Source organism: Argentina silus (genome assembly GCF_951799395.1).
Source record: "Argentina silus genome assembly, chromosome: 5".
Taxonomy (NCBI): domain Eukaryota; kingdom Metazoa; phylum Chordata; class Actinopteri; order Argentiniformes; family Argentinidae; genus Argentina; species Argentina silus.
In genome coordinates, this window is record NC_139659.1 from 15,714,313 (window position 1) to 15,834,281 (window position 119,969).

Here is a 119,969-nt window from a genome sequence, read left to right on the forward strand (position 1 = left end):
TATTCTATTTCTATTGTCACTTTATTTTATTGTTGTTGTTGTTGTTTGTGATGTGAACTGCTGTAACGCCTTAATTTCCCCTCTGGGATCAATAAAGTACCTATCCATCTACCTATCTATCTATCTATCTATCTATCTATCTATCTATCTATCTATCTATCTATCTATCTGTCATACACACTGTACTGAAGACCAACAGAGAAAAAATGTCTGGAGGAGGATATGGACAAAATGTCCATTATCCAATATACCCCAGGCATAAATATGCATCCGAAACAGAGCTGTAGGAGAGAGGGACATCTATTTCTACACCCAATCAGTGGTCAGTACCCTCATATGAGGTACATACAATTCATACAATGAGCCTGTATTCTGATTTCTCCCATCATCGGCCTTCATTGAAATGAACAGTTCAGCAACATCTTTTACAACAGCGTTAACAGAACAATGGGCTTGCCTTACAGAGGACCACAAGTGTGATGAACAACAATTATCTTTGGTTCTTAATTACTTCCAACAACAGCAGCTACAATATTTCTTAAACCCAGCATGAGAGACAGACTGATTGGCTGTCCAAAGGTGGCTCAAATTGTTTTGCAAGCCTCTTGATACAGTGGCAGTCTCAACCTGACTGGGACCCTATGTTTCCGGTGCTCGTCAAACAAACACTCAGCCCGCTAAGCTAAAACCTTAGCCCAAGGAGTAATGAAAGTGTTCAGTCAGGCTTACCATCCAGGATGTTGAGTATGAGTGCCAGGACGGGGCCGCTGGCAGGGGCGTTTGGCACATACATGGTGTACTCCCCCACGTTCACTCTGATGGGACTCTCATCCAGAACAGGCTTGTAGCCCCTCAGGTCTTCCAGTGTGATGATACCACCTGAAACACACACCAGTGAACATGAAGAGACGTGCAATGGATGAACCAAAACAAGAAGTGTTTTTCAGTATAAATGAGAATGTGAAATTTCCTCACATAAATAAAAAGTGAAAATATATATATTATATATATATATTAGTATTTTCACAAAAGCCTATTTTATTTAGATAAAAATAGTTCATTGATAAAAGGTATAAATGAGAGCCCAACCTGCTGTCTGAATATCACTCGCAAGGTCCTGGGCTATTTGTCCTTCGTAAAAAGCATTTGCCCCCTCTTCTGCTATTCTTTGATAGGTGTCAGCAAGTTTGATGTTTTTGATTATGTCTTTTTCCTTCAGGATGTCACCATTTGGGCCACAAAACACCTCACTGAGAGAGAGACAAAACACAGAGAAGTCGGACAAGACACTGAGCTCTCATGTTTCAGTATAAGGGAATAAAGCATTGTAACAGGAGAGGTATTTCCTTTGTGGAAACATGACGATGAGACGAGATGAAGCCACCCCATCTTCCGTATTCCTCACCAGCATTCTCACCATAAAGCCGGGTCTGTTGTGATGGTTTTCGCATTCCTGGAGATAGCAATGGCCAGTGCCTTGCCCAAAGGAAAGCCCATTCGTGCCAACTGGATGCTTGGCTGGAACAGCTCTTTCCATTCCAGTTTGCCATGGCGTTGGTGTGCCATCTCGTATCCCCGGATCTCCCCTGGTACGGCAATGGCCAACCCTCCTGCCAAACAAGAGAGAGAGAGAGAGAGAGAGAGAGAGAGAGAGAGAGAGAGAGAGAGAGAAAGAAAGAAATAATGTTTAATACATTATACATTGTGACATGGATGAGGAAGTTTATTGGTTTGAATTGATTAATTATTGACCTAAACCCTTTCATTCAATTACAGCTTTGGAGCCTCTCTAGTGCCCTGACCTTTGTTCTACGTAACCCTATCGCAAGGCCATCTCTCATAGTTTAGTAAAGTAACAGCTGTCATTCAATCATTTCCTGTGTTATGTAACAGGTTAGGCATTACCTTTCCGGGATAAATCGGTGCTATTCCCAAACATGTCTTGTGTTGCATTGGAGGGAGCTGTCTCCCTTGCATTAATGGTCTCCACTTTTCCTGTGGACCAAGTTACAATGTTACATACTGTATTTTGTTATCTTTTTATTTATTTTATTTTTTTTGGGGGGGGGGGGGTGGGGGGTGCTATAGTCGTGGCTTCAGGATGTTATGATATTATTAGGATGCTTGTTTGATGGGAGAGATGGGGAGGAGCAGGACTGTACCTGTTTTGGCATCATAGATAGTTAAGAAGAGCCCTCCTCCAATACCCATGCTGTGAGCATTCATCAGACCAACACACAGCAAGGCTGCAATAGAGGCATCCACTGCAGAGCCCCCTTTTTGCAGTGTGTCCCTAAGATTTACATTACACACACACACACACACACACACACGCACACACACACACACACACACACACACACACACACACACACACACACAAAATCATCCATAATCAGTATCCATGATTCGCATACAAAAGCATGTATTCATAAACAAACAGCAGACAGTTTAAACAGAGGATTTGAGATGATCGATGGACATAAATAGCCATATAAATTGACACATTATATAAACATTTAAGCATAATATCTGCTGTTTGGAGGCTTGTTTGGAACAGCATGCTTTGAAAATATTTGTAATATACATCCTCAACATCAACCACAACATTTGAATCTGTCTTTCTGTGTCTGTGTGTGGAGACACATGCATCTACACAATGCTCCTGTATGTGTGTTTGTGTGCATGAGTTTCACCTCCCAATCTCTGAGCATGGGCCAGCATCCGCTGCCACAGCAGCCTTGGAGTAGACATAGACAGTCTGCATTCTGCTTCCCACCCCAAAGAACACTCCAACAAAAGTGCTCACCGCTGCCACCAGCAGCACCACCACACCCACCACTACGGACTTATGGACCATCTCTCTGTCAGGAGAACAAAACAACATCTGTTAAAACTCTGGAAAGAGTAACACAAATATATGTGCCAAGAAGATGGCTGAAATTATAGAACTATGTTTTATTGTTATTATTGTTATTATTGTTATTATTATTGTTATTATTATTATTATTATTACTATTATAGTAACTAGACTAGTTAGTCTGGTCAGACCTTGCTGACGCCCAGGCTGATTTCAAAAGCCTTTTGTTCTGGCTGTTTATAATTTTGTTTATTACTTAATTACCCTAACTTTTAATTAGTCTATCCTGGTTTCTCCAGCTTTGATCCTTTGTTCTCTTCACCTATAGCAAACCCCTCAATCTGACCTCACCCCTCTGGATTCCCGACTGCATTCTCCAAATGTTCTAGGACCATCTGTTTTCGTGTGATCTCTTCCCTAGGTGTGGGATTACAAACCCTTATATTGTCTAAATTTACCATAACCTGTACTAACCCTATCCCAAACCCTTGAGACCTCTTCACCCCCACTTCCCCCCTTTACAAGTTGTCTCCTGTTAATAAAAAGAAAAAGAATTGGCTTCTGGCATTACGACGGCCAATGGCCCCTGGTGTGAGCATTGATTACTTTGTCTTATGATGACTGTTGGATAGATGATTCACTTACTTAAACAAATGTATTTGTTGTAAGTCGCTTTGGATAAAGGCGTGTGCTAAATGCCCTACATGGAAATGGAACATTGTATACAGCCATAGATAATGCAATGAAATGCTTGGAGCAAGCTAACTCCTCAACAACGTTGGCTTGGGACCTGGTTTGGTAAGCCTGTCTGCTATAAAAGCACTGATATGAGGTCAAATTTTAGTTTTAGAATAACTGCCTTATAAACAGATTCAAGCCCTTCTTGAAGTAAAAGACTCCCAACCCACAGACTGATATAAAAGACAATGGTGGGTGCGGAAACTATCCCTGGAGATGAACGGCAGAACAGAGTGATAAACCGAGTCTAACGTTTTGAGAACTGAGGCTGCCGTTCCGAGGTGAAGCAGGACTTATTTCCATACAAAAAAACAAGCTTTACTCTCAAACTCGTGATCAGTTTATCTACATGTGTTTTAAAATACAGTTTATCATCTATCCAAATGCCTAGGTAGGTCTACTTATAATGTGGGACTTCAATTTGCTCCTGGCTCCTTTCAGGGTTTGGCTCCTTTCAGGGTTCAAATACACAGATCATTGTAATCAATATTACGGGATCCTCATTCAACACCAGCTTAAGATCAATAAGCAATGTTTGAATAGAATCAAAACATTGGTGAAGGTCAATAATAGCCTGCTGTACTGAAGAGGCACAGGAGTAGACAGCAGTATCATCAGTACACAGATGCCATTTACAATTGTTCAAACCAACATTATTTATGTAAATGGTAAACAGCAGTGGACCTAAAATTGAACTTCTCTGAATGGTGTAAATATTCGTAACCTTCTACTTAAATGTACAGTATTCCTTTGTGTTTCTTACAAAACTGGAAACAAACCCTCTTATAAATATCCCTTGCTGACAGCTTAAATGTCCATCTACATGGAGCAAGGTACAACATAGCAGACTTTGACTTGCTGTAATGTGATGTAATGTGAGATTGACACACCAAACATCTATGCACTGTATTTTGTGTATTATTATTTTTGTATTATTACTAGCATTTATACAGCTTATACTTTAAACAGCTACAATACATTCATTTGTAAATCTATGAACTGTAAAAACAGCAGAGAAGACAAGTGAGACAGAGGACTTACCAAAAGAAAGATCTGCCAGTCTGAAAGGATGACCTGGTTGACAATGCCACCATTACCATAACCTTCAAGTTTCTAGTTTGTTCTGTGTTTGTTCTAGTTTGTTCTGTGCCTCAGGACAATGCCCCTAGCATTGTGACAAGGAAGTTGTCAAGATAATCATTGCCTTAACACTTGGATGAAAAGGTCATTTTTCATGACATTTACTGCAGGTTTTATCAGTCAGTGTGTGAATAAACCTGGACCGCAACACTTTTTAAATCAAAATAAAAACATAATAAAAGCAGAATATGTTAAGCAATATGAGATAACTTCAGTAACATGTAACAACATGTACAGTTTGGAGCATTATGTGTCTGTGTTGAATATCCATAGCAGGGTGTTCATGTACTGTTCAGCAATTTTACAACAGCAACTGTTAAAACCCTTATTGAACATAATAATAATAATAATAATAATAATAATAACTTTATTTGTATAGCACCTTTCATACATACTTTGCAGCTCAAAGTGCTTTGACAGTTCAGCACAACCATATCACAACCATATCACAATAATAAATAGAACAACTTTAATAAAAATAAAAAACAATAAAATAATCAAATACATAAAAAGAGTAGGATCAGGGTCGAGACAGCAGGTTGACGGTTTACTCTGTGTTATAATTCTGTCGAGTTCTGTATCAGAGATACTATTAAAATTCATCATAGTTGCCGGCCTGTTTCAGGGCAGATCATTTGGAATACTAGTATCACCACTGATCCAACATCCCAATGTATTGCATTCATCAGTAATTCCTGTACTAGGTCGAGGTGACTTAATATTGAATTTACAATTATTACCTGGCATATTGTATTTACAGACACAGCTTTCAGCACTTCTAATCACACTACAGCCAACTCAGGGGCAGGCAAGAACACAGTCACCCACGCACCAACTTGCCAATCTATAGTGTTGCCAAAGGATCTGGACCATTCTTACTGACCATGTTAACCATCACACCATTGCACAAGCACTCACTGCAGTGTTATATGTTACACAAGGATATGTTTTACATAGTTAAAAGATTGCCAACTACTGTACAATGTTGAATGTAATTTAGCAACATTTTTACAAACACTTGGCATTATGACAAGGTTCTTATTGCACAACAGTACAATGAATAATTGCACTTTAACATGCAATCAGTTTGATTGTAATATTTGTACAATCTTTATAAATCATGGATACTTGTGAAAAGCTAATGCTACTTTTCTAATCCCATTTGGTGAGTTTATTGACTAAATCATCTTTATTTACTTGAATGTCCCAAAAAACAGAGGGACCTGTGTATTGTAACAAAGCCTTGTTGCCTGCATCAATCCCTACCTCACTGCAGAACTGTGTCTATATAAGAGCACACTGTAATGCAGCACATCCCTCTGTGAAGCCTGTGCTGCCTGCGGCCAACAAAATTAAACCAGCAACACAAAAGACTGGAATATCTCAGCCAGATAATACCTCCCTTTACTCCAGTGTCTTTAACTGTAGATTCCTCCGCCTGTCAAAGCAACAACGCTCAATGCAGGTAACATCACTGGACACCTAATTTGGTCTAGTGCAGCACAGGTGCAGTTCAGTTGATGAAAACACACAAGCCAACCAAACAGACTGAATTCCCAATCCCCAGTTCTCATTTCTTAATAAGACATAACATTGTTTCATAATCCCTCAACAATTGAGCTGTCCATCAAATGAATCTAAAAAGATGTGATCCCTCTCTTACCTTGCTGTTCCTAAGGCCTATGTTGACTGTTGCAGGGTGAGTTGTCTTCTGATCAAGTTGAGTAGTACGCTCTCAATGTGTAACTATAACAATTAAACTTGAACCTTCACCTCCATAAAGCACCTCTCTGGTGAGGGACAGAAATTGGAACAATGGAGGACACACCTAAAATGCAGTAACAATAAAACCCAATAAAATTCACCTCTATGGTAGAAAAAACTGATCAAATATTTAACCAACATAAAAACACTAAGATGCAGTATAGTGGCCCTGGAGTAACTAACCATGGGATAAATGATCTCTTTAACAAATAGACATGCGCTTATGCCCTGTTGGTTCTTCTTAGCTAAGCACAGAGAAGATTAACCACATGGAATGTCATTGTTGGAGATCATTTCTAAAAGATAAACTGACATGACTCCAGGGGAAAGAACCTGATTTGCATATGTAATGCGGCGCTGCACCAGCCTGGTCTTAACATTACCATATACATACATACCATGTATGTAAATATACATTTCCAAAGTAACAAGACAACTAGGGCTTTACAATTATGTAGGTGAAAAATATGGGAAATGTTGGGGTTTCGTGGGTTGAAGGTGAAAGAAGGTGGATGAACTGATGTGGGGAAAGGCCAGGTAAAAAAACATTAATTTATTTCTATTAAAATGCATTGCTGTTGAGATTTTCAACATAAAAAAAACCATTAAGAAGGTGTAAATATTGTACATGTACAACAGTTGGATTTAGTATTTTATGCAAATGTACTCCAAAAATGTCCTTGTATCCTGGGGAACCCAAAATGTCCCCTTTTCATGGAATGACCCATATACAGTTTTCAAACACCTGAACATACATGGCAGAGTCACATTGTTTGAAGTGTTGTAAAATGTATGACACTTCCATGCTGTGAACACTACAGGTGAATTGGTTGACTTTGTTTAACTTCATTTGGTGGCACTAAGATAGAGATGATAGAAATGTTTAACACTGAAAGCTCCTAGCTGTACCTAATTTCATAGATTTTTTTCATACTAGAATGACATAACACCATCTCATCTGTTTCACAGACCTGTGAGAGCAGTTCCTTGAAAAGAAGAGAAGAAGGAGTATGGTATTGTAACTCCACAACCTGTAAATATTATTACCAATGGTCAATCTTACTATTTTATGCATACATGCTGGTAGGTATTATCCTCCTCCTGATGCAGCCTGAGTGTGTGTGTGTGTGTGTGTGTGTGTGTGTGTGTGTGTGTGTGTGTGTGTGTGTGTGTGTGTGTGTGTGTGTGTGTGTGTGTGTGTGTGTGTGTGTGTGTGTGTGTGTGTGTGTGTGTCTGATAGATAGATAGAGAGAGAGAGAGAGAGAGAGAGAGAGAGAGAGAGAGAGAGAGAGACACACACAGACAAACAGACAAACAGAGAGAGAGCATCAGCTAACAATATAAATCATTCAGCAGAATAAACTATTTTGCTACTACTTTTTTCACTATAGGCCTATACAAATTATATTTTTCAATTTGTTTAGATTGCAATAGGTTGAATTAAAAACATAAATCATTTGCATTCTTTTGACAGGTGTGAGTGCACATAATTTCACCCATGTATTGAAATAATAGATCATTTGAATTCCTGTGCGGAACATTTTGTAGCATTGGGATCAGTTTTTCCAACCCAAGTCTTGTGTTGAGCCTTTATCAGCTAAACACAAAACTGGCCTTGGAACAGTTATTCTCACGACTATGATTTGGGCAGCGCGCGATCTGATTGGACGCAGAGAGCAAGAGCCTCGTGTGGTGTTGTAGTAAGGCACGGTTTGCATGAGTTCGGTGGAGGCAGTGCGTGGATGAAGCGGAAAGAAAGAGGGTGGTAACTGTTTTGAGTGCATATTTCGAATGGAAAGCTATGTTTTTATTGGAAACGTCATGCTCCGAGTTTAGTAGAGTAGATTAAAAAATAATCACTTATCCACCGTTGAGAATATCTTGTCCATTTGTTTTCATACTTTAAAGATAAGATACATGCATATCAGTACGTTTACTCAATCCAAGTTTTCTAATTATGGCTACATTCTGTCCAACCTGATACATATTTTCAACGAGTCGTGGTGACACTGAAACATCATTCTGTGAAGTCATGGGCTCTAGGTTGACCAGACAGAGTAGTCTGGACATAGAAGCCACATTTTCAAAGAGGAGACGCCAGCGGCATGACAGCTCCGGAGAAGGCGAAAGGAGTGGAGACAGGGGTGGCGGGGACTTCTTATTTACATCCCTGATGCTAAAGTCCGACAAGCTCCCGGGGATGCTGCGGAAAACGAACCACAGCCCCTACGTTAGACGGGTGGCATGGATCAAAGAAATACAGAAGCTTCTCCGAGAACAGAAAATGGAACAAGCGGTGGATGTGCTGAAATTACTGAGAAAGGTGTGTTTCACATTGAATATTAATCTGTGGTTAAAACTTAGTTTTATGTCTCTTCACAACTCCAAACATGTCAGTCCATCAAGTCATTCTGAGGCTGTGAAACCTGATGCTGCTTTCAGTATAGCCACAGGTTGTTACACGACTAATTGTGGTGGTGAAAAATGTAAAGAAAACGTAAATAATCCATCGATTGTAGGCTACACGTCTGATCATTTTGGTTGAATTATAAAACATTAAAAACGCTTTTAGTTCGTCAAGTAAACGCATTTAGAGCTATAGTCATAGAACTGTCAGCCTACTCTGTCATTCTAACTTTAGTAAATATAGCGGACACATATGGCACCTTACTACTGTAGTGTTTTTAATTGCAAACATTCCATTTATTGTGGGCGATAGTACTCAATTCACTAATATCACCCACATCACAGCTACAGTAAGAAGTGTGGACATGTTGTTTTCAGGTCCAGCCCTGCCACTGACTCCTGGCCGTCAGTGGGTCAGCACAGTGGGTCATGGTCATAAGCCTCTGTCTATGTACAGCATATAAAGCCCTGTTGATTAACTGATTTAAAAGCTCTCTGCCATTAGTGCCAATTTAACAGTTGTGTCAGATGGTCTGCCCTAGACTCATGTACCCTACAAAGGATAGCTAACACCTTCACTACAGTAGAGAAGTAGGTCCTTGGACTCTTTCCTAGAATACCACCTTTGACACAGGTGAGCAGGAGAGACAAAGTATCTCTATACAGCACCAGAATAGAATACGTAGAACAGACATCCCCAATGAAGGCAAAGCACTGCAGATTATGTTAAGCCGAATAACCGTACTTCAATTTCTATGCAAAACCACATGCCTCTCATCAACATTCTTTGAAGCAAAGTGCATAAGCTTTCACCGCTTCCCTCTAGCCCCTCAAGTTACATTACTGTAATGAAAACATCACTGTGCCACACTTCCCCTTGTTGCAGATTCACCAAACTCACAGCTGGAGTGCAAAGAAGTCTGTGGCTGTAATTAATGAAGCTGGGCTTTGCCATGTATTTTGGGCCCTTGGGTCGCCACTTACTGATCTTTCAGGAAAGCCCCTTGAAGTTCAGAGAAAAGCGTGTCTGATTAAGAGGACTCACCGTGGTGAAGACTCCCTCCCATCATTTACATACCACAGATCAGATTATCCAGAGAGGTGTACTGTATGTCCCTATCTTAAGCTATACGCACTACGCAGTGCATAGTGTTATTCTGGGCATTCAACACTGAGACCAAGTAGAATGGACTGTAACTGGTGGGAAATAGTTATTACAACAGCAAGACAAGTTATAGACTAGAACACAGGCCCATTAGATAGACAGTCAAATCTGCTTTTTGATTTACTTCTTTGCAATTTAACAACACCTACTGTACTACTTAACAGAAACGAGTAAAATGTACTGTATTGGATTTACAGCAAATAGTGAAGCAAATGGTGACATTTAGAATACCGGTACTGAAATATATTCTGAGATGTTATTGTTTCATTGACTAGTACTGGATAAAATATACTGTAGGCAGTTTTTGTATTGAGGACATATACTGTAGGTCACATAGACTGAACTGGCCTCTGATGTCATTCGGGGTGAATGAAATGTACCCTCCTGAATGAGATGTGAACCATCAACAGGGGCGGTTGTGAGCAGAGATGGCATTCTGTTGCACACATATCCAGTCACTTGGAAAGCTTTCCTAACACAGATCAGTCAGTCCTCCCCATTGCTTGCGGTTCTGGCACCCAGACCATTGTTATTGGTCAGGTCATGTTGGGGGGCCATTGTCTTACGTCAGGTAACGTCATACTAGCGCAACGCCGCTTCGCCTGACCTACAGTCTGGACGGAGTTGTGCTATCTGTCGTAAGACAATGGTTGGGGGAGAGAACCCGATCTCTTTCTATACTGTTACCACTGAGCCTCACTTCCATAACGGGGGTACAGTTAGGAGATCTCCTGGTTTTACTCAGTGAAAGGCAAAGCATCCTTTTGGTTTATGGAAGGCTGGATTAGGAGTTAATCGTCATGAGATGGTGGATGGTGTGGAGCATGCCTGCTTCTCTCACAGGAAGTCATTACACACAGTAGATGCTTAAAGGAAGCAACAAGAACGGACTCTTATCTCCATCTCAAATCTGCCTTCTGTGCCATTAAGTTAATTAGTTTGGAGTCTACTGTATGTTGATCAGTAAACAAAGAATCAGCAAATGTGCATTAAGCCTAAAAGCTTACACATTGAATATGTGTGCTGATGCAAGAAGCAATACCCCCTGGGGCTGTATTATACGTAAGATTACCTTTGAAATGAGAAATAATGCAACACAATTTTTCCACCTCAGCTCTTGTAACAGTCTTGACATGGTTTTGTAAAGAGCAGAAATTACTCTCAGTTGTTAGAAACCCCATGTTATGTTTACATTGGAAATGTTCATGACAGCCTCATTTGGAGTAGTGTACTCACAACAAAGATTTATATTAAACATCTGTCAATTGCTACTGTATGTTTCACAACGATTTCTGTGTATCAAACTAGTTATTTGACCCCTTGCTCTAACTATTTATTAGAGGCTATTAATAAATAAATATGCACTTGCCCTCTGTAATACAATTCAACATTGGCTTATTTAGAACACCGAAGTACAGTACTGTACAATTATCACAAGGTTTATTTTTTATTGAGGTTTCATTTTATCATTATTTTTTTAAAGGCAAGTGTCAGATGTGAGAAATTTGATATGATTATTTGGTAATGTATAAATATCCACAAGGGAAGCACATATAGGATAGCAGTCATATGCTTAATCTATTCACTTTATTGTCAGACAGTGCTTCCCCTGTGAATATTTCAATATTGAGGGTTTTTTGGATCAGCAAACACTACTTGGAACAAGTCAGTGTCAAGGATGTTTGTTTAAAAATATGATTATTTGGATCATCCCACTTGTCAAAAGTACCTTTCAAAGCAAATTTTTTAATACTGTGACAGATTTCTGGACTGAATTTAGAGCATTCTGTAATACATCTAATTGGTTCTTAATAAACTGTAGATGTAGGATGTTTTCTTATTCAGATCTCTCTGTACTCAATTCTGTCAAGACTTCCATTAATTGACGAGACAGCCTCCAGATTAGATATGCAGCTCTAAAGCCTTCGAAGGACTAGCCTTTGTGGAAGGATCTGAAAACAACCTTTATGCAGACGTTTCAGACACACACTGTCAGAGACGAAACATGAAACAGCCATCACACAGGGCGTGCTGGGAGATGAGAGACACAGTGGCATGTCATTTATTAACCCGTGGAGTGTTAATCCAATCCAATGCAGATATTACAAAAATGTAAATGTTTATAGTTGAACTCAAAGGAAAGTCATACCAACTGGGAGTATGGGCGGTCTGAAGTTCCTCCAATATTATAGGCCAATTTAATTGTCTTGATAAACCACATGTTTTTGTTATTATTCAAATGAGAACATTATCTACAGTACGAACTCCTCTATGCTGCCTTCCTTTCATGATCTGGCTGCGTGTGAATTAAATTTGCGATGTTTCCTTATCATGAAGAGAAAGCTGGAGAATGTTTCAGAGTCAGGGAGGGAATCCCTGAGAGCTCCAGAGTAATAAATCAGCTTGAAAGCTGTAGGAGGAGAAAGTGCTGATGGGAGTTTTCCTCTGAGCTTTCTCTGTACCCACCCGTCAGTGTTAGGACTATCAGACTAAAGTGTCTGCTTTACATAGCTTGAGCTTTCAGCACGGTCCTATACACTGCATGCAGAGCCCCCAGCCCTCGCCTGTAAGTACCTTCACATCTCATCATGCCATGGCTTTATGGAAATATACACATACGGATGTAAGGCCATTCAAGATCATTTCCCAAGCCTCACTGTATACTGTAAGAGGGGGAGAAGTGTTTTAAAGAATTTAGTTTGGACTTCCCCATTACTCTGCCTATCAACTTTATCCTGTGAGTTTCAGCCTGTTTGTTCCCTGACTTGCTATGGTGTGTGTGTGTGTGTGTGTGTGTGTGTGTGTGTGGTACACGTCATCCTCTTGGTTGGGGAGGTGGATGCGGGCTGCATCATCAGAGGCCCTTTGATGTGTCTCAGAGTGTTATGTCTCAAACACTGGCTGACGATGACATCCCCACCACTGGCAACCCTCAGAGCTTTACCTAAAGTTCCTGCTTCCTTTGCCTCCATATATTTACACTGTCACTGCAAATAGCACCAGCCTGCAGATGATACAAGTAACAACAACCTCTGGGGATGTTTTCTCATTCCTCGTTTTATTAAACCGGTCTGCACATCAGACACTGTTCTGCCTTCGCTTTAGAATTTCCAAGGAAGAGGGTAAAGAGCATGAACACTGTGTGTGTGTGTGTGTGTGTGTGTGTGTGTGTGTGTGTGTGTGTGTGTGTGTGTGTGTGTGTGTGTGTGTGTGTGTGTGTGTGTGTGTGTGCGCGTGTGCGTGTGCGTGTGCGTGTGCGTGTGCGTGTGTAAAGACCCACTGTAGGGATTTGGGAGGGAACTGCCTTAAGGCACATTGCTACTTTGCTCTGCAGGGGGGATCCTCCGTTTCTCAGAAGAATATTACTGAAGAAAGTCATTCAATTTTAAGGGGTGTGAATAATCAAATCACTTTCTATTATTTGCTTATAGAGATGTGATTTGGTGAGAAACTGTTCTGCTTCAAAGGCCCACGTTAGTCATTTTTTAGTTTTAGCTGATATATGACGTCCTGATGCTGCACAATGTTATTGCACAATGATTCAGAAGTCAGAATATTGCGATTTAGGTCCAAGTGTGTGTATTTTGGGCGATATATTCTATTTTCATAGCTCCTCCTAAAACAATTTCCCACATCCCATATGACATTTCATACAGATACAGAGCTCTGAAGTATGACTTAGCTAGCCTGTTTGTAAAGTTAGTGCCCAGACTCAAATGTAACCCTCCAAACCCCGTTCAATGTTTTTTTTTTAGTTAAACAACCTTTCAATACATTTTATTGACATTTGCTCCAATCTATATCTGTAAATTACTTAATCAGTGGATCCATTCTATGAGTATTTTTTTCAAGAAAAACCAAGAAGCAAAACTGGCTGGCGTGGGCCTTTAACCCCAAGACTGTACTTCTTGAGCATTGGCTCAGTGTACGCCACTCCTACTGTTAAACTCCCTCAGCTTGAAAAGCGAACATGATGAAAGTGGACGATGAAAGGATTATGTAAACATTGTTAATTTTTTTTACCATGTAATGTCACGTGAATACTCAATTATGCATGACACTTTGTTTCAGAGGATTGAAAAGAAACACCCATTGATTTTCTTTGCCTCTCTGTATTCCCTCAGGACTTGGGACTGCAGGGAACATCTCTCAATGATATTCTCTATAAGAACGCAGCCTTTCTCAACCTGGTGGACCCAATCTCCCACGAACTCCTGCTTAGCTTGGCCAAGGACATGCAGTGCCCAAAGAGGGTAAGCCTTCACCAACTGTCTGTCTTTCTGTCAATCTGTCTGTCTTGCCTGTCTGTCTGTCTTTTGTGTGTGTTTGTTTGTGTGTTTGTTTCAACCAGCTCACCCATGCTGTTGTTAGGGAACATGAAACTAGTTCACATGCAGAAAATAGAATATTTGGGAATCCACAGCTGCAAGGGTCATTCAAGAGCAAACAGATGACGGTGTCATAGAAATCTGACTAGGCTATTTGGTTTGGTTCCAGCCTTCTGTTGCCAGTATCCATCCAGTCGTTGTGATTAGCCCCACTCCGTCCGATGCCTCCTGTGTTCGCACGTGTTCACTCCTGGGGTGCAGGAGACATGACGGGCCTGGCTGCCTATTTTTAACCGATGGTCAGAAGTGGGTCACTCACAGTGTTGGGCCGTTCCCACAACCGTCAGGAGTAAATACACTCCCTTGTCTACACTTGACACTTAAATCTGACTATTGTCATCCGAATAGAATGATTGTATACAAGTACAGGTCTAGAAGCACAAAAGTCACATTGTGTTCTCATTGTGGCCTGATTGTGTTCTGGTCCAACTGACCACCTTGTGATGTGGACGAGCTCACATTGTAATCCGATTTCTATCCAGTCTAGACGCAATACGGCAGAAACACAAATGAATGAAAATATGAATATATATATATATATATATGTGTGTGTATAATATAATATGAAAAAGCCCTGTGGAAAAGCAAGGTTCTGTAAGATCTTCAATGTGCAGAAAATAGCATGTTTTTCTGCTTAGGAATTCATGGACGACTCATGCACTTATTTTTGACTCATGCACACAGACAGTTGTTTATGCTGTTGTCTGTGCTTTGGACAATGCTTCGTGTATTAGATTATTGTCAGCTGAAACCATTCAAACTTAATTGCCTTAAAGCTATCACCAGCACACCCCTGTGTAGGCTAGTGTTCAGCAGCTGTCTTTGAAATGAGTGGGAGTTCAGCCACACATTTCTGTCTGCTTGTTTCAGAAACTTCCCCAGTCAGTATCATTAGTGTGAGACGAGGCTACCTTGCAGGAGGGGGGTCTGTGTTGGAGGTTGGGGGGGGGGGGGTTAGAGGCTAGGGAAGCGAAGAGTTGGCGGGGTGTTCTCTGAACTGGCTGACGACTCTTGGCAGGATTTTGTGTCAAACTTGACATGGATTTAGAGAGCTGTTCCGCTGGACCTGGGGGCTGTCAGCTGCTCTCTGGTTCTTCAACCCAGAAGAACCCCCTCAGTCAATTGTTGCTTTATTGTGCATTCAAGCACGTGCAGCACTGTATACTGACACTCAGGATTCCTGATCACTACAGTCAGATACATGTTTGAATTTGAGCATGAATATTGTTTGCTGGAAATTCAATTAATTACAAGCCTGTTTTATCTGTATGAGATGCTCTACTAAAAATACAAATGTCCCATTGTTGATGTTTAAACAATGTTGAGCATATTCCAATGTTTACAATGCCTTATGTCACATGAAAGAGAAAAAACATGTTGTTTACAGATTAAAGGGAAGCCATTTTTCTCAGAATACTTGCACATTCTAAGTCCTTTCCCACTAAGACTTAACATAACAAATGCTGTAATATTGCATTCACTGTCATCCCACTGCCTGAAACAAGAACAGCGGAAGGTTTGAAGGATAAAGCATGTTTGTGTGTCACACAGAGTGGGAGTGGGAACCTGGGAATAAACTACAACAGTTAGGCTAAACACCCTGAGGTAAATTGCCCCTGTCTTTTTTCTCTTTCACTGCATTGCCTCTTTCTTGTTGTTGTGTTGTGCCATTAATTAGATTTACCCTGCTCTGCTCAACCCAATCCGTTTAAAGTCTTTGACAGAGAAAGAGAGAAAAAATGGAGGGGGAGGAAGAAAAACAGAAAAAAGGCAAGGGAGTGATAGATGGAGCGAGAATGAGGCGAGAGGGAGACTGACAGAGATGCTGAAGCATATTTTATGCATAATATGCTTGAGGAAAACATTTATGATGGACAAGGGAGTACAGCCTTGAGCTAATGTGAAAGCAGCCTCTTCCATCATTGTTTGTATAGCGATATATAAGCGGGACCAGATCATTATAAATAGCCTTAACCTTTGAAGCCATCAAGTCACAAAGAAACCTCCCTGACTGCACAGCCCAATGTGAAAATAGCATTAGCTGCAAGGCCGTAAGTGATACAGTAGTCCACTGGAAGACGTGAGTCTTACCATGAACCTTATTTATAACAGTCTTAAACGGAGTGTTGTCAAACACTGTTGAAGTCTCACCGTTGAAACGTGTTTTCACAAGTTTCATAGCACTGCATATTATGGATGAAGTGTAAGTGAAATGTTACTGAGAAGTCTGTGTATTTCACTTTGGACAGTAGATATTGAATAAGTTCACCATAAATCAGTCAAATTAACAATATCAGAGTGCAAAATTGTCCTTGAATTCACAGACAGTTAAATAGAACAGTCACTATGATTGTTCCACTGCTCTAAGAGCCTTTCTTCAAAACCTTTTTTCAGCCATAGCCTCCAAGAAAATAGATTTACTGAGGTGTGTGTGTGTGTGTGTGTGTGTGTGCGTGCATGCGTGCGTGCGTGCGTGCGTGCGTGCGTGCGTACGTATGTGTGTGTCTTCTACAGGAAACGGACACCCTGAAGTCCTCTGACAAGATCTGCAGACAGCTGATCTACCACCTGACCCCTCACTCCAAGTGGATGAGACAAAGTGTGCCCAGGAGGAAGACACAGGCCTGGTGAGTGTGTCTGTCTGCCCATCTGTCAGTGGCATAGTCCCTTTCCAAAACAGGCACTGCCATCACACCACAACAAACAAATATACAGCAGACTGACATCAGAGTGGATACGCACAGCCCAAAAACCTACTTAATCCCATGTCTCTGAAATAGGCCAGTCTAGCCTTGTGTTGAATGGGTGTGTGGCAGATTAGTCACTCTTGACGTTGGGCTAAGGCGCTTTACTCTACAATACTTGCAAGGATTTAACTTGTGGGCTAATTATCCAAGCTGCCACCAAGTCTACTCTGTTATTGTCTTCCCTATGCCATTGTGATCCTATACTGTGTGCCTAAATAGTGATATATTATATCTGTGGAATGATGTTCCACATGTCCCACAGTACATGCACTGATTGACAGTTGTCATGGTACTGTAGACCGAGCTCAGGGATGTATTAACAGACCAGTCATAATGAATAACAGAGATTGGTTACAATGAAAACCACCAGACCCAGCTTGGGAGACATTTTCTAAACAATAAACAGAACTGTAGAAATGTTCTCCAACTCTAATTGCCAAGCAGGTGCATTTGAGAGGGAAGTCATTATGAAAAAAACACTAACGATCTCCATGTGTTTCCCTCTCCCTGAGCAATTAACCTAGTTTGTGAAATTTTCCTCTGTCAAACATCCTATAGCGCTGTCTTCTTGTTGCAATGTTTCAAAATAAGACTCAACAATAACAAGCCAGGCACTCCCTGTGTGTTCATTAGGCAGTGGTGCTCTGGCAGGCTTCTCAGTGCAAACCCTCTGTCTTCACACAGCTTCTCCCCTAACTACCCAGACACAGGCAGGCAGCCTCGCCTCAATCCTACTGCACTGGAACCCCCGACAGCCCGGTTTTCCTCCAGTAAATGCAAAGCTCACTGGAGAGGTTCTAAAGACTGAGAGAGAGAGAATGTGTGCTGTAAGACCTACTACTGTTGCATCAGGGCACAATTTAGAATGATTTTCACTGTCACTGAGGCACATGTAAGTAGTTACGTAAAGAGATGCTGTCTCTAGAATAATCCCTTAATGATGTATGCAGCAACCGATTATTCCCTTCCCTTCTATCCTCTCTCATCCTCTCTCTCTCTCTCTCTCTCTCTCTCTTACTCGCTCCCTCTCCATTTCTCCTATTTTAAAACCCTTTTTCTCACAGATATTTTCCCCTTGCCTCCCCCAGACGATTTTCCTTTCTTTCCTTTAAGAGTCCATTTTGTTCAACAGTTGCCTCACAGAGAGCACAGAGCAGTTCTGCGGGTTGAGCTGAGGCTCTGGGGAAAACTTGAGTGAGAGTGAGAGAGGAGAGAGGAAGGGAGGGAGGTGGGGGGTGGGGGGGGGGGGGGGGTTGCACTTCCTTTCCTCTTGCCTCTTCTTAAATAGATTAGACCTCGAGGTTTGGTCTCTCTCATGCATGCTGTAGGAATTAAACAGAATGGTACTTTAACATTCCTAGCATTCTTAAAGCTGATCTTGAAAGTCTAATCTGTAGCACGCTTTCCAGCAATAGCTAAAATTGTATTATTTTCACATGGAAATGTAACGTCTCGCCCTGCTCCTTAGTTTACGTTTGTCTTTGTTTCACGTCAGTCATTCATTGTTTCCTGTTTTATGTTGTTATATTCACCTCGTCTCTCATTTCAGATACTTCACTTCCTGCCCTTGTGTGTTTCCCGTCTGTGTGATGTCTACCCCACCCTGATTGGTTTCACCAGTCCCTCATCATCCTTCCCTGTGTATTTCGTCTATGTGTTCCCCTGTCTCTGTGCCAGTTCCTCTTTGTACCTTCATGTTATACGTCCCAGCATTTCCTGGTTTTTGATCTCTGAGTGTGTTTCTGATTTTGCTTTTTTGCCTACCCCTTTTCGGATTATCTGCCTGCCTTTTTGAACTGCCTACCTGTGTACCAAACCCTGCTTTGCCTACCCTGGATTATCTGCCTACCTGTATACCGAACCTTTTTGAAAGTAAAGACTATTCTATTGGATTTTTGTCTCTGAGTCGTGCATTTGAGTCCTCTGCCAGCGTACTACAGCCATTACAGGAAGATGTAAACCAATGGTTTCAGAGCTCATGAATGCATCAGAAGCTTTATTATTTTAGTCAGCTCGGTCATACAGTTCATGTAGAACATTGTGTAAGGTGAAGAGCCGTTTTGTCCTGTATTGCCTGCAATCATGTCCCAGGATGGCTCAAAGTAAATTTGGTTATTGTCAGTAATAGCATGTTATAGTGGTCCTGAGATTGCTGAGTCCCCCTGAAGAAGTTTGTAATGCTTTTTTAATCTCTATTGGATTTCAAATTAATCAACCCCATATTCTTTATTACCCTGAAATTGCTCTCCCAGCACATTTGGAGGAGATCGCGCTCATATAGCAGATGTTATTTCATTACTTGTTTTTACTGCAAGGCAATCATTGATGCCCGTCTCTCTATAACCTGCAGCGCTGCAGGTCTTAATAACAACATCCAATGATGCATCTGCCTCAATAAAACAGGAAGAAGGTCTGCTTGGAGCCAATCAACAGCCTTATTGAGCGGCCAGTATAAGAAACCATTCCCAGGGGAGTATTCAAACCAGTCATGTATTGCACAGCATTAGCTGGTTTAAAGAGTTTGAAGTTACAAATAAAGTTTGGGGTATAAGTTAAATGCTCTTTATGTATACAATACACGTTACAGGTGCTTACTCGATGATAAAGAACCTTATGGACCTGACTTGGGTGCCATATTTGAGTCAATAGATGATTTACTAAGCTCTACTACTAAATTAGCTTTGCTAATTTACGATTTACTAAGCTCATTGGTTAATGGTTAGTCAGAATCATTGGCTGGGTGAGAGATAAGTGCTCTATGGTGGACCAGCAGCAGCCATTGTGAGCTTGAAGTGAATGTTGATATACAGGCTGCTGATGTTTTATGTCTGTCAGTCTTTTGGCAGACCTGTCTTATCCGCTGTGGTAGTGGGTGTGAATATCCCCGCTCTCCCATCTGTCCATCCACACACGTGTCTGACCTCTGACACGTATGACACAGGCCAGACTCAGACTACAGTGTCAGATGATTAGGTTACCTACCTGTACAGTACTAAGCACATGAAATCTGTGACCAGGTTCATCCATGCTATCCACACACACACACACACACACACTGGCACATATTTATAGTTCACACACACTTGTCACACACTGGTTATGTGGGATTACAGATTTACTCCACGGCAGATGGAGCAGCTACTTAGGTTTCAGTCAACTCAGCGCGTGCCTCGCTTGATTAATTTTACACTGATCCAAAGGTGTGAGACGAGTTGATCCAGAATGAAAGAAGATACCAGGGTTACTTACTGCATCTCCCATGCAGCACACCCCCTCGTTGGTGTCACTTTCCATTTTTAGCCTTGTCCTGCATTCGAAGTCATCACGGTAGTATCATTTCTACTAGGTCAGATTTTCTGCAGAGTTTGCGGCTCACGTCATTTTGCACATGTAATTACAGTGTCACTTGACATGACTTGAATGTAGGTTACTACGTGCCCACGGCTGAAGGGCACAACAGCATTCTGTACCCCGACCAGCGGGCTGTGCTGTCACCACCACCACCACAACCTGTGTGCACTATCTCTCTGCTCAGTGAGAGAGTAGAATAGAAATTAAACCCTCACTGAAGCACTTTCCCCCCTCATGTATTTATTTACATGCATCATGCTGGCTGACCCTAGTATCAGCTGTTTACACGTGTTGACCTATTTCCAGACAGGCATGCCATCCCTTGAGGTGTTTCTCCAGAAAGGTCACAACAGTTCTGACTCATCTCCCCTGACCCTGTAGTAACCTTAGAGTAATGCTCATGGTGGGCAGAGGGAACAAGCAAGCATGAAATAAACATGCTTTGGGAAAAACAGAATGGTAAAAATAGTTCCTCCAGTGCTCCTTTAGAGATTGACATTTTACCCAACCAGAGTGCTTTACTGTACTTGGATAAAAAAAAAAGAAGAAAAAAAAGAGTAACCCAAAAATATATGAAAATAAGAATGAATAAGCATGCTGTTAAGTAGCTATGCTATGTATCTATTAACACTGTCTAGTGTTTTCCTATCTCTACCCTTTTGATTGAGTATAATTGTCCTATATCATAGATTAAGTAGTCCGTTCTTTTACTCCGTATTTTAGTTAATCCAATCAATCTTCTGTCCGACCTCTACCTTGAAGAGAGACTTAAGGACCCATCTATGGTCCTTATCCATAATTAATGGCATACTTCCCTATGAACAGACCATCTCGGAGGAAGAGGAGGAGGGCACGCAGTGTCCATTGCTGCAGAACTACAGTACAGTCACTTCATAATTCATAAAGGAGATCTAGTATTGTGATGTTGGTTAATACATTATCATAGTTTGTTATTGTCATTATGTCATGTAGCTGCTGTTGCACTACAGTAATGACATTCTAAATATCGCTTGCATTTGTCACACGATATCCTCGTGTCCTTCCCCCATCCGTGTCTATTTCTGGTTGGTTCACTAAAATTAAACCTTCAAAGAAAGCCTGTCTGGTATCACAACCCCATACCTCTGCATAGACTTTGATATTTCTCTGTGGGGGTGATCCATTGATCTGTCTCTAAAAGCTTTTATTGATCTGATATGAGCACTTAGAGCTTTTGATTTGAGGTCTGAGGTGAAATTAAACATGTTGAATGGGTTTAACAGGAGCGATGGAGGGAGAGAGAGAGAAAACCTGACGGTTAAATCAAGAGAGCAATTCTGTTCCTGACAATCTGTGTCTCTTAACTTTTAACTTTTGAATAGAGTAAATATTCATTGCTCCCAACGACAGTACCATCAAGCGCAACGCTGTCTCCCTCAGGAGCGCTGCGTTTTAATGTTGGTTTCATAGCTGTGCCTCAACATGCGGCGCAGTCTCATGATACACTTATGTAACGCAAACCGCTTCCCGTGTATTCTGCTGCAGTATTTTTGTCTCTCAAGAATCTAGTTTGTCAGATCGAATCAAATCATCGCTGAGATGATGTATTCAAATCACATGTACAGTAGGGACATGCATGCATACTGTACACCCACATACACACACACACACACACACACACACACACACACACACACACACACACACACACACTGATTTACACACTCTACACACACCTCAAACAGAGACTGTTTATTGGAATTACAGTGGTGAATTATTTTGCTTTGGTTGGAAGCTGAAAACATACTGTTCATACCACTGGAGAACTGCACACACACACGTTATTTAAAAGATCACCAATGTAAACAGATGGGTGCAGATATGGTCGTATTAGACATGAGAGAGGTAGAGAAACAACAGAGAGAGAGAACAAGAGAGACAGTTTGTTGCTCTGGGTTTGGTGCATTCCATGATGTACTGAAGCATTGTGTTTGTCTGATATCATGTGCTTTGGCTTTATATTGTTGAAATGTTAAGCCTTATGTTATGTGGTTTGGCAGCCCAAAATGTTGTTCTTCGGGTTATTGTTTTTGCCTTGCTGTGGGTGACGTGCTAATTTCTTGTTGTGTTGCATTGTGCTGTGTTGCATTGTTTTGCGGTGCGTTACATTGCGTGGGCTCTCACACGCAGTGTGGCATTGGGTGGTTTGGAGTCGGGTGTATTCCCTCACGTGGCATTGTCTTGTGTTACTTTGTGTTGTGTTCCGTGTGTTCCGTCAGGTTGAATGCATTGTGTCTGGCATTCCACTCTGGGCTGAGCTGAGCTTCCACTCCTGCCTGTGTCAGGAGAGCCCTGTGGGGCGGTGGTGTCAGGAGAGCCCAGGAGGGTTAGTTGATGAGGGGGGGGATTAGTGGAGAGGTGTTGGCACTGTTACAGTCTGCTGCTCTCCATGCACCCCTGAGCCCTGGCTGCCCTTCTCAAGGCTAATTAAAGCACCCTGGCACACACCTGTGGAGAAGCCTGGAGCTGGGTCATGGAGGGTTGGGGTTAGATGTAGATGGGTGAGTTAAGGGTGTGTTGTTGTTGTCGCCGTTGTTCTTGTTGGTGGTGGTGGTGGTGGTGGTGGTGGTGGTGGTGGTGGTGGTGGTGGTGTTGTGTGTGTGTGTGTGTGTGCGTGTGTCTAATGTTCATGGTTTCTTAGATCAACTTGTTGTCTGATGTTTGCCTCCTAGGCTCAGAATCATGGCAGACAAGACACCTTTGTGCTGCAGGCCTAGCAAACTACATTACAGTAGTAAAGGTGTGTTACACTGTATACTTCAGCTTGAGGGTCCTTTTTAGCTCTGATACCTCTGAACCTGCGCTCCATCTTACCAGGATTCCCCAGGCTAGTCTATAGACATAAGCAGACTGAGACAACGAAGGGATCGAACACAACAATGAGAGAATTCCTTTCCTCACTTGCTCTTCTGAGATAGATGAGTGGACCCCCCTGGTTCTCACAAGGCTCAGCCAGACCATCTATTATACAGATGCCCTGTAGCAAAACAGCTCAGATCAATATTGTGAATAAACAAGTCAGGACCAAAGCCTTGATGAAGCAGACATTGATCAGTCAGATCCCCCCCCCCCCCCCCCCCCACCCCCATCCAATGTTTCTCATGTGCCTTTATTTCATTTAGTTGAAATGAGTCAAGTGTATCTTTGCATGCTCAGCTGAAATGTGTAGCAAGGCAGGAGGAAATTTGAATGTATATTACCCAAGCTGGGCAGGCCCTTTCCTTCCAGGGAGACTTACAGATTGCATATTATTTCCGGTCGAGCACCTTTTCTGAGCGTATTGCTGAAGTGTCCTACTAAATGACTGAGCACACATTTCTGTTAGTCCACATTCCTCCTCACCACAACAACTGTATCTATCTACACCAGGGGAGATTGGTGGAGGTAGAAATCGGAGGACGGGTCATTGTAATGCATGGAATGGAATGAGGAATTCATTGCAATGAGCCTGTCCTCCGATTTCTGCCTCCATCAGCCTCCCTTGATCTACACTAACTGAATTATGATACAGGACCAACCCACCATTTTACAGTAGATTTTTGATATTCAAGTGCATGGTAAATGGACAGAAGGAATGAAGTGAATTTCCTCTGTAACACTCCCTCTGCTCCTCCCACTCCATCCTCTCCCCTGCTGTATTACTGATTCATGAGGGTAAATGAAGGGGAAGGTGTATTCTACGTGGGTGGACAAATTACAAGTTTCTCCCACCATTTGCTTTTATCACTCTCCCACCCCATGGAATATTTAGGTGTAAAAAAAAAAGTTGCCTTGTAAAATCAAACCACATTTCTATCCAAAATAGGATTTTGTGGTGGCAGAATCTGATTTTTTTCAACAGTTTTCAACATCGGCACTTTTTTTAGCTTGCATTGTCGTGAGAGAACAGTCGCACCTGGCTGAACTAAAGGAGACTAATGGGGAGAAGTAGGGAGGCAGAGACAGAGGAGGGCGATGTTGATAACCACTTACCTGCTGTACGCCAGGAGAGCAGTTAGACTGACCATAGACATTAGCTTCACTGGGCTCTAAAACGATACTGACAAACAGGAGAGAGGGAGAGATTAAAGGAGAGGAAGAAAAGGGGTGAAGGTGAAGAAATCAATGGGTCTGCTCCTGAGATCTTTACTGGAATAGCTATTAACTGTACCACAGCCAAGAAGGGTCGTTTTAGACAGAAAGGAGTGACCAGGGGCAACCTTACCAGAGTAGGTAAACACACACAGATATACCGTACAGTGCAAAAACATACAGTAACTATTCACATAATACACACGTTAACACATAATTAGGAGTAAGGGCTGCTCCATTTCAAACCCCTTTGCCTGGAAACAACTCCTGGCTGAGACACGAGTTGACATCATGTTGTCTGTGCTGCCTTGACCGTAATTACAGAATGTCTGGCCCACTGTAGATCTCTGGATTTGTTGCGGCAGGTCTTGAAATGGATGTTGCCATAAGTTAGCCAGTGTGACCTCAACCCAGAGCAATTTAAACCGACGCTCAGTCACACACGCTCTCGTCTTCACCCGTCTCTCAGAATGTTGTTAAAGGCTGTTAAAGGGCAATAAAGTAATCGTTATCTCCAACATCCTGTCTGCCTTTTTGACCTCCCATCTTAGCATCTTACACGTACGTTTTATTCTGTACCACAGGTTTTACATCCATAGTTACAGTAGGTAACCATTGATTTATTTTATGAGTGCGAGGGGCCATATTCAGCCATAGAAAAAAAACTGGTAATATAGGAGAGACAGGATATGAGAAGCAATTAGACAGACCAGCTAACCCCACATTAAGGCAGCCAATAGTATTACACTGGGGAATGGATTCTCATTTTGTTCCTGTGCTAGTGTATCAATTCCCTCCTGATGAAGTCAATAGATGGATTTCCCCCTGTCGTTAGCTGTTAAATGAGACCTGCTACAGGGGAAGCTCACTGTTTATTGAAATGCATCTTGATTATGCGAACATAATTTGCCTTCCTTTGAAGACCTTGTTTTGTTTATGTAGAAACCGCTGGTCCAGGTGGAATTAGACTGCTGCACCCTACAAGCAAGGCAGGCAAATTAGAAGGAGAGATAAGACATGTTGTATTATCATTTGATGGTAATGGACAGTGGCATACACTGTGGTGTTACAAAGGCTAGTTCTGCCTGAGTCTGTACCCGCCCCCGCAGACCCGTGGGTGGCATTATGCCCACCTTGCTGGGAGGCAGTGGATTTGGACGGTCGTCTGATCTCGTCTTTGCTCTGTCTCATTAAAATCATATTACAGACTATCCCCCCTACGCCTCCCTCCCGCCCCACCCCGTTAAAACTGAAAGAGGCTCTCGCTGCACCAGGAGCCCTCCTCCCACACACACACACACTTGCACACTCACACACACACACACACACACACACACACACACACACACACACACACACACACACACAGAGAGGTGAGAAACAGACTGCTCTAACAGCAAGGACCTGGGGAAATACCCACATCCAGTCCTGCCAAAGACAGACTAACACAAAACAAAAGTTGATGCTCAGGAGGTGTAATTCCTGCAGGTCTTTGCACAAACTGAAACCCCTGAAGCCATTCTGCTGAGGAGAGGCAGAAGACAGTGTTTCCCAGTCATTAGAGGGGAGAGTGAAGGGGATGACCGCTGGTCAATGAGGTTTGTTGCCATAGAGAAGAGGGGGCGGGGTATTGGAGGATTATGTTTCTCCGAGTTTTCTATGTTTAAAATCGGCTTGACATTCTAATCCTCAGGGATGAATAGAGAGTACAGTAGGCTAGCTAGATTTACAGGGGGTACAAGAACAAACCATATCATATCCACAGCCAAAGAACAAGAAGAAGAGCAGCTACTGTATTATAGGAAATGCAGAGGAAGGGAGAGAGGGAGGGATGGAGGGTGGGTGGGTGGGTGAGCGATGGAAGGAGAGATGGAGAGAGAAAGGGGGGAGTAGGAAAGAGAGAGAGAGGGAGCTGAATTATAGCCCACTCGAGGAATCAATAACTCACAAATCTCAGCTCTAGTTGGCTGCGGGCCTTTTGCTGGCCGCTCCAGAGCAGAGAGGGTGACAGATGTGAGGACCACAGGCAGCCTGTTTATGAGGCTCCCACACACACACACACACACACACTCCAGGAGTAGGAGGAGAGATAGGGCCAACCTCACTGTCACTGAGCAGAGAGGGACACACCGTAGGCTAAATGTGTACAGTACGCATCTGCACTCTGTCGTACAGTACAGTACAGTACATCCTTCCCAGTGATCTGCATGCTGTAGTCGTGTATGTGCTGGAAAATGAAATCTCCATGTCCTCCTCTTGTCAGTATCGTTTGTTCTCAGGCCACCCTGCCACCCCCGGAAAGCCTCCTGCCGCACGGTCACACCCTGCTGGAGGCTAGAGCAAGTGGGATCAACTGAGGACCCAAATCCACATGGAAGATTCTTCCATGACATACAGTCTCAATCTGGCGTCTTGCTCTCACTCTCTAATGCCACCTCCGCACGGCTGCCTCTTAGCTCTCAAATGAATATTTAATGACACTGGCAGGGAGAGGGGGGTTTGTTTTAGATCACTCTGTGACTCTGTGTTTTCTGCGTAGTCTCAGACGCAGCGAGGGGTGTAATGATGTGTGGTGACAGAGTGAAAGGTCCGCTAGATGAATAAAATCCATTAGTAGCTCAAGTTGTTGTTGTTTGGTTGTTTCTATTACCAGTCCAGTCGTTTGGACTTGATTCGATGCAGATCCCCTTGTCCTCCCTTGTCCTCCCTTGTCCTCCCTTGTCCTCCCTTGTCCTCCCTTGTCCTCCCTTGCCCGTTACCAAACAACCAGAAATCGTGCCAAACTGATTTGTAATGTTCTGTGTTGGGATTTAGTTGAGTGTGTAAATGGGTAACAATGTCAGCTGAATGCCTCTCTGCAAACTGACTGCTCTGTGGAAAAGGAGTGATACAGTCAATATCAGCTGTACCCTGTGGAGAGGGATATTTGACTTTTAGAGGCACATTTGCGCTGTAATACTGTAAAGGGGGAGACTGAAAGACATTTACATAAAAAGCACCCCATAAGATTTCTCCCACACAAAAATCTAATTTATCGATCTTCTGTTGTTATTGCCTGGTTACAACTGTGCTTGTGGAACATCTGATCCAGCTCTGTGTTAAACAACATCCACAGTCCCCCATAACAGGGCCCTGAGGATCGATAAACACAGGCTCATTAAGTTGAGATCATTTGTCTTTACACACTCGTGGATACCTAACTGCCAATACAGAATGGTCAGCCCATTTACACTTTAAATGGCTAATATGTGGTCCAGAGAACCAACACAAACCATGGAAACAAAGTTGGATGTTAAAACCTAATTTCCGTTTCTCTCTTTCTTTTTTTCCAACAGTCTTAAAACCACACTGAAGAAGAAGCTGTCCAACGACGTGGTCAACCTGTCAGGCATCCCCATGTCAGGCCGAGACGTCCACAGGGTGGCGTACTACCTCCAGAGTAATGGCGACTCTGTGTCGGCCGTGGACCTGAGCTTCACTGAGCTGCAGGACGAGAGTCTGCGTCTGCTGCTGCCCTTCCTGGGCTCCCTGCCCAAACTGACCACCTTGGCGGTCAACGGGAACCGCTTGACGGTGGGCATCCTGAAGGACCTGACGGAGGTAGTGAAGGACCCCAGGCAGTTTCCCAGCCTGGCCTGGGTGGACCTGGGCAACAACGTGGACATCTTCACCGTGCCACAGCCCCTCCTAGTGGCTCTGAGGCGCCGCTTCGGCCTACGGAGCAGCCTGCCCACCATCTACGAGTACAATGAGGTGCAGGTCTACAGCAGCTACAACCTGGAGACCTCCATCGAGGAGCCCAGCATGTACGAGGACGGAGAGGGGGAGGACAGGGATGGGGATGAAGAGGAGGAGGAGGAGGAGGAGGATAAGCTGGAGCTTGAGGCGTGGGGCATTGGGGAGAAGGGCATATCTAAGAATGTACCACTGCACTACTGCAAGAGGTGATTGCTTAGAGGCCTACTCTGATGAATCTGGCAACGCCCTTAGTGTTGTGATTTGGCAACCCTTTGTACCCTACTCTGTATCCTCACCTTGCCCTGAGTCCTGCCCCCCCCGTGTCAGCATGTGTCATCATAGCAGAAGATGCTCGGGGTAACCAAATGACATGACCCTCAAAGTAAAACTCATAAAAAATACCCACTAGGATAACGCCCTGTTTTGTTGTGTGTCACTTTGTGTGACTCGACTGCAGAGAGACTTCAACACGGCTTTGGGAGAAATTAACAGCTGAGAGAAAACCCGACAGCTCTTCTGTTGGTACAGAGACAATAATGGCACTGCGTGAATCACAGCGACAATGCCACTGCGTCATCCTTTAGATCTCATTCTGTAATGAGCAAAAAGAATGTGAGACAAGAGGAAGAAAAGAGATCAGATTTCACCCAACTGTTTTGACTTTTTCATCAATCTGTTTCTACTTGTTATGGTTAGGTAGGGTACTTCAGTTTGACTGTTTCTAATGTTCTAATATGAGAAGTACCACTATGTAGCATATGCAGACAGGATGACACAGCAGGAAGTGGTTGTTTGCATTAATATGCTGCTGTGTTTCATTGCACACACACACAACATTTTACTAAACACTTATTCCAGAGCAGATGGTTTTAATTACATTCACTAAATCTCATTTATCCTGAGTGAGTTTTCTCTCAGAGTAGAGCATCGGCCCTGGTGAGAATGAGAATGTGAGAAGGAGCCGAGGGTTGTGGGCTGCCAGGGGAGGCCTGGGTGACGCAGAGCCAAAGGCCCAGTCGGTCCATCAGTCGGCCTGGGAGAGAGTGTGTGCTGCTGATCCACTGATGGCTGGCCGCCTCTGTCAGGTCACGTTACAGGTGACCAGTCACAGATGGTGAGGCGAGGAACTGTTCTCTCATGGCTAACAGGATTACCTCCTGATTGCATCTTTCACCCTGGGTTATGGGGTTATGGCTATTTGTGAATCAAGAAATACAAATATGGAAGGTGAAAGATCCAAGGTCCAGTCTTTTCAAATGCAAATGTTTTTTTGTTTTTTTTCCTCTGTGCTGCTGTGCGCGCATATGATAAACATTTGTTGTGACTTGAGAGTGAGAATTTTACAGGTGTTGCCTGTTGTTTTGTTGTTTTGTTCAATGATCATCTTCAGAATTATTTTGTATTGTTTTTTTAAATTGTTTACTGTAGTTCTACTATGGTCAGATGACATGTTTGAAGAACTTATATATATGAAATATGGGTGAATGAATAAATGTGTGTGTGTGTGTGTGTGTGTGCATTTTACATTTCATTTACATTTTTGCATTTAGCAGACGCCTTTATCCAAAGCGACTTACAACAAATACATTTGTCTAAGTAAGTGAATCATCTATCCATCAGTCATCATAAGAAAAAGTAATCTATGCTTGGACCAGGGGCCATTAGCAGTCACAATGCTAGATGCTATTTTTTTATTTGGGGAGATTGAATACCAGACAGGCGGCAGCATTCTGGATGAGCTGCAGAGGTCTGATGGCGGAGGCGGGGAGCAAGGGTTGCAGTAGTCAAGGCGAGAGATCACAAGTGTCTGGACCAAGAGTTGTGCTGCTTTTCTGGTGAGGAATGGCCATATCCTTCTGATGTTGTAGAGGAAGAATCTACAGGAGTGTGCGGTCGCTTTGATGTTCGCCACACAGGATAAGTGGTTGTCAAGGATCACCCCAAGGTTCTTGGCTGTATGGGAGGAGGTCACAGTAGAGTTCTCTACTGTGATGGAGAAGTCTTGGAGAGGTCAGGCTTTCCCTGGGAGGAAAAGCAGCTCAGTCTTGTTAAGATTGAGCTTGAGGTGGTGGGCTGACATCCAAGCAGAAATGTCTGCAAGACACGCAGAGACCTGTGAGTCAGAGGGGGAGAAAGAGAGAAAGAGTTGAGTGTCATCTGCGTAGCAGTGGTAGGAGAAACCATGTGAGGAAATTACCTCAGCTGTATGCATGCTGTGTGTCAGTGTGCCTGCTTGTGTGTGTGCGTGAGTGCGTACATGTGTGGTTGTGTGTGTGTTTGAGTGAGCATTTTGGATACACTGTTTACTCATTTGCACTTTAAATGCAAGTACAAGCCAATCCGTGTTCAGGTTGGCTCAATCCAGTCACTCTAACTGAAGACTCTAGAGACTCTAACTGAATCTCCAGCTCTAGAATGAAACATGCTACCATAGCGCAATCAATCCACCTCTAAACTACAGTTCTCACAACATGACATGAATTTATCTTTACCTGTATCCCACCTCAATCTCCAATAACAACCATGGTTTTCTTTGAATATAAACATAAATTACATGACTGTTCTTGCTTAATGAAATAAATACAAATTACAATTGAGTCGGTTTATATGGTCTTTATTATTTGATTTTAGAAAAACTGATGCTGATGACCCAATCTGAGCCTGTAAACCAATGAGCTACAGTACACACTCATGCTGTGTACATTAAGAGGGGGTATCCCACTATATCTTTATAGCTTTCCAATACATCAACTGGATACCCTGCCACAGCAGGTGTGAATGAGGCCGGGGAATGTGGACCTGTGTGGACCTGCCAGGGGGAGAGTAATATCACCATCCTGCTGACTCGTGACTGCTCTGCTGGGTAGGCACTTTCCCTGAGAACAGGGGGAGTGTGTGGGACCATCCATCTTCTGCTCTTATTAGGCCCAGTGAGAGCAACGCTTCAGCTCAGTGTCAGATAGCAGTGGATCTTTTTTCCAATTTGTAGCTGACATTGACACACATTGGGACATGGTTAGCAATGCTGACACAACACACACTGACGTTTTTATTACAAATCTGACAGAATTCAGCACAGTGTCTCATGTAAAATGTCCTATGCAACCATCTATAAAGACTGAGAGAACCCAGGATCATACCACTGGTATTGTTGATGGTCAGTCCAACATATATCACTCTACGAGGTAATGATCCATCCCAACAGCTATTCTAAGCCCTAAAAAAATGTCTCACATTGTTTCTTTAAGTTTAGTTTTTCATAGCTATGATGTAATATATTGGTGTTATGGTTTGTTGTTTGTTGTTGTTTTTTATATTGTTTGGGGGGGGGTAAGGTTGATATTCTCTCCTTCACAGAGAACGTACTCCCTCTAGTGGTGGTACTGCATCAGTGGGTGGGTCCTCATAGCAGCTCATGCATGATGATAAACCCGCTCTGACTAGTGTAGCTCATTGATGACTTCCAGAGAGAAATGACTGGTTTATTACAGGAAATGAGTTGATTCATACAATTTGTTTTCACAATCTCAAAACAACACATGCTAGTTGTCCAGATGTCAAGATAAACATTAACAGCCACACAGTCAACAAAGTGAATGTATGTGTGTGGGATGTTTGTTAGTGTGTGTGTGGGGGATGTTTGTTAGTGTGTGTGTGTGTGTGTGGGGGGGGGGGGGGGTGCGTGATTAGTTCCACCTTTCTACCTCCTTGCTCAATCCCAGTTTCCCATGGCCCCAGTTTACCAACTCTGACATGTAAAAGAGAGATGGATGCTGAGGGCTTTTCCCCCTGGGAATCCTTCCAGAGCTCCAGAGAACTGCCAAACAGCTTACCGCCAAAGCAGCTTGCATCATGAAAGCAGACCCCTCATCTGGTCCCCATCCCGGGGTCATTTGTTGCCGAACCGACATGCCATAAAACAGAACACGCTGGAAACAAAAGGCTGAGACGGGGGAAATTCCCATGGCCTGACAAAATCCGATTGAATTAATTAATCCAGTTTTAATTTCGCTTTCCCTTCTAGTGTAGTCGATAAGAAACTTTGGAGTTGTTTTCATGTATTTTGTAAATCCCCCTTTTCCTGCTAAAGAGTGCTATTTCAGTCCTGGCCTTGATTAGTGTAGGAGAAGTATGAGGTAGAATGGTGCTCCTCTGACCCTCTTTCCGCTACAGTATATCTCTTTTAGTTACTCCTCGCTTCATTTCTTAGCTCCTCACATTACAATCAGAAATATCTCCCTGCCCTGGAAATGCCCCATGGAGACATACAATACTTAAAGTTCAAATAAGACCAAACCCTCCTCTGACTCTGTTTACTCAACAATGAAGGTGATGTTGTGTGGGCTCGGCTTTCACAAAAACTGTATCAACTGGGAGGTGTTTATCGTTTTACAGTAAAAGTGTTCAAAAAACTGTTTCAGATCTGACTGGGGAGAGTCAAAATAAACAATAAAAAATAAAAGTATTCAGGGTGATATGTACTTGCCAACAGACATCCTGACTTACTGTTGCACTCTCCTCTCCCTATGACCCTCATTGAGGTCAGAGGTAGTCTAATCCAAGTAACCATTGAGGGGAAGTAGGATATTTCTCTGCCAAGGGTCAGGCTGAAATGTGAAATTGTTGAGGGCTCCAGGGGGACCAACTCACTCAACACACTGCCAAATGTACTCTCGCAATATTTACCAAGCTTACATTTCCCCCTTGTGGCAGACAGAGCATACTGTAGCTACTTCTTCACAATTCCTTTCCAACACCTTCCCATGGATATCAAGTTGTACAGCAGATTATATTACCCTTTTTTATTAAAATTGACACCCTTTTCTCTTCATTCCAGGAATTTGAAAGAGCATGAACTGAATAATTGGTTTACTGTTCCGACATGAATGGTCACCAAGCCCCTCTAATGACATATCTTTCCGCTTGCTGTCTCTCTCTCTCTCTCTCTCTCTCTGTTTCTTCCTTCATACACACAGTGTAAGAATTGTTTACCTTGGCATGTCATTTGATACAGCCTCCCACAACTCCACAAAAAGTGTGACAGTCTCTTCCTTTTTGTCTCTCAAATGTACCATCAGACATGATATATCCCTCACATCATCCAATGCTAACTCATGAATGACTCATATCCCATAATAGTTCCTTGTAAAGATTAGGAATGCTCAGCCAACCAGTAACTCACACTGTGAAAAACAGTTTTGATTTACCCTATGATTTACCATTCTCTTTATTTGTGTATTCCAATCACCATGTGGTCACTCTGACTGTAGCTGTCCCTACATTCTTTACACAAAGAAGGGTAACGAAAAATGTGATTCCATCACAAAAAGGTCTGGAAAACAGTTTCACAAAGGACCTTTCTTCAAAACCAACAACATACCTATTTAACGTGGGAAATGCTTCAGGGGTTGAAGGGGTGGATTGGCTTGCCTGTTCTAGTTACCTCTCCAAGCTCCAAGCATTGGAAACACAGTTTTGATATTCGATCACTCTCACCCCATCAGCTACAAGCCTGTAATCAAATAGAAATGTTTGCTGCTCAGAAGCGGCTTCTGCACCATTTACAGACTGTGTTCAGTACCAAGTCTGTCATCACTTAATGTGATTAGGTGGGAATACATGGCTCTGGGAACACAGATAAGCCAGACGCTGTAGACTAGGGGGAGTGCGGGTGGCGGTTGTGTGATATGTTTGGTACGGCTGTTATGATGGTGTGGTCTAGTACAGTATGATAACTTGTATGGTAATCTGGAGACCATGGTACTGTTATGATGGTGTGGTCTAGTACAGTATGATAACTTGTATGGTAATCTGTAATCTACCATGGTACAGAGTGGTCCTGATGGGTCTCTGACCGTGCAGACAGGGCAAGGGACCAAAGTGTTTACCTTTGTTAGATTTAAGTGCTTTTTTACCAGCTTTGTGTCATACCACATGTCATACCACAGTATGTCTTTCCACCTGGTGTTTTTATTGTCATCTTCAGTAGTAAGTGCTGCATCCCTGGTTGTGCTCTCACATCTTTGTGAGTGCATGTCTCCATAGACTGTACCAGTGGAGGCTGGTGGAGGTAAGAAATGGGAGGATGGGCTCATTATAATGCATGGAATGGAATAAGGAATGGTATTCCATTCCATGAATTACTATGAGCCCTATCTGCCTATTGTAATGCCTCCTGGTGGTGGTCCAGCGGCTCTTGAGTGTGACAGTGCTGTAGTGCCCCCTGGGGGTTAGATTGGGCACTGATGATGTAATCATCTGTAAGCTCCTCACTGCAGCATCAGTCTTTGAGCATCTGCAGGTGAAACAGACGTCAAGTTGTTGCAAACAGTAGCCCCGCAATTCAAGTTGCTCCGACCGAGTCTCGAACTTGCAACTACTGACTTGCCAACACACGTGACCGTCTCCTCAAATACTCCATCGAAACCAGCTACGCTATCGCATTTCTGATCACCCTGAGACAGACAGACAGACAGACAGACAGACAGACAGACAGACAGACAGACAGACATACAGACAGACAGACAGACAGACAGACAGACAGACGTCCCTCCATTACATTAGCCCGCTTTGAAGTCTGTTATTTATAGGGCCAGGGTTTCTAAAAGTTACAGCTACAAAAAAGTTACAAAAAGATACAAGATACTGTCGCTGTATGTGTTTACAGACAGTATATGTTGATTCATCAAAAAAGTATTTTTGGTGGATTACTGCTTATCCAATAATTGTCTGCAATAGTTCAGTGGCTTATTATTTTTCTTTGTTTTAATAGTAGGCCGGTGGAATTAAAACAAAACATGATACTCACAGGAAGGCCACTGATGCCACTAGGTGGCCTTGTGTTTCAGTTCCACAGGTCCAGTGTCGATTGAACATACAGCTTTGACCAATGCAATAACCATCATCAAACAAACCGATTCTTATGCATATTTCTGACGTTGTCAGAAGGATGTCACGTGTGCAGGTAAGCCACAGGTGTGCTGCCACACAAACTGAAAGGAACAAGCATAACCATTCAATAGATAACTGGAACACCAAGCACAATCATTTACATTTCGCCAAGCCTACAATACTTACACATTGGTAATGATCTTCATTGAACGGGTGCAAAAACATTTCATCAGATTGTCAATATCAAAATATACAGAGTAGGCTACGACAAGTTGCCCGTATCAAGACATGCGCGTGCCTAAGCATAGCTCAGAACGCCCACTATGCGGAAACTGTAAAGACGATTGGCTGGTAAAGATAACGGTACCTCTGATTATTTCCTGATTGGTCGAGGCCGATTTGGCCATTACGTTATGCTCATTCTACAAATACACTGGTGCTCGAGAGAGGGAAGACGTAATGGTGTGATTCCTTGTGTCCTTGCAATGGTCATCATTATAATATTACTCTGCAAATTCCACAACCGGGAGTCGTAATGAAGGTATAGTATTGCACTACCAATTCATCTTTTGATTTTGCACAATCAGCTAAATACGTCTTCTCTTTATTATAACTTTCAATTGCGGTGAGTCGAGAAATAGAAAAAAGATGTCTATTCGCACAGCCAATGTAATATGTATTAGAAGAATCACAATACATTTTTGTTATGCTTTGATAGCCTACCTCTGCGTTGAACGCTTTTAATAGCTTAAAAGCCTACAGCTTGCTAAAGATGAGTGACAGTTATGAATTTGCCGGTTTGAGTATTAAGGGCTGAAATATTTATATTGCATTCTATTTATAATGAAGCAACTACATCCCCAGATCAATTAATTGATACATTATTATGATTATGTTCAAGAACTCTTTCTGACCCTCAGTCTGACCCTTTCGTCCTGACCGACAGTACAATGTCCATCCAACGCCAAGCGTTAATCTTCTCTAGATCAGTATACTGCAGTCAATGAGAGAATATTTTGAGACGTCTCGTCTTGATAATCTTCACCCGTCTAGTCAAGATGTGGTTTCACTAATAAAAATCACTGAGAATGCAATACGAATGCCAACAAACAGGCAATGAGGATGAGGATGATGATGACGATGATGATGATGATGATGATGATGATGATGATGATGATGATGGCAATCTATTTCTTTCAGTGGGAGTGTTATTTAAAATCAAAGTGGAAGTTGTTTACCTCATTTTAATCATCACACTTAACCAATTTACCCCCCCCCCCACCCTCAGAAGTCTAACTTCTTAAAGCATTGTAATGAGTATGAGTGTAGATAAGTATAGTATATAGAGACCATCTAAAATAAGCAATTATATCCACAGCCAATGTTTTGCTCCCATTTAGCATAATAGTGAAGTGTTGTGCAGCAGACAGTTTTACAAATTGCTGTAGTATCTCAAGATGCAATGCAAAGTAAACTTGAAACTGTGATTACTGTAGGTGATGTGTTTTTTCCTAAAGAGGCAAGGGTGCTACTTTGCAATGAAAATCTACACCTAGGTAGAAATCAGAGGACAGACTCATTGTAATGCATGGAATGGTATGAGGAATGATATCAGACATGTGTGTTTGATACCATTCCTCATTCCATTCCATGCCAAGCATTACAATGAGCCTGTCCGTCTCAATCTGATTCTATTGATTATTGTGGCTTGAATCAGTTAGCCTTAGTTAAGGTGAAAGGTCATATGTTCCTATGACAAAACCATCATCTGTCTAAGAAAGACAGCTATGACATTTTATTGACTAATCTGATTTATATTGAAAAGCAGCTTTTCTACTCATGAGGAATGGTGGATGATGGCTGAAATAGCCTATATGTATACACACAATCATCACCAAAAAAATGTGAGCTGAAATTCTATTTGTGCAATCACTGGCGTTCTTATCATTGGTAGAAATTAATCTTGTTTACACACCTCAGGGTCCTCCTTCTTCTCTCTGTGTTGAAAATGCATGTAGGCCTAATAGACAGGATCCTATAGTTTGTCAATTGGACACCTTGGTTTTGATTAAAGATGGCCCCACAAATCTACAGTTAAAATGGAATTTTCAATGTCAATTTTAATATTTTTTTTTAAACTCATTGATACTATTGTCAAAAGTGTCCTGTGTGTAGACATGACTCTTTTGAGTATTTTGGAGTCAGTCGTAATGACTTGTCACAGCAGGTTAATGTTGCTCATTGGAGCATATTGTTTCGTTCAAGTGAATTCACTCAGAATAGGTTGACGGGCATGACCCAGTTCTGAGTTCCGTAGATTTTGAAATCTGAGATTAGGATCTGTTGAAATGAAATGGTCTGTTGAAATGAAATGTGATACAGACTCAGAAAGGTAGCAGTCCTGTGGCTGTTGTTATTAAATATGCCAGTCATATTTTAATATCACAGGATTATCTCCTTGGTAGACATGCTTTCGGTTTTATTGCAGTGACTAAAGCTATTCCCTGATCCAAATCGCTCTTTCTTATAAGTAGTCTAGTAGCTGTTCTGGTACACCCCAAGATGTTCTTGGCTTCACATCCTTCCTGCACTGTAACTGCGTACTTACAGATACTGTATGTCCCAAGCAGAAGTCTTATAAAGGGACACATTTGTGATCCACAATTACCAGCTCCCTCATTATTGAAGTGTTTGAATTTAATTGGTGCAGAAGATGTTAATATAACATGCAGGTTTCCTTTTTATAATCCCACTGTGCCTATCCTGAGAAAAAAACAGAAAGAGACTGATTGAACAAGCCTGGGTTCTCTGTCAATCTGACTTCCTGATCTCTATTGAGGGAGGAAGTGGAGTGCCGGCTGCCAGCTGACTGACTGCACGCTTCACTACATGAATGGCATCTCCCTCCAATGCCAGTGAAGCAGTACTCTCCAGAGAGGGAGGGAGGGAGGGAGGGAGGGAGGGAGGGAGGGAGCGAGCGAGGGAGGGAGGGAGGGAGGAGACAAGGATGGAGAGAAACAGAGAGGGAAAAGGTGGGTGAGGTGGGTGCAGGAGTGTGGGGGCTGTAGATGTGGTCTGTTATGAATGGAGTATGATGGGACAACACGTTAATGATGATCGGCACAGTTGAACTGTTCTCTAAATATTTTAGTCTGATTATTGATCGAACTTCTGGAGACAGGTAATGACTAATACTCTAGTAATTTCTTCCTGAAAAGGGAAGAACAACACAACATACCCTTATCTAATCTCGATTCTTCAGTTATTTTCTACAGACTGTCATTTAGTCTGCCCAAAAGGGTGATACAAGTCAAAGGTCAGAAGCATCCAAAAAGGCTTCCTGTTCAGAAGGTCCAGGGCATCAGCAGATTCACTGTACCCTGTCAAACTGTCTGACATGACAAGTGCAAGTTATGGCTGCCATAAGGCGTCGGCGAACAATGTGGGGAGATTTTGTTTTTTAAAACAGTCCACAACCAGCATGACAAGGCTCAGGATCCGCTTTCGTGTGGATGAGGTGTTAGTATGTGGACAGAAATGTGGAGATATTGGAAAAACAGAGTTGTACACTGTAACTCTTATTTGCAGTTTATCTCGTGTATGCGTTGGCACTCCCTCCCTGCAGAGCTCACTGGGTGCTAATTGAGGTGACAGGGGAAAGCTCTCTCTCTGGTGCACAGCCAAATATGAGTGATTTAATCGCCAGACTGCCATGCCTCATCCTGGTAAATCTAGCCAAAGAGTTGAGGATGTAGTAATATCCCTCTGAGTGACTGCCCAATATGATGGCGATGATGTCTGAGCGTGTTTATGTGTTTATTTGACTGGCTAAATGGGTTATACTGTATGCATCATGGTTGGTGGTAACAGAAAGGAGAATATCTATAGAAGAGATATAACAGTGTTGCAATGTTTCATTAGGGGACATTTGAGATGTAACACACACGAGTTGTGTTATTCATTTTGTTGATCTTGGTTTGCTTTTGTAAACCAACCAAATGGTACATATTTGCATATTATACAGGATTGTCAAGTACAATAGCATTCAAACGATGCAATCCATCAAAAGCCAAGAAAACTGTAACTGCAACAACAAGCCCCAGTCATTTCTGTTCAGTTTGCCAACCGGCTTACTGCAGGGGAAGACCATCTCATTCTCAGTACGGCTCTACATATAGCACTTAGCTCCTAGATTATGTAACTGTTGGATAAGCAAACGAGTGAGGTGAGATCATAGGGCTGGCTGTGCGGCCATCAGGTCATGGCTGAGCAGAGCTTTATTTAGTGGAGAGATGTGGACAGGGCTTGTGAAATACACACTGTCTTCTCTTCTGAGCTGGGAGCCACAGGGGGCATACTGTATGCTCATGTCAGCTATTGATTCCCCCAGACCCTGGAACAGAAGACATATTCTCTTCCCTGCCCTCTTCCCCCTCCCCTCCCCTCCCCTCCCCTCCCCCCAAACTCTCATCAGTATGCTCCAAGGAGCTGCGCCTGAGATCACGCCATCTTGGGTCTCAGACTCTCTGGACAGTCTTGTGGTCAGTAAACATTGACCAGGCAGACATGTTGCATACAATATGGTCCTCTTAGTGACCACACTATATGTGGTCTATATATACCATATGTGCTCATACTCCACCAGGTACTTACCAGGTCATAAGGCTCCCATACATGACAAATGACCCCACTGCTCCCGCTGTAGTCTAGTCCCATTGTAACAATGCAAGTCATTAAAGCATACTCTCATCAGTTGAAGTCATGTCCCCAGCTCACCGCATCATGTCCATGCAATGCTCCTCTGTAGTTTTTAGCCTTCGGAAATAATAATAATAATAATAATAATAATAATAATAATAATAATAATGCACAGAAATACAAAAATAACCCTACCAAATCTTTTAACTAACTCAGACACTATTAGAGGCTGCACATCTCTAACTAACCTCAAACCGACTCAAAGAGATCTCTCACAATGTGCAGTATGTGCAGCCCAAATGCACTCTGTCTCTATGTCTCTCCGTTGAGAAGAGACTCTCATTAAGAGATCCTCTCTAGCTCTATAGGGCGTAATATTCACCACCACACAGCACACACTGTTCACAGGACACTGTTCTGAATAGGCAGGGTGCCGTCACGCACAGCTACACATTTCTGAATGTGCTCAGAACCTAGAGATATATATATATTGCAAGACCATTAGAAGAGGAATTTAGTTTAGGTTTTTTTAGGGTACTGAAGTTGTGCAGTAGCTGGTATTGTCGGATTCAGGGTTCAAATAACAAATGAAGTGAGAGGTTTATGATGCCTTTCCCTTAGTGACATGTTTGATGAGGGGAAGTTCCTAATTTGCTCTAAGGGATGAAATGGATGAACTATTTACTGTTTAATGAACAGGGAAAAGAGAGGAAGGGGGAAAAAAACATCCATGTTTGTGTTTGTTACAGGCGGGGGCATCGTCCATGTGGGCGTCATGCTGCGGGCTGCTGAACGAGGTGATGGGCACAGGGACGGTACGGGCCCAGCAGCCAGGGTTCGGGGCGGGGGCAGGGCCCTTCCGCTTTGCCCCCAGCGCAGGGTACTCCACCTATCCCCCCACCAGCACAGGGAGTGCCGGGCAGCTGTGCAAGGCATGTGGACTTGCCTTCTCTGTCTTCAGACGCAAGGTAGGACAAGGTGGTGGTGGCGATGATGACAATGGTGATTGATGATGATGATGATGATGATTATGGTGGTGGTGGTGGTAATGTGGGGTAGAAATGCCCCTAATAATCCCAGCAGTTAAATAATGTTAAAGAAAAAGTTAATACAACTCCAAACTATTGTCTAAAGTCAGTACTAAACCATGCTGGGCATTCCAGGATCCCTGCTCGGATTTGTGACAGTTTAATGGCAGTGCATATCTGGCCTTTGTCTGGCAATGTGGCATGCTGGGACAGTGATGAAAGCCCTGGAGTAGTCCAGAGTTCTCTCAGCTCCGAAGCTCCGATAGCTCTATCAGTCCCCTCACACCTGTTGCCATGCCGATGGCAGGTTAAATCCCTGGATACGCACACGTGTGTGGCTCAGCTTGATATTTATGTCATGAAAAAATAGAGGTGCCTGGGGATTAACACAGATGATTGAAGAATGGATCTGTCAGTGTGGAAATGTCCTCTTTCTGGTCCAGAGCTCATTTGCACACCAATGATATGGAAATAATTCCTGGCATATCCCACCTTTTGCTCTGCCCATTCAGACAGTCAGTCAAGTTGCCTCAGTAAACAGAGATAAGCTTGTCAATATTAGGAATATCTAGGAAATATTCCATATGGTATATTGTGCTTTTCTAATGAAGTAAACTCTCTATGACGCTATGATATCATTTCTAAGCTACACAGGTATTGGAAAGTTGTAGTCTGGCAGGTTTGGAAGACCGCTCACATTTACTTTAATTAATAGTGTCTGGAGAGTCAATTTACTCCATCATGATGACAGTAATTCTATCAGGTCATTAAGTCATCAGGAGGAATGGACATGGCTGCTGCTATAGTAAGAAGTGAGGTCACCTCTCCTCCAAATAGATGTGTCGTTCACTCTCTCTCTTTCTCTCTCTCCATCTCCCACTCTCTCTCTCTCTCTCCTTCTCTCCCTCTCTTTCCCTCCCTCTCTCTCCCTCTTTCCATCTCCCTGTCTTTCTCTTTCTCTGTCTGTCTCTATCTCTCTCTCCCTCTCTCTCTCTCCCCTCTCTCCCCCCTTTTCTTCCTCTCTCTCCCTCTCTTTCTCTCCCGCTCTCTCTATCTCTCCCTCTTCCCTCTCTCTCCATCTCTCCCTCTCTCCCTCTCTCCCTCTCTCTTTCTCTCTCTCTCTCTTTCTCTCTCTCTCTCTCCCTTCTCCCCTTCCACAGCACATATGCGCTGACTGTAAGAAGAGTTTCTGCGCCCTGTGCTCAGTGCTGCAGGAGAACTTGCGTTGCTGCACCACCTGTCATCTCCTGCGCGGTACGGCCTTCCAGAGGCCACAGCTCATGCAGCTCCGCGTCAAAGACCTGCGCCAGTACCTGCTGCTGCGCAACATCCCCACAGACACCTGCAGGGAGAAGGAAGACCTGGTGGACCTGGTGCTGTGTCACCAGGGAGCCAGGGAAACCACCCCGCAAGTGGAGGAGGAAGAGGATGATGATGATGACGACGACGATGATGAGGAAGAGGAGGAAGAGGGGGAAGCAGACACGGACAGCCTGCACTCACTTCCCCACTCCATCCACCTCTCGCCGCCCTCCGCCGCACGCTCCGCCTCCCAGCAGTCGGTTCACTCTGCCTCTCAGGTCGACGCTCTCAGCAGGAGTACCAGCTCAGGGACCACCAACCAGGTATGGCTACACACACACGCATGTACAAATGAAAACACACACACACACACACACACACACACACACACGACGTGCACACGTACACACACACAAACACACACGACGTGCACACGTACACACACACAAACACACACACACATGCACGTGCACACACACACACGCGCACACACGCGCACACACACACTTCATTACCATATCCCCTGCTCCTCTGACACCTGGCCTCCTTGTAATAAAGCTAATTAGTTTGAGCTCTATCAGGACACCACAGAGATATGGGATCGTGCTTTGTGTTACACAGAGAAGCTATTCTAAGCATAAAAATTAATAACAACAATAAAGATGGTGTGAAACGTTGGTGGACTCCGGCATTACAGCCGTGTCCAGTCCAGGTAGAATCTCAGCATAGTATAAACTACAGTACTGTATGTAGTGTGCTGAATCCTTGAGTAATCATGATTTGTATGTGACCATGAGACCCACAGAGAGATCAGAGCGGCTTTGTCCTCTACAGTATTAGAGCCTCTAAGATAGGTTGAATGAAAAGCTTTGCTCAGAGCATTCTGAAGGCTACATTCATACAGAACAACTTCACTATGTTTCACCAGACGCACAAAATGCCCAGCATCATAACAACGATGGTCTGACGTCCATGTGACAGCTGGAAACAGCTGCATTTACATGTGTGTGTGTGTGTGTGTGCGTGCGTGTGTGCATGTGTGCGTGCGTGCGTGTGTGTGTGTATACATATGCAGCCCTCAGAGCAGCCAACCACTGGGCTTAAGCCCTTTGCCTTTTTTTAGGTCTGTTATACTGAATCCGTTATGTAACGCTTTGTGCAGTGCTCCCACAGGTTGGTTTATAATTCCCCCCAGTAGCACAGCTGTACTGTAACTGAATAGAGAGAGAGAGAGAGAGAGAGAGAGAGAGAGAGAGAGAGAGAGAGAGAGAGAGAGAAAGAGACCACAATACCGCACACACATTTCTGTCCCTGGGATCATTTTGGCAGCCAAAACATCAGAAGGTGCCCCTCTCCTTTTGTGACACATAAAGGCTCTAAAATCAAACAAGCGGCCAGAGGCTCAGTGCGGGACATGACTAGTGTTACATAGTGCAGTGGTTTCTAATGCACTCTGATGCCTACAGTAAGTGACGTCAGCTAGAGCTGGAGCTAGAGTGTGACATCAGGGCTGGGGAGGCTAGCACAGCCAGGCCGACTGACGCATTATTAACACAGGTGCATTCTTGGTGGATACGTCCGACTGGCCCGCTGGTGGAATGTGACGGGGGAGTGTACAGTGTCAGTGCTGCATGTACAGTACATGCAGTCTCCAGGCTCCTGTACATCCCAGGCACTTCAGCCTCCCTATAGAGACCCAGCACCCATTCCTCATTGTGATGTCAGACAGGAAGAGTGCCCACCCAACCATTAGCTAATTGCTTTTCGTGCGGCAGAGACAGGGAGAAAGAGAGGGAGAAACAGAGGGAGGAAGAGATGGAGGAAAAGAGGGGGGGAGTAGCCTACTCTCATGATCATTTTAGTTTTATGTCCTTTTCTTCATTGCACATAATGGGCTAAGTTAATGCAGGGCAACACACCACAAGCCAAAAGCATTCTCCTCCTCAGACTCTGTATCCCCAAGACTATGGTTGATTATGGTTTCAGGCAAACTCCTAATAAAGCCATGGCCTTCAAAGGGAATAATTAACTGCAGAGTTAAGATTAGGAGTAGCAAATGGTGCTGAATATTGAATGTAAAATATGGGCTACCTTAAGATGATGCTGTTTAAACATCTCATTGCTTTCGTTAGACACCTGAATTTTGAATGTATGATTTTTTTTTTAAACACTTAACTGTGACTGTACTTTGAAGGCTATTTTTGTTTCCCTCTTATGGATATTTTAGTAGCCATTGAAGACACTACAAATCTTAAGCCTTGAGTTTACAGCACCTCTAGTGGTGGTTTAGGCAGCTGCAGATGGAGAGATTTGAGCACCAATACAGATGGCACACACAAGCATTAGTTATCTTTATCTGAGAACTTTCATATCTGCTTCATCCTATTTCTATGAGTAAATGTGATTCTCTTTTTGTGTTGAAAACTCAGGAGCACGGGGAAACCCCTACTATCTCCCTCCTGAACCTGGAACCCAGTGAAAACATCATTGAGGTGAGATGACCTTCCTTTGACCTCACTGTCACTGCCTCACACTCTTAGTCTAATGTATCTCACTGAACATAGTTGCAGGTTGAGAGAGTATGTATGTATGTATGTATGTATGTATGTATGTATGTATGTAAGTATGTATTTTGTTTAGATCTGCTTTCTTTTTAAAACTGTAAAGCTTATTGTGACGCTGTGAAAATGGACTTTAAATTAAGCCTGACTTGACTTGAACACAACTCAATAACCCACTGGCTGTACGACATCCATGAACAAGGCATCCACCGCTTCATGTCAAACCAAGTCCAGAGTGGTTGGATACTGTATGTCATTCTAGGTGCCTCCTCTGTCCCCTCTGCAGGTCAGCCCAGTGGCACAGAGGAGGATGCGGGCCTCTCTGTCTGATCTGGACAACGAGGAGGCCATTGAGAACTTGTCTGTCCGGCAGCTCAAAGAGATTCTGGCCCGTAACTTTGTCAACTACTCTGGCTGCTGTGAGAAGTGGGAGCTCTTGGAGCGGGTGCATCGGCTCTACAAGGACAACCAGCAGAACAGGAAGTCCAGTAAGCAACATGAACCTGCTGTAAACTATAACCAACCTAACATCAACCATAACCCAACTGATCCTACTGCTAAACTAACCACCCAACCCACCAATAACCATATCTTAACCTACTTCACTGTAAACTTTAAAAGATAAAACAATAAAGATGTTTTTCTTTTTTTTCTAACAGTGGAGAATGTCAGCAACAGTAACAGCATCAGCATAACTGCAGGTACGCATTTATACTTCTTAAAGGCTTATATTACAAGCACATGCATTAAGGTCTATTTTAGATAAAGTGTGATGCTACTGTACTGTATGTTTCAACTATTCAAAGAGTACAAGAGTACAATAGAAGCTGCGGTGGATAATGTCTGCAAAATGTACCTGTCACAATGGGCTATAATGGGAATATCTATTCATGGGAATGACGTTTTCATTGTTATCAATGTGCAGTATATATGAGATTGAGAAATAGCCCCTATCTGTTTAGAATCATTAATAGCTATTTTGTCCCTGCCCCCTTTCCATGTGTAAATAAAGTGGTGGCATATCCTCCGCCTGTCTGCAATGGTGGAGTCGGAGGTAAGATACTGTCGTGTAAAAGCATGTGTTACTCCATCTTCATCCTGCCTGCCTGCACAGCCACGGCTGGAGTGCTCGTCATGACTGGCTGAAACAAGCCTCTCCACTGTGATGCATGATGCATGCTGAAGTCTCATTATCCTCTTCCTCCTTCATATCAGTTCTCCCTGCCTGCCTGACTCCACTGCTTTTTCCACATCCCTCTCTGTCACTCTCTGCACATCATCTCATTTGTGCTGAAGGCTTGTCTCTCATCCTGTCATTAATGTGGTCCCTGAGAGCTTTTACCTCTTTATGACCCATCATATTATTTTAGTAGCAGTGTGTCTTCATCAGATGTAATTACATTTACGAGCATGCGTCTTTGAGACACCCTTGGTAATATACAGGGCTTGAGGATGGTATTACCCTACTTAATACGCTAAGTGCTGTTCTGGAGAGAGCCCAGCTCAGGCTACAGTTTAGCTCGCTTTTTAAACCACTACTGGTTTATGTGCTGATCTAATGTATACGTATGTGGATGAGCCAGAGGAGAGCCAGCCATCCTCACTGTTGTGTAACCCTGTTTTTCCATGTTTTTTCTCCCCACAGAGGGTGTGAGGACCCAGCTGGCCTCTGATGACAACCTGTGTCGCATCTGCATGGACGCTGTGATTGACTGTGTGCTGCTGGAGTGTGGTCACATGGTCACCTGCACCAAATGTGGGAAGAGGATGAGCGAGTGCCCCATCTGCAGGCAGTACGTGGTGCGGGCAGTGCATGTCTTCAAGTCCTAACTCTGCCACAACAGTGCAGCACATCTGCCCCGAGTCCTGAAGCTGCAGTGAGAGTGAATGGGCTGTGTGCACGTCTTCAAGTCCCTAACGCTGCAGCAGACGTGCACATGCTCCAGTATGATCGTCACTGACATGCAGACCAGACTGCTGCCCGCCACGGCCTAACTGTCCTACTACTAAGCTACTACAGCTCCAGCCCCACTGAAACTGTCCCCAGTGAAACTGTCACTGTTATTGGCCGTCACCAGCCGCACTGGGACACTTCCCTGTTTGCTCTTTAGTGTAGCCAACACTGCAGACGCTCCAAAAGCAACTCTGTTTCTTTTACAGCGCTTCATTTCTCAATTTTGTAGCATTTTCTTCTGACTTATAAACCACGGAGAGGAGGCAGTCCCTTGAATACTTGAAGCGGATTGGTTGTGATGTTTCATGGTGAGTGATCAAAGCGGAGGAGGTGATATCCCAGGGTTAGAGTCGATATGGTTTACACATTAATGCCACACCAGGCTAGATTATCCCTCAGTATTCCTGACTTTAGTATGTGCAATATTAGAAAATAAGAGACTTTTATGTGTGACTTGTCTGTCCTTAAAGCAGTCTGAAATGTCCAAGCAGGCTGCATCTCTCTGTGCTCTCCTCTGTTCTCCACACACACAGGACAAGGAGAGGGGTTTTTAGGTGCCAAACTTCATGCCAGAGCTATGCTAACGCGACTATGTGTGACTGGAACAAACTAAAGGGACACGCCTGACCAGCAAATCCATGTTGAATTTCTGAATTGGTAAAAATGTGGTTATGGTTAGAGTCAGTTTTAGGGTGAGACCTAGTCGGGGATGCTGGCCAGAAAGGTCCCTTTAGTCTCTCCCTGTGTGATTATCATCGTGCTGCCATGTGTTACTCTTCATCTGAGAGCAAGCATTGTAGATATGAACAACATCCGAAATCATCAAGCTCAGTGATTGGTTGGATTGTAGGGAAGCTCTTTCTGTGAGCCACATGCTATGGGTTCAAAGCCTCAGCTCAGAGCTGACCCACCATCGGTTTTATCACTCACAATACGTGAGAGACCAACCAACATTTATTTCTGATGATCTTGTTTGGCTTGGATAAGGCTCATGTCTATACTGCATGCTGTCTATTGCGGTCACATACAGTACCACACACTGTGGCTGGGTTATCCCATGCATTAACTGCGCTATTTACTTTACTTTAACTGTGCTATTTGAATCTGTTATTCTTTTATCGAAGTCAGGACAGAACTGGCCTGACTTAAGCAATATCATACCATTGTTTTTTTCCTAGGTGTTTTGTCTGCTTATGTTGTCCATTTGCTCTGTGTAAAACTTTTCTGAAATAGGTAACAGGTGCTAACTTGTCTGTTCTGAGCTCATACTTAACATATCTTATCATTTTGTGGATGTGTCTTTTGATATCTCTGATATATTTTTAAAACAAAGAAAAGGAAGCAAAACCCCAAATTGGTTTTAAGTTAATCAGTTTATATAAACTTTTGTCTTTTATGAAATCCAGTTTATTCAAACTTCTATTAAAAAGTATCTACTCATGCCTGTGGTACATTAACATATAGAGGGAAAGCTGATTGCTGTAAAATGAATTGCATATAGCTAATATTGTTGTTTACTGATATGTAATTTAATGATAAATATATTTTTCCATTTGCTTTGGATGCCCAATATAATTTATTTGCGTTGATTGTTTTTATTTATTAAGAAGTGGTAATGCAATTTTTAAGAATGTACTGTAAATCTTGCCCTTAATTTGATTAGTTCAATATGACCCTCTTCCAATCAGAAACTGGGGGCTCACTGATCATGTGACATCTCACAATTAAAGTTGCATCATCATTTTCCTTTTGAGCATTTATTTTCTTGTCCTTACCAGCTCTAGATCCAAAAAACCACAGATGTATACATCATGCACGGTAGCCAACACTGTCACTGTGTAAACATGTATGTTTATAACGCTGCTATTTCTCTAAGATGTCAGTTGTGGGCAGCTACAGTGCTGCTTGAAAGTTTGTGAACCCTACAGGGATGGTCATTATTTTTGTATAAAATATTAAAATGAACTTATAAAATCTTTATCTAAACCCCAATTCGTAATAAAGCCATTCCAAATAAAGGACACAAATAAAAATAAAAAAAGATATATATTCATTGTTTATTTCACAAAAGAGGTTTATTTAACAAAAACTCTGATTTCATGTGTGCAAACATATGTGAACTTCTTCAGTCAATAACTTGTGGCACCTCCATTAGCAGCGATAACTTGGAGTAAACGTCTCGTATAGCCACTAATCAGTCTCTGACATCCATTTTGAGGGATTTTCTTTTGGTGGTAGGCAGTTGTTGGGTTTTTGCCAAATATTGTGGTTTTGATTGTGACCAAAAAGGTCAATTTTGGACTCATCTGTCCAGAGAACAGACTTCCAGAAACCTTCAGGCTTGTCCAGGTGGTCTTTGGCAAAGTTAAGACGGGCAGTTTGGTTATTTTTTGACAGCAGAGGCTTCTTCCTAGCAACCCTCCCATGAATGCCATTTCAATTCAGTGTTCTTATTGTTGAAGCATGCACAGTTACCTGAGATGCAGCAAGGGCGGTCTGCAAATCTCTAGATGTTATGTTTGAGTTGGCTTTTACCTGATTTATTATTTTTCTTGTGGCTCTTGGGGATATTTTGGAAGGGTGTCCACTTCGCTAAGTTGCTGTCATGTGAAATGCTCTCCATTTGTAAATGATTTGCCTCACAGTGGACTGATGGAGCTCAAATCTTGTTGAGATGATTTTATAGCCTTCCCCAGACTGCTCTCACTACCCTCTTCCTGATGTCCTCTGAGATCTCCTTTCCTCTCTGCATGGTGTGTTTTGCATTCACCTGTATGGGTAACACAAAACGGACGAGGTTGCTTATATCTGCCCCAATGCTTTCCTAGATCTCTCCTTTGATTGGTTCATTTGGTGCCCAATTACTTACCCACCTGATTTGACCTACTTGATTTAACCAATGCAACTTGGGGTTCACTTATCTTTGCACCGGCACTAATTTCTTTATAATTTAGTTTTTCTACTACACGCATGATTTCCTATAAACCAACATATGGAATTGGTAAATATAAACCTGTTATGTCAGATAAAAAAGACTGAAGGTTCTGATCATGGTAAAAACAAAAAGATCTATAATTGCACAAGGGGTTCACAAACTTTCAAGCAGCACTGTATATCAAAGTAGGATGAGTTTATGAACACTCAATGGAATCCTGACTCTTTGTATTTTGGAATGTTGAACTTTTTATTTTGGTAATTAAAAGAAAATGATTTACTAGATTTAATAAAATACAGTACATAAACTCATAACCTAAGAAACTGCTTATTTCTTAGCACACGGCTGTATCTATGTGCCTCTAATTCATCTTTTCCGTCCAGTAGGTAGAAGTTCATCACAGTACTTAGCAAAGTTAGCTCATGTCCAAGGCAATATATGTGTCTAATCATAGGTCTACACATGTTCGACACTTCCATTTGCACTCTCCACCTTATGTCCATACTCCAGTTCTGAATAACAAGCCTATTGCCACTTTAAGCTGCAGTATTGAGTGGTACACTGAAAGGAAACTACACCAGTTGTACAGTATGTTTACGGTATTTATTTCAGAACGTAAAAAACATTCATAGATATTCCAATGTATGACATGTTTTTTTTTAACATATTTCACGCATTTGTGTTTACATATTGCACAGAATGCTTATTAGCATGACCAACATAAATTAAGACGATCATGGCAACAAATGACCAAAAATAGACAGCTCAGTACAAGAATGAGTTTTTAATAACTCAAATGTCACATGAATAGTTTTCTTTGAGCTTAAGATATACAGTATATACAGGTCACATACTTGTACTAAAATATTCCCAACCGTACAGGGAAGACATGGTGATTGGTAGATAGATATCCTCATATAAAACATACTTTTATCAAAACTTTTATACATTAGGACCACCCCATTAAGTAATAATTTTGTAATTTCTTTCAAATAACACCTCAGTTCAATACAGTAGGAGTTGGGTACTGTAACTGTGTGGTCAGTGTTTGTTATTGTGTGGTCAGTGTTTGTCTGTTAAGTACATTCCTCGCCTTTAACTAATACAGATTCATTCAACTCTGAAGCAGTGGCTTTCTCCGCTGCATGAACAGCTGTACTATAATAAGCCACTGACTGTAGTCATGTGTGACACTATCAATAGAGTATGGAGACTGATTGACAGAATATTGGTAAATTGTAGATGTACTGTAGCTTTTGCAAGCATATATACCAGTATGACAAACCTTGGCAAAAACAGCAATATATTTACTGTATGTCAAACAGTGCAAATCATTTTCTTTCTGGATATCAAGATTGAAGTGGAATGAGAAATACATAGTCCTAGGAAAAGCAGAGAGTACCTGTATGTACATACAGTACAAATACAAAACGTCAAATGGAACATCACCACATAAATAAATAAAATATAAAACAACCTCACAAACACAAGCTACTGTCCAATTGGCATAAATCTTCTGAGAAGGTTCGAGTCTAAACAATAAAAAGCTGAACAGTGAACATTGATGCAGATTGAAAAATGGTACTGTATATCAGTGCATTCAATACTGCACATAAAAGTATGAACCGCTTTCTGATACAAAAATATTTCTGTATAATACATAAACTTTGCATTGCAACACAAAGAAAAATACTTATGAACAACATGAAAACATGACATTTGTGTACATACACTCACTGGTCACTTTATTAGGTATACCTTACTAGTACCGGGTTGGACCCCCTTTTGCCTTCAGAACTGTCTTAATTGTGGCATAGATTCAACAAGGTGCTGGAAACATTCCTCAGAGATTTTGGTCCATATTGACATGATAGCATCACACAGTTCCTGCAGATTTGTCGGCTGCACATCCATGATGTGAATCTCCCGTTCCACCACATCCCAAAGGTGCTCTATTGGATTGAGATCTGGTGACTGTGGAGGCCATTGGAGTACAGTGAGCTCATTGTCATGTTCAAGAAACCAGTTTGAGATTATTTGAGCTTTGTGACATAGCGCGTTATCCTGCTGGAAGTAGCCATCAGAAGATGGGTACACTGTGGTCATAAAGGGATGGACATGGTCAGCAACAATACTCAGGTAGGCTGTGGCGTTTAAACGATGCTCAATTGGTACTAATTGGTACAAAGTGTGCCAAGAAAATATCCCCCACACCATTACACCACCACCACCAGCCTGAACCGTTGATACAAGGCAGGATGGATCCATACTTTCATGTTGTTTACACCAAATTCTGACCCTACACCATCTGAATGTCTCAGCAGAAATCGAGACTCATCAGACCAGGCAACGTTTTTCCAATCGTCTATTGTCCAATTTTGGTGAGCCTGTGCAAATTGTAGCCTCAGTTTCCTATTCTTAGCTGACAGGAGTGGCACCCGGTGTGGTCTTCTGCTGCTGTAACCCATCTGCATCAAGGTTCGACGTGTTGTGTGTTCAGAGATGGTCTTCTGCATACCTTGGTTGTAACGAGTGGTTATTTGAGTTACTGTTGCCTTTCTATCATCTTGAACCAGTCTGGCCATTCTCCTCTGACATCAACAAAGCATTTTCGCCCAGAGAACTGCCGCTCACTGGATATTTTCTCTTTTTCTGACCATTCTCTGTAAACCCTAGAGCCTCTGCTGTCATGGTTGTGCGTGAAAATCCTAGTAGATCAGCAGTTTCTGAAATACTCAGACAAGCCCGTCTGGCACCAACAACCATGCCACGTTCAAAGTCACTTAAATCACCTTTCTTCCCCATTCTGATGCTCAGTTTGAACTTCAGCAGGTCGTCTTGACCATGTCTACATGCCTAAATGCATTGAGTTGCTGCCATGTGATTGGCTGATTAGATATTTGTGTAACGAGCAGTTGAACAGGTGTACCTAATAAAGTGGCCGGTGAGTGTACATACACTGTCTGTTCATATGAAGAAATAAAAAATAAAATAAAAATAACTTAAAAAAATGGTGCAAATATCTTGGCAAAAAAACCGGAAAGAAACATGCTTCGTCAAATTCCCAGTAGAGCCGGGTGTCCTGCCAGCCTTGCTGGTTGAAAAATCCTGTTTTGGAAAAAACATTCTCGCTTTAGCAGCACATGAGTTCCCCCACGACACAATGAGTGTCACTAACACTATCAGAGCAACAACTTCTTTACTTTCCTATGTCATTAAATGTCATTTCTCTCCTCTGCCTTCTAAAGTGGGTTGTGTTTTTCACTGAGGTGAACAAAACATAGCACTTTCTCCAGGATGATAAACCCACACTAAATAAGGGGTCATAGAGCCAGTGCATACGGTGCTGTCCATTAGCTGAGTTTGCGCAGTAGTTTCTCTTCCACCAGTCCAAACTGCACACTCACTGACATCTCAGCAATGAACTGTTCACAGCCCTCCTTAGTCACCTGCTTGCAGTAGCGCAAGTCAATATGACAGATGCTTCCACAGCGCTTGAAGTAGGTCAGGGACTGGTCTGTGACTCTGTTGCACACTGCAGAGGGACGGAATGGAGGGAGGGAGGAAGACAGAAAGAAGAGACAGTATGAGGTTATCTTGAAACACAGCACAGACAAATTAATGACAAATAGCATACACACAGAGACAGACTTGAGGCTTCAATACACAATTGGGTTAAGTGGTCATTTGCATTGTGGAATATGAGCCTTCAAGACCTCACCACTATGGGTAGGATAACATGTACACTGTACTATCAATGGGTAATAGCCCCGCTCAGCCAAGGGCTTTTATTGGACTTCAGCTCCATCAGTGAGTGATGGACAGTAGATGATGATGATTATGATGATACTGTAGTGGCCATCAGGAGTACCCTAGCCCTCATTAGTCTAACTGCCATACTGTTCCTCCCGTAATGGGCCTAATTCTCATTGATCCAACCCTTAGAAGAACTCCTCTCAGGAGATCAGAACCATGGGGGGTGGGTTATTTATGGCTCTTCATTGTGTGGCTTTGCTCTTTGTGATTCATTCTTTAAGCCTATTTTTATTTCCCCATCCCACGACTCCCAACAGTGCATCTTAAATAGACACAATTAGCTTCTGACGCTCAACCGTGGGATTAGGGTTTGATTTCATGGGGAGCGTATTTTTCTCGGAAGGCAGAGTTGGTCGCTCATTAAAAAGCTATGCCATGAAGCAATAAATTAACAATGAGAGGGCCAGAAACTGTCTGAGCACTCAAAAGGGAAAATGTGATCATGCAAACAATATACATTTAGCACGACACCAGTTTTCTGTCTCCAATAGTAGTGGGAGGCTCTGAATGGGATAGGGTCAAGCATTGCTGCGTCCTACTGTACCTGAGAGGTTGATGTCGGTGAGTGAGTCTCGCGTGGTGGTCCCTGCGGCGGTCAGGATGTTGACGGACTGATCAGTGACGTGGTTGCAGTAGCTCAGGTCCAGTCTGGAGAGCAGGGGCATGTAGTGGATAAGGAGGCGCAGGGAGGTGTCTGTGATGTCCAGCCCTGCCAGACGCAAGTCCACCACATTCCTCAGCTTACTCCTGTTGTCCAACTGACCTACACACAGAGAGATGCAGACGAGGAGAGGAGGAGAATGTAGAAGAGAAATGTAGTGAAGCAGCCCACTAAAGGATGTGTGTTTTGATCACACATTACTTCTTATCATCATGGTAGTGGGAACTGTTCTTTGTTTTTCTTCTCACAAAAAAGTAAATAATATGGTTGCATTTGGAAACCTGAAAGGGGGGTTGGAGAGTCATATTTCTGTGATAAATTTATTTACAAAGTGAAGGTTTTTTAATAATGTTTTTAGCATACATTACAATTGAACCCTTGCAACGAAGAACCATACATCTCCATTTGGTACATTTTGGTGATGTGACATATTTCTAGTTGTACAGTCAATATGAATCATCCAGAGATTTTATGTTGTATACAGAAGCATAAGTATACAATGTATTCTCGTTTTAGTTTTATACAGTTCTTCCCTATACAGGGTTCAATTAATCAGAAATAATGAGGCGGAGGTTGTCAAGCTGTGTGGCCTGTAGAGACGAACACAGGGGGGCACCACAGAACACAGTTAGACCTCACACAAATGGGCTGCAGGATTTAGACTGCAGCGCACATAGATTCTACCACTGCTTTTATACTAACGGACACTGAAACAGATACAGTACAGCCTTTTATTTGAGATAGATATGTTAATATCTATGCCATTTTTAGGCCATGGTTACAGTTGTTCATCAAGCTGGATAGTGTACCTGGTCTGTTGTCTGTGGGTGGTGAGAGCAGGTCCCTCATCTGGGCGTCCTTAAGCCCCTCCACCCACTGGACATCCAGGGTCCTCAGCAGGGGGCAGCTGGAGGTGCAGAGGGCCGAAACAGCCACCCAGGAGCACCCTGACAGCAGCAGCATCCGCAGACCTGTAGGGACAACACATAGGTCAACACACAGTACTGTAACTCACCCATCACCACCCACTGGAGACATCAGTGTCCAGATCTATAATATGGCTGTATAGTTACATTATACTGCACATTTGTAGAGTCACTGTGAGAATACAGCAAACACAGACTAAATGACCTAAGACCAAAAGCAGTGTTAGAGCATTTGGACTCACTCCCTCTGACTACAGCAGTCAACAACTCTGAAATAAACTCGCCACGCAATCTGCCCTTGTCAAGCTGTTTGAGCAACCTGTTTCTTATTTTCCATTTTGCAATCTTATTAATATCCAACCGAGTTAGTTAACCTGAGGGTGCAAAACAAATAAACAAAAACAATAACTATGCAAATGTAATTACAGTCACAGGCAGAATCCTGAGAAGAAACTGATAAGCAACAAAGAAAATCCACTGAAACATTCCGCAACCCCTGGGGACACAATTATGGAGCACACATATGGGAGCATTCTCTGAAACCTTAATAACGAAAGGCTCAACTCACACAAAGGGCTCCAATTTACTTTTGCTAAAGAGCGCTGCACAACAATAAAATCTTGTGCAAAGACCGTTTTGGTGTCACTGCAAAATGCGCCCGCCCCGACCAACATAAACTTGGCACCAATATAGGTGAGGCAGTAAAGAGAGTGAGAGTGTCTGTGAAGTTGTTATTTGATCATAAGCCAGTAATTGCCGCCTGTCAGGGATAAAGCCTTGTAACATCAGTACTTCCTCTATAAATATGTGGAAGTAGGCTTAGTGTATATTCTCGCATTACTAAATTCTGTAAACTACTGTATATTCCCTAAAAAGTTGATTGGCCAATGTTGCATACATCAGTCGCCTCTGCTCTCTGTGCCAAATACTAATTAAATAATGGAACCGTGCATGTCTTTGATAGGTAATAAAAACAAATAGGGGAATATATTAAACATTGTATACTGCAGATAACAGGAAAATGTGCATACCTACTTCATAGAAAATGCATTTGGAGAGCCTTTGCACACAAACTAAGAAGATGGCTGTTTGAATCATCCTGTAAAATTCCACTTATTCAATCTGTGGTAATATTAGGAGGGGGAAATAATATAAACTAGCATACAATAGGTCTATGTAAGTCCACCCCCACACTGCATGATCACCCCTACTGCTCATTGATAAAGATGCATGTAGGCAACTGCAAGACCACACTAAAGTTACAGCATTTGGAGACAGCATTTGGAGCAGATTGCAGCAGATTGAATTTGGCGCACGACGGCTTGTTGAGTGCTTCGATTATGATATCATAGGCACTTCAGCTTGTGGTAACATTGCCTACAACTGATAGTATGGTCATTATTTCTCAAAAAAGTTTATCCATTCCAACATTTGCAGTGAAATCCTCATTGGCGAGGACAATATACATGACTATTATACTTTATATAAAAGACTATTCAGTTGAGACTATTCTGTTCCAAAGGTGCAGAACAGGTTTGCAGTGCCACATCTCCAGCGTTGCAGTGTCAATGCTTACCTGGCAGTCTGTTGATAAGCCAGCTCAGCTGTTTTTTGGAGATGTTGGTCCAGCTGAGGTCCAGAGCAACAGGCTGTCTCCGGATGATACCACTCAGCATCAGGGGAGTGATGGACTTACAGCGGTTCAGATCGATCCGTGTCCATAGCCTCTTGTCACAGCACCTGTAGGGAGGCAGGGACCAGGCTGAATAAACGATCACAGAGCCAACATACCCAGATCAGTGGAGAGAATACCAAGACAAGACGGAAGCCAGAGCTCTAGGGAAGCTCAGAGCCTAAAGCTTACAGGAGTGTGCATAGTCAGTGAACAAGACAAGTTCCATTGGGAAAATACAGTCCTCTTATTTATACATTGACTTGCCAGACTGTACTCGGTAAGGTCAGAGCCCTTCCCTGTCATGTGGAGCAGATACAACACTCACCATCTGTTCCAGGTTTTGCAGACACACATGCAGGCACACAGGTCTCTGTGTGTGAGGTGACTGAACACAGCCATCCACACCTCCCTGCGCATCACGTGGGCCTGGCCGTTGTCCAGGGGCAGTCTGTCTGGCGGGGGGCTGATAGGAGGTGGCCGGATCACATGACGCTCCATCTGGATACATTTGGGGGGCGAGCGGCAGGGAGGAGGGCGCGGGCACATGGGTGTGATTGGAGGGCTGAGATTCCACCCCAGGGGGGAGAGGTCGCGGGGAGCTCCGTTCACTTCCTGCTTCCTCGGGTGGAGCCAGTCTCCAAGGTCACTGCTGCCGTTGTTGAGTGGCCGTCTGGGCTTGGGCTCCTCCCCCTCACTCTCTGGCTCCGTCTTCATTGGCCTGTGGTTCTGATTGGCCAAGCTATCCTCCGTCTTTAGTGGTCGGCGGTTCTGATTGGCTACGCCATCCTCAATCTTAAGTACCTTGTGGTTCTGATTGGCTGGGGAGTCCTCTGTTTTAAGTGGTCTATGGTTCCTATTGGTTGAGGAGTCCTCAGTCTTCAGCGGTCGACGATTGTGATTGGCTGGGTTGTCCTCAGTCTTCAGTGGTCTGCGATTCTGGTTGGCTAGACAGTCCTCTGTTTTTTGGATCTCCTGGTTGAGCTCTTTGCTCAGCTCCTTGCTCAGCTCTTTGTTGGGGAGGCGGCGGCGCTGGCGTGCCTTAAGCTGGACGGAGCTCTTCTCTGTGGCCTCGCCCCCCTCACTGCTGGGCCCTGCTTGAGGAGAACTGGAACACGACTGGTCACTCTCTCTGGCTGCAGAGGTCCTCAACAGTGGACTCAGCATGGCTTTTGGTTTGTCCTCCTCACCACCATCGCCACCACCACTACCACCACCATCTTTCTCTTGCTGTACTTCATCCTCCTCCTCCTCATCCTCCTCCTCCTCCTCCTCTTCCTCCTCCTCCTCATCCTCCTCCTCCTCCTCTTCTTTCTCCTTTGCTGCAACTCTGTCCTCTGGATACCGGTCTTCCTCATCATGGTCTTCTTGTTCCTCCTCCTCATCTTCTCTCTCCATCTTAATTGGTCGGAGCAGCTTGGGGGTTAAGGGGTCATCTGGCTTTGGGGGCTTCTTCTATAAGGGAACATGGACAGAATAGATCATATTACACTTACATTCATTTTCAAAGGATTTTAATATACATTGTCTCAAATTAGCTAAAACATTAATGTTTGGTTTAAAGAATAACAAAATCGACACTGGTTTATTGAGTCAGCAGGAATGCTCAGTAGCTATGGCGACAGTATAGTGGCCTGTGAGATTCATACCTTTTTCTTGACGACTGGTTCATCGTCTTTGATGTCAAACAGCTTCCTTTTCTTCCTCAGGGGGTTGTCCTCCAGCTTGGGCCGGGGTGTACCATCTAGAGACAGCATGGGGGGACGTTTCTTTGGAGGCTCCTCCACTTTCCTCTTAGGGGTGTCGTCCCGTTCCACCTTCCTCTTCACGGCAGTCGCGGAGGTCACGGTTGCCATTGGCACACAGGGTGTGTCCAGTTCCTCTTTAATGTCACGGTTCAACCGTGGTTCCTTGAGGAGCGACCCAGGGAGGTTGGATGCATACTTGAACCCTGGTCCCCTTTTTTGCTTGACGGCCAAAAGGTGAGAAACAAAGAAACACAACTTTATACCTTTTGCCTATCGGTTTCAGGTAATGCAATTATCATTAAAAACAACTTGTTAATCATGGAACAAGTGTTACCTTCCCTGAACATTACAGGGCCTAAATATTCTGCCAAGCACATTCTCACTGGCAGAAAAGTTACTCTACTCGAAAATACACCCAAGTAGATGCTTACTTTCCCAGTCTTCCCAGCATGGTTGCATTTTGGACATTCCCAGCAGTTTGGCAACTCGTCATTCACAACTCCACCTGAGTCTTTCACCTGAACAAGAGAGAAGTAGTGAGACTCTGATGGTGAGGATGAAAACAGGCACAATAACAAATAATATAATAAATAATACAGAAGAAAACCATGAAAGTGCTCATACTTGAAGTGAATCAATGGGGAAGAGCTCAGTCAATGATAACATTCACACTCAGCATAACATTCACACTCAGCATAAACATGGTTTACCTTGAGGCAAAGAGGGTGGACGATCTCATTGCAGATGGAACATTCCATAAGCATGAGGTTAAACTTCTCCTCCTCGTCCTCCACGGTGTCCTCCTTCCCTGCCTCTCCACAGACCAGACACACTGCGGTGTGAGGCAGCACAGGCTGGACAGTCACATGGACAAACACACCCCCAATTCAGTACACTCAATATGCAGTCACACAACCACATACAGTGGATGTTGTTTTGAATCATTTTCACAACATCCCCACTGTTCATCACCCATAACAAGAAGAAGCCTGATTAAGGTTTGTAAATGAACAAACTGCCAAATATTATATATAGTGTCAGTGAACATGCAGAGAGGGAGAGTCTTCGCCCTGCAGGAAACTTACCGCGATGCACTGCCTCATGATGCACGACTGTTTCATGCGACCTGGCCCTCCAAACTTCTTCATATCTTTGCAGAAGTGGCACTCTCCACACTCTGTACGCAGGCACGCCTCACACTTCCGGCACCGTGTCCTCCTCCTCCGGGCGCCCGACGTGCTTCGGCTGGCCGACAGCTTGACCGCCCCAGCTGCCGCAGGAGATGCCGCCATCTTGGGTTTAGGCCGGTTGAGAGGCCGTTGCTGAGGGGAGAAAAGAGACCACTTTTGTTGGATAACAAGACAAAAGAGGTGACAGCCAGGTCTTCCGAGACATGTAGTTTGTTTTTTTAGGGTAGGCTGTTTTCTGCAGTATTATTAACCTCTAAATAGGCTGTGGTTGATGAGACCTGACAAAGCAGGTGGATGGACTCAATATCCAATCAGTACCAGTTAGGAGTTGATCACTCAAGTGTTGAGTCACAAGCAGCAGAGCTTGTATGAGCCTGGTTTGGACTAACCCAGGGGTGGCAGCTCTGGTATTCAGAGGGACACAATCGTGTCACATTTTTTGCTCCACAACACGTCAGTTTAAACTAGTTGTGGTCTAAATGGAAGATTTGTTTGACCACGTGTTGTGCTGGAGCAAAAGTATAACACTAGTCCAGTCCACAAAGACCAAAAGCTAGAGCTACCCACCCCTGGAGTAACCTCTAGTGCTTAGACTTCCCCTTTCTCAGAAGAGAACAGAAAGAGGGAATAAGTGGTCAACATGCAGAGTCAAGTGAGAACAACATGCCATTTGTCTAACTCAAATCATCTGCACTTAGACCTCTTAAAAGCTTAACTGTGCAATTAAATGTGTGCAATGTTTCCCTAGCAACATTCATGCCCAAACATTAACCACTTCTAACAATGTTACGTATTATAGGGAAAGGTCATAAGTTGAAATGTGCTGTAAGACTCAAATAAATGCAGTGAGAGATGGAGAGGGGATGGGGGACTTCTTTGATGATGAGCGCTTTCCATTATTGAGTCGTCTTGACAGTTTATTTCCTTGCTGTTATTTCTGGGCAACGAGGCAACGTTGAGACTGTGTGTATGTGCATTCCATCAATCAAACAACCAAATAACCAACTAACCAACTGCACGCGCACACACCTGATCGCAATGCAATGTGCACAAACACAACAGGAACACACACACATATCCATGATGACTAAAACCCCATACCCATGAGCTTTACAGTAAAGAAACACACACAGTGCATCATGTCCCAAGGGTTGCTGTGATCTCCTCTATATTGAGCAGCAAACCACTTGAGGATTGTTTATACTTCAAAGAGACTCTGCCCTAATGGCTACCCCTCACCTACAGGAGAGCATGCATCACTGGGACATACTGTACACTGCACCAAGGGATTTATGGTTATGGAAATGAGCTGTACCAAGATTACGAGGACAGGGCAATGGAGAGGAAATGCTTTTACAGTCCATTCAGCAGCAAGTACTGTAGGCCTGCTAAGGACAATTGTTTCCAAAGCAACACACTGTACAGTACTGTATGTACTACATTCCAAACATCCTGTGATTATCCAGCGTTTTTTAACATTCATCTTCCGTGAACTCAAGCAAACTTAAGACTCTGGAGCACCGTATATCTGCAGAACTTAAGCACATCAGGCATGTTTGTACACAACATATATATACACACACACTCACCGAACATGTTATTAGGAACACTATACTAATACTGGGTAGGGCCTCCCTTTGCTCTCAAAACAGCCTCAATTCTTTGTGGCATTGATTCCACAAGATGTTGGAAACATTCCATTGAGATTCTGGTCCATGATGGCATGATTGCATCAGGCAATTCCTGCAGATTTTTCAGCTGCACTTTCATACATACATATGTCCTATTATCATGCTGGAAGTAGCCATTAGAAGATGGTAAATTGTGGCTATGAAGGGATGCATATGGTCAGCAACAATACTCAAATAGGCTGTGGCATTCAAGCGATGATTGATTGGTATTAACAGGCCCAAAGTGTGCCAAGAAAACATTTCCCACACCATTACACCACCTCCACCATGAGAAGGTGTACAGGTGTTCCTAATAAAGTATTCGGTGAGTGTATATACGTATAAGTTAAAACTATAATATTGAATTTGACAATTCAGGAATATTTGTGGTCTCTAGACCAACTCCCTAAACAAACATTAATCTGTCTCCTCCAACCCCGCCCCCCCCTTACCCTCCTCCTCCTCCAGCAGGATGAACAGGTTCTGTCACAGTAAAACCTGTAAAACCCACTGTAAAAACGGTTTTACATAATGAGTAAGGAGGTGTCGTCAATTCAAAGGAATGGTTGTCATAATATCATTCTCCACAAAGCGAGAGAAGCAGGAACAGATAATGTCTGTGATTACAATTGCAGCGAGGAATGTAATACTACCTCAGGCAATCAGAGGTATCAGATTTCTATAGCAACATGAATATTTGCCTAGTACTGTATCAGCCTAGCAACAACAACTTCCCATTCCCTCCCCTCAGAGACATGTAACCAATGACTGCTGAACTGAAAAGAAACGATCAGTGATTTGATCAGCACACTTCTAGGATGGCAGCAGGGTGCAAGGCTGAAATCTCATCTTGTTGTAGACTGATCCTGAAAGAAATGGACATTAAGCAGAGTGGCTGGGGCTGATCAGAGGTCCAGGCGACAGACAGGATTATTGGGATATTGGGGGCATCCGTAATCTGCAGTGGATTGTGGGGGTCGTTGTTAGGATTATAGACTGTCTGGGGGTCTGAGCCATAGGAGAACTGAAGAGATATGAAATTGAACAACTAAAGAAACAATGCCAAGAGACACACAGTATTGCTTGTTTCACCTCTTTCATATTTCTGAAGAAACAATACATACATATGTCCTACGTATCAGATTACCTTATGTAACAGGTTACCTGATAGCATCTTAGTGGTCTTCAAGTTAACCTGCCTTGTATCAAGAGCAGAGTGGCCTGCTAGCTCAGACATAGGTCAAAAAGGCCAAAAGACCACAGAACTGGCACAAGCAGCCCACCACATTGTCTCCAAATCCCTTCCCCTCCCCCATGTCCATCCACAACACCCCTTAAAGGGACAGCACAACAGGACTGTGGTGGAGCATTGACAGAAGGGGTCTCCCCCTACAAAGAAAAGGTGTGAGACTCTTGTTACAGGACCTTAATAGACCCATCATTCAGTCTCAGTTACCATACTCTATCACAGGAAGCAGCTAGAGTTCACACTGGATGACATAAGATGTTTCTGGTGGCCTGTCCCAGTGGGGACTAAAAGAGCAATGTGTTGTCTCCATGTAAGGACGAGTGAAGATGTATCTCATTGGCATCAAAAACTGCGGTTAAGTTACTGCAGCGGTACAAAACATGTACACAGCAGGTTTGTACTATGTAGTTCTTGTTTAAATGTAGTTTGTACTATGTAGTCATGTTTAAATGCCCTTCTGACAGAAAGAAGACCGCTAACCGCACAGTCTACCTGCCTGCACCGAGCCCAATAACCTACTATGTCAGTGTCAGACTGATCAGAGATACATGCACTATCTCCCCCATTACACACACATGCACACGTACCTCTGATGATCTTAGATCAAACCATACAGGACAGTCAGTCAGTCCTAACAGAAAACACCACCACCTATAGACACAATATTGAAAAGCAGCCAGCTGCAGAGCAGGGCACCGTCACCACCTGAGTGTGAGCGCCAGGAGTCACTGTCACAATCTAGATTTATGCTCACAATAACAATAACTGTTATAGTTACAAATGAAAATGAGGAAGAAATCAAGTATTAGGTCTTAGAATTTGATTGTTTATCAATAAAAACGTCTCATTTTCTAAATCCCCCTGTCGACATCTCCCCTGTAAAACCCTCTGAAGCTAGACCCTAAATAGCAGTAATACGGTAAGCTATGCTTTCATCTGATCGTGAATTTGGCCAAACATGCTCACAGCCTTATCGAACATCAAGAAAAAAAGGGTGGCTGTAATTACATCTGCAAAAACAGAGGAAGAAGAAACAAATATCTTATGGCATCTGTGGAAGGATCAAAAAGAATTTGACTGCAATCCAGTGTTATCATAACAGAGCTGTAGCCAGTGAGTTAATGGAAGGGGGTGTGGAATGCAGTTGTGTGGCTGTGTGGTGGAGATATATCTACAAACCCAAACACAACACAAAATCCCTCTTACAAAATCTCATCTCAAATGCCACATTGCCACACCCCCAATACATATATCTAAACTCATTTCTGAAACGTAACATCTATTTTACCTTATTTTCTCTCAGTTCCCATAGACAAACTTGCCCATCTATTGCCTCCAGCCTAATTAATTCTTTCATGCTCACACATGCTAACACAAGCACATACAAACCTATCAAATATTAATCTCTTTCTGCTTGATCTCTCACACACATATTCTTGTTGTTCATCTCTCATTTCCCCTTCTCTGTTCTGGAACAACCAGTAGCTGCCCTGAGGACCGAAACCGTCGGAACATCTCTCCCCCTTACTGCATATACCTAATACACCCACACCCACACACCCGCCAATCAACCTTGCAAAAACAGAACAAAACGAAAGAATAAGAGGAAGGAGGGAAACACAGAAACAAAAACTGAAAACGTTTCTTCAGGTGTCTGTCTCCATTTCTTCATACGCTCTGACGCTAACTCGATCCACTCTGCCTGACACAAACATTCCTCTGTGGTGGCCTGTGGCTTGAGGGGTTTGGTCCAGCGGTGCGCTAACCTGTTCAGCCTCTGAGTCGTAATCCTCATCGTCAGCACTCAGCGACATGGCCATGGCTGTTTCTCAAACCCTGTCCAGCTCACAGCAAACTGACATGGCTGCAGCCCCAGCCCGAGCCTCCTCCTCCTTCTCCTCCTCTACTGCTGCTGCTGCTGCTGCTGCTGCTGTCTACCCAACGGCCCTCCCTCCTGCTCCACAGCTCCAGTCTCACTTCTCACAGGCAGAGGCAAGGCACACAGCATAGCACAGCACAGCAGGGTTGGCAGCCTCATGAATATGGACGTCATAGCTCCGGGAGGGAGGAGCACAGGGAAGCAATGAAGCCAATAGGGAGCCAATATGCAGATCATGTATTCGAATATGTACTGGGGGTGTCTGTCTCCCTCCAGTGAGGAAATAGAATGCAGATCCTGTTAAAGCGATATTCATGAGCTGGATCAGGAAGACAGGGACCGATGCAACCAATAGAGAGACAGATGGTATTTTATTACAAAAGGCACGCGCGCGCTCGCTCACACACACTCACGCTCACACACACACACACACACACACACACACACACACACACAAAGCCAAAGAGCCCCCAGAATCAGCAGCTGGCCTTTAGATGGCCCGGTGAGGGTGAGCACTAGACCAAATATCTTTTCTTAAAATGTAGCACAAAAAATCTGAGCTGCTATTGTGTCTCAGTCAGAGCTCTGTGAGGGATTAATCTAGTCTGTTGCTTTCCTGCCTTCACACTTCATCCGCTGATCTGAGTTTGATTGCTCTGCCTGCCACTGTACATCCAGCTGTGCTGTAGTACCATGCGAGCTTCCCAGTGTTACAGTATGTTCCAGGGAGAGCAGGCGGATCAAAGGGCTGTATACAGATCATCATCATATCATTCATCATACACCACTCCAACCCTAATTCCCCATTCTGTCTTTCACAATGCATGAGGGGAAAAGAACCCCTTATAATCCCTTATTAGATGTGGTGACATGTGACAACAGCAATTTTCTGAACCTGCTACAAAATAATAAACCTCTCTCATAGAAAATGACATCACTCTAAATGCAGCTAGGGGCATTTTAAATCTTTTCATTTTAAAGACTTTGCTTCTAAGCATGACCATGTCATAAAAGCACTATTGCCAGGTTGTAAAAGACTGTATGACAAGGCAGTGCAGTAGTAGGTCATTACTCATGAAGGGGTAATAATATGAATGTCTCATCCATCTCATATCTGCATCATATGAGCCAGCCAGAAATCTATAAATAGCAGATGACCCTCAATCAACGGTAAAGATGGCCTCCCAGTGACTCAACTACCATAACACAACAAGTTGAGAGTCTTGAGAGTGAAAGCAAGCCGAGCATACTGTACCGTAAACAATGACGTTAACCCAATCTCCAAACCCCCGCATGCAGATGGCATTCCACAGAAGTATCACAAAAATGGCGTTTTGCCGATCGTATGGCAATGAACAATGCATCCGTCATGCTGGACAGCAGACCATCCATACTGTGCGTGAGAAGCAGTTTTGAGCCCAACTGTTTCCAGTGAGCCTATATGGTAAAACCCTCTCCTGGTGAGCAAGAGTACTTAGCACAGTGTTGATGACCTAAAAATGACAGACACAGTGGAGGAGGCCTGGCTGTGACATGGAGAAGATGAGAGGAGGAAAGAATATAACCAATCTCATTATCTCTCTCGTTAGGCAACTCTGCAGCCTGCAAAGTCAAAATTATGCAAATGAGTACATTCTCTGCTCAGGGGAAGGAGAGAATCAAGTGATAGAGATTGTGAGTCAGAGGCAGAGAGAGAGAGAGAGAGAGAAAGAGAGAGAGAGAGAGAGAGATGGGCAGGGACTAGTGGTAAAGCAAAGACAGACAAGTAGAGATACAGAGGGGAGGAGGGATAGGGTGGTGACGTGAAGAGAAATACACATAGGAGAAAGAAAGAACGGGAGTTGAGAGAAGAGAAACACTGGCTACCCTGCTGCAGTCATTAAACTGTGTTGTAGTGTACTGGGTACTGCAGCTGTAGCTAGCTCTACCGTACCACCATGGCTGGAACATTCAGCGGTGGTGCATTCTATTTAGCCAAAGTCTGTAAAAAAAACAGCCTCACCTTGATAGACTTCTTGGGCCAACACACAACGGGCACTCCAGTGATGGCCATTTTGGGGTCATCATCTGCATGTTCCTTCAGAACAACCTGACCAACCAGACAGGAGGAGAGGGAGGAGATGGGGTAGAGTGAGTGAGTACATCCAGATATGCTCTTACGCTCTGGAAAATGCACACACAATACCTGAGACCTGACCCGGGTGAACCGGCTGACATGGCACATAACATACCTTCATGTCATCCAGCAGGGCCTGGGGGTCCTCAATGCCCTCTGGGACCGACTTCTTGTTTTCTGGAAGCGACTCCAGCTTCTCCACCAAAGCTTTGAGGCCCTTCAGCTCAAATTCAGTCAGGTGAGTCCATTTGCTCTGAGACTCAGAGCCTGGCGAGCCAGAGGGGGTTTTGGGGAGGTCTGGAGGGTGGTGGGTGGAGTTGGGGATGCAGCCATCCTCAGAGTCATTGGACAAAGCAGCCTTAAGGGTTGGGGGACCGCTGGGGTCACTGGGTTTGCACTTCCTGTTGTCAGGAGAACAGGGGTCATCCGAGGAAGGCCGAGTGCAGCTGCCCCTCTCTGACCTTTCACCCTGCTCATCTTGCGTCTGTGTCTCGCACGAGTCCTCGTCCATGTCCTGGCTCCGTGAGTCAGAGGAAGGGCTCTCTGCGCCCAGCTTCCTGTCCAAGTCTGAGGCTGAGGAGGATAGAGAAAGGGACACAGGTTAGTCTAGGAAGTTTGTTGTGCTCTACAGTATCATGTAATTATACCTTATGCTGTCACATTATCATTTCTACCACTGTCGTGTCATAATTTCTATGAGTCTTACTGATTACATGGAGGTCAGGAGTGTTGTAGGCTCTTAGTAAACGAGTAGAGTGTCGCCCCGGCGCAGTAATTATAACAAGACTGGACTCAGGCTAGCGGAAGGCTTCAACAATATTGGTGGACACACCAGGGGCATGGGTTAAACATCTCCATTATCTGGGCTTACTCACCCATCAGCACAGTCTCTGTGCGGAACTCCTGTGCAAGATGGGACCGTTTGGTCAGACAGTGCACGTATCTCTCCAGGACATACCAGCACATCTCATGGTAGAATGGGTAGCGGAACTTGGAATGAACCTGAAAACAGTTATGGAAACTTTGACAATCATGACTTAAGACAAAAAAAAGGCCAAAAAAAGGCAATGGAGGTGGTCATTAGACTGTACTATGGTAACTCTACTACCATGGTATTTACAAAGAGATAACCAACTGATGAATTACTGTTTTTAAATAAATAACTGTCTAAAAACACATTTACACAGCTCTAACAGCACTTAGATATTACATTTTCTGCGATACAAGAGTCACAACTGAAAATGTGAACCATTTTAAAAATTCCATTGAAAAACCTGACTAGACAAACATTAGATGAGAGATAAACAAGAAAAAATCATACTGGCACACCAGCAGACCTATTCAGGGCCATTTTCTTCTCTAGAGAGAGCTTGCACTCTCACAGACAGCTACAGCAGCGTGATCTGATTCCCACTCTCCTCTCAGTAACAGCACTATATTTATCTCACTGAGATGATTTCACACAGATCAACACTTTTCAGAGTAATGATCCTTTTTTTGTAGCTCCATTTCTTTGAGGTGTATAAATAGAGCACTCATACCAGTGCTGAGCCCTAGGGAGCATATGAAACTGTCTCTGTTCCTCTCATCCCTCTCTTCCACAAGAAACAAAAATAGTGTTGTACTGTGTGCAAAGATGACTCTTCCCATCTGTTTTCATCATGGCTGAGAAAATGTCATTTAGTATCCATTAACATTCTAAAGCATGTACTACCTGCATCTATGTCCTTACAATAACTACTCTGACCTTGTTATTGGAAAGAATATATCAACTATTTGATTTTACAGGTTTTCTATTAAATCTTTACAAAGGGAAAGAAGTAAGCCGGTGTTTAAGTACATGATCAGACTTTGGAAAGAATATGTCTTTTCATGCAGTATTACAAAAATTAAGCCTTTCCACAGAAAATACTACATGAGAAATGTAGAGGAGGGGGAAACAAATCTAAAGAGACATCGTGCATTCATTTGCAGACAGTTATATGCTACCAAACTATTACTGCTTTCTCAATAAATAAAATAATGCACCAATTGGATATTGTGCCACTTCTACCAAGCATAATAAACATCCCTCTACTTAGGTCATACATAAACACTAGGCATACTATACACACACATATACACACATACTAACTATCAAAATCCCTTGGGAGCTTGTGTGCAAAAAGGCGATAATCAAATAGGCCCACAGGCTTCAACCTCTTTCCTTGAAGACATTTTTCAGTCTCAGCCTGCCAGTATAAAATAAAACAAGCTCCATCATTTCAACCCTTGTAGTAGCATAGAGAGGCCTTCTGATAAAACTAGAAGCCACAAACTCATGTTTCCACATTAATATGGATGGACTTTTTTTTATTAAAAGCAGGCATTCGGGCTTGCAAACATCATCCTCCTCACTCCCATTTGCATTCACAGTCTGTTTCACAATTCCATGCTAATGCAAATGATTGCACTTTCAGCACTTCTCCCTCTCTCTGTCTCACACTCTCTGTCTTTGTCTCCCTCTCTCTGTCTTTGTCTCCCTCTCTCTCTCTTTGTCTCTCTCTCTCTCCCTCCCTCTGTCTTTGTCTCCCTCTCTCTGTCTTTGTCTCCCTCTCTCTCTCTCTCTCTCCCTCCCTCTGTCTTTGTCTCCCTCCCTCTGTCTTCGTCTCCCTCTCTCGGTCTCCCTCTCCCACTCTCTGTCTCCCACTCTCTGTCTCCCACTCTCTGTCTCCCACTCTCTGTCTCACACTCTCTGTCTCACACTCTCTGTATCACACTCTCTGCCTTTGTCTCCCTCTCTCTATCTTTGTCTCTCTCTCTGTCTCCCTCCCTCTGTCTCTCTGTCTTTATCTCCCTCTCTCTGTCTTTGTCTCCCTCTCTCTTTGTCTGTCTCACAATCTCTTGTCTCCCTCTCTCTCTCTGTCTCCCTCTCTCTCTCTGTCTCCCGCTCTCTCTCTCCCACTCTCTGTCTCCCTCTCACTGTCACCCACTCTGGACCACATCCATCTTCCTGTCACTAGCCCTCATCACCTTGGTTCTCTGATCCGAAAGGACTGACAGGGCATCAGCAATACAACTTGATAGCTCCACTTCACCCAACAAGCTAAGAGGAGCTTCTGTCCAGTTATTTTCATTAGCAGTGCATGTTTTCTTCTATGCTCTATACTCCAAAAGTTTTGAAATCAAACAATTACTATGAGGTTAAAGTCAAGACTCTCTGCTATTATTTGAGGGTACTTGTGTACATATTGGTTTCACCATTTAGAAATGACAACACTTTTTATACATAGTCCCCCTATTGCAGGGCACTAAAAGTAATGGGGCAATTAGCTTGACAGGTGTTTCTGGTAAGTCAGGTATGTTCCAGTCACATCATTTGTGTAGGCATAAGAGAGCTGTCAATATCTAGTTTTGATTCTAGGCTTTGCGTTTGCCTTTGGAGTCTGCCTTTGGGGTCTGTCAACATGAGGACCAAAGAGGTGTCAATAAAAGTCAAGGAAGCCATTATAAGGATGAAAAATCTGAAAGAAACTATACACTATAAAGCAACGAACCAGTGCTTTCTTTCTTTTTAGTGATGTTTGGTAAGCCTCAGGTAAGCAGATTTGTCAGCCTCATGTTGACAGACACCATGTCTGCTTCTCTTATGCCTGCACAAATGATGTGACAGAACACACCTGACTTACCAGAAACACCTGTCAAGCCAATTGTCCCAATACTTTTGGTGCCATGAAAGCCATTTAGCAGATGTATTTATCCAAACTGACTTCCAGTACAGTGAGTGCATACAATTCTTTGTATATATGGTCCCATGGGAATCAAACACACAACCTTAACTGCTACAGTAGCGCCATGATCTACCAACTGACCCACACAGGACCATGAAGCTTACCTTAGTCCTGTTCTCTATCTCATAGATGCTGAGCTGCATGGGAATGTTGAAGCTGTGCAGAATGTTTCCTCCAAACACCAGCGAGTCCTCAGGGGTGTAGACTGCATGAATCCAGCCTGAAGCAGGAGGACAGCCCAACGTCACAAGACACACATGAAACTAGCCAGGCTCAAAACACCCAGGGCCCAGACACATTCTCAAGGACATGCCTGAATAAAGTTGTTCTTCTGCTAGTATGTGTCATTACAACAATGATAATAATAATAAATAATTATGGAATATAAATCTAAACAATAATGTCAGCTCACCTGAGGGAATGAAGAAAGTGTAGCCCTGTTTCAGCTCCACCCTCTGACATCCGTCAGCTCGGTCTCCCAGAAAGATGTCACTCTGCTTGCCTGACAGGACCCAGTCCTCGTACAGGGCAAGATTATGAGGGGTGGGAGGAACAAGCCAGAACACCTAGAGGGACAGAATATAAAGAGAAACTTAAGGTGAGGATTTTTGCATTCATGAACTCCTCTAATCTTGGATGAAATATGCACTTTTCTTTTTTGGTTTACAACTCAAGGTTACATATCTGAAATACTATCAGCCCATTCTATCGATTTGTCTAGCCTATCACTTCATGTTTCTCCCTCTCTTTTTTTCTTCTTGCTCTTGATTGACCTTAGAAACTTTGTATTATGTGTCCCTCAAAGGCAGGCGTGCACATGCACACACACACACACACACACACACACACACACACACACACACACACACACACACACAGAATAATCCTGTGATTTCTGCTGACAGTGCAGCCATCACTGAGGGAACAGGTTCATTTTGTAGCACATCTACAGAAACCTGATATTCATATTAGGATTGGGGGAGGGTAAAATAGAGAGCACACCTGGGGGGAAATCATTATCATACGCATCATCTTCTGAAGAGTCTTTTTATTCGGTGGTCTCCTCATTGGTTAGTACTGGGAGGAACATGATTTATTTCTGTCTTAAAAAATTCAATTCAATTAAATGAAAAAACAGACAGAGGAGGCATTATGAACTTACCTTGCCTCCCTTGAATACGTGATACCACACAGATGTGCCCCCAAAATCAATGTGGAAGTCAGTGTAGCAGCCTTTCACGCTCATCAAACAGTACCTACAATAGAGAGGTGGACAGAGATGATGGTGAGACAGCATCCTCTTTTTGTGACTATAAAGTACAAGGTAATCATTATGACATCTGCTTCTAAGATCTGACAATCTGAGGTCGCGGGACAGAATGACTTTTCTTGGTCTTGCTACTGCTAAATGCATACAGTCTGTCTCTCTCTCTCTCTCATCTGCCAGTACTCTTCCACTGACAAAAACAAATCTCAGCCCATTTGTGTTATCCACAAATGAGCTGAGAGAATCGCTCACAACAGGACAGCCTCCTTTGGAAATTAATTGAGGAATGATTAGGGTTCCATGGGACATAAATCATTCAGTAATTCAGCGACATACAGCTGAGGTCTATTTATAGAATGCGACCCGACCTCAGAGCTTAAGTGGAGGAGAAGGAAAGGACTACCATTACAAGGCACATTACTGTAAAAGCCTCAGTTGTGATATGTGCTGCAGTGTAATGGTACAGTACACTCAAGCGGCTGGTAAGCTGATGGTAAAAGCAGAGTCACTCTGCTCTCACCAGGCTTTTCAAATCTACAACAGGTCATGTTAGTACTACCCTTTTCCATTCATCATCTTGTTGCAACACTGGTCATATAAAGCAGGGATAGCCACAGTTACAGTAAGAGCAGTACCTTTCAAACACTTGTAGCAAATAGCCTAACAGAGCTCGATCAGAGAGTCTCGTCAACACTCACTGATCAATACGCAATTGTTTTACCTCTCCTGGCCCACAGGAACATAGAAGCTCATAAAACACAAACGGCTTCCTACGCTGTCAGTGGCAGCTCGTCTCATTGCAGCCACACACACAATTGGGTTACAACTTCTGTCACATAGCGTTAAGTTCTAGTCCTCCAGCCCCTCCTGGCCGACGCTGTATGAGGTGAGTCACAGTTGTCAACCCACAGTAGTAGATCTGCTCCCTCCAACAGAGAGAGAGAGACCTGAGGAGAGGGGTGACGGGGGCAGGACCAGAGTATGACCTTGACTGAGGTAATGGTTGAAACTGCAAGCACAGTAGAAATGCTCCAGCTCTCAAAGAGAGGGACACCTCATCCTTGTGAAAGGTGACATGTGTGTCTATCACCTACAATCAACAGAACACGTAGATATACATTTGTATAGATATGGCTTAGGAATTTCACATTCACTCTCCTTGGCGTACATCATACTCACTGGCCACCACAGATAAATAAGCTCACTCACACAAATAAGCTAGAAGATGCAAATGTTCACATTTGTTTGTGACAGATTGTAAGTTAAGGTGAGCCGAGGGCCTGTCTGATCAATCTGTGAGCAGTCTGACTCTCACACACACAAGACTCAAAACCATGCAAAGAGACCTGTTTCCTATTGGCTGCACAGCAGTCTACCCGAAAGAGCTCCCTCTACTCAGGACAAACAGTGAGCGGACCCTGGGCTAGGAGCCCAGCATCCCACTACATACACCACTGACAGTAAATCACACCAGTCCTTGAGCATTTCCATTATAGAGGGGGTCAATAAATACTCCCAGCAGCTCTAAATCCCAGCAGCTTTTCTCAATGAAAGACAGAGACATACCCGACAGCTACTCCTCTCCCTCTGAGCCAGTTCGCTCAGGACCAGCCCCCCGAGCGCTGGTCACCGGACAGGAGAGAACGGCTTTGGCTTTAATTTCTACCCTGCCTCTCCCTCTTTGGAGGACTCCATTTAGTAAAGAGAGTAGAGTGAGAGGGAGAAACTCAGGGAAGGGAAAAGGAGAGAGAGAGAGAGAGAGAGAGAAGGAAAGACTGAGCGGGAGAGAAGGAGAGTGAGGGTGAAAGGGAGGGCACAATTTGTTCTGGAGTGCAGGCTATGCCCTAAAACTGGCAGCTGATTGGCTGAGGAAGGCTTACTAGAGTCAGTGCTGCAGCCTGTGGAGAACCGCCCACCACCATGAAAGAGCCCCGCTGCCTAGCAACCACCTGGAGCCATCATAGGAAGTGGAGGACAGCAGTGCGCAGCAGACAGAGAGAGGGAGGGAGGGCAGACTGAGAGAGAGGGAGGGCTGAGGGACTTTGGAAAGAGGAGGAGGAGTGCTATTGCCTCCCAGTAAAACCCTCTGACAGCTTGTTTTAAGAAAAACTGCTTCATCATCGTTCTATAGCCTTTTTTAAATGAAATTTGGCTGAAACAACTAGCCTAATTAAGTCCAATTAAACATGCTGGCAATGCATAGGAAATACTACGGAATAACTAATGGAATTTAAAAATGACTTACTTCTGCACTTTGGGGTACTTCATCTCATTCATGACATTGGTGGCTTCTGTTTGCCTTCGTTTCAGACTAGGGGGCCACATGTTGTCCACCCAGTCCACTAGATCGACCTACGGGAGAGTTGACCATTTTGAAACACTTCATTTTACATAATTTAGCTCAATGAAAAAAACAACAACAACAACAATAGAATGTTGCTCAGCAAACAATTAGGTTTGGAGCACATGTTGTCATAACCCCAACTGAATGACCCTTTCCCATCATTGCCATGCAGGCAGCATCATCTCACCACGGTGGGCCTCTTGATCAGGTTCTCCAGCTTGGTGTGGCTGAACTCCAGGCTGATGACATTGAAGACTTTGTCCCGCTCCTCCTCTGGCGTCTCGTAGTACTTCACAAACTGGGCCATGCTCATCTCGGAGCCTTTCTGAGTGCTCACGTCCATCACATCAACATTACGTCTGCTACCTGCAAACACACAGAGCAGACATGCTGTAACCCTAGAATAAAAAAAACTGTTCAACCACAAAATATTACTGATAATTGAAGCTAACAAGGTACTGTTCCTTGGTATTCTATGCCACTATAGAGTTTAGGCAAAGAGCTCCCCATCAGCTTTTTTTGCTGTCATGCTGTCATTTGTTAAACTCAGTATTGATAGGTTTATAAATGTATATATAGCACCTGCAAAAATCAGACATGCAACTAATTACTTTATATCCAGGTGTAGCCAAACTCATACAGCATGTACAATTGAAAAAGTGTGCTCCACTTACAGGCTAATAGGAGCACTCTACATAGACAGGTGTTGTTCCGACCTACACCACCAGATGGAGTAGCCAAACCAAAACTGTCCCAAATTTTTAAAAACCCTGCATTTGATACTGATGACTACATGCCATGTAGTGTATTCCTAACAATACAAGGGTAAGGCATATCTATTGCATATGCGATGAAAATGTCTGTAAATTATTTTGTTAAAGTGAGTCATCTTATTTTTCTTCCATCAGTTAAAAGAACAATTCTGTTAGATAACATGGCAGGCTTACAAAAGTTCACTTCAGCAACCACAGATGTTTTGTCACAACCCAGAACATTCAACAAGCACACACAACAGGTACTGTAAGCACTCTTGTGTGGAAATATATGCACCGTAGCTGCAATTACAAACATGACTAAACAGGAGGAGGAGAATGACTAAACCTTATACTTACCAACCAAACCTTTAATCTCACTGACTGTGAATTCCGGATCTGGCATTCTGTGTTTTTAGAATGACAGTCACAATGAGAAAATGTACTTTCAACCATCACATACTTTTTTTTATCACCCAGTAATCAATAATGGCACATAAGAGGAAATAATACATTGCACTTTATCCATAAGCTCTGCTTTTATGTGTTTTTTTTCATTAATTCACCATAGGACAAAACACCAACTGTCTCACCTGATGCCCAGTCCATCTTTGGCTTTGAAAATAAGCGGGACCCTGAGAGCCTCTCTCTGAACATACTCATAAGTGAAATCTAGAAAGCAAAGAGTCAGGCTATTCAACATATCATCAAACACATATGATTAATAACATATAAAGCTACAGCAAACACAGTTGTGGATATCAAATAAACAGTAATGGGCTTTGTAATGGGAAGAAGTGGGCTTTAGGGTAGTGAGTGACAAAGAATGTAACAGGTGCTGTACCTTTACCATCCATCAACTGAACGAACTGTGTATTGTACACATCACTTGCAAGTTTTTCCTCCAAACTGAAACCTCTGACATTTACAATTTCTTCCACATCAGACAAATCCTCATTTTCGTCGTACATTCTCCGGCAGATGGAGCGCTAGAGGAGTCAAAACAAATGTTATAAAAGTACGTACATCATGTTTATGGCACCTTGCGAATATTCCTTATTAAAAGTCTAACAACACAAATGTGCATCACACTGCCATTTCAAATTAGAATGGAGTGGTTTGCGTTCTGGCTCATGGGACCTCAAAATAAAATATTGGAGGCTCTTTGAGCACGTGCTTTATATGTCTACATTTACCAGATCTATAATGTATGTAGTTGTAGTTGGGCCTTCATCATTGGAAACCATTTAGAACATATTCTCATGCCTGAATTTATGATCTAGGATGCACGTTATCTAATGTTGCTGCTAGCTATCCTCCTCACAACAACAATAACATTGCTTGAGGAAGCATGTTCCAAATGTTGCAATAATCTAGCGCAAAGCGAGCTTATTGCTATGAACCATGTTTGTTTTCATCGTGCGCATGTAGCTAGTTAGGTTATCCAGTTACATGTGGCTGACGTTTGGCAACATTTTTGCGAAGCATTTGACATATTGTAGCAGTTCTGTTTTGGAAATGCTAGCTGGCTAACAACAAATGATCTGCCCAAGCATGGTTCCCCCTATACAAGGACGTAATATGCTACACACCAGCCTGCGTCCAGATTCAGCAGAAACTTCCATGATCTGAGCCCTCGCCTAGTGTATCCGTTTAGCCCTTCATCTTGTGAGAAAAATGTCACATTTAAAGTAATGATCACTTTGCGTTCCGAACCAAAACTAAGTGGGAACCATATTTGTGTCCTGGATTACGTCACCACCGAGAGAATCAAAACATTGCTGGCCAACGTCATGCGTCATCTTGTGTAGCTGAGTGGTTGATATTAGATATGCTTTATGTCAAGTATGAAAATCGTATTTGTTTACACGAACGGCATCAACGAGTCTGTGGCGGCACTTTCTCTTCCTTATTCAGGTAGGTCTAACATCTGGAATATCCTGTACAACACCATATGTACAAGCAGTTTACAACCTTCCATAATTTTCAACTTGCTTTAGGCACAGCTTCTAGAGATGTTTTAATTCAAAATAATATAAATCAATTTGTGGAGCAATTTTTATACAAATAAAAATAAACATTTTTGCTTAACAACAGTGCACCTCACATTTATGAAACCAAGATCTATTCTGCTGCCCAGTTATTGTATACACTACATCACCCCACATTCAATGAAAATCCAACTCTTCGTCATTGAAATGTTTTTTGTGTGAGTAGCTTGTTTGGAGACTGGCAATTATTCATAAATTCACTAAAATAAGCGTCCAGTCGTACAGTATCTTTAAAGGCTTCGCCGCAATGGTTTGTGGGTAGTTTTAGTGCGCAGCTCACGAGTGCCGTTTAGTTCCGTTGAAGAAGTTGAAAGGGAAGGTACACGTAGTTTATTGCAGCAGCTTTGTCAAAAAATATCACTGGCGATAATCAATTCAATGCATTTATACCGCTGTCTCTGGATGATATGTAGCTAGCTGACGCCTTTCGAACGCTTTGATAGAAAAACGCTTCGCCTTAAATTTATTGAATATTAGCGCAATGAGTCTAAACGAACATTCATTGCAAGCACTGTCTTGGAGAAAGCTCTACTTGAGTCGGGCAAAACTGAAGGCTTCGAGTCGAACGTCAGCTCTACTGTCTGGGTTTGCAATGGTAAGGAATTTAATTGTCTAAAGTTGTCCAAAATGAAATGGTAGTCTAGACTCGCACCTCAGTATTTCCCCGTCATGATGCAGCAGCTGGACTTGAGCATTGATATTCATCGCATGCTTCCTGCTGTTCCCCCCTCTGTTTTTGCATAGCGGTTATGCTGCTTTTGTGTAGAATGACAGTTGCAGCAACCATATGGAATGTTCATTAAGATCTGATTCCAGTCTAATATGTTATTTCCTTTTTGTCACTTGTCACATTTTTCCCCTGTAGGTGGCAATGGTGGAGGTGCAGTTGGACACCAGTTATCCTTATCCACCTGGTCTTCTCATTGCCTTCAGTGCCTGCACTACTGTGTTGGTTGCCGTACATCTATTTGCCCTCATGGTCAGCACTTGCATCCTGCCCAACATCGAAGCAGTAAGCAACGTCCACAACCTCAACTCGGTGAACGAGTCTCCACATGAGCGAATGCACCGCCACATTGAGCTGGCCTGGGCCTTCTCCACTGTCATTGGCACCCTGCTCTTCCTGGCTGAGGTAGTGCTCCTTTGTTGGGTCAAATTTCTACCCATTAAGCCCAACAAGACAGCTAATGGGACCATTTCTGCTGGTGTGGCTGCTGCCATCACCTCTACCTCCATCATGGTGCCCTTTGGCTTAGTATTCATTGTCTTCGCTGTACATTTCTACCGTTCCCTCGTCAGCCACAAGACTGACAGGCAGTTTCAGGAGCTGGAGGAGCTATCCAACCTGACCAGGCTGCAGAATGAGCTGGACCAAAGAGGGGATCCATCTATCATGCATTCCCCCAGTTCTCATTTCCCATAATAAGGAGGGACAGCTCTATCTGACCTGATGGATGTTTCCTTGAATCCAATACTTTATTGGGCTTTTATTTGACATCTCTATGGAGACAATGTAAATAATGTGTACACATTTTAAAATGTTCAAATTTTTTTAAGATTTCTAAATGATTTTTAAAAGAAGGATTAAGACAGTGGTAACCACTCAACTGTGAAAGCATGCTTCTCAATGAATGCATGCAACTTTCTTTCTAGAAAAAACATTGTCTTAACCCAGGACTTTGAGGTCTGTTTTGTTATTGTGTTACCTCACAGGTTATGGCAAAGGGGGCTTAGAGGGGTCCTCAGCACCCCATAGGTGATACACAGAGCTGCACGTTAGCAGCAGCATAATACTATACATAATACTGAAAGTCTTAGTGCCACATGCTCTGTAATTTGCCATAAACCTTACTTTTCAGATTGAATGTTCTTTTTTGTCAGATGTAATGTAATTCGCCTGCTTTTCAAGATGTTGCCAATGTTACTGTACATTTTCTCCATAGTTTACTGTACAGTTGAAGGGCAAGCTGTGGTATTGAGATGAATGTTTTGTACCATATAATTCTGTAGCTTGAAAGGTGATTTTGTGACTGTACTCTGATACCAATCTGGTACTAGATGAGTTTGGTTTTCATTTGGGAACTAGTAGAGTTTTTGAATGTCACATGTCCTTAGTGATTAGGTCTTTCCACTGCTGAACACGGTCAGAGATATAACTGTATCATAACTGATTGCATGTAGGTTTATGTATTCACTCCTAACACAACAGTTCTATGGAATGTAGACAGCTCTGCATATGCTCGTCATGATGAGCATACTGTGACCATACTCGGTCTGTGTTTCATAGCAGTAAAATTACTGAGACTCTCCACGTGATGTTGTGTAGTCTTTATTTGTGTCATGATGGTATGCCACTGCATAGAGCAAGCATGTCTTCAGCTCAAAGCACTGAGATACAAAGGACCTGTTGGTATGGTACTCCAAGATCTGCAGGGACAGGCATTTAAGAATGTCCTCCTGATGTTCTTCTTCAATCTGTCCTATCACTGTGGTATGTTGATTGAGATTGTGTCAAAACCGACCTTACATCCAACAGATGCACCTTAAACATAGAAAATTAGAGGCACTTGTTCACACCATGAATCATTGTTATTATAACATGTGAAGAGCATGAGGTCATATGAGGGGTGTTTTTAATTTGTATGGAATTTTCACCCCAGGAAAAAAAAAACTTCATTTATGTACCGTTGGAATTGGATACATTGTCGGCCTTGGTGCCTCTTCTCTTCCAAAATCAGACACTGTTCCACATTTGGCCACTCCATCCACCCAGAAGCCCTCATAAAGCTGTCCCTTGTCCAGATAGAAAAACTTTCCATGCCCATTCTTCTTCCCATCCTTCCAGCTTCCTTCATACCTGTTCTCATTGGCTTCAACACAAGCGGGGGGGGGGGGGGTCTCTCAAAACCTGACATACATACAGTACAGTACATATCTACAATGTAAAGTAATATGCTACTTACCGAGACGAATCATACCCTGTCCGTGATGTCTGTCCTTCAGCCACTCCCCTTCATATATGCTCCCATTGTCATAGTACATCCTCCCCCAGCCACTTCTCTGGTCCCTGCTCCATTCTCCCTCATAGCAGGCAGAGTCATTGTAGAAGTATGTCCCAAACCCCTAAGGAAAGTGACTGGCTTTAAAGAAGCAGGCAGTTGCAGTGACATGCCCTAACATGCTTTTGTCCCAGATCAGCAGTGACAAACCTAATTCTGTTAATCAAGGTTTTGAAGATAAGTTTATTAGTTCAATCAGGTGTGATAGCACTAGGCTGGGACAAAAACCTGGATCAACTGCATCTCTCTAGGACCAGGATTATGTATCAGTGCCCTAATGTTTCAAGAAATATCTCCTGCATCCAGTACATTTCAGCCTTGCAATACAGCCTGGTCCTGCTCACTACCATCATGTTATTGTTTAAATACATACGTACATGCTTCTTGTCATTTTTCCATCCACCTGAGTATTCCCTTGCATACTCATTGGTTGCTAGCAGAATCTTGCTGTAAGTCCCATATCCATCACGTTTGCCATACTTCCAGTCTCCATCATAAATGGCACAACCCCTCTTCCAAACTTGTGTTCCTTTTCCTAGGAACAATTAATGGAGTGATTACCTTACTAGGCAAAATCATCCAATGACCGATGCTGTCTCTACTGGCAAAAAAGTTCGCATAACTATTAGAAGTTATGAGGTGGGATCAAAACAAAGAAAGCTTTTAATAATCTTAGGAAAACCTTAAAACAGTAACACCTCTAAACAAACCGTGCAGACTTTCCACGTCTCCTACCATGTTTCTTGTTGTCCAGCCAATCTCCTGTGTATTCATCTCCATTGACTGAATAGACAGTGTGTCTTAGTCCACATTTCTGCGCCTTTCTGTCCCATAATTTAGCCAGGGGCTCCACTCTTCGAGGTCTCTTTAGATGAGGCATGATGACCCTAGCTAAACAAAACATTGTTTTTAATATTGCACCAAATACACACAACATTGAAAAGCCTAATTAACTAACGCTATTCATTACAACCAGATTTGTACCTCATGTGTCCAAGCGAACGACACTTTCAATCCGCTTGTTTTTTCAAATTCATACGTGCATGGAGTGACATATAAAACAGGTCAAGCTAGCTAGTTAGCGTTCCCGTAACCTAGCAACCAGATTGCATAGATGTAGTGATTCTAGATTTTGTTGATATGACTCCTTTTGGAAAAAAAGTATTCTCTTGTTTGTAATTAATTACTTATTTCATCAGTTTAATATTTGTCTCATCGTTGCTTTTAGTTTGAGATTTTACAGTGCAGTTGGTGCAATTGCAATTTTAAATTTGATACCTATTTGAGTGTAAACTAAGGAAAACGTAGGCGTGGGGCAGACTGTATGCTGAAATGTTTGGTGGTACTGTTTGAGGTAGAGAGACAATCTCAACTACTATACATTCCATGGAGAGAACAAAAATAGATAGATAAATTCAAAGTAAAACAAAAGCACAATCAGTAAAAACAACAATAACAATTGTTAATGATTAAAAGCAAGTTTAAAAATATGGGTTTTGAGGGATCGCTTATCAATATCAAAAGTCCATCTATGTATCACCCCAAAAATGAACTACATACTAGAAACCTGCTTTAGATCTGTAGTGCGTACTGAAGAGATGTGTATCTAGAATGTATATTTCTGCACTCTCGCACAAAGGTACATTGACAGTAGCAAAGGGCGGAGAAGCGCATGCGCTTGTGTGGGAAAAGAATCGTGAACAGCTGTAGCCGTCTGGCGGTGTTCTGTTGCACGAAAGGGAGTCAGAGGAAGAGGAATAGCTAGTGTAGCTAGCTAAGTGATACAATGTCACTGCCGAGGTGTCAAGTTGAATGGGAAGAAATTGATCAAGAATATCAACAATTGCAGGTAGGAAATGTGTGATGCGAGAGTCTTAGTTAGTTATCTAGCTAGCCAACTTGCTAGTGTGCATAGCGTGACGTGGACGACCGCCAGTTCAGTTGATGATGTGGTGCGATTGTCTGCTCTGTGTCCGGGGCTAGCTTGCTAGCTAATAGCTACCTTGACAAAAGGTTATCGTGTTAGCTGTCACATCGCATTCCCTTTCCAATGGCTATCCATGGGCCGCGTCTCTGCAAGTCGGATTGACTTTAATTGGATCAGCTAGCCTCTGACTGATAATAACGTTAGCTATATCTTCAAATTTGGCCATTGATTGACAGTCACAGTGTGACAAGCTACAGCGGTGACCATATAATAGCTACTCATAATAGCCACCAAGCTAACTAACTTATTACTTTTGAAAGATTTTGTAGTCAAGAGTTAGTCAATTTGATTGATTTGCAATCCTTAATGAGAGCGTCTGTCGCTGCGTGGTTGAATTTAATAATTGCAATCCAATTATATTTGCTTTGACAGTCAGTTGACAGATTGGCCATTGCTGTGTTTTGTACAGGCACGAACACGAAATACAGTTGTGCAATTTAGATACGGCCGGTTTTCACATCTTCATTTTCCATTTGTTCTCCAGGAAACTCACAAAGTTTACAGGCAGAAGCTAGACGAGCTCACCAACCTCCAGGCAACATGCAGCAGTTCCATTAGCAAACAGAGGAAGAGTCTCAAAGACCTCAGATACAGTCTGCGCAGGTGAAGTACAACCTATATTCACAAAGCGTTTCAGAGTAGAAGTGCTGATTTATGATCACTTTAGCCTTTTAGATCATAATGACTAAGATTATATGACATGCTTTGTAGATATGGGCCCTGAACTTAAAGATGTGGTCAGGAAGATCACTTGTGTGACTACTTTAGATATAGGCCTATGTGGTAGATACTGAGGACAGTTTGTACCAGGTCAGGTTGAATTTTACAGACTGCACCTTTAGTCTATGCTGATTAAATCCAAAAGCATGCAATTACATCTAAATACATGTTGTCTTTTCTTTTATAGGTGTGCAAAAACATGTGATGAGAAAGAATCAGAGCTCATCAAAGACATCCAAATACAAATGAAAGAGAAAGAAAATGTCTTCTTTGATATGGAAGCCTATTTGCCAAAGAAGAATGGGTCAGTACATTGAGGACATTATTCTAAGTTTTGGCTCAATGTATGACACACCAAATATAGTTTGATAATTATATATATTTTCTATCTCTTTTCAGATTGTACCTTAATTTGGTCCTGGGTAATGTGAATGTAACACTTCTGACCAACCAGGCAAAGTAAGTGTGTTGCATACATGCATATAGCATGTAGGTTCATGTTTTAGTTCTGAATTCGGTCATGGATTGTTTTCTTAGTCAGTACAAAACACGTTCCTGCTTCATTGACAAAATGTGGAAAGAATATTGGTTGGACTTGAGAGACAATCATGGTGTTGTACTGAACTCACATCTGCATGGTGTCTGCCTCTTATACCTCCTGTTTGTTCTATTCTTCTGAACAGATTTGCCTACAAAGATGAATATGAGAAGTTCAAGCTTTGTATGACAATAATCCTAATGTTTGGTGCCATAACCTGTCTCTTCTTACTCAATTACCGGTGAGCTATATTATTTGTTTGGTGGTAAGACTTCATAATAACTTAATTGAATAAGCCATTATAGCTTTTTACATGCTTGTAAATGCTTTATACATGTTTCAAAATGCTTTTAAAGCCAGTAAATGCTTATAAATATGTAGAATGTTTGTAAATAGTAGCAGTATCATTTATCAGTAGTATTTATGCTACTTAATAAGAGTTTAGTCATGCTCATTTATGAAAGTTGTTATAAAGTTTTGTTATTTGTGTAATATATCCTCATGGAATCTTTTGATATGTTTTTGTCACAGCAAACATATACTAGAAAAGCAAAATTGTTTTGTTGTTACAGTGTCACAGATGAAATCTTCAACTTCTTGCTGGTTTGGTACTATTGCACATTGACCATAAGGGAGAGCATTCTCATGAGCAATGGGTCCAGGTGAGCCGCTTGGCTTTTTATATCACTGAATTACTTATTGACTCTATAGGCTCAACACACTACAGTTTTCTAATTATTTATATTCCATGTTCCCCTGTAGGATTAAAGGATGGTGGGTCTCACATCATTATGTCTCCACCTTTCTATCAGGTGTGATGCTTACCTGGTAAGTCATTTTTAAGAGGTCCATTTAAGACTATCAAACAAAGCAAACTGTATGTAGGGAGCATCCATGCACTATTGGTGTCACATTGTAATTTTCAAAATGTCTCTTAATTTGAAGACTTTTTGTCATCATTTCAATTGTGTTGCCTACAGAAAGGTAATCTACCAAGCAATTTGACTGATGAATGCTATTAGCTCACCTGTATGGATTGTGTGTTTGTGTTTCTTCTCAAAGGCCAGAGGGGTCGATGTATCAGATGTTTAGAAGTCAGTTCCTTGCCTTCTCCATCTATCAGAGTAAGCATCTATAGTCTATTTCCCCTTTTTTGTATAGCATTTGAAAGAACAATTCAATATGTGAAATTCACAGTTATAGTAAGGTACAAAATTCTTTGTTATAATGTTTGTTTATTTTTGAAAACAGCTACCACATTGTAGCTTGACTTGTTATCCTTACATGATTGATTGTACTGTAATATGTGTCTGACAAATTGGTTAAAATTCATCCATGTGTTTTTCAGGCTTTGTGCAGTTTCTCCAGTATTACTACCAAAGTGGCTGCTTATACAGGTTACGAGCTTTGGGGGAAAGAAATCAGTTGGACCTCACAGTGGGTAAGAAAGGTCTCCCTTTCAATTTGGGCAGTTTCATAGACAAGCTTTTTGGAAACAAGGTGTTTATATGTTGTTGTTTTTTAATGCAATGAGCCCTTGAACCACAAGCAGACTTGCAGCCAACTATATCTTCATCACAATTAGGCTATTCTAAAATAGGCTTATATACTGTAAGTAGTTGTTTTGCTGATTGGTGTGAGCTGATGGAGACACAATCAGTTTGCTGCTGTCCATTTCATCCAGTTTTGGTCTAGATGATTTAGGTCCCTCTTGACATGTAAAGTGTTTAGCTGTGGTTCTGCATATCTTATCAGGGTGTGTTTTGTATAATGATTAACATCATAACAACTACAGCATGTTAACGAGCAGATTTTACTCCCACCAGTAGAGTAATGATGTATCTGATTTGCAGAGGGATTCCAGTCATGGATGTGGAGAGGGCTCACCTTCCTCCTGCCGTGCCTCTTCTTTGGTCATGTGAGTCAAACGCAGGACTCCACACAACACATCCGAAGCATAGACTTAAACGTTCTACCACTTTTAGCTTCTGCTAAGGCAACTTTAATTTAAGATGCCTTACTTTATCAAGAGTGAAGAACAGAAACTTGAATGTAGAGCTACTCTCACCTTTCACCATTGACCTCGTTGCTTAATGTGTTAAAGGAGAAACCGCAGAGGGGAAAAATAAGTCATACATGGTCATCCAGGGAGTTAAAGCCCTTGTACAGTATGAGGGTCAGCTGAGGGTCTGGATGTGTGCCAGCCTGTTTCATAGATGGCGGTGAGAAGTTATGGGGCAAGGAGAGAGAAGAGGCAGTCAACTGGAGTATGTGAAAAGTTAATGCAAGGCAGATAATATTTCCTAATCGTATTCAAGCTATTGTAGCACGCAAGGGGAAATAACAACAGCGTCAGAGGAAAAACAACACTTCTGGTGCAGAAGTGAGGACAAGATGCCATTGTCATGATATTAAAGCCTTATTCTTCACTCCTTTCTCGTCCACAGTTCTGGCAGCTGTACAATGCTGTGACCCTGTTCCGGTTGGCCGGACACGAGGACTGCAAGGAGTGGCAGGTAAGGATAGAAACACTACTCCGGTAATCACCAGTTCTGCTCATCCTGAATGGAGGATGCACAGTGTTCTTGTGTTCTTATTGTCTGTGGTGATAATCATCATAAGATCATGTTTTCCTTGATGCCTTGAATTCAACCTTGTGCCCATGACATATAGAGTAATGTCATCACAGGTGTGTAATTTTGGCCTGTGTTTATTTCTTTCAGGTATTTATGCTGGGGCTGACATTTCTCGTCCTGTTCCTGGGGAATTTTCTCACTACGTTAAAAGTTGTTCACCAGAAGTATGAGAAAAACAAAGAGAAGGTGCAGAAGACAGACTGAGGAGGAGTCTGCAGACAGCTCATACTCCCAAGTGGCCAGTAACATTAAAACAGAAGGGCACTATGACATGCACAATCGATGGAAAGATGGACTGCAGAAGGTTTGTGCCAGGATGAGCCAGTGCAGAGACCAATGTGTCTCTCGGAACCTTGATGACAGCAGGACATTCAGCCAAGGCTATTGGTTAATAGGCTTTTGTTTCCGATTACGTTTTGTTTGTCTTTGCTACATGCAATCACAACACGGAGTGGCTTTCACATGACGGACAAACCACTGAAATCTTTGACATTTTGAGTCTGTATATTTAGAATGATTCTTGGACAGACTGCGATTCATTTGAGTGTTTGTACTGTATGTTTGCGTCGGTGCATGAATATGTACACGGAGAGCCATTCTTCAAATGATATGCAACTCAACGAAGGCAGGTAGCATTAGGTCATTAGAAAAGTGTAGTTTGCCTACAAAGACCTAAGTCTCTATGGTCATGTGAATAGTTCTCACTGCTGGTCCAACTATCTCTCTGGGTATGACGCATTCAAAACCCTAGGCACTGCCATTTGTTCACAGTTATTTACAACCGTCTTTGTTTTTTAACTAACATGTTTTTTCAGTAAAGATGCATTGAGCTTAACATTTATTTCACCCAGTGTGCTGTTGAACGTAAATCTGTGTGCTCTACTCTGGATATTGACACGCATATATTGATGTGGGTCCACACATCTGATGAAAGGCTTTTCATTTCAGCACAGAATCAGGACTTGTCAACTGATAATGGACACTTACTAATTTTAACAGATCTATTGTACTACTGCAATTAGGTTGAATTGGCAGCCATATTGTACTCTGCTGCTCTATTTTAATGATTAAGTCAGATTTTGAGTATGCAACAGTCCTGTTTAATGGTCTAAACCTTGCTTATCTGAGTGGCTGGTGTTGTAACCCATCTTAGACACAGTGGCTTGATAATGGATTTGTCCACGGAGCCCTCTGGTCAGAGAAAAGTCCAGCTTTTCAGAAATCTGGAATCTAGTCCAAAATGATAACCTTTGGAAGAATTATTTGAGAAACTTGTCCAGATCATGTTGTGCGTAACATGTTGGTTGTTTGAGTTAATCTTGGTCACACTTTGCTGTCAAGGTCCACTAGTCTATATTATGAAGAATGCTGCTATGAGCACTGGTACTGTGATAAACTGTTGGGGAATAATGTCAAGCAAGAGCAAGAGTGTGCTAGATTAGTGTGAGATTTATTGTACTGCATCAAATCTGAAATATGGCCAAATTTCACGAGCTCTCGCTCCATTTCAGTATCATTCGATAACATTGACATATCATATTTGTACTGTAGTATTAGGTGTACATTTTGAACAAATGAATTGATCTGAATAACATTAGTACATTGAGGCAGCCAGGGCCTAATGCCTTATCTCTCCCTGTAGCTTGTCACAATTGCTTGTTTGTTTTGATTTTTGTTCCATTTTGAATCAAGTGTCCTGTTTAGTTGTTGAGAAAATGTAAAGTTTGTCTTGTGTTCATGTCATAAATGCATTCTGGTCTTGAAAGGAAGCACTATTTTTGTTTTCACTTGTGGGCATAAGCTAAAGCATGTTATTGACTATTAGACCAAAATGTTACATTTTGTAACATCAGAGCCACCACAATGCACAACCTACCCTGTTTTCCTCATGTAGTGTGATATTGATGTCATGTTCATGCCATGATTGTCCCATTATAAGACTGTAACCTGTGCCTGAACATGCTCAACAAGTTATTTCATTTATAACAAGTTCAGTCTCTCACTCTGTGTACATTGCTGTAAGACAAATAAAACATTTGATTTAAGATCTGTCTGTCTTTCTTTATCATACTGATCTTGGGTAAATCAATGGTGGGGTGAAAACTATATATGCCACACACACATGGCAGGGCACATTCAGTCCATATATTTTTTGTTACTGTAGCTTTATATGTTGGTGCCTCTCCCCCTCAGGTAGATACTAGTTACATACATGATTTGCTAGATGGTTCTGCTTCGCAAATAAATTATATGATAACCAGTTACTCTTCTTATTTCACTCATTAGATCTGCCTATGAACTGGTCTCTTACTCAAGACTAATTGACTGAGGACACCTTGCTTTGCAATGGAATATTTCATAGCAACCACCACTAGTGGGCACTGTCACTAAGCATTGGTGGGCTGCTCCACATCTGCTTAGCTCTGAGTAGAGAAAAGAGAAACCAAGTTTATACCGATGTGTTGTGTAGGTCATAAATAAGGGTGAAGTTTAACAACTGTTAACTTCCTCATATCAGGGAACTAGTACCTCCTGTCATCTTTGCAAAACTATTCATTATCAATAAAATCTCCTGACAAGATCAAAAAGAACAGTGATCAAAGGTCTGGGGTTCGCTATGCAAATGCCTCATGTGTAAAGTGTTGTTGATGACGCTGTACATTTCCACCCTGGTTTGTGTGAATTGTTACTTGGTCCCAGGACATTTGGACTGGTCAGAAGTTGTGTATCTTTTGAAACTGATACAGTGCATACTTTAGCCCAAGACTGCAGAGATAATAAGTTTGGTTATTCTAAATCAAGACCATATAATTTTCCACTTGTCTGTGTCGATTGTCTAATGGCGTATGTCAAGTAAGGCAAATCAACCTTTTTAAACCTCTCCCGCCAGGGGAGAACATTAGTGCACGTGTGGCTAATGCCATACTTGCACTCTTGCTGTAGCAATAAAGCCCACGCAACACCTCTCTAGTCAATTTGTCATCTGTGCCTCACTTCTTTGAAGAATTCCCTACAATATAAATTAAGAGACGATTTTCTCAATAACTTTAAGCATTGGTTAGACTTCATTCTTGCAGAGTTGATAGTTGACATTCTGTGATAAAGTACAGCTCATTCTATCATTATTGAAACATTGGTCAGATAAGGAAGCATTCATGGAGAAATTACAGAAGGCCAGCTTTGAGTATGAATCAAAATTCTTTATAAAAGGAAACAGTTCAGTAGTAAAAGAAAAAAAAAAAAAAAAGATATTTGAAATGCTTGCCTTTAGGCATAAAATACCTGTATCATATGCCTGCATACTGTATACACCTAGCCTAGGCCCAAGAGAAGGCAAACGTGTAGACTGTCATTTATACAACTGTAATCCAAAACAAAAGTTTCACACCAAACAGTCCAGTGTTCAGTATCATTGTCCAGATCAGAGGGGTTTTTCAATTGCTTTTCCTGTTCAGGCCATTGAACATGGACAATAATACCTATTGATAGTATATACAGTACTGTATACTATAATGAAATTATAATACACAAGCAGCAGATGGTATCGCTCGGTATCGCTTTGGCGAGAAAGAGCAATGGTGCTCCCCTGTGCCCACTGTCAGTGGACTTCGAATCCTCTGTCCCTTTACAGTACCACAACGAGGTTACAGGTCACAGAACGACACAGTGCCTCTTCTTCTTACGGTGTCTAGCTCTGCGTTTGGATGCCAGGGCTTTTTTGGCAGCCTCTTTGAAAATGTCCTCCACATTCTCCCGGTATTTGGCTGAACACTCCAGGTAAATCTCAGCACTCATCTGCCTCCTGGTCTCCTCACCCTGTGAACCCAAATACACAACATTCAGTGGATGACATGATCAAAATGAGAGGCTAGTGAACAGGGCATTAGGTCAGATAGAATAAAATGTTTGGGATTTTTTTAAAGAAGCATTATATAATGTTTAGAAATAAACCTAACCCTAACCCTAAAAAGTAAAAATAAATAAATAAAGTATATAAATACTATATAAATATCGTAAAAAGTAAACTTCAAATAAAATGGTTAACGTCCCAGCTGCATCCCCTGTTGAGAAACCCTGTCATAAGGTTTTCCCTAACCTGTATATAAGTGATGGGAGCCTGATCCATGGCTTTGAGCTTCCTCATGCGCTCCTTATCCTTCCTCAGATCAGTCTTACAGCCAATCAGGACGACGGGAACGTCACGACAGAAGTGGTTCACTTCTGGGTACCACTGAGTGAGACAGCAATGCACAAGTATACAGATCAAGTTACACACACCAAGGGTCAAATGTCACATAAGCCACACATGAATTTGAATGTTACTCTATCTACTCTTTACCCTATACTGTACTTGTACAATGTTTACAGAACTTAAGCACACTGTATATACTGTGTTTTAGTGACTGGGGAGGCTGGTGGAGGCAGAAATCGGAGGACAGGCTCATTGTAGTGCATGTAATGGAATGAGGAATGGTATCAAACACGATTTCTGGCCCCACCAGCCTCCCCTGGACTAGGCCCACAAGCAACTACAATCAACACCACTTTGCTATAGCTTGAACCAAAACACAAACAACAAGGTTCAACAATCACTGGATGAAGCTGACACCCAGACAGAAATAGGTTCTCAGTTATTTGGTTTTGGTCTACCTTCACTAGGTACATAACACACCCAGTCATTGGCTCCACGCAAAGGCGTGTTTCTTTTGTGTTTAACCCCTGTCCCTTGCTGTGGTGTTTTATGCTTACAATGTCTCACTTTGACTACATTCCCCCTCGTCTTTATCATGCTGTTTGCATTCATGCCTCTATTGACATTTCACTGCTCATTGAGGGAGAGTTCCAGCACAGTCCCAGTTTGCTTTCAGGCAGACCTACTAGGGTTGAAGTTCATGTGCACTGGTTGAGTCACACAGGATGGACACAGTCATTGAAGTCAATCATTATTCAAGCTAAATCCCTGCCATGACGTCACACCAGATACCACTGATAAGAAGAGATCACAATCCCTTTAACGCCTCTCTGTGTGGACCCATGATAGATTTGTAGTGCAGACAAAGCTCACTAAATTAATAAGTAATTATGCACAGTACTGTTAGGATTGTAGCAGAACTCGCAGCCCTGTCAAATTCAACCTGTGGTTAGCTGCTGTGTATGTAGCTGTTATTGTGCGGCAGAATTAGAATGTGCTCCTTGATATCGACTACACTGTCATTAAACACATTATTAAAACACATATATTAAATGCAGTTGATGTATATTATGGAGATTACCTTGATTAGGACATTTTCAAAACTGGTGGGGTTGGTCACGTCATAGCAGACTATTACAAGGTTGGCATTCTGGTAGGAGAGTGGCCTCAAACGATCATAGTCATCTTGGCCTAAAAAAGAGACACAAATACATACACATTCACCTGTTTGCTGATTAAATAACTTTTTGAAGAGAGGGATAAAAGTACTCAAATATTAGATCCACTGGGAACTAAAAAGGGTAGGCCTATATGAAAGAACCCAATTTCAATTAGAGAAGTCGTGTCATTGAACCTGTTCTGCTTTTCGAATAGCAACCTCTGAGCATGGAGCAAGTTGAAACACAGCCATGTATGCTGGGGGTGAGGTATAAAACCACATCCTGGCTTTAACTTCCTTTTCCTGTGAAATAAGTGGGCCTTGGCGGCAGTTAGGCAAAGATAAGCTGTCGACTCATAGTGGAGACGTTGCATGGACATGTCATGGGTTTTTCCTAGAAACACAATAATAATCCATTTATCTACAGTTGCATACATGCATTTGAGCTCAGTAATAGTATTCTTGTTACTCTTCCAATGCACTGTAGTTGTAGGACTATTAATGTGATCTAACATAAACCTCCAACTGACACTTCTTCCTCATGTAGACAAAGAAATAAAGAATTTAATACAATCAGTGGAAATAAACCATTGGTATTTGTAATTAGGTCAATAAAACACTGATGATCAACATGTAAAGACTGCCCTATTTGCACTGATCATTTCCAGTTGAATTGACATTGTCTGGTTGCAAGTAAAACAATCAGAAAAGAAACACACAGATGATAACCACAGATGCAGTGTTTCTTTTTAGATCAGCCTCTACCACATCCTCTGGCACAGCAGCTTGCAGCAACACTGCTGCAATACCTTTGTAACACTGCACAGCGAGTCTAAAGTCATTCTCATAGTTGGTGAACATAACATTATTTTGCATTGCGATGTAGTTCAGCGGTTTGTTTTTCGACACTTATGGAATAAGGGCTGGTCCGTGTAATAGCATGTGAATACAATGTTTTTACTGCATTAATTACAGATATACTCATTTTGTGATATAAAGACCATTGTGTGTCCTCAATCAGTACTTTGACCTCTGACACAATTCTATCCTTCTTTATCTGATTAAAACAGAATCAGAATACCTCTGCTCAGGCATGACAGGTGATGCTTGCTGGTACTCCACACCCACAGACCAAGCTCCACACCCTTATTTCTTCCACATGCCTGACCATTGGTTTGGAGCTTAGCCATCATGTTTACAATAATTATCATGTTTATCAAGGAACCTTACCAGCTGTGTCGTAGAGGTTGAGCAGGATTTCTTTCCCTCCATAGGAGACTGTCGTGACGTATTTTTCAAACACAGACGGGGCATACTTCTGTTTTAAAGAAATCATAAAGAATTCAGTCTTTCAATCATTTAGCATTTCATCAATAGAATTCTGTAAATACAAACAGATGGAACATTAGTTTATACTGTACAATGTGTCAAAAATGTTGGTTTCATGCACTGTATGTAAAGTCTTATGTTCTCATCATATGATGATAATGATGAGTAGGATAGGTGTACCCTAACTGTAATCAATATGTTGTTTCAAGGTATCATATTTGAATACATATTTAGAATATTTGTTTTAATACAATGTTACTTCTCTGTCTCTCAAAAGAATTTGTGGGCAGTGGAATGTTAATTTACTGAAAGTTCACAGACAATATGATTATGGTTACCATACCTATACTTCCTTATTGTAATTACCCAAGAGATCTCAAGGGATACCACTATTAACTTTTGTTTCTCCTTACCTCTGGAAAGTCTCCTTTTGCATACACCATTAGAAGGGATGTTTTCCCACACCCCCCGTCGCCCACAATAACAATTTTGAGTTCTTCCCCCTTTCTAGCATTGCCATTGCTTGGCACTGAGCCGTTTTGTGTCATATCTCCTCCGTAGGGTCCAACAGGCCGGCGTCATATAGAAGTAAAAATTAGTTCCTCCAAAGTGAGAGAAGAAGACACATGGCAGTGGCAGAAGAATTCACCGGGAGAAACTGAGCATCATTTAGTGAGAAAAATAAGTGAGACAGAGGAACAAACCAGGCTCACAATAACCAGGTGCCTCAGTCTGTTCACCACTTCCTGTTACTCTCAGACATCAGTTCTTTCCTACTGACCCTGAATGCTCCTCTCCTCTTGCCCTCATCATTCTCTCCACTGGAAGCTTCTGTGTTGTAAGGCTCAGTCATACGTAGAGAACAAGTCTGACTGCTCTCTCCCTCCTTCCTCTCTAGTCATCTCGCCTGTCTCATCACCTCACTGGGCGTGGGCTCATTCTGAGGCACTGCCTCCATCTAGAGCGGTGAGTGTGAGTGTGTGTGTGTGTCCTCCCTCTCAGGACAAACAAAATAAATCCATGATGATCTGAGGAGTGCCGCTGCACTGTGATCAACTTGACACCTTTCCCATGGGAGAAAACTGTAATTGATATGAATCTGATGAAGAGGGTAGGGTTAGAAGGGATCACAGACAAGTCTAGTGGCCATCGACTCCATTGATTCGCACCTATAAGAGGCTCCAATTTTCTATGATGAGTCCCTTTGTATGCTCAGGGGCCCAAAACATACCTTTAACTATACTTTGTGTTAATGTGTACAGTACCTCCCCACATGTTCTATACTAGGCCTTTATTTGTAAAAAGTGTGACCCTATGGCACTGTTCAGCATCTCTACAATGACCCCTTTTCTGAGAGATGTTGCAAAAGATGTGAGGAGTGATCATCTAACATTTCATTTTTAACTAAATTACATCAAAAGTTGTTTATGAAAAAATTATCAAGACAACATGAGGCAGATTCATATGCAGTTTTATTCCAATTGACTTTGTATTAATTTAACATACATTTAACTGTGCAAAATACATATCAAAATATAATTGAGCCAACTAGCAATTAAAGAAATCAAAGGAATTATTAAACAAATAAATAACATGTTGTGAAACAATCTCTTCAATCAAGTGCTTCATTGCCACCTAGAGGAATGTCATCAAGGCATTTCAAGGAAATACATCATGGAGGCTTCTAAGTCTGGCAAATGTAGGCCTATATATTCACAACAATATGGAACGAGCAAAACATGTAAACATAACACATTTGGCTGAAATCATTGATAATATTGAAATAGCATGCACTTTATGGCGAATGAAATGCATTCTGATCTTAAGGCTACAGCATAGGCCCATCTCATACATACAACAGTGGCATGCACATTATTAAAATTTACAATGCATTAATTCCATAAAAGTATTCAGAAACGACAAGGTTGCATGATGTTGATTGTTGTTATTTATTGGTAAATACAATAACCTTTTTTAGGTAGCATATCGCCCTTTTAAACGGTTGTTACAAAACGATTCACACAAAAGGGTTAATAATAACAAACTTTAAAATACAGGTGAAAGACAATACTGAGTTTTAAGAGGCATAAAAGGTTAAACAAATCCAAGCCAATTAAAATAAAATAAACATGATGAGTGGTACAACTGAGATCTAGCTAATATTATTTCGTCAATATCATTTTATAAAGGGGGGGGGGTAAAGGGAATCAAACAGCCGTTTATTACGCAACACAATTTCCATTTAATTTTCTACATAGTTTTCCCGTAATCTAAAATGAAACGCAGTCCATGCATTGTGCCATCGTATAATAACAGAAATGAACGGGAGCATTATGTTGGCTCCCTAATCGTATTCTCTCCTGTGAGGCGAAAATCGTGATTAAGAAGGCTATAATGCGATTAAAACAGAAGACTTGATCATTAATCAGCTAAAGGGTCAATGGGGGCATAGCCTATCACAAGCAACTGAATAAACGTTTCTTATTTTGAAAACGGCAACGCCTTTATCGAAGAAGCTAAATCAGTTTATTCCGAAATTGAGAGTCTATAGGTAGGCTAGAATATAGTAGTCTATGTGTGAACGAAGGTTTAAAATAGATCAGACGGTTATGACTAGGCTTCTTTCTACAATACTTTAGGGCGTGTTTTTGGCATAGCCTATAGACTATAAAATGCCCCGAACCCCTTTTTCAGTTTTACATAATCCTTAATGAATTGTGCACAATATTAGCACAACATTAGGCAGCAATGAAACTAACTATGGATGACAGGATCAATGGGCCTATGGGCAAATGTCATAAATAATATTATTTTCAAAAAATGAAACCATTCACGAGAATGACGCGTAATTTTGGAGATACAAAAAGAATACCCATCTGCCTACAGAATGGGTAATTCTTGTGTGTCTACATTACGAGTCCCATTATACTCACGATTGTGTAGGCTACAATGGTTGTTGCGAGTCAGTCGTCTGATTTACCCTTCTGCGCAAGAGGCCCATTTCCTCAATCTTGCCTACCTTCTCCGCGTGCGTAAGAAGGGTTTGTTCCTCAAAACATCCGTATACTCGACACAAAAATTAACTGACGATGTGTGTTTTGTTATGTTGTTGCAATTTGCATGCGACACATGTTTGTTTGGCATTTTTAAAGACCCCCTACAGTCAAAATGGAACATTTTAAGATGACAATCTATGTTTTAAGTATAAGTATATCGATATACAGCAATGTTTGTCCGAAATCAGCAATGTTGTTACAAAAAATATATTAAGACCCACAGTGAAAATCCTACCAGTACGCTGCTAAGGAAAAACACGGCCTCGTGACCTGTAGCATAAGGGTGTGGGCACTGAGAGTGCATGGATTGCATGACAAGAAAATATCAGGCCCGATCGATTGCTGCTGGTCTATCTGGCATAGCCTCCCTGCATATTAGGCCTATTTGGAGAAGGCAGAGGAAAATGTTACATCGGCAATTTAACGTTTTAGTCTTGTGACCTGGTTATTCGACGCGCATTTTGTCCTTGTCCTATTCGAGCTGTTGTATAATAGCGCTCGAACCCTGCTTTGAAAAACAAATGTTCCTAGACTCCACTAAAACGAATTCCTTACACATGTCCAATGAATTTTCGGTTTATACAAAAGCTTCTGCATTACTATAGCAATTATCGAAACACAGGAGACCTTTATACGCGCGCGCACACACACACACATACACACACACACACACAAAGAGAACAGGTTTCCTGTTTTTCTCCTTTACCTATTGGATGAATACATTTCTCTCTGACATCTCTTACAATCTTCTGATTGCTGGTGGTCAACACCTCGAAATGCAACATGGAACCATTACCTTGAAGGGGAAATATTTAACACGCAGAAAACCTGGAATCCCCTTTGAGCATATGAGAGAAATACAGCACTACGTTCAAAATCGTTCCTGACCTTATATGGCTGTGAGTGGGTGCCGCTCTCTCTCTCTCAGACGCATGGCAACCAGCCAGATTCTCAGATTACTGTTGTTTGCCAGAGCCATTTTAGAGCTGTCAGCTGCAGCGCTGCAACCAGGCGACGGGACTAAATGCGTCATGCAATGTTTCTCCGCTCTGTCGTTTGCATTCTGCTGCAACCTGCCACTCTGACTTTTACACACACATACACCACCAGTTTAAGTCAACTTGATCACAATAGATACATTTCTGATGAACAAACGTGTGTGGGAGATTCATCACTTTTTTCGAGTTCTAAACCTCGCCCAGCAGTGGCGCAGCAACATTACCAGCACACAGTGATCTCCTTTGTCTGTGAAGAAGCCATTTTGAAACTAAGAACAGCAGAGAAGCCATTAAACGACAGTACATATCAAAGGTCGTTTTTGGACAAGGGGGAGCAGTGAGATGTCTACAAGATTAATTTTACCCCTAAATGCATTTTAATGCTCTCAATTAAGATATCTCTCTTGGATTACATGTTTTAATTAACTGTAAGTGCCTAATGAGTATTTCATTTGAATAACATTATTTAAGAAATTACACCATTTTATTCTATATGTCCTAAGGTCAGTTTTGTTACCAAGATTTAAACAGAATTAAAAAGAAAAGGAAATCCATCCTTGGTGAACATGTTTCTTAAAACGAGCCCAATCAATGTTCACATTGCTGTTGTTTACAATTAATGCATTGAGGCAGCTCAAAATCCATTACCTTTGAAATGATAGGATTTCCATTGAAGTATTTAATGTCGTGTAGGCTCACGTTTGATATCTTGAAATTCACGAGGTTTTGGAATTTGACTGCAATCCTGTCTTCAGGAAGAGAGGGGAGAGCTGGTTTGCATACAGCTCACACTGATGCTGCCTGAAGATTTTTTTCAGCATTTGTTATAGCCTACGTTGGTCAAAAAGCATTAAAGACTAGAAGTCTTTCAAGAGAAGTAGTTTTTGGCTAATTGTTTTCTTCCTTTTTAGGAGTTGCTTCCCTACCCCTACTAAAAGTCACTCATTAAAGGATCCGAAGATGGGAATGAAAACGTCCCCTTTTCCTCTGCAATTAGGCCTGATAAATGTATTTCATCAAAATATTAAGGTAAATATTTTCACCAGACTTTTTTTCCATCTGCTTCCTGTTGGATGCAGTATTTGATGAGCCTTTAAGGACACTTTGAAATAACTATTATTGTTCTACAGAAATAAAAATATGCCCTTGAAGCAAGGTCAGGCAAATTTCACCCTCACATTTGGTTCTGACTTTTGCCAAACTGAATATCTGCTCCTCAACATGATTCATTTCACAGTACTTTAAGTTACATTTGGCACATTTTGTGAGAATGAGAATACTTACTGACTTTCAGGGTATTAAACATCCCTGTTGTGTAACTACATGGTGTATCAAATGTGAAAGATGAGAGGCAACCATTCTGTAATGTAGAAAACGTATCAAAGGGGTTTAGTCAAGAACCAACAGCCAATTTCCAGTCAACATGATTCAGCATTTTTGCAAAAGGCCGTTTGCTTTCTCTCCATGGCCTGCTTTATTTGCTGACATTTGAGGAGCAATTATACTCAGCCTCTAATGGATCATGTTAAAACAGCATGCAGATGAATGTATTGAAGAGAGAAGTTGGTTGATTTACTGATATCACAATTTCTACATGATAAATGTTATGATTGTAGTCAATGAACTAACAGAATATTGATACTTTAATAACAGTAACTGCACATTTCCTACATCTTTTTTTAGATACATTAAAGTGAATAAAATTTGAACTTACTCATAGCTATAATCATACATGGCCATTTACAGTGCAATGTCAACAATATGCCATCACACAATTTAATTGTACTTTTACTGTGCTTTTCTCTTAACAACTTCCATCTATAAGCTGTTTATTCACTGCACTTCTTTTTTAACTTTAGAAACAAAAAAGCTATTATATGGGTGTGCCATGACCTAGTTAGGACAAAGATGGATTCCAGGCAGAGGAGAAAAAGGTTCAAAATGTCAAAGGGATAACATCCAGTAGGCTATTATATCTTCCTTCTTCTCAATCCTGTAAATGAGGAATCATTGTAATATATCATAGTCCATAAAGAGATGAGGAAATCAAGTATAAGATCCCTTTTGGAACAAAGGAAACCCATATTGGCCATTGAGTCCCATTTCAGGAAAATGGCTGCTGAGAGCGCTCAGCCCCCTCTCTCTGCTCTCTGTTGAAGGATTCCTCAGCTGTGCCTCTAATAGCTGAAGCTAAAATGGTGCTTCGATCTGATTGGCCGACAGAACTGCTACTGTTAACCAGCCAATTGCCCAAGCACTGCAAAATATCAAGCAAGGTTTGCAACCGATGTCACATCTCCTCTGCCAATATACAAAAGCGCAATAAGACAAATAAACTAGTTAATTATACAACACATGTGGCTCTTCAGATGGTTGGAAACCCTAAAATCTCTCCATATTTGGCATTTGGATATTTCTAAGATTACCCGTAGAGAGCATTATTGTGCTGTAGTTTTACATGTAATATATCGGTATAAGTAAAGTAAGTTGTTTTATTACTTTGGTTTGTAGGCTACAGAAATTGTATCTATGGTAAGCTTAAACAGGACAATATTTTCCCTGATATATTGATGGCCGAAATTGAGCCCTTAGTACAGCTCTAGGTTCAGTTTTTAATATATCAATACGAACCTTACCGATGAGGAATGAAAATAAAAACAGACCCCAGATCTGGGCTTAGAGATAACTTTCATCGACAACCTTACCTCCTATGTCCATCTTGTTTCCCGTTTGTGTAAATGTAACCGGTAGATTCAGCACTTATTGTATATCGCAAATTTGAGCTAAAGAGCCATCAGACAACCCTTTTTCTGATTTGTATTTAAATATAATGCATATTTTTATTTATGCATTGCTTTGATGTGTATAATGAAAATGTACGCAGAATGTAAGCACATGAAAAGAACCTCGTATCGAAAGTGCGAATGCTATGAGGGGTAGCGCTCAATAGTGGTGTATTGTGGGAGAGCCAGAAACCCCAGACTAGAGGCACACAATATGTGTTGGCTCGCAAAAAGGAGGCAGTAACATTTAAATCATGTAATGTAATCAGTGAGAGGTAAACGATCTCGCCGTTTGATTATTAAAAAAACAGTCGATCGGACAAATCATGTCCAAGCCAGGGGAAAGAAACAGGCTAAACGAAGACCATGGCAGAAAGCAGAGTTCAAGTAAGCTTGCTCTTTTTTTCTTCCTCTGTAATGTCTGTTTCGGTAACTGGGATACGATTCTAACCCCCATTTTTCTTCCCATAGCCTTATATTTGCAAAGTCAAACATCTGTAGTGTATCGCTACAATGTAACAAGTATTCGTGCGTGAGTCTGATGGCTCAAATCTTATGTTTTTCTGCTCAGGTTTGGCGAACGGCATGGAAAACAACCATCCCGTTTGCAGTTCGGGGGAGAAACGAAGTCACCATTGGAGAAGTTACAAGTTGATTATTGACCCAGCGTTGAAAAAGGGATCTCACAAACTGTATCGCTACGATGGAACGACTTTTGACATGCCCGTAAGTGAATCGCATATATCCACATTCAATTAAAGAGAAACACAGTTGTTAGGCTACATTTGTAACAGAGTGCCTCCATGATTGCTACAATGTACATTGTTAGTGGGCTGGACGCGTTGGTTTCTGCACCTGACACAGTGCATCAAATGTGTCACTATTCCGTCGTTAAAGACACAGCATTGGTAGATAACTATTATAACATTAAAATGTTCCCTATCAAATGTGTTTGTTTATAGTTTGAATCCCTATTATTATTAATTAGTAAATCGATCACACATTTGTAGCCTATTTATCTTGCTTGTAGCTCATGCATCTTGCTTGTTAGAATGGTAAAATCGTTGTTGATTCTACAGGACCCTGGAATGCCACCGGTGGATATCGTCCGAGACCCGAGAATCGGTCGACACTGGACGAAGTACAGGGAGACTGATCTCCCAGTTCCGAAGTTTAAGGTAGGCCTAATCAGTCACACCCCTTGCCGATCTTGACAGAATGAGGGATGCGATGCGACGCTCTCCAAAGTTTTGGGGCTGTTTAGGTTCCGAACGCAGACACACCCCCTCGCTTATTTTGATAGAATCCCTGCTTTTCAAATATTGGATTTTATGTTGCATCTGAAAATAATCGGTTGTCAAATGTCCTTAATGATTACAGCAATGCATTTCCTTTTTGTTTAAAGTTGCTGCTATACTGATGGCGATTGATATAAATGGCTTACTTATGATGTTGTCCAAAGAAATGTAGCCTGTTCATTCTAACCCCTCTCTTTTTCTCCAGATCGATGAATGTTACATCGGCCGTGTGCCTCCAAAGGAGGTGACATTTGCGAGGCTCAACGATAACATTAGAGAGGGTTTCTTGACCGACATGTGCAAGAAATATGGGGATATAGAAGAGGTTGAAATTCTTTACAATCCGAGGAACAAAAAGCATTTGGGAATCGCAAAAGTTGTTTTTGGGACTGTAAAAGCCGCCAAGGATGCTGTCCAGAGTCTTCACAACACGTCTGTCATGGGCAACATTATCCACGTGGAGCTTGACCCTAGAGGTAAGCAATCTTTGAATTCATTTTAGGACAATTTGTAGCCAACAAATGTGCAATAATGCATGTAGGCTTATACATATATTGCCAAATAAGATGTCATCTGTCTTTCCATTTTTGGAGGGTAATATTTAGTCACGTGTGTAAATTTACGTTGGTTGCTTGGTAACCAGTGCAATTGCGTCTCAATGAGCGTTTGGGACTCAGCCCACGAGCCTCACACCATAAGTATATAAATGGAACTATATCACAAAATGGTATAGTTTCATCTTTCCTGTACTTTTGACGATATACTATTTTCGGACCCACTCATGAAAATATAGTTTTACGTATTTTGTTTTGCATAATTGTTTATTTTATATCGCATTGTTTCATTTCACATTATTCAGTTAAATATATACCGTTATATATAATTACTTGTGTGCATTAAAAGGAGGGAGGGTATTGATTATCATATTTGACTTGTCTATTATTGAATTAAAAATAAATTATAATCGCTTGCTTCTTTCACGCTAGACACATTTTACCATAGGTTATCTATAGTTGGCTGTAGCAGGAAGGCTTTCCAATTGTCCCCCAGGCTGTATCGTCTCACTTGAATTTACACATAATTTTACATCCTGCAACTGTCGCTCCATTCTCTTAAAGAGACAGTGGTTGTTTTCACATCAACAGGAGGGCCTGTTATACTCAGAATCATGTTAAATTAGCTGGATCAAGCAAGGAATACTATGTTTTCATGAGAAAATCTTCCACCTGTGTGCAATAGTCTCTTGTGTCAATGTGCAGATTTTAATTTGAGATTTTCCATTTTTACAAATGTAATCCCAAGTATGCCGGAGAAGTGCATAAATATATCACATATATTTCTGATATTATTGCACACTAGGTGTATGTGAAGTGCAGACATATTGGCATGCATTTGGGGAAATCTTGCTTTATATTAGTAGTCAGCTTCTTAATAATCTGTGGCAGCATATTGTGATGAAACAAATATTATAATTCTTATAAAGAGAAATGCATGTCATGAACATAACCAGCTATTGCTTGACAATCTATTACTGTGAGTGGCATTATTACATTCTCCCAAAGGGCCTAATTAATGGTCAATTCAATTATACATGTGGCTAGTGCAAGTTGCCACAGAACCCTTACTGAACCTTACAATAATCTCTAATAATTTCAGGTGAGAATCGCCTCAGGTACCTCCAGCTCCTGGTGAATGGCAGCTACACCCCACGGACAGTTCCTGTGGGGGCAGAGGAGGCTAGAGAAGTGTCACCTCGTAGCCTGGCAGAGGCCATTTTGGTAAGATCCCTCTCCCCTGTTGTTGTGTGTTATGTTTTATCTATGAAAATGTGCCAGTGTCCCAAAACAAATGTAGAGGTTGATTTTTGACTTCTTTTTTTAAAATTATTATTCATTTTCTTTGTTTCATAACACTAACCTCCCTGGATAGTCGGCAAGTCTATTCAAAAAGCTTTTTTGGTTGAAATAAAAATGCATCTCAAGAGTCCTGTAAATAAGTGCTTTTTAGATGGAGACTAAGTTGGGTCATTTCTGTCTTATACTATTTACAGCCTGTGTAAGAGGCCTGCTTGGTGAATTAGTCCACCCCATGCCTGAATCATTGTCCTATCTAAACTGATACCCTTATCTCTAATCCATTTTGTCAGTGCAGCAGGTGGTAAAAAGGGGCCCTGGAAGGAATGTTGTCTAGTACCATAGCTTGTAGAGGGAAGGGACAAAGTTATTGAAACCTGCACTTTGTCTTACTGCACATAGGTTTCTGCAAACCCTGCACCACAGCTTTTTGATAATTTATTATGAGTAATCCACATTTGGAGATGTTGTTAAAAAAATAATAATAAAAAAAAAGCATATCTAGCTCTAGTCTACACCACCATCATTTAAAACCTAAAATGTATCCTACAATACAATGCAATGCATTCACATTAGTGTGCTCCTGTCTCTCCTTAGGCCTGTGAGCCCCTCCGCAGGCTCTCTGAGAGCAGCTCGTCTGCAGTGGGAGGCCCAGTGACCCCCAGCAACAACACCACCCCACTCTCCCTGGACACGGCCTACTCTAGCCTAAGGCAAGACACACCGCAGTCCCAGGGCACCCCCCACACCCCAAGGCAGACGAGCACCCCCTTCTCTCAGGACTCCAACTACTCCAGCAGGCAGACCACCCCTTCCTACCAGTCCAACAGAGCCGAAGGCTCTGGAGGCTATAAGTCTCGCCGACACGAGAGCAAGTTCCAGGACGCCTACAACCGCAGACCGGAGAGGCGCTATGTCCATGGTACTGGTTCTAGTTCTGGTGGATCCTCTTTCCGCAGCACCCCCTCTGAACCTGCCCCTTTCAAGCAGCACCAACCTGCCCCACCTGAACCCCCTCCCTCTGCCTCATCCTTTGCCCACACGCCACCTCCCCCTGCCAGCGCCAGCTTTAAGTCAGCTTTCTCCCCCTACCAGGCCCCCATGCCCCCTGCCTACCCCCCCTCAGAGCCAGCCTTCCACCAACCCGTGCAGCGGGAGTCCGAATACCGGAGACCCCCCCAGCCCCCTACCACTGATTTCATGCCCGTCAAGGAGAAGCCAGAGACACCACCCATCCCAGAACCCCCTCCGGAGCCTGAGGCCCACCCGAGCACCCCGCCTCCCAGGACTCCAGAGCACTGCCCCTCCCCTGGCACCCCTACCCTGGAGTCAGAGCGAAATAGCCTGGACTCCCGTATCGAGATGCTCTTGAAGGAGAACAGGCCAAAGCTACCCTTCCTGGCTGAGCGTGACTCAGACACTGAGGTGCGTATGGAGGGCAGCCCCATCTCCTCCTCTTCCTCTCAGCTGTCCCCCGTCCCCCCTTTCACAGGGGGGTCCCAGGCTGGCCAGCGCACCTCTCGCCCCTCCAGTACGGGTCTGGAGGATATAAGCCCCACGCCCCTGCCAGACTCTGACGATGAAGATCCCATCCCTGGAACTGTCTCTCTCGTCAAGAGGGTCTGCTCTCCGGACCATGTCCAAGGGAAGATGAACTCCTCCAGTGATCGCCTCGGAAATCACACACCCACAGACAAAATGGATGCGGTAAGAAGCAACGGGAACATCATAATTTATTTTTTATTATGTTTAACTCTCCCTATTACTTGACTAGGACAAACAGGCACTTTGGGTAAGATACAATGTTCAGAAATTGTTGTGGATAGAATAGGCTAGATACCGCGTTGGTGCCGTAATAGTGTTTAGTTGCAGCCGGATCCATTTAGCAGTTACAGAGGGGGCACAGGAAGTACAGGAAGTAAGCATAGGCTTCAGTGAGTGATAGCAGCCTGCACTTTCCCTTTTGTTTCATTCTCCTGTCTCAGCCTGTCTGCCAGGAGAGGAAGTGGTTCACTCTAGTTTCACAGCTTTGATGGCTGTATGAAAGCAGTGGCTCAGCTATTTGGGTTTGTTCCAAATTGGGCAATGCATGAATTTATCAACAATGTATAGTGATACAGAGTATTTGAACCAGTTCACTTATTATTAATCATGCACTCTTCATGTAGTCGTTAGGAATGTTGAGGTAATATTTTCCATAGCCAATCTGTTGGGTAACCAGTAGATGCAAAAAATCGAAGGAACAATAATTTCCAAACATGTTACACTAATGTCCCTGAGCAATTTGCTCGGCAAAGTAAGTCGCATCGCTGCTGTTAGACAACCCACTGTATTGTTTCAAGTAATTATGACTAGTCAAATCAAGTCCCTAACAGTTTTTACTTCCAAAAATTGCATGTGTAGGATGTAAACAATGCAGATGAGTAAAGGGCTCCTTTCCTTATGTTCAGTACTCACTTGAACAACCCTATACTCTGGTAGCAGGTTTACCTCCAGTGCTGTGATTGCAAGATAAACTTGAGCCGTTGTGCTGTTGTGGAGTAGAACACTTTCACTTCCTCTGTCTAACACTCATGAGACGTGTTGTCAGGGAGAACAAGGCCTGGTCGTTAGCTCTAGTCAACCCCACACTTCCTGGTGCTATTCAGCCTGACAGGATTGGCTACAGTTTTTCATGTTTCACGTTTCATGTTATCACAAAGCAAACATTTAAAAATGGTCACTTTCGCACACAATCCACTCCCCATGCCAGTTGAATTAGTTTTGTTTCATGATTTAACTGTCCCAGATACAATGTTGTTTTGGGAAATGGGCCATGACAGTTACATTTCATTGGTGATATGATTTATTTGTTATTTTGTTCAAGCTTGTTACTGTGTGTTCCAATAGTTTTGTTTGGTCCCTTTGTTGCGTGATGATGTTGTGTAAGCTTTTGTTGAAGAGTTGTTAGTTGTTGTTTAAGTTTGTTTCATAGCTATTCAAGGACATTTGAATCAACAGCTGTGTTTGAATGTGTTGCCAAAAGGTCAAGGGTATACTTGATGATATGTGTGCTAACACTTGGGCTAAACTGTCTTTAGATTTGGCTCATCCTTCAAGCGATTGGCTGTTGCTGTTTTGAGGGATTAGGAAATAATCACATCCTGCTAAATGCAAGCAGGGCATATTTTAGACACTAATGTCAAGGTTTGTAGTGTGGAGAACCTGTGTTTTGGTTTTTAATGATGGGACAAGGAGATTTGATTGCATATATGGGGGGTATAGGGAAGCTAAGAGCTAGTTTACTTACTGTTCAAATGTTCAGTTAGGCACATTGTGCCCTATAAGGTGATGTAGATGTCCTGACACGTTGTCATCTCTCACACAGAGCCATCAGTCCTCTGGTGAAGACATGGAGATCTCGGACGAAGAGATGCCTGGATCACCAACTACCAGCGGTGACTGTGCCAAGGGCATCGTGATGAACTCTGCTGTGTCCCCCATGCAGACCATTTCCATCCCTCCCCCCGGCTTCCCACCTCTACCTCCTCAAGCGGGCTTCGCTCTTCCTCCCCACCACCTCACTGCCGTCCCAGGACCCCCACCTGGAGTGCCCCACCCCATGCTGCCTCATCTGCCCCCCTACCCCCCTGGCATGGTGCCCATGATGCCGATGGACCTGATCAGCTGCCTGCCTCAGTGGGGCAGCGTTCACATGTCCTTCCAGATGCAGACACAGATGCTGAGTCGCATGGCCCAGAGCCAGAGGGCCTACCCCTACCCCCAATTCATAAGTGCGGGTGGGGCAGCTCCAGCTGGGACTGGGGCCATGCCGTTTGGGGGTCCCTACCAGCCTCTGTCCATGGGTAGCACCCCAGCTAGTAGTGCAACGGGGCACGGGCAACCATGGCCCAATCCCAGCATGCCCAAGTTTAACCCTGCCGTTCCTCCTCCCGGGTACGAGGCTAAGAAGGAAGACCCCCACAAGGCCACGGTGGACGGGGTGCTATTGGTCATCGTCAAGGAGCTGAAGGCCATCATGAAGAGGGATCTCAACCGTAAGATGGTGGAGGTGGTGGCCTTCAGGGCTTTTGATGAATGGTGGGACAAGAAGGAGCACTCAGCCAAGGTGAGTTATCTATCTGAGCCATCTCTCACTGAATCTTGAGATTGAGAGTCAGTTAGATTATATCAAATGGCACATAACATTTTAAGAGTCCACAAAGCACAGGCTTGTAAACAGGTTGACAGTGAAGATGTATCCTCCTCAAGGTTTTATATTTTTATACATCAATTCTCATGGTAGAATGTGGCTAGTGTTGCTTGGATACAAAAGAATGTTTTTTAGGAAAGCCACATTTAAAATCCCTGCTATGTTTCAAACTAGAAAAGCTCAATTTAACTTTTTTGTTAATTGTGAAATGTAATGCATACTAGGTTCTGATTAAGAATTTATTTCAATGATGGACGGTGACTGCATGGTAGGTACACATTAGCACATGGGTGAAATCTCATGAGTCCAAAAGATTGTGAACTTTTCTAATTCCTAGAAACTCTGAGAGCTGTGTTAATGGTATGACTTTTAAGGACCTGACTTCCTACAGTGTTGTACCCAGGCATTTTGCTGTGTTAGCCAGATAACAGACGTTAATCACACTGTCCTGTTGTTGTTCCTCCAGGCGTCCTTGACTCCAGTGAAGGCTGGGGAGGGGAAGGAGGAGGAGAAGGAGAAGCCTAAACCCAAAGAGACCATGGGCTCCAGCCTGCTGGAGAACTGGAACAAGGGCGAGGGGTTGGGCTATGAGGGTATGGGCCTGGGCATCGGCCTCCGAGGAGCCATCCGCCTGCCCTCCTTCAAGGTAACATCCCCTACCGTTGGCTAAAGAAAGGACTTGGCTAAAGAAAGCCTCTGTGTTGAAACGATAGATACTCTATAATTTTACCTTTGGCCAAGTATATTGCTAACTTCTTCTATAGTCTCATTGAGAGGTTATTGATGCTGGTTGGTTTGTGCTCAGGTGAAGAGAAAGCCTGAAGCCACTTCCACTGGGGACACTAAGCGAGCACGGCCGTCCACTCCTGTGGATGATGAGCTGGAGGATGAAGGTAACTACAGGGCCTAAAGGGTGAATCTATAGATTATGCCCAGTCCTAATATTCTTGCTAATCTCTCTCCAATTTGAGAAGACTGCCTCATACCAGACTGTTAAAAATTATTGCTAGTTTTGTAATGTTTCCTTTGTCCTGGGTTACCTAGAGCGGGACCGTGACACAGCGGACCTCCCTGCAGACGGGTCCAGGTCGGACGCTGACGGCTCATCGGGACGACGGCGACACGCACGGCCCCTGGCACTGGACAGCGAGGGAGAGGAGCAAGAGGAGACGTCTGGGAAGGAGGAGTCTCTATCTGACAGAGAGGAGGAGCCTGATGAAACGGAGGCCTCTGAGAGGTTGTCGTCGGGCAAGGTGAGCTCCCCTGGTGTAGACAGAGTGAATGAGTGAATATGAACAGCCTCAACCTTTAACCAAAACCATATACTCTATATATATCTGCCTTCAGCAGATGCTTTAGCTACACGTATGTCTGTTACTGCGTTAAGGCAACCTGATTCATAACATAAGCTGTATTTTAGAATGGCTCTAATATAAAGTTTAACTGATGAGATTGGGTCTTTCAGGGAAGTGAAGAAGAGGATGCAGACTCATCCAGCGAGAGTGGATCATCTGATTCATCAGACGAGGGTAAATACAGACTCTTGATGACTGTGTGTGCGCGTGTGCGTGAGAACTCTGCCTTGGTAACCTGTCTCCCTTTTCCCCCTTTGCACAGATGCTGCCAGTTCAGCATCCTCTAAAGTAGACTCTGACTCCTCTGCAGAAAGTGGAGACTCCTCAGACTATGAATCAAGTTCAGAGGAGGAGGAGGTAGAGGAGGAGGAGGAGGAGGAGGTAGCAGTAGACGATGATGATGAAGAAGAGGCCAGGGTTCTGACCTCTTCATCGTCCTCATCCTCTTCATCTTCCTCGTCTGAGGAGGAGGAGGAGGAGGAGGAAGAGGAGGTGGTGGTGGTGGTGCCGGTGCCCAAGGCCCCCAGCACTCCCCCAGGGCCTCCCCCAGAGGAGGAGCCCTCAGAGCTAGCTGTCTCTGAGGAGGACCAGAGGCCCAGGGAGCGGCTGGGCCACAAGCCCAACCACAGAGCCATTAGCGAGGGAGAGGAGGCAGTGGGCCCTGGCCGGACCATCCCAGAGGACCTCCGTCCCCCCTCACCTAAAGGTGTCCCAGGTTTGAAGCCTCTCCGATTATCTCACTTCAGACTTGATGTTTGAAATGCCCATATTGCACTGACCTTTTGTCTTTAAAAACTGTATTGGCAATGACTGTAGAGGTGTCTCTTTCACAGTATTGATTCCAGTATGTTGAGTTGTGGTTGACAATGACTGGTGGTTGCCTTTCAGCTGAGGATCCAGAGATTGATCTGGAAGTCAGCATCCCCGCATCGAAGACTGAGCCTCAGGAGGATGTTGGGAACCTCCGGCCGCCCACTCCTACAGGCTCTCTGGCTGACAGCGACCTGGACACGCGACCCAAAGGGCACACAGAGGACGAGGACCTGCCCTGCACCCCTGGCCGAGGAGCCCTCGCAACCCTGGAGCCAGGCACACCCCTTCCCAGATCTGTCCCTGCCATGCACCTCCCCCTCCCCCCGAACCCAGCCATGGACGTTCGATCTCTCCTCCTGCCACCCCCCGTGCCCCTACCAGACCTCCCCCACAGGGCCAGACTGTCCACAGATGAGGATGTCCCGCGCACACCTGGCAGGGACCTGATGGACCGCGCCCGGGGGCTGGGCAAGTCCCAGAGTACAGACACGATGCCCCCTGTCACGCCTGGCAGCGATGCCCCACTGACTGGCAACAGCCTGTCGCTCAGCTCCCCTCACATCCATGGCAGCCCCTTCTCCTACCCAGCCCAGTCCCCTGTCCTGAGTGCCGGGATTCCTCGAACCCCCGGCAGGGACCTGACCTTCACCCCGGTCTTCCCCGACCCCACAGCCCTGGCCGCCAGCCTGTCCATGCACAGGAAAGCCTCGTCAGAAAGCCTGGAGGATAGGCCTGTGTTCAAGGAACCCCCCCTCAGCACCTCCTCCAGTGTGGCTCTGCCGTCTGGCTCCCTGCACAACTCGGCACTGCCCCACCAGGGAGAGGCGGCTCTAGCCAGCATGCCCAAAGACCTGCCAACTGTCCCAGCCATAGACGTCCCCCTGCCCCCTGACACCACCCCACCCAAGAGGAAGCCTGGTCGGCCTAAAAGCAAAAAGACTCCTGCGGTTGCCCCTCCCACCGAGTCCATGGAGCTGTCAGTGACCCCCACCTCCATGCCCCCGTCTCTGCCACATGATGCTCAGCTCAGACAGCTATCAGCAGACACGGCCGCTGCTAGTCTTCCCGACATCCCCCGCCACACTGGACTGGACGCCTCCGCCAAGGGGCTGGACTTCCGGGAAGGAGAGGCACAGTGTCAGACAGCTCTTCCCCCCACGGATAGGTACCTGCCTTATGAGGAGGAGGAGCCGGCTCCAAAGCCTGCTCGGAGGGCAAGGCGAGGGTGGGGGGAGCTGCTGCTGGACAGCCTGTCCCCTGTGACCACACCGTCGCGGCCCTGCTTCGTCCCACGCACTGAGTTTGAGGAGATGACCATCCTGTACGACATCTGGAACGACGGCATCGACGAGGAGGACATTCGCCACCTGCAGGTCACCTATGACAAGATGCTCCAGCAGGACAACGGCAATGACTGGCTCAATGACACGCTGTGGGTCCAGCATCCTCATATCCTTTACTACTGGCTGTCAGAGAGAGGTGACATGTACTGGTCATGTGTACTCGACATATACCACTGCTTATGGTTTATTATGTTACTTTTAATAAGAACAATAATACACTTTCTGTGTGGAAACTCTTTGGCAATGCTAGCGCCCTCTGCTGTCTTTACTCAATGATACACACAATGCATGTCGGACAATAAGCGGTTTGGCAATAGCAGGTAACAATGTCAAATTGTCCCACTGCCCAGCTGATTTAATATGTTTGTGTACAAAAACTAATGTAGCAGTAAATTAGAAATGGTTGTCATGATTTTAGCAACCCAAAGTCTTAACTGTTTCCAAAAGTCTCTCAATGTTACCCTTGACTCCCCTGCACCTACCAACATCCCTGGCGTGAAGAGGAAGAGGAGAGATGATGGGATGAGGGATCACATGACTGGCTGTGCGCGCAGTGAGGGCTATTACAAGATCGACAAGAAGGACAAGATCAAATACCTCCAGAGCACCCGGCTGCTATCAGAGGAGACGCCCATGGACACCCAGGTTTGTCTCAAGGCCTGAGGTTGAGGAGGAGAGTTCAGTTCAGATGGAAGGGACATACACAGGCAACACTCAGCAAGGGTGTTTGTGTTTGTGTGTCTTTGTTTGTCTGGGTGTTTCTTTGTCAGTGTGTGTTTTGTTTGTGTCTGGCATACAAGCCTGCTGCAAGATCTGTCTGAGTCTGAAAGGGTTTTTAACTTGACTCGTGTTATGTCCCCTCCCTCCCCCTCTCCCCCCCCATCCCTCCCTCTCCCTGCAGGGTATGAGTATTCCTGCCCAGGTCCATGTCTCTGCCAGAGCTGGGTCTGAGCGCAGATCTGAACAGCGCCGCCTGCTGTCGTCTTTCAGCTGTGACAGCGACCTGCTCAAGTTCAACCAGCTGAAGGTAGCCGCGACAACTCCAGCAGCCGCAGCACACTGCACACACAGTCACACGCTTTGTCCTCGACATTTGTAAATGGGTCAAAGCAAGGCTACTGCGCCACTTCAATCTGTCCTTTTGCTTTACCTTCCCCAGTTCCGTAAGAAGAAGATCCGGTTCTGTAAGTCTGGTATCCATGACTGGGGCCTGTTTGCCCAGGAGCCCATCGCTGCTGATGAGATGGTGATTGAGTATGTGGGTCAGAACATCAGACAGGTGAGTACAGGGCAGTCTGAGTGACATCATGTACATACAATACCAAATAGACAAGCATAGATCCTAGTCATGACACAGCACTACAACGCCTGCACGGTCTGTTCTAGCTGAGAAAGGGTCTTGTGATCCCACCCAGTGTTGAATTTAAGCCAGGTTAAAGTGAGTGTGACCTGTCTAACCCTGCCTCTCTGTCCAGGTGATCGCTGACATGCGTGAGAAGCGTTACGAGGACGAGGGCATCGGGAGCAGCTACATGTTCCGTGTGGACCATGACACCATCATAGATGCCACCAAGTGTGGCAACTTTGCCCGCTTCATCAACCACAGCTGCAATGTAAGACCACTTAGCCATCTCCTGAAGAGCTATAGGAGCATGGCTTATTTTTTCTCATCACAAACTATTGAAATTCTTTTCTACAACAGACAACATGTGATAGTCTACTATCCCCCCCAGTATTTTATCCAGCAAGCCTATAAATATGTCAGTATAGCCCATATTGCTACGCCAAATCACACTGTCAATAAACTCATTGATGCTAACACTATTCTTTGGTATATTCTCTCACAGCCCAACTGCTATGCTAAGGTGATCACAGTGGAATCGCAGAAGAAAATCGTAATTTACTCCCGACAACCCATCAACGTCAACGAGGAGATCACCTACGACTACAAGTTCCCCATTGAGGATGAGAAGATCCCATGCTTGTGTGGGGCAGAGAACTGTAGGGGGACATTGAACTAGTGTTAACACCCGGCCAAGGAGAGAAACTATCAGAAACTACAAGCACTGTCCCCAAACATTGTCCCCCATTCCCTGGACGCACACACACGGAGACTCCATGCCAAAAACGCAAGGATAGAAGGGGAAGGAATGGAAGAACCAGAGGTTGAAAACCCTCACATCACACCTGGATACGGTGCAGCTAACATGTTGGGGACAATTTTATACATACACATATTTACTCAAGATTGTTTACGATTTCAGGTGCTCTAAACAGACTTAAACATGGGGTTTTCTACTACTTTGCCAGTTAACTAGAATTTTCAAAACACTGTACCAACTGGCTTCCTGGTCCAGCACTCTTGACCTTCCCTCGTCCAGTGAAGTTGTTCAGCATGGTCTAGTATTGGTTTGTACAGTTTTACCCGTTCTCACTTTTCTCATAAGCTTTACGGAGACCACATGTGGTACGTAAACCCTTACACACTTTTCTAGCTGCTCATTGATACTGTTGACACGCACAATAAAAACACTTGTCTCTGTGGGAGGGACATGGCCACCCCCACAGGAGACTACACTATTCTAACCATGTGGTGGTCATAGTGGCACAGACAGGAAGTAGGGTAGGGGTCCTGAGAATTACGCTTGCTACCTATTGAATAACCTATGGGGATGCCTTCACTTCCTTAACCCCCATTTTATATACCATGGTTGTCATTGTAAATTCAGAAAAGTAATATAATTTAGGCTACAGAATGTGTGGAGTTCAGATCAAGCCACACCTGCTCATACCAGCAAAACATATATTATGCTGCTGTCTGTTACTTTATGCAAAATCAAGGTATATGTCTTCAGAGATTTAACAAATGGTATTAAGGATATTCCAGTATTTTTTTTTCCATCCTTTTTTTATTCTTGTTAAGAGATTACCCCCCTCACTGTCTTGTTTCTCGAAAGACACTATTGTTCATGTGTGTTTATGTTTGTGTTTGGGAGAGAGAGCGTTTGTGAGTATGAGAGAGAATGAGTATGAGTGTGCTGCCCCCTTTTGGCCATACTGTAGAAATGCAATGTTGAAAACAAAATGCAAGATGGGTACCATAGTTGTATAATCCGAAAAAGTAATTCTATAACACAATCTTTACACCCTATTGTAATGTAATATTATAACAAGCAACTGTAGGCACATAATTCCTTCCATTACCAACAATCTCAGCTACAATCACTGCACAATGAGACTGCAGATGAGGTTTTGCAGACTATTGAAATGCTTCATGCCCTCTTCTTCCTCATGACATGCACCCATGTCAGGCTGCTTGCTGAGGCTTTTAGATGAGAAGGTATTAATTGAAGCAGAATCGTAAGTGCCATAATTGTAAGCCTCATGAGTTACGTGACTACATGGCAAAAGTGTTTCTGAAAGCTCCCGCTTCCAACCCTGTTAACGCTTATGCACTATTATGAAATTATGTCTATTTTCACCAGTGTGATTGTGTTTGTATTGTGTTAAATGAATGTGTGTTGTGTCGTGTCATGTATGTGATATTGTTTTCCTTCACCTGTTATGTGTTGGTGGTGATTGGTTCAGGTGTATTCACCCCGTGGTGCTTCTTCAGCTGTAACATGGTAGGGCTCTTATACATTCTGTTCAGTATTCTCCTCACCGTACATAAGTGTTTCTAAACTCTTGCTTCGTCACCACCTCACTCAGACCCCCCCAACCCCATGTCCTCTGTTTGTGTATTCAGTTCTCACATGGCTGTCGTCTATTCAGTCGATGTCAATATCATGAATTGTTGCTGTTTGTGAATGCACTAGAGGCTTGCACTTCTGCCTACGCTCTCCTAGCCAATCACAACTCTGAAGACCAAGTCATTCATTGCTTCTCATTCAGTTGGATAGCTTAGCTTACAGAGAAGGGTTTCTTTTTTTTTTTTTTTTTTTTTTTTTTTTTCTTTTTTTTTACACGACCGCAATGTTTATATTGTACAGGATCACTTGTATAGAAGACCTGAAGCTTTTTTTATCTTCACAGGGAGAATACTTAAAATGATGCATCTTTCCTTTTTTCAAACAAAAAAGACTGAGTATTTAAAAATATGTTTTCAGGGAACAGTAAAAAGGAATCGTCTGTAAAATGAAAAACAAGGGTTGAATTGTTTATTTAAGCAAAGGTGCATCTTGTACAGAAAAAAAGATCTCCACTTCCCTTTGAAAGATTGTTTCTTGTAGAAACGTCTTCATTGTTCTGCCCGTTTCCTTTGTAATCTTAAAATGTGTAAATACTTTAACTGTGAATATATATATATTTTTGTTCCTGGGGATTTGCTACAGAAGTACAGCTCGGAGAGACCTATGAGACAGACGGAGTAAACACAGAGCTGGTGGCAGTATTTTCAGCTTGTGTCAAGCTTTATTTTTTATTTTCTGTTGTAAATTCTATGAAAATCTGTTTGCAGTGTGGAGAAAGGATAAAAGCATTAAGGTGCAGAATTGCCATGGGAATGGGGTGGAGTCATCAGCCTGTTTCTCATGTCTATTTATTACACAACAAATGTATGAAAAAGAAAATAATTGAGAATAAAGGCATTTTTTTCAAATGATTTAATATGTTTATTACTTGATGAGTTGTTTCTGTGTTCAGAAGGAGCAATTACATGATCATTTCACATTCACATGACTTACACTGTATGTCCAGACAGACACATACTGATACAAAACATTTGTTTCATTGACTACACCTGCATGTTGAAACCGTCAATGAAGATGTGTATCTGCATAGGTTCACTCATGTTGGGTGGCATGAATAAACCAGCATCAACAAAGCCCTTCTGTCAGTGTATGTGTGTTGGGTACAGTTTGAACCAGGACCAATGCATGTGATTCTCCACCCCCTTTCAGAGCCATCAGAGTGTCAATGCTGGGGGTTGTTGTAGTCACTCAACTGTCACTGGAACAATCACATTACAATACATCACACAATATGGTTTTGACATGGACAAAATAAAAATGGAAGATAAACACTTACTAACCCATGTACTTCATAACCTTTGACCTTATTAAAAAGTCACTCCCCCACCTCATACACACATTGCTGCCTAGCGTCCAGAGAGTGACCTCATCCTTACCCAGCCAATTCCTGATAATCACACACTCCACCATCCGGAGAGAGAGACAGACAGAGTGGCCTCTGTGTGTGTACCCTCTGCCACCACGTGCCCGTGTCAGTGACAGGAGGAGAATGGTGTGACCAGAAGTAGAGAGAGAGGGGGGGAAGACAGAGAGTGGGGGAGAAAAAGAAGGGGGGCATACCATACTGTTTTTGGACTTGGTGAACTATCTACTGTATCTACCATATCCTTACTGGCTTTACCCACTTTACCATGTCACTCTTACAATCCAAACATCCCTTCCCTGTACTTATATGTCACACTAGTCACCTCCTTTCATATAATTCTAGAACAGTGGGGATTTCTCTAGTCAAATTCACCCAAACTCAGTGGAAAGGGTAAGAGTGACAGCCTCCCCACAGAAATAATCCCTCACCCTTCGCCCAGTGCAGTTACTCAGTGAATTGTTCGGAGAATACAGTATACAGCTGATATAATATGGCTTCCAGCAGGAGAATGTACAGTTTACAAATTGTTTACTTAACAAAATACAGTTGGTCAAGAAGATTGAATGCAATACAATCAGACATACAGTTCATAATGATGAATTACAGTTTAGTGTTACCAGTATTAGATATACACAATTAAATGTTATATTAAAATGTTAAATAAAAGTAATAATAGTAAATGTAGCCTTCTGTAAGCACATTTTGTGCAATTCATAAAACACGGTTTCAACAGTTTTGTTAAATACTTAGTGAAATAATTCTTGCTAAATACTTCACATGGGGAAAAAAAAAAAGTGTGTCGGGGGATTTCTAGTGAAACCTATGGCCATATGCACCGGTCTACCAAGTAGCATTAGCTGGTGCCATTTTCATTGCTTAATGAAACCTACGCCCCTGGATCTGACTGAATGCAATGACACAGTCATATTTGTTGAGAACATACAGTAGTAAATTACATAAACAGAACACTCATTCTTCACAGTATTTAATGTAACATCTATATACATTTTTCTATGGGCCGGACAACTAACCACAGTTTGTTGTCTTTGTCATCCACTGTCCTTTAGGCTCTACTGAGAATAGACAGAGCATAGAGCTAGTATGCACAAAGTAGCCCTGAGTAAATTGCTAGAGCCCATAGAATAACATAGAGCTAGAGTCCATAGACAAGGCCAACAGTTAGAGTTAGTTGAAGCATCAGTATTGAGAGTGATGGGCTATAGAAATTAGTGGCTGTTGCTGTTGCTGTTGCTGTCAGCAGCTTGGCATCTTTGGATGCGTAGACACTGCGACTGAAGGTTGGATGGATGTGTCGGTAGTTGTTATGGAGATGCATTAACAGTTCTGCTTCCTGCTCTGTGGAGTAAATCCCAGAGGAGAACTGCTCCAGCTGGGGAGGAAGGAACAGACAGGTAATTCAATTATTGTACATATCAATCCATGTTCAAACCATCACCTTTTCAGGTTGAACTGTTTTCATTTGTTAACATGTTAATGAATTAACCCATCTAGGGTCTTTATGTTTAACCCATCTAGGATCTTTATGTTGTTTTAATCATTAGAGAGAATCCTCCAACAGGTTTCCCAGCACATCCTAATCTACACTGTGTGTGTATCTGATTCCTATGCCAATCAGAGACGCTATAAAAACAAAGACATTAATTCCCAAATTACATGAACTATTATCCTTGCATTAAGTTGGACTCAACTTGTGATTTGTTGATGACATTTTTGCATTTTAGCTAATTTTAAGAGTGTCATAGCAAAGGGTCTGAATACTTATGTACATGAGGTATTTCTGTATTTCAATTTTAATACATTTCCTGAAATTTCTAAAAACGTGTTTTCGCTTTGTCATTCTGGGATATTGTGTGTGGATTGATGTCAAATTCTTTTAATTTAATCCATTTTAAATTGAGTCTATAACACAACAAAATGTGGAAAAAGTGAAGGGGTCTGAATAGTTTCCGAAGGCACTGTATAATAGTGTCTTTCTTTATCGTAGTGCATGCTTACCTGGGACCATGAGATGTAGATGGGAACTTGATACACTGTCCATAGAACTGCCTGAGAGCAAGGAGGAGTGGTAAGGCTGCCATGGTAACGGTAATACTGGGACAGGTTGCTCTCAGGCAACAGGCCCATCAATGGGAATGGCTTGACTGAAGCAGTTTGACCTGGAGGGAACAACAGGTGACCTTATAACTAGACAAGATTGAATAATATTCACATTTCAGTTAACATTTATGCATTAACTGTTAACTGTAACACATTACATTAACATACATTACTGAAAACATGTTGATCAGAGGTTGCTGCTGAGTTGTGACTACAGGGCAAAAGTGTTGCGGAATGCAGTAGAAATAAACATTAACAATAGAAATAAACAACGTATTTCCAAGTTTCTACATACCTTTATAGGCAACAGAGGAAAGTAGACGGGATATGCGTCCAAAGTTAATATTGTCAGTATAAACAACCTGCAAGAACACAGGGACATAATAATCAATGAACAAAGTGTTCATACACTGTCTTAAATTGTAGACCTATGATTCACCGTTTACTTACATCAATGAAGAATCCAAGAACTGCAAGGCCAGTTGGGTCATCCAAGGCAGCTGTCAAATTGGGATGTATCTCTTTCATGTTGACTATGTGCATCTGCAAAAGAAAATACAACCACATGTATCCACCGTCAGCAACACACTTAATATGCACACTGCCAATTGTAACAGCATTCAATGTCTGCATCCTGGTTTGAAGTTTAAGGACATTTCAGAGTAGCGCTGACTAAACAGTATGTATAGATGCCCATTGCCCATACCTCCATAGGGTACCTGTGCCTGTCCACTGTATGCTCTGAGCCATTAGTGTAAAGACTTCCCCAGTGAAAATGCAGCTGGATAGTTTGGTACGTCCCTGGGAGACCTTCACCACTCACCGACATCCCACTCCCAACATCCAGAACAACTGCACACAAACACACAGACTACTCACAGAATCCAACTTCAGACAAAGGACCAAGTACGGGACACAGCCCACTCTATACTTTTAACTCAGTTGTGCATCAGTGCTCAAACTACCAACAGACATCATTATCAGACTTACCTCGATCAACACAACTTTACAAAACACATACTGTGTAACTACTCACCAGAATGACCATTGTTTGTAAGTTTCCAATGTCCTGTTTGGACGGTATCGAAACCCTCCAGATGTAATGCCTCCAATGAGTCGTTTCTGATCATCTGATGATCCAAGTTTATTGGAGAGTGATGCTCCTCAAGTAATGGGTGGCAGGATGGGAAAGTGTCTCCCCATGCGTAAGGATCTGAGGATCACACACACACACACACACACACACACACACACACACACACTCAAAATTAAGGACCAAGTATCTTATGGTGTGGTGGTTTGGTCTCCATTTACCATAGACTACTTTTCTTACTTAATAATATCATATTATTATATTTCATATTGAAATATTACATGTATATTTGACAATGGGGCAGCTATTAAAAGTGAATGGTCTCTGATTTGAACTATTGAACAAACAGTAACTTACCACAATGACCCTCATCATAACAGAAGTCCTCTAAAAGTGAAACAAAGAAAAGAAAGAAAAGAAGGCATTACTATCAAAGTCATCTCAGCCTTTAGAAAATAATTAACTTACACACATACTGTGTAACACAAACAGGAATAGCAATAATACTTTAAAAAATATTATTTAGAAAAAGCTTCTGACTCACCTGTGTTTGAAGAGGTAATACATAGCATCAGGAGACATATGGTTGCAAAAACCATCTTCCTTTAATAAATGCACACAGCCCCACATAGGCTACGTCTAATTGAGTGTTAATACAGAGGCAGGCCAATCTGTGTTTAGAGATCTGTGCTGGGGCCCAGCTTAAATAGGACTGGAAAGTGAATACTGAGAGCTTTTTTTCCCTCTGCCCGTCAGTGGAGTGTGTCATCGTTGCCAGTGGTCTTTACTGATGAATGAAGCAGGCACATTGACGAGAGGAGAGGTTGCCACCTCTCGACTGAGCACAAATGCCTGGCATCAGGCACGGGGAGGTCTTATCTACAGATATTTTATTTAGGAAAAGCTAAATTGGTGAATTGGTGCCCATGCATGCCATTGTGCCCTATGTTTTTCCTCAGCTTGCCCTTTGGTTCGGTGTTAGTTCATATTGCTTGTATTGTATTTTTTGTTCATATTGTTTGTATTCTTCTTGTTGTAAAGCACTTTGAGACAATTGTCTTTGTGAAAAGCGCTACACAAATAAATGTACTTGATTGATTGATCTCACTGCCCATTCAAAATATGGTAAAGACATAAATATATCTTATAAAGCATGAATAACACATCACTATTTATTGGGCAACAACAATCACACGTTTCAACCAATTAGTTATAACAGTTTATTAACTATAAACTAATAGGTCTAATCAAGTCTTGGCCAAGTTGGAACCCTCAAAAAACAGTGAGCAATGTTACTAAAAAAGAGTTGTATACAGCACATACAGCATACTTGTATAAATATAATACACTATATATTTTTCTATATATAGAACATGGAATCATGACGGCTCAAAATTTGATTTCTATCTACAGCCTTCTGAATGTTTCACCCTCCTGTACAC

General features: G+C 42.8%; 10 protein-coding genes across 11 annotated transcripts in view; 5 read left to right on the plus strand and 5 right to left on the minus strand.

The window, feature by feature from the left end:
- Nucleotides 1–2,860, minus strand: part of LOC310804481 (glutathione hydrolase 1 proenzyme-like) — a gene marked incomplete at both ends in the record, with an annotated part of 5,891 nt that extends 3,031 nt beyond the window's left edge. Inside the window, 6 exons of the mRNA XM_083669737.1 lie at nucleotides 730–879; nucleotides 1,090–1,250; nucleotides 1,418–1,610; nucleotides 1,906–1,995; nucleotides 2,163–2,293; nucleotides 2,697–2,860. Of these exons, the coding sequence (XP_083525863.1) occupies nucleotides 730–879; nucleotides 1,090–1,250; nucleotides 1,418–1,610; nucleotides 1,906–1,995; nucleotides 2,163–2,293; nucleotides 2,697–2,860 (889 nt within the window). The remainder of the gene's footprint in view (nucleotides 1–729; nucleotides 880–1,089; nucleotides 1,251–1,417; nucleotides 1,611–1,905; nucleotides 1,996–2,162; nucleotides 2,294–2,696) is intronic.
- A 5,656-nt stretch (nucleotides 2,861–8,516) lies between these two features.
- Nucleotides 8,517–29,334, plus strand: lrrc75bb (leucine rich repeat containing 75Bb). The gene is made up of 4 exons (XM_083669738.1): nucleotides 8,517–8,825; nucleotides 14,198–14,326; nucleotides 16,976–17,088; nucleotides 28,005–29,334. The coding sequence occupies exons 1-4, from the start codon at nucleotides 8,535–8,537 to the stop codon at nucleotides 28,615–28,617; spliced, it is 1,146 nt and encodes a 381-aa protein (XP_083525864.1). The 5' UTR covers nucleotides 8,517–8,534; the 3' UTR covers nucleotides 28,618–29,334.
- An 11,414-nt stretch (nucleotides 29,335–40,748) lies between these two features.
- Nucleotides 40,749–46,743, plus strand: rnf34b (ring finger protein 34b). The gene is made up of 7 exons (XM_083669941.1): nucleotides 40,749–40,964; nucleotides 42,185–42,649; nucleotides 44,756–44,818; nucleotides 45,174–45,375; nucleotides 45,547–45,588; nucleotides 45,900–45,941; nucleotides 46,533–46,743. Exons 1-7 carry the CDS (start codon nucleotides 40,761–40,763, stop codon nucleotides 46,715–46,717), a joined length of 1,203 nt encoding a protein of 400 aa, XP_083526067.1. The 5' UTR covers nucleotides 40,749–40,760; the 3' UTR covers nucleotides 46,718–46,743.
- Nucleotides 46,744–50,363: 3,620 nt separating this feature from the next.
- kdm2bb (lysine (K)-specific demethylase 2Bb) lies at nucleotides 50,364–76,506 on the minus strand. The gene is made up of 21 exons (XM_083669377.1): nucleotides 76,429–76,506; nucleotides 75,681–75,825; nucleotides 75,430–75,508; nucleotides 75,197–75,243; nucleotides 74,272–74,450; nucleotides 73,986–74,092; nucleotides 71,636–71,729; nucleotides 70,886–71,039; nucleotides 70,578–70,693; nucleotides 67,579–67,705; nucleotides 66,819–67,276; nucleotides 66,590–66,676; nucleotides 59,685–59,921; nucleotides 59,310–59,453; nucleotides 59,031–59,117; nucleotides 58,501–58,818; nucleotides 57,180–58,306; nucleotides 56,756–56,919; nucleotides 55,063–55,224; nucleotides 54,137–54,355; nucleotides 50,364–53,311 (listed from the first exon to the last, which is right to left on the minus strand). Exons 1-21 carry the CDS (start codon nucleotides 76,459–76,461, stop codon nucleotides 53,130–53,132), a joined length of 4,266 nt encoding a protein of 1,421 aa, XP_083525503.1. The 5' UTR covers nucleotides 76,462–76,506; the 3' UTR covers nucleotides 50,364–53,129.
- Nucleotides 76,507–77,202: 696 nt separating this feature from the next.
- orai1b (ORAI calcium release-activated calcium modulator 1b) lies at nucleotides 77,203–79,190 on the plus strand. Its single transcript, XM_083669798.1, has 2 exons — nucleotides 77,203–77,482; nucleotides 77,753–79,190. Exons 1-2 carry the CDS (start codon nucleotides 77,369–77,371, stop codon nucleotides 78,308–78,310), a joined length of 672 nt encoding a protein of 223 aa, XP_083525924.1. The 5' UTR covers nucleotides 77,203–77,368; the 3' UTR covers nucleotides 78,311–79,190.
- A 107-nt stretch (nucleotides 79,191–79,297) lies between these two features.
- On the minus strand, nucleotides 79,298–80,826 carry morn3 (MORN repeat containing 3; the record flags this gene model as incomplete). The annotated part of the gene is made up of 5 exons (XM_083669455.1): nucleotides 79,298–79,429; nucleotides 79,573–79,757; nucleotides 79,851–80,010; nucleotides 80,324–80,481; nucleotides 80,682–80,826. 5 exons carry the CDS (start codon nucleotides 80,824–80,826, stop codon nucleotides 79,358–79,360), a joined length of 720 nt encoding a protein of 239 aa, XP_083525581.1. The 3' UTR covers nucleotides 79,298–79,357.
- An 837-nt stretch (nucleotides 80,827–81,663) lies between these two features.
- On the plus strand, nucleotides 81,664–87,862 carry tmem120b (transmembrane protein 120B). Its single transcript, XM_083669925.1, has 12 exons — nucleotides 81,664–81,795; nucleotides 82,418–82,536; nucleotides 82,841–82,957; nucleotides 83,053–83,112; nucleotides 83,337–83,432; nucleotides 83,764–83,853; nucleotides 83,954–84,019; nucleotides 84,254–84,315; nucleotides 84,540–84,632; nucleotides 85,045–85,109; nucleotides 85,639–85,707; nucleotides 85,915–87,862. The coding sequence occupies exons 1-12, from the start codon at nucleotides 81,733–81,735 to the stop codon at nucleotides 86,029–86,031; spliced, it is 1,017 nt and encodes a 338-aa protein (XP_083526051.1). The 5' UTR covers nucleotides 81,664–81,732; the 3' UTR covers nucleotides 86,032–87,862.
- A 1,118-nt stretch (nucleotides 87,863–88,980) lies between these two features.
- rhof (ras homolog family member F) lies at nucleotides 88,981–93,361 on the minus strand. The gene is made up of 5 exons (XM_083670514.1): nucleotides 92,921–93,361; nucleotides 92,409–92,496; nucleotides 91,101–91,210; nucleotides 89,924–90,058; nucleotides 88,981–89,643 (listed from the first exon to the last, which is right to left on the minus strand). The coding sequence occupies exons 1-5, from the start codon at nucleotides 93,053–93,055 to the stop codon at nucleotides 89,479–89,481; spliced, it is 633 nt and encodes a 210-aa protein (XP_083526640.1). The 5' UTR covers nucleotides 93,056–93,361; the 3' UTR covers nucleotides 88,981–89,478.
- A 3,224-nt stretch (nucleotides 93,362–96,585) lies between these two features.
- setd1ba (SET domain containing 1B, histone lysine methyltransferase a) lies at nucleotides 96,586–114,920 on the plus strand. Of its 2 annotated transcripts, XM_083670513.1 has the most exons (18): nucleotides 99,547–99,731; nucleotides 99,916–100,070; nucleotides 100,424–100,522; nucleotides 100,848–101,118; nucleotides 102,299–102,420; nucleotides 103,093–104,202; nucleotides 105,863–106,603; nucleotides 107,154–107,333; nucleotides 107,493–107,580; nucleotides 107,732–107,940; nucleotides 108,153–108,216; nucleotides 108,305–108,757; nucleotides 108,931–110,334; nucleotides 110,677–110,843; nucleotides 111,100–111,225; nucleotides 111,358–111,477; nucleotides 111,674–111,811; nucleotides 112,046–114,920. In XM_083670513.1, the coding sequence occupies exons 1-18, from the start codon at nucleotides 99,671–99,673 to the stop codon at nucleotides 112,217–112,219; spliced, it is 5,682 nt and encodes a 1,893-aa protein (XP_083526639.1). In that variant the 5' UTR covers nucleotides 99,547–99,670; the 3' UTR covers nucleotides 112,220–114,920. The 2 variants fall into 2 exon arrangements, with proteins under 2 accessions (XP_083526638.1, XP_083526639.1); XM_083670512.1 differs by lacking the exons at nucleotides 99,547–99,731; nucleotides 110,677–110,843; nucleotides 111,100–111,225; ... (1 more) ...; nucleotides 111,674–111,811; nucleotides 112,046–114,920 and adding exons at nucleotides 96,586–96,989; nucleotides 97,473–97,590 and having other exon boundaries at nucleotides 108,931–110,623.
- A 1,549-nt stretch (nucleotides 114,921–116,469) lies between these two features.
- car15 (carbonic anhydrase 15) lies at nucleotides 116,470–119,126 on the minus strand (the record flags this gene model as incomplete). Its single annotated transcript, XM_083670747.1, has 8 exons — nucleotides 116,470–116,706; nucleotides 117,333–117,493; nucleotides 117,730–117,796; nucleotides 117,885–117,977; nucleotides 118,141–118,286; nucleotides 118,471–118,647; nucleotides 118,885–118,914; nucleotides 119,072–119,126. 8 exons carry the CDS (start codon nucleotides 119,124–119,126, stop codon nucleotides 116,470–116,472), a joined length of 966 nt encoding a protein of 321 aa, XP_083526873.1.
- Between the last annotated feature and the right edge of the window lie 843 nt (nucleotides 119,127–119,969).

Excerpts from the sequence above, each read along its gene's own strand:
- kdm2bb (XM_083669377.1), bottom strand. The coding sequence starts at position 76,461 with ATGGAAGTTTCTGCTGAATCTGGACGCAGGCTG. Across the intron at positions 75,509-75,680 it reads TCAGTTGATGGATGGTAAAG|ATTTCACTTATGAGTATGTT; the intron begins GTACAGCACCTG and ends TTTGCTTTCTAG. Across the intron at positions 71,040-71,635 it reads ACGTATTCAAGGGAGGCAAG|GTGTTCTGGCTTGTTCCTCC; the intron begins GTAAGTTCATAA and ends CTGTCCCTCTAG.
- rnf34b (XM_083669941.1), top strand. The coding sequence starts at position 40,761 with ATGTGGGCGTCATGCTGCGGGCTGCTGAACGAGGTGATGGGCACAGGG. Across the intron at positions 42,650-44,755 it reads GCTCAGGGACCACCAACCAG|GAGCACGGGGAAACCCCTAC; the intron begins GTATGGCTACAC and ends TTGAAAACTCAG. Across the intron at positions 45,589-45,899 it reads CAGCATCAGCATAACTGCAG|TGGTGGCATATCCTCCGCCT; the intron begins GTACGCATTTAT and ends GTGTAAATAAAG.
- setd1ba (XM_083670513.1), top strand. The coding sequence starts at position 99,671 with ATGTCCAAGCCAGGGGAAAGAAACAGGCTAAACGAAGACCATGGCAGA. Across the intron at positions 99,732-99,915 it reads TGGCAGAAAGCAGAGTTCAA|GTTTGGCGAACGGCATGGAA; the intron begins GTAAGCTTGCTC and ends TTTTCTGCTCAG. Across the intron at positions 107,334-107,492 it reads TCCGCCTGCCCTCCTTCAAG|GTGAAGAGAAAGCCTGAAGC; the intron begins GTAACATCCCCT and ends GTTTGTGCTCAG.
- tmem120b (XM_083669925.1), top strand. The coding sequence starts at position 81,733 with ATGTCACTGCCGAGGTGTCAAGTTGAATGGGAAGAAATTGATCAAGAA. Across the intron at positions 82,537-82,840 it reads CTCAGATACAGTCTGCGCAG|GTGTGCAAAAACATGTGATG; the intron begins GTGAAGTACAAC and ends TTTCTTTTATAG. Across the intron at positions 84,633-85,044 it reads TCAGTTGGACCTCACAGTGG|AGGGATTCCAGTCATGGATG; the intron begins GTAAGAAAGGTC and ends TCTGATTTGCAG.
- lrrc75bb (XM_083669738.1), top strand. The coding sequence starts at position 8,535 with ATGGGCTCTAGGTTGACCAGACAGAGTAGTCTGGACATAGAAGCCACA. Across the intron at positions 14,327-16,975 it reads ACATGCAGTGCCCAAAGAGG|GAAACGGACACCCTGAAGTC; the intron begins GTAAGCCTTCAC and ends TGTCTTCTACAG. Across the intron at positions 17,089-28,004 it reads AGGAGGAAGACACAGGCCTG|TCTTAAAACCACACTGAAGA; the intron begins GTGAGTGTGTCT and ends TTTTTCCAACAG.
- rhof (XM_083670514.1), bottom strand. The coding sequence starts at position 93,055 with ATGACACAAAACGGCTCAGTGCCAAGCAATGGCAATGCTAGAAAGGGG. Across the intron at positions 91,211-92,408 it reads CAACCTCTACGACACAGCTG|GCCAAGATGACTATGATCGT; the intron begins GTAAGGTTCCTT and ends TCTCTTTTTTAG. Across the intron at positions 90,059-91,100 it reads TTGAAAATGTCCTAATCAAG|TGGTACCCAGAAGTGAACCA; the intron begins GTAATCTCCATA and ends TGTCTCACTCAG.
- orai1b (XM_083669798.1), top strand. The coding sequence starts at position 77,369 with ATGAGTCTAAACGAACATTCATTGCAAGCACTGTCTTGGAGAAAGCTC. Across the intron at positions 77,483-77,752 it reads TACTGTCTGGGTTTGCAATG|GTGGCAATGGTGGAGGTGCA; the intron begins GTAAGGAATTTA and ends TTTCCCCTGTAG.